A 144179-nucleotide genomic window follows, 5' to 3' on the forward strand; every position below is an offset into this window, starting at 1 on the left:
CCAGCCCCAAGCATGCTGCATCCTGCGTCAGACATAGACTGGCGATTCAATTCACATGATAGTATACATGTTAGAATGGCATTCTCCCAAATCATCCTACCCTCTCCCTCTCCCTCTGAGTCCAAAAGTCCGTTATACACATCTGTGTCTCTTTCCCTGTCTTGCATACAGGGTCGTCATTGCCATCTTCCTAAATTCCATATATATGTGTTAGTATACTGTATTGGTGTTTTTCTTTCTGGCTTACTTCACTCTGTATAATCGGCTCCAGTTTCATCCATCTCAACAGAACTGATTCAAATGAATTCTTTTTAATGGCTGAGTAATACTCCATTGTGTATATGTACCACAGCTTTCTTATCCATTCATCTGCTGATGGACATCTAGGTTGTTTCCATGTACTGGCTATTATAAACAGTGCTGCAATGAACATTGGGGTACATGTGTCTCTTTCAATTCTGGTTTCCTCGGTGTGTATGCCCAGAAGTGGGATTGCTGGGTCATAAGGTAGTTCTATTTGCAATTTTTTAAGGAATCTCCAAAGTCAAATAAATAACCTAACTCTACAACTAAAGCAACTAGAAAAGGAAGAGTTGGAGAACCCCAGAGTTAGTAGAAGGAAAGAAATCTTAAAAATTAGGGCAGAAATAAATGCAAAAGAAACAAAAGAGACCATAGTAAAAATCAACAAAGCCAAAAGCTGGTTCTTTGAAAGGATAAATAAAATTGACAAACCATTAGCCAGACTCATCAAGAAGCAAAGAGAGAAAAATCAAATCAATAAAATTAGAAATGAAAATGGAGAGATCACAACAGACAACACAGAAATACAAAGGATCATAAGAGACTACTATCAGCAGTTGTATGCCAATAAAATGGACAACGTGGAAGAAATGGACAAATTCTTAGAAAAGTACAATTTTCCAAAACTGAACCAGGAAGAAATAGAAAATCTTAACAGACCCATCACAAGCACGGAAATTGATACTGTAATCAGAAATCTTCCAGCAAACAAAAGCCCAGGTCCAGATGTATCTATTTTTGATTGTGCTTAGTCTTTGCTGTGCCTGGGCTTTCTCTAGCTGGGGTGGGCATGGGTTGTCTTCACTGCAGTGCTCAGCTTATTGCAGTGGCTTCTCTTGTTTCAGAGCAAGTGAAGTTTCTAGGGGCACGGACTTCAGCAGTTGTGGCACGTGGGCTCCTGAGCACAGGCTCAGTAGTTGCAGTGCATGGGCTTAGTTGTTCCTCAGCATGTGGAATCATACCAGGGATCGAACCCATGTCCGCTGCATTCGCAGGTGGATTGGTATCTACTGCGCCACCAGGGAAGTCCAGAAATAAATTTTATAATTGAGTCTTTAGGTAACAAAATATTTTGGTGAGACTGGGGTTGAAATTATGGGATAATTGATATAGCCAGTGATGAATAAAATAGCTGTTGGGATGATGTGACTTTCTGTTCTTGGAAAAAGGGAAAATATCTTCACTTACAGATGGATGGCTGCATCTTGTAAGGTGGAAAAACAGAGCATGTTATAGTAAACAGAAGTTCAAATACTCATGGAAATGTGTATATGGTGCTAAGAAGTCAAAGAGGTGGATTGTACCAGCTATTAACTTTTTGCCTCTTATCTGCAATTCCACACTTCTTTGTTCTGCTTCATAATACTTCATCCAGACCTTGTAAACACTTCTCCCTTGACAGATGATTTTATATTAGGCTTTGCTAATTGTAATCCAACTCCATTTTTCTGAAAAGGCATTATATAATATTTTTAATGAAAATTACTAATCAAATCTAAAGTTTCAGAAAGCTTGAATTCAATATTTTCCTGAAGTAATAAAAAAAACTATCTTAAACCAACATGCTGACATTATATTTGATGGTAATATAAAACAGATATTGCCATTAAAACCAGGAAAATCATAATTCATCAACATTTTCCTGGGAATTCTGTTTAATAAAATGAGAAGTGAAAAGAAATAAGTATAACAACATTCTATATCTAAGTTTAAAGACATTGTCAACATTTACTGAGGAAATCTGAGAGAATTGGCTGAAAAACCTTTTAAGATACTGAGTTTAAGTAAAATCTCTACAAACTGAACAAATAAGAAAAAAGGCAAAAATCTTTTCCATATTGTGTGAGGGCAAGTTGTATTGGAAAAAAATTAATTCACAATATCCATTTTAATATATGTAGAGATACAAGTTGAGAACTATGAAAGATATAGATTATGTTCTAGGAGAGTAAGATGTCAGTTCTTATTAAATTAATATTCTGTAAAGTTTAAAGCAATCTCAATCACTATCTCATTAGCATTTCTAATATGCAAAGTAATTCTCAAGTCCATTTGACTGATAAACAAGTGAAATTAGCTAAAACTTAGGGAGGAAAAGTAACAGGGCAAACAGTTTGCCTCATCATATGTTAAGGCGTACCTAGAACTCATTATAATATGTTAAGGCAATTCAGGGATCAATAGATAATGAAGCAGAGTAAGTAGCTCTGGAACACACATCTTTATTGAAAGAAGAAAACTTATATGATAAAGCCTCCCAAGCCAGTGAGGAAAAAAAGATGAATCAATAAATGGTATTAGGAAATTGATAATTTTGGGTGGAAATGAGAGAAATCAATTTAACATTTTCACTTTATTCCAAAATAATGCAAAAGAAATTATCAGGAACAAATTTAATCAATTAGATGAAAACAAGAAAGCAATATATACTTGAATATTTAATTAATGTCTAGATGGAAAATTATTTTCTCAACATAAAAGCAAAGGAAAATATCACAAATTGAATTACAAGTCAAGTGGCATTTGAGGAACAAATTAAACACAAAAGATTTGATATCTTTAATACCTAAAGAACTCAAAAATCAGTTGGAAAATTCTTAAGACAAATGAACGAAAGACATGAGCAGACCTGTCACACCCAAAAGAAACACAAATGCCCCCCCCCCAAAAAAATGCATCCTAAGATTCAAACGAGTGAATATCAAAATAGGGGAAAGACGTTTTTCATCTATTAAAATGGAAAATATACTATCTGCATATGTGTTCATGTCCAACTCTTGCAACCCCATGTACTGTTCACAGCCCACCAGTCTCCTCTGTCTATGGGATTTCCCAAACAAGAATACTGGATTGGGCTACCATTTCCTCCTCCAGAGGATCTTCCCAACCCAGAAATCAAACCAGAAATCTCCTGCATTGATAGGTGGATTCTTCACCACTGAGCCACATGGGAAGCCCTGTGATTCTGCGTCAATTCAGTTCAGTTCTGTCGCTCAGTCGTGTCTGACTCTTTGCAACTCCATGGACTGCAGCACTCCAGGCTTCCCTGTCCATCACCAACTCCAGGAGCTTACTCAAACTCATGTCCATTGAGATGGTGATGCCATCCAACCATCTCATCGTCTGTCATCTCCTTCTCCTCCAACCTTCAATCTTTCCCAGCATCAGGGTCTTTTCCAGTGAGCCAGTTCTTCACATCAGGTGACCAAAGTATTGGAGTTTCCACTTCAGCATCAATCCTTCCAATGAATATTCAGGACTGATATCCTTTAGGATGAACTGGTTGGGTCTCCTTGCAGTCCAAGAGACTCTCAAGAGTCTTCTCCAACACCACAGTTCAAAAGCATCAATTTTTTGGCACTCAGCTTTCTTTATAATCCAACTCTCATATCCATACATGACTACTGGAAAAACCATAGCTTTGACTAGATGGATCTTTGTTGGGAAAGTAATGTCTCTGCTTTTTAATATGCTGTCTAGGTTTGTCATAACTTTTCTTCCAAGGAGCAAGTGTCTTTTAATTTCCTGGCTGCAGTCATCATCTGCAGTCATTTTGGAGACCCCAAAAATAAAGTCTGCCACTGTTTCCACTGTTTCCCCATCTATTTCCCATGAAGTGATGGGACCAGAACCATGCAGTATCATGTGAAGTCAAGTGGGCCATAGAAAGCATCACTACGAACAAAGCTAGTGTAGGTGATGGAATTCCAGTTGAGCTATTTCAAATCTGAAAGGTTTCTGAATGTTCAGTTTTAAGCCAACTTTTTCACTCTCCTCTTTTACTTGCATCAAGAGGCCTTTTAATTCTTCACTTTCTGCCATATAAATGGTGTCATCTGCATATCTAAGCTTATTGATATTTCTCCCAGCAATCTTGATTCCAACTTGTGTTTCTTCCAGTCCAGCATTTCTCATGGTGTACTTTGCATATAGGTTAAATAAGCAGGGTGACAATATACAGCCTTGACGTACTCCTTTTTCTATTTGGAACCAGTCTGTTGTTCCATGTCCAGTTCTAACTGTTGCTTCTTAGCATACAGATTTCTTAGGAGGCAGATCAGGTAGTCTGGTATTCCCATCTCTTTAAGAATTTTCCACAGTTGGTTGTGATCCACACAGTCAAAGGCTTTGGCATAGTCAATAAAGCATAAGTAGATGTTTTTCTGGAACTCTCTTGCTTTTTCAATGATCCAATGGGTGTTGGCAATTTGATCTCTGGTTCCTCAGCCTTTTCTAAATACAGCTTGAACATCTGGAAGTTCACAGTTCATGTAGTGTTGAAGCCTGGCTTGGAGAATTTTGAGCATTACTTTGCTAGCATGTGAGATGAGTGCAATTGTGTGGTAGTTTGAGCATTCTTTGGCATTGCCTTTCTTTGGGATTGGAATGAAAACTGATCTTTTCCAGTCCTGTGGCCACTGCTGAGTTTTCCAAATTTTCTGGCACATTGAGTTCAGCATTTTCACACATCATCTTTCAGACTTGAAATAGCTCAACTGGAATTCCATCACCTACACTAGCTTTGTTCGTAGTGATGCTTTCTAAGGCTCACTTGACTTCACATGATACTGCATGGTACTGGGTAAAATACTGGTGCTATTCAAGAAGAAAAGTTAAAATCTGCAAATACAAGTATAAATTGGTACAACTTTTTGAAGGATAGATTAGACTCAAATCAGTCTTTAAAATGTTTATATTCTTTCAACCAACTAGCCCACTTCTTGAAACGTTGAACAAATACTAAAGATGTTTTAATGTGAAAGATATAAATGTAGAAAATAGGCAATAAACTAAATTTTCAAAAATATGAGAATAACTAAATAAATTATGGACCCCCATAAAATGGGATAGAATACAGTCATTAAAATCTTAATTTTGAATAATATTTAAGACAGACATTTTTGAAGCATAATGTTAAACCAAAGAAAACGGAACCCTCTTGCCCTCTTTGTGGGAATGTAAATTGGTCTGGGCACTGTGGAAAACAGTGTGGATGTTCCCTAAAAAGCCAAAAATAAAGTTGCCATATGTTCCATCAATCCTACTTCTGGGCATATAACCAGAGAAAAGTTTACTTTGAAAAGATATAGGCACTCCAATGTTCATAGCAGAACTATTTACAATAGCCAAGACATGGAAACAGGAAGATTATGCTGGCACTGATTTTCAGAAAGATAATTTGGCTCCAGAATACACTATAATAGCCACCAAAATTAACTGTAATCAAAGAGATCATTAGATGTTCTAGTTGCCTTTCACTCCTCAGAGGTGAGACTTTGGCAGCTCATGGCCTGGCTGGAGTCAGACTTGCCTCGGTGATAAAATCAGTGATAGAAATGACACATCAAAGTTAGAGAAGAGGTTGTGCTTTGTTTCCGAGTCTCAGCACAGTTTGTGAAAGAACAAGAGCCAATCCCACTTGAATTTTCAAAATTATAAACTGGGTAATTGCAGTTGAATGATTTTGAAATTGCTTGGTTTCTTCTCTTCTGCTTCACTGTTAATTTTGTTTATACCCAAATAAGTGTAAAACTGCTTTCTCATCCAATGAAAGTTTGCTAAGAGATGATGGTTCTGAAAATGTGGAATTTGCATCACTTATTTAAATTTCAAATACTAACAAAATGATTAAAATCAAACTTTGCATTTGCCTCAGTGTTGGTAATTTAGAATAATTGGTCTTGAATTATCTAATAATGCCCTTACTGCTAATGTGGAGTCAAGAATGCATTATTCCAGAGCTCTTAGCAAACGACAACCTGATAGGTTATAATATCTTTTTATGTTGATAAACAAATGAGTTGGTTTCCATAGAAAATCTGTAAAATACTGAAGTAGGTAAGAAGAATGGAGAAGGCAATGGCACCCCACTCCAGTACTCTTGCCTGGAAAATCCCATGGGCGGAGGAGCCTGGAAGGCTGCAGTCCATGGGGTCGCGAAGAGTGACTTCACTTTCAGTTTTTGTTTTCATGCACTGGAGTAGTAAATGGCAGCCCACTCCAGTGTTCTTGCCTGGAGGATCCCAGGGATGGGGGAGCCTGGTGGGCTGCCATCTATGGGGTCGCACAGGGTCGGACACCACTGAAGCAACTTAGCAGCAGCAGCAGGTAAGAAGAAAGTGAAAGCTACCAAAATACTACACCCGGAGTGATATCTCAACTTTTCAACAATTTTTTCCAACTTTGGGGGTATATTCATGTTCAGTCACTTCAGTGGTGTCCAACTGTTTGTGACCTTATGGACTTAGCCCACCAGTCTCCTCTGTCCATGGATTTTCCCTGCAAGAATACTGGATTGAGTTGCCATGCTCTCCTCTAGGGGATATTCCGCACCCAGGGATTGAACTCACATCTCCTGCATTGCAGACTGATTCTTTACCACTGAGCTACCAGTTACCAGTTACCATGCAGTTTGCGGGGAGGCGGCATGAAGGCAGGAGGAGGTATGTAACTTATTCTCAGGGACTCAATTTGTAGGTAGTGACTTGATACTGTAACATGTTCGACACAAAATTCTCTGTCACTGGAAACATTCAAGCAGAAGCTAGAGAACTTGGTTTGGGGGGTGGGGGGTGGTGGTGAAGGTTCAAGATGATGACCCCTAACAACCCTCAACTCTTCCATTTGTAGGAGAAGCTTGACTCGGAAGTCAGGTGTGTGTGAGTGTGTATCTCTGTGTGCAGGTGTGTGTTATCTGATAGAGGAGAGAATTATAGCCAGCTTCAGTCAATGAGGCATTTGCTGTGTCACATGGAAGGAAAAGATGATTTAGAGCCAAATCTTGTGGAATATTCCCATGTAGCAGACAGGAAGGTAGAACAACTGTGGTGAAAGTAACATGGAACTTATCAGAGTAGCAGGGGAAGTGACAATATTTATGGATAAACAGCCCACAAAAAAGCATGGGTAACTGAACATGAGTGGAAATATTAGACATCTGTATTAACTAATTTAAGAAATCTTACCGTATCATTATGTAATTAAGTCATATCAGTCTAAATTTTAAATGAAAGGCTTTCAGCGTGTAGAATTAGGAATTCGTAAGTCAGAATGGCTCAGATTCTCTTCTTTTTAAGGCTTGGAACTTTTAGGAAGAAATTGCACTGGGGGGTTTTAAATTCTTTTTTTTTTTTCTCATTTTCTTTCTTTCACATAAGAATCCTGAACTTGCATGACATTAGCAACCCATCCTTTGCATTTGATTGTCTTTATTCTACAGTTGTTTTGAGGCTAAGATTTAGTGTTGTGTATTTTTTGAAGAAATGTGTTGGTCTACCTCTGAAGCCTATGTTTCCTTGAGAATATCTTTATAACCTATTATTAAATTTTAAATCCTTATTCATTTTCAACTTCTCTAATTTCCTCAAGTTATGTGTTTTTGCTTATGAAAATGAAAACTAGAACTCTAGAAATAGCTATCCAATTTCTCCAAATCTAAAATGTAGGGTTTAGGGAATTATTAGGCTCCCAGATATCAAGGATTAATAAAAGCCCCCAAAGAAAACCAAAAGAAATGGCATAATGTCAGTATGAGTTTGAGCTTAACATCCACATACTGAAAGGGCAAATGTCAGAAAGTTTCTTCATAAATCTAAACATTTCTAGGAAAGCATTCTCAAAACTATACAGTAAAGCTTCCCAGGGGTCACTAGCTGCTGAATACTTTCTCAAGGCCTTGAGGCTGACTGATTACCATTTGTGAATCATAAAAGGATAGAAATTCAAATGTCATAATGCTCTTTTGAGGAAAGAGAAGCCAGAAAGTTGTGATTTTTCTCAAGATAACACCATGACCTGATTCTGTTTCAGTGTATGGAATAGCGATGGCTCATGGATCCAGAACAGCTGAGGAAATGGTACTGCATCAAAGCAGAGTGTCTAGTCAGCTGCAGCTTACTCTTTTAGTGATAGTCACTCAGTCGTGTCCAACTCTTATCAATCCCATGGACTGGGGCTTGCCAGGTTCTTCTGTCCATAGGATTTCCCAGCAAGAATACTAGAGTGGGTTACCATTTTCTTCTCCAGGGGATCTTCCCTACCCAGGGAGCAAACCTAGGTCTCCCACATTGCAGGCAGATTCTTTACCATCTGAGCCACCAGGGAAGCCAGATTTACTCCTCTAGGCAAGGTGTTATTGGAATCATTCTTCTTAGAAATCCTTTATAAAATGCCTTCACCGGTGCCCTGCCTTTCTAAATACAAAGTGCTGCTTTTTATTTAAGTAAGCCTTCTTAAAATTTAATTTAGTTTTTTTTTTAATTTATTTATTTGACCATGCCACACAGCATATAGGGTGTTAGTTTCACAGCCAAGGACCAAACCCAAGTTCCCTGCATTGGAAGCATAGTCTTAACCAGTGGACCACCAGGAAAGCCCAGAATACACTGTTCTTAATTTTACCCTTTCTTGATGACTTGGACACTTGTACTATGAGCTTCAGTTATTGTTAAGTACTTTGCAATGTGGAGGCACCTGCAGGAGCTACCAGAAAATATAGCGACATCTTCCTTTCCTAAGAAATGAGTTTCACTTTAGTCATTCAGTTGTATCCTACTCTTTCTGATGCTATGGACTGCAGCATGCCAGGCCTCCCTGTCCATCACCAATTATCAGAGTCTACTCAAACCCATGTCCGTTGAGTTGGTGATGCCATCCAATTATCTCATCCTCTGTCGTCCCCTTCTCCGCCTGCCTTCAATCTTTCCCAGCATCAGGTTCTTTTCAAATTAGTCAGCTCTTCCCATCAGGTGGCCAAAGTATTGGAGTTTCAGCTTCAACAGCAGTCCTTCCAATGAATATTGAGGACTGATCTTTAGGATGCACTGGTTGGATCTCCTTGCAGTCCAAGGGACTCTCAAGAGTCTTCTCCAACACCACAGTCCAAAAGCATCAATTCTTCAGTGATCAGCTTTCTTTATAGTCCAACTCTCATATCCATACATGACTATTGGAAAAACCATAGCCTTGAGTAGATGGACATTTGTTGGTAAAATAATGTCTCTGCTTTTTTTTTTAATTTTTTTTATTAAATTTTTATTTTTACTTTATTTTACTTTACAATACTGTATTGGTTTTGCCATACATTGACATGAATCCACCACGGGTGTACATGCGATCCCAAACATGAACCCCCCTCCCACGTCCCTCCCCACAACATCCCTCTGAGTCATGCCCATGCACCAGCCCCAAGCATGCTGTATCCTGCATCAGACATAGACTGGTGATTCGATTCTTACATGATAGTATACATGTTTCAATGCCATTCTCCCAAATCATCCCACCTTCTCCCTCTCCCTCTGAGTCCAAAAGTCTGCTATACACATCTGTCTTTTTTGCTCTCTTGCATACAGGGTCATCATTGTCATCTTTCTAAATTCCATATATATGTGTTAGTATTCTGTATTGGTGTTTTTCTTTCTGGCTTACTTCACTCTGTATAATCGGCTCCAGATTCATCCATCTCATCAGAACTGATTCAAATGTATTCTTTTTAACGGCTGAGTAATACTCCATAGTGTAAATGTACCACAGCTTTCTTATCCATTCATCTGCTGATGGACATCTAGGTTGTTTCCATGTCCTGGCTATTATAAACAGTGCTGTGATGAACATTGGAGTACATGTGTCTCTTTCAGTTCTGGTTTCCTCGGTGTGTATGCCCAGAAGTGGGATTGCTGGGTCATAAGGTAGTTCTATTTGCAATTTTTTAAGGGATCTCCACACTGTTCTCCATAGTGGCTGTACTAGTTTGCATTCCCACCAACAGTGTGGGAGGGTTCCCTTTTCTCCACACCCTCTCCAGCATTTATTGCTTGCAGATTTTTGAATCGCAGACATTCTGACTTGTGTGAAGTGGTACCTCATTGTGGTTTTGATTTGCATTTCTCTAATAATGAGTGATGTTGAGCATCTTTTCATGTGTTTGTTAGCCATCCGTATGTCTTCTTTGGAGAAATGTCTCTTTAGTTCTTTGGCCCATTTTTTGATTGGGTCGTTTATTTTTCTGGAATTGAGTTGCATAAGTTGTTTGTATATTTTTGAGAGTAGTTGTTTGTCAGTTGTTTCACTTGCTATTATTTTCTCCCATTCAGAAGGCTGTCTTTTCACCTTGCTTATATTTTCCTTTGTCGTGCAGAAGCTGAAAGGAATGCAAATTGGAAAAGAAGAAGTAAAACTCTCACTGTTTGCAGATGACATGATCCTCTACATAGAAAACCCTAAAGACTCCACCAGAAAATTACTAGAGCTAATCAATGAATATAGTAAGGTTGCAGGATATAAAATCTGTTTTTTAATATACTGTCCAGGTTGGTCACAACTTTCCTTCCAAGGAGTAAGAATCTTAATTTCATGGCTGCAACCACCATCTGCAGTGATTTTGGAGCCCAAAAAAATAAAGTTAGCCACAGTTTCCACTGGTTCCCCATCTATTTGCCATGAAGAGATGGGACCAGATGCCATGATCTTATTTTTCTGAATGTTGAATTTTAAGCCAATTATTTCACTCTCCTCTTTTACTTTCATCAAGAGGCTCTTTAGTTCTTTTTTGCTTTCTGCCATAAGGGTGGTGTCATCTGCATATCTGAGGTTATTGATATTTCTCCCAGCAATCTTGATTCCAGCTTGGGCTTCATCCAGTTCAGCATTTCTCATGATGTAATCTGCATATAAGTTAAATAAGCAGGGTGACAATATACAGCCTTGATGTACTCCTTTTCCTATTTGGAACCAGTCTGTTGTTCCATGTCCAATTCTAACTATTGCTTCCTGACTTGCATACAGATTTCTCAAGAGGCAGGTCAGGTGGTCTGATATTCCCATCTCTTTAAGAATTTTCCACAGTTTATTGTAATCCACACAGTCAAAGGCTTTGGCATAGTCAATAAAGCAGAAATAGATGTTTTCCTGGAACTCTCTTGCTTTTTCAACAATCCAGCGAATGTTGGCAATTTGAACTCTGGTTCCTCTGCCTTTTCTAAATCCAGCTTGAACATCTGGAAGTTCACAGTTCACATATTGCTGAAACCTGGCTTGGAGAGTTTTGAGCATTACTTTACTAGCATGTGAGATGAGGGCAATTGTGCAGTAGTTTGAACATTCTTTGGCATTGCCTTTCTTTGGGATTGGAATGAAAACTGACCTTTTCCAGTCCTGTGGCCAATGCTGAGTTTTCCAAATTTGCTGGCATACTGAATGCAGCACTTTCACAGCATCATCTTTCAGGATTTGAAATAGCTCAACTGGAATTCCATCACCTCCACTAGCTTTGTTCATAGTGATGCTTTCTAAGGCCCACTTGACTTCACATTCCAAGATGTCTGGCTCTAGATTAGAGATCACACCATCATGATTATCTGGGTCATGAAGATCTTTTTGGTACAGTTCTTCTGTGTATTCTTGCCACCTCTTCTTAATATCTTCTGCTTCTGTTAGGTCCAAACCATTTCTGTCCTTTATTGAGCCCATCTTTGCATGAAATGTTCCCTTGGTATCTCTAATTTTCTTGAAGTGATCTCTAGTCTTTCCCATATTGTTCTTTTCCTCTATTTTTTTGCATTGATCACTGAAGAAGGCTTTCTTTCCTCTTCTTGCTATTCTTTGGAACTCTGCATTCAGATGCTCATATCTTTCCTTTTCTCCTTTGCTTTTCACCTCTCTTCTTTTCACAACTATTTTTAAGGCCTCCCCAGACAGCCATTCTGCTTTTTTGCATTTCTTTTCCATGGGGATGGTCTTGATCCCTGTCTCCTGTACAATGTCACGAACCTTATTCCATAGTTCATCAGGCACGCTATCTATCAGATCTAGGCCCTTAAATCTATTTCTCACTTCCACTGTATAATCATAAGGGATTTGATTTAGGTCATACCTGAATGGTCTAGCTGTTTTCCCTACTTTCTTCAATTTGAGTCTGAATTTGGTAATAAGGAGTTCATGAGCTGAGCCATAGTCAGCTCCCGGTCTTGTTTTTGTTGACTGTATAGAGCTTCTCCATCTTTGGCTGCAAAGAATATAATCAATCTGGTGATGTCCATGTGTAGAGTCTTCTCTTGTGTTGTTGGAAGAGGGTGTTTGCTATGACCAGTGCATTTTCTTGGCAAAACTCTATTAGTCTTTGCCCTGCTTCATTCCGCATTCCAAGGCCAACTTTGCCTGTTACTCCAGGTGTTTCCTGACTTCCTACTTTTGCATTCCAGTCCCCTATAATGAAAAGGACATCTTTTTTGGGTGTTAGTTCTAAAAGGTCTTGTAGGTCTTCATAAAACCATTCAACTTCAGTTTCTTCAGCGATACTGGTTGGGGCATAGACTTGGATAACAGTGATATTGAATGGTTTGCCTTGGAGACGAACAGAGATCATTCTGTCGTTTTTGAGATTGCATCCAAGTACTGCATTTCAGACTCTTTTGTTGACCATGATGGCTACTCCATTTCTTCTGAGGGATTCCTGCCCACAGTAGTAGATATAATGGTCATCTGAGTTAAATTCACCCATTCCAGTCCATTTTAGTCCGCTGATTCCTAGAATGTCAACGTTCACCTTTGCCATCTCTTGTTTGACCACTTCCAATTTGCCTTGATTCATGGAACTAACATTCCAGGTTCCTATGCAATATTGCTCTTCACAGCATCGGATCTTGCTTCTATCACCAGTCACATCCACAGCTGGGTATTGTTTTTGCTTTGGCTTCATCCCTTGATTCTTTCTTGAGTTATTTCTCCACTGATCTCCAGTAGCATATTAGGCACCTAATGACCTGGAGAGTTCCTTTTTGGTATCCTATCATTTTGCCTTTTCATACTGTTCATGGAGTTCTCAAGGCCAGAATACTGAAGTGGCTTCCCATTCCCTTCTCCAGTGGACCACGTTCTGTCAGACCTCTCCACCATGACCTGCCCGTCTTGGGTTGCCCCACAGGCATGGCTTGGTTTCATTGAGTTAGACAAGGCTGTGGTCCTAGTGTGATTAGATTGACTAGTTTTCTGGGTGGCGGCCGGGAGGAGCTACCCCGCATCCAAGGTCAGGGGCGGCCGGGAGAAGCCACCTCACACCCGAGGCCAGCGGTGGCAGCTGGGAGGAGCCACCCACGCCCGAGGCCAGGGCCGGTGGCCAGGAGGAGCAACCCGAGGAGCGGTGGCTGCGCAGGCACAGGAGGGCCTAGAGGAGCTATCCCATGTTGAAGGTCAGGAACGGCGGCGGTAAGGAGATACCCCTCGTCCAAGGTAAGGAGCAGCGGCTGTGCTTTGCTGGAGCAGCCGTGAAGAGATACCCCAGATCTCTAGTCTTTCCCATTCTGTTGTTTTCCTCTATTTCTTTGCACTGATTGCTGAGAAAGGCTTTCTTATCTCTCCTTGCTCTTCCTTGGAACTCTGCATTCAAATGGGTATATCTTTCTTTTTCTCCTTTGCTTTTCACTTATCTGCTTTTCACAGCTATTTGTAAGGCCTCCTCAAACAGCCATTTTGCTTTTTTGCATTTCATTTTCTTGGGGATGGTCTTGATTCCTGTCTCCTGTACAATGTCAGGGACCTCTGTCCAAATTTCATCAGGCACTCTATCTGATCTAGCCCATTAAATCTATTTGTCACTTCCACTGTATAACCATAAGCGATTTGTTTTAGGTCACACTTGAATGATCTAGTTGTTTCCCCCACTTTCTTCAATTTAAATCTGAATTTGCCAGTAAGGAGTTCATGGGCTGAGCCACCATCAGCTCCCGGTCTTATTTTTGCTGACTGTATAGAGCTTCTCCAACTTTGGCTCCAAAGAATATAATCAATCTGATTTTGGTGTTGGCCATCTGATGACGTCCATGTGTGGAGTCTTCTCTTGTGTTGTTGGAAGAGAGTGTTTGCTATGACCAGTGTGTTCTCTTGGCAAAACTCTATTAAAAATTTGCCCTTCTTTATTCTGTACTCCAAGGCCAAATTTGCCTGTTACTCCAGGTACTTCTTGACTTCCTACTTTTGCATTCCAGTCCCCTATAATGAAAAGGACATCTTTTGGGGGTGTTAGTTATAAAAGGTCTTGTGGGTCTTCACAGAACTGCTCGACTTCAGCTTCTTCAGTGTTAGTGGTCAGGGCATAGACGTGGATTATCGTGATATTGAATGGTTTGCCTTGGAAACAAACAGAGATCATTCTGTCATTTTTGAGACTGCATCCAAGTACTGCATTTCAGACTCTTTTGTTGACTATGATGACTACTCCAATTTCTTTAAGGGATTCCTGCCCATAGTAGTAGATGTAATGGTCATCTGAGTTAAATTCACCCATTCCAGTCCATTTTAGTATGCTGATTCCTAGAATGTCTATGTTCACTCTTGCCATCTCCTCTTTGACCACTTCCAATTTGCCTTGATTGATGGAATTGACATTCCAGGTTCCTATGCAATATTGCTCTTTACAGCATTGGACCTTTCTTCTATCACCAGTCACATCCACAACTGAGTATTGTTTTTGCTTGGCTCCGTCCCTTCATTCTTTCTGGAGTTACTTCTCCACTGATCTCCAGTAGCATATTGGGCACCTACCAACCTCAGGGAGTTCATTTTTCAGTGTCTTATCTTTTTGCCTTTTCATACTGTTCATGGGGTTCTCAAGGCCAGAATACTGAAGTGGTTTGTGATTCCTTTCTCCATGGACCACGTTTTTTCAGAACTTTCCACCACGACCCATCAATCTTGGGTGGCTGTACATGACATGGCTTAGTTTCACTGAGTTAGACAAGGCTGCAGTCCATGTGATCAGATTGGCTAGGTATCTCTGATTGAGGTTTCAGTCTGTCTGCCCTCTGATGCCCTCTCTCCAGATAAATTGAGTTAACAGAGATCCAAAGTCCAAGAAATTAATTCTGATATTTCTTTTTCATAGCATAGATTCTCTACCATCATTTTTTCATTGATGTATGGTGAAGAGTTAGAAGATGCCAAGATCATGAAACACCAAAGTTAAGCCCTATCATATTAAGCAGTTACCTTTTATGAGAAACTATACTTTTATTGAGCACTTAGTCTATGCCAGACATGATAAATTCTTTAGCGTATGAGCTTGCTTAAGTCCTACTTTTATATCTTCAATGTGTAGCACATTTGATGTGTAATAAATATATGTATAAAACAAGAAATAATGGAATTATTCATTTTGCAAAAGGAAAAAACTAGACTCAAAAAATTAAGTAATTTGTCTGCGTTTATATAGTTAGGGAGTGGTAGAATCATGATTTTAACCCAGATCCTTTAATTTCAAATCCTTTGCTTCCTTCTGGTCTGTGAAATTAACCTGTATTTATTCAAAGCTATTTATTAATTATTATACAAACTTACTGAATTGGTTACCCATTCCCTTCTCCAGGAGATCTTCCTGACCCAGAGATTAAACCCATGTCTCCTGCATTGGCAGCTGGATTCTTTAACCATCTGAGCCACCAAAGAAGTCCCTATTATACAAGCTAAGCAGCTATAACAAAGAAACCCCAAAATGCAATAGTTTAAATAAGACAGAAATTTCTCTCCTGTGATTCATGAGTAGGTGGTCCTAAAATTGGAGGCTGACCTGCAGTCCTCAATATGCTGCTCCCAGCTCTGCAGTCAAGGGAGCTGCTCCAGGACACCTTTCACTATCGGGAAAAGAGAAAGAGTCCAATGAAGTGTGGCTGAGTTCCTCTCCAAGGAACGTGACCCAGAAGGACATGACCCAGGAGCTATCTGCTCATATCTCAGTGGCCATAATCTATGCACACTGGAAACACTAAACTAGAAATGGGAACACAGCTAAATTGTGGGTATTATCAAAGAAGAAGAAAATGAATATGGTTGGATAACTAGAAGTCTGTGACATTAACTACATACAGTTGACAACTGGCCAGACTTCGCCTTCCTATAATTCATCCTTTCAGTTTTTCACTTTGCATTTATACTGGAAACATAGAAGGAAGAAATTAAATTTAAATCAATCTATTTGTCCAGGACTAGTGACTCTGACTGAAAGAAGTTTTGGGGGGTTGTATGAAAACTATTTTAGTTCGGTCCTCTGTTATTATAAATAATTAAGAAGTAAGGGCAAGTTTTACATGGTGGACTGAACACCCACATTTATCTTCCTGCCTTTCTAAATGTAGAAAATTTAACTGTCTTGGAAAACAGGCGAAGTTGCTATAACTAACCAAAATAAAGAATTCATGGAATACTGAGAGCAGTTAAGACTGGATTAAATGAGAGCAGACAAAACCCCAACAACAATAAATGCTTAAGAGATATGAGACAGGGATGAAAGCCATTCTGACCAAGGTTGGCATCGGTGCTCAAGGTGGAAAGAGACAGATATCGTCAGTGTATGAAGCAGTGCCTGCTGTGTAACTGGCCTGGGTGTGACGTTTGCCCCCACAAGAAACAGTGAACACTACACTCCAGAAAAAAAGGAAAATGATTAAAGGGTAGAATGTGGGTGTTTCGCTGGAAGTAACTCTATAGTCAGCATAAAAAAGAAAAAGGTAACTCCAAGCAAGTGTGAAATGTATAAAAGCACTTAACAGTGGAGTAGAGCCTTTCTTTCTTTCTTCCTCCCTGCATTCCTTTCTTTCCTTTCTTCCCTCCATCCTTCCTTCTTAGTTTCTTTCTTTCTTCCTCCTTTCATTCCCTAATTGGACAGGTCCCTGAGTGATTAACTACTCTTCTCTCATTTTCCAAAAAAGGAAACTTGCTTTATTGACACATTCTGCTTATCTAGAGCTGATACATTGGCTTTTAATTCACTGGAGTTGTGCTTAGTCACTCAGTAGTGTCCAACTCTTTGCCTCAGCAAAAAATAATTGCTTGGTAAAACCCACACCAACAACCAACATAATCATGAACTTAGTCCATCATTTATAAATATAAGTAAATAATCAGTGATCAATAGACACTTGACAAACATCAAGGTGGTGGACATTTTCAAAAAATAACTGGTTTAAGCTCTCAAGTTATCACATTGCACTTTACCCTTCCCGCCCTGAAGGCTAAACTAATATGCACAGTACCTGAGGGAAGAGTAAAAGCACCACCTGCGCAGCTCGGAGGGTGAGGGGAAGGAGGCTGCAACACGGAGGCAGAGTTCCTACAGGATAATAGCAAACGGAGAAGCCCTGCAAGAGGAGAGGAGGAGACAGTGGGAGGAAAATGACCACCTTCTCTTCCCTCAGTTCCCACCCATCCACGTTCCATGCTGTTCCAAGTGGTAAGCAACACTGTACCTGGCAAATAGGAGTATATAAAAAAAAAGAAATTGAATTTTCCAAAGTAAAGAAGAATTTCAGAAAAAAATATTACAAGAATCAGCTCCTCTATATACAGAGAACCGTCCAAAGAGGTAGCATCTCCATTACTTGATCACACTCCAGCCTCCGTGAGGTCTGTGGCAGTGGCTTTGATGTTCTGCTCTAAGGTACCTCCCTCTCACTTCACCAAAGCGGCTCTTGCAAAGGTCGCTCACAAACTCTAAATAAGTAAAGGGCACAGACATTTTTTTCAGTCTCCATCTTATTTTTAACTCCCAGCATCTTTTGATACCATGACCACTCCCTTGCTTCTTTTTTCTTTTTAATGTTTTTTTTATTTTTATTGGGGTATAGTTGATTTATAATTTTGTATTAGTTTTGGGTGTACAGCAAGATGAATCAGTTATACATATACATAGATCCACCCTTCTTCAGATTCTTTTCCCACATAGGCCATTATAGAGTATTGAGTAGCGTTCCCTGTGCTATACAGTTACCTATTTTATATAAGTTATAAGTTACCTATTTTATATACAGTAGTGTTATCTGTCAGAGAAGGTGATGGTATCCCACTCCAGTACTCTTGCCTGGAAAGTCCCATGGACAGAGGAGCCTGGTAGGCTGCAGTCCATGGGGTCGCTGAAGAGTTGCACACAACTGAGCAACTTCACTTTCACTTTTCACTTTCATGCATTGGAGAAGGAAATGGCAACCCACTCCAGTGTTCTTGTCTGGAGAATCCCAGGGACGGGGGATCCTGGTGGGCTGCCATCTATGGGGTCACACAGAATCGGACAAGACTGAAACAACTTAGCAGCAGCAGCAGTAGCAGCAGTGTTATCTGTGTTCTTTTTGATGATAGCCATTCTGAAAAATATGAAATGATAGTCCACTGTGGTTTTCATTTGTCTTTCTAGGCCAGCCTATTTAGAATTGCAACCCTGGCCCAACATTCACTACCTGGCTCTATTTTTCTTAAAGCACATATCTGCTTGCACACCAAGCAGGCCATTGGCAACAATATAGATGCAACTTGAGGGGATTATACTAAGTGAGATAAGTCAGACAGAGAAAGCCAAATACTGTATGACATCACTTATATGTAGGATTTTAAAAAGCCAAACTCATAAAAACACAGAATAGAATAATGGTTACCAGGGACTGCCAGAGAAGGCAATGGCACCCCACTCCAGTACTCTTGCCTGGAAAATCCCATGGACGGAGGAGCCTGTAGACTGCGTACCATGGCGTCACTAAGAGTCGGACACAACTGAGCAACTTCACTTTCACAGTTCACTTTTATGCATTGGAGAAGGAAATGGCAATCCACTCCAGTGTTCTTGCCTAGAGAATCCCAAGGATGGGGGAGCCTGGTGGGCTGCTGTCTATGGGGTCGCACAGAGTTGGACACGACTGAAGTGACTTAGCAGCAGTAGCAGTACCAGGGCCTGTGAGATGGAGAGATAAGAAAGATGTTATTTAAGGGTATAAACTTGCAACTAGTAAATAAATAAGTTATGAAGATCTAATACACAGCACAGTGATTATAGTCAATACTGTATTATAAACTTCAAAGTTACTAAAAAAAGGTAGGTCTTAATTGTCCTCATCACAAAAAAAGAAATGATAATTATGTAACATGATAGAGGTGATAGCTAATGCTACAGTGGTAATCATATTGCAGTCATAAATATGGCAAACCAAGAAGCTTGTACACCTTAAATTTTACAAATGTTATATGTCAATTATGTCTCAATAAAAAAAATGTATTGAACTTTAAATACATTCTACTTCTCTAAATACATTCTACTTCTTCATAGGAGGAGCTGCAAATAATGTGTGACCATGTTTAATATTTCACACCACTTCTATAATGTAAACCCCACAAGGGCAGGAAATGTGCCTCTCTTGATCATTGCTGTATCTTCATTCATTTATTCAAAATATATTCATGGAATATTTGCTATATGCCCGGAATTCTGTACATGGTATGCACTTGTAAAAATAGTTTGGGAAAAAGATATTTTGGTAGAGAGGAAGGAATCTTCCCTTACACACACAGTCAGAGTTCTGCTATTGTTTTTGAACAGCCAGTTATTTTGCCTTGACTGCACTGGGTCCTCATTGCTCTGCACAGGCTTTCTGTAGTTGCAGTGAGAGGGTACTACTCTTCGTTGCAGGGCTCAGGCTTCTCACTGCGGTGACTTCTCTTGTTATGGAGCACAGGCTCCAGGCGCATGGGCTTCGTGACATGCAGGCTCTAGAGCGTGGGCTCAATTGTTGTGGCACACAGGCTTAAATGCTCCATGGCATGCAGAATTTCCTGGACCAGGGATTGAACCTGTGTCCCCTCCATCGGCAGGCAGATTCTTATCCACTGCACCACCAGAGAAGTCCAGAGCTCTGTTATTTTAATGAACAATAACAACAAAAATTGCTATAAACAGAACATTTTATTCGATGCAGACACTGAGTTCAACTGTCTGTCACTAGGACTAAGGTTATGTGATATCTTAGAAATAGCTCAAAGCTTGAAGTAAGAGAACTAGAGTCCAAATACAATTCTCCTCCCAATTACTTGCGTGATTTTTAAGGTTGTGACCTCTCTGGAACTCAGCTTCTTCATCTGTAAAATGGAAATCAGGTTGAAAGAGATTTTTGTAGGCTTTATTCACTTATACTAGTGAATATCAGTACAATGCCTGGGATATACTAGGCAATCAATAAATTTTTGTTAAATTAATGAATGAAAAAAAATTTTTTAATCATCAATCCCCAATCCTCTTTCCAATTTGAATACCTTATAATTCTGGTCCTTAGAATTTCAGCAATCATTTCATGGTATTTTACTGCCAAATATTTTCTACCTCTGGCAAAGAAATAGCTAAACCTATTTGCTCCTCTAATCTCAAAATACAATGCTGTAAGTCCATAAGCCTCTCCAGGTGAGAGAAGAAAGATTCTCCCCATAACCAGATCGACTGACCACAGCCTTTAGAGAGGTTTGCTTATTTATTAAACACTAACAAAAGGGATCTTCAAGTAAAGGGATCAATTACCTGCATCATATCTCACAATGCATACAAGCTCAGCAGGGCCCTGCGAAGTGTAATCTTTTGGTGAAGGCAGAAGAAAGTTCCATGAATATCATTTTCCCTATCTAGGGCAGACAGACTAACAGACCACAACATCATTTCACACTTTCTGTTTCTGTGGCTTTTCTTCTAAGACAATGATTATCTATAATAAGGGCCCATTCTTGCCAGAGCATCACAAAACTGCAAATAGCTCTGACAAGTGTGTCTGCTTTCCATCCATCCTTACTCATTGATGACAATGTGATAAAACACCAGCTGACACTTCCATAAGGTGACAGAGCTATTATAGCTCAGCCAAGGCAGCAAGTGCCCCCCAAACTCCAGGATCAGCCACTCATAGCCCTTCAAAGGCAGAGGACACCTTCAGTGTGATAGTTTATGGTGAACGGTGTCAGATTCGTGATCTCCAAAGAAGAGGATTTAGCTTCGGGACCAGGGTTGAGGCTTCAGACACTCAGAACTTCATGTGGCAAAAGTTTTATTACAGTGAAAAAGGAAACAGAGAAAGCTTCTGACACAGATGTCAGAAGGGAAACAGAGAGTGCCCCCTCACTAGTAGCAAGGGAGCTGTGTACTTTTCCAATTGGTTATTAACAATAAATCAAAAGAATGTGTCAAGGTTGCACACTTGAGAGACCCACTCCCACAATATACATTTTAAGATAACGGGATTAGTCAGAAGGTTCTTAAGAAGAAGCTCATCCTCAAACAGGATATATTGTTGCTATACAATCACTAGTACAGAGTTTAAGGAAAAACATACCCTTGAGCAAAATGAGTTGTTTTGTTGTATAATCATTAGTTCTGGGCTTAAAGGGAAAAAAAATACACTTTATGTGACTAAGATGAAGGAATTAAAAAGTTTGTCCTTTATTCTCCTCAAGGGCCCTGGGCCCTTTCCTCCTCTTCAGGGGCCCTGGATTCCTTATCAACCTACCTAAGAATTAATTCTCTCAAGTGTGCAGGACCTGAATGTGGTCCCAATTCACCTCACACCCCAACCAGCACAGCAAGGTTATCCACCAATGTTGATCAACACCTAGCATCTTGCACCAAAGGCTGCCTGCAGTCGGCTGCAATTGTTTAGTTACTGTATTTCAGATCTTCTGCTTTGCACAGAAAACATAGTTGAAAAGAGCAAGCACTATGAATCAGACAGACTTGACTCTGATGCTTACCAAGTCATGTGAACTTGGACAAGTTCTACTAAGTAAGTGTGTGAGATTCAGCCTGTAGAGACTAAAGCAGGACTTCTTGCTCTGCCCAATTTGATGTAGGGAAATCACTGTTTTTCTGCTGTCATCATGTTTGGTTTTTGAATAATAAATACAGTTATCACCGGCTCTCACTCCATCCTGAATACCCACCCAAACTGTGGTAGACTTTCAGTTTCTGTTTCATGTATTTTTGTATAGTTGATATTTTTAATGATTGCTTTTATCCTTTTCCAGAGATGAAAGTATACTACCTAGGGAATATCCTTTTTAAGACTTTGATTCTTACATGCCCCTCTAGGAGCACGGACAGTCACTGTTCTAGTTTTCCAACTGGAAATCAAAAAGTTTTATTATAAAGTATATACATGTGCTTGTTAATTAAAAAATCAGAGTATAATAAGTATACATTCAAAAAGAAATCTGAGACAGTGAGAAACACAGGAGCAAAGTCTCAGAGAATGAATAAATGATGCCTTTCAGGATAGTTGAATGGCATGGGAAGGCTTTTTGTGTTTAGCAAGTGTGATAATCATATGACCTCAGCTTCCATGTGCCTTCTTTTTTTAATACTTATTTTTATTTATTTGTTTATTTATTTGGCTGCACTGGATCATCACTGCAGCATGTGGGATGTTTAACTACTTTATCAAAACTCTTAGTTGAAGCAGTTGGAATCTAGTTTCCTGACCAGGGATCCAACCCAAGCCCCCTGCTTTGGGAGTGAGAAGTCTTAGCTATTGGACCACCAAGGAAGTCCCCCACATGCTTTCAAGTGAGAGAATTCCTATGTCTCACCTTTGTCTGAGCCCTGCCTTGGGATTGGGAATTTGTAATGGGCTGTGGCTCAGAGATAGAGTGTCAATGACTTGGTAATAAAGAAATCTGGAAATATCATTTGTCTACTAATATGTCCAAATAGTTCTATCAAAACAGCTATGTCAGAATAGCTCAAGCAAAATGTCCAGTGCCCTTTGAGACAGTGCAGGTATAGCACTAAGTATATGCTCGGGCATATAATAGATGCTCAATGAATGGTGACCATAAGTATTGCTTTCCTTCACTGCTGCCACTTTAGATTCCCTGTTGCTGTTGGTCGTCATGGTATTGCTGGTGCTAAGTCCTGCCCAACTCTCTGTGACCTCAGCCAGGGTCCTCTGTCCACGGGGTTCTCCAGGCAAGATTATTGGAGTGGATTGCCATTTCCTTCTCCAGTGAATCTTCCCAACCCAGGGCTCAAACCCATGTCTCCTGCATTGGCAGGCAGAGTCTTTACCAATGAGCCACCAGGGAAGCCCATAGATTCCTGGTAGTGGTGGCGGTGGTTTAGTTGCCAAGTTTTGTCCAACTCTTGCAACCCCATGGACTGCAGTCCACCAGGCTCCTCTGTCCATGGGATTTCCCAGGCAAGAATACTGAGTGGGTTGCCATTTCTTTCTCCAGGGGATCTTCCTGACTCAGGGGTTGAATTGGAGTCTCTGGCGTTACAGCCCGTCTCCTGCATTGCAGGCAGATTTACAGAATGTGCCACCAGGGAAGCCCTTGTACTGGCAACCAGTTCAGCAGACAATTGCTAAGCACCTACTATGCCCAGTGCTGGCCCAACACCTGCAAGAGCAGTGAAGAGCAAAGCCATCATCTCAACAGCCGGCTCTTTTGATTTCCCTGGAGTCTTCCCTCCAGCTGACCCAGCAACATAAAACCTCTGCCAAGGCTGGCATAAGGGATGCAAGAACTGGCCTGGAATGTTTTGTTTGAGCTCCAACTCATTTATTATTGTGTTTTTATTCAGCAGCTGCTGCTATAGTGTGCCTTATTTTTAGAAGCTGAAAAATACAAGTAAGAGGAAAGAAAAGGTGTTTTTCCCTTTGGAATTTTTTAACATTTAAAGAACAACCAAAGTTTAAAACTCAGGGGGATGTTCAGAGAAAGTGGTAAAGATGAAAAAGATAGCTTTGTGAGCTTTGTGCTTCCAATGCACTGTGGAAATAATTCTGGGGAAAAAAATTAACATGTAATGTATAGACCTAGAGGGGAATTAAAAGCTAAAATAGGAAGGAAATCTGTAATAGAGGAGATATATGGATATGGTACAGCTGATTCACTTTTCTGTACAGCAGAAACTAGCAACATTGTAAAGCAACTATACTACAATTCATTTTTAAAAAGTAAATAAAAATAAATAAAAGCTAAAACATCCTGGGTATCTGGTGCCTCTAAAATTCCTACAGAGCCAGGATACTTGATTAGGAGTTTATGGAATTTGTTTGTGACAATGAGCCAAGTCTGTTCAGGTATTTATTAGAGATGAGACATGCTTTTCATTAAATGCGGGGACCTAATTGGTTATGGGGAAAAAACCTGCTTTCAGACTAAATAAAACCTTCTACAAATCCAGACTTTGAATATTTGTTAAAACATGGGAATATAAATAATTTCAATAACTAAAGGGGAGAGGAAATTAGGAAATCACAATCCTTATTTAAACTTTGTAGTCTGATTATAAATCCACAGTATTTTTTTAAATGCTTGAGACTGGAGAAAAGCTTTGGTAGAGCAGCGACACATAAAAGGAGGTCAGAAAACTCAAGCAAAGCAGACACTGAGAGAGTCCAGATTTCAAAGAATGCAAAGGTAGTGAGTAACTGTACAGAACTGAGACAAAGTTAGAGTCTGGAGGAAGAGAAGCAATGCATCTAGGTTTTGTGGAGCATGAGGTTCATACACCTGAGGATGGGGAGATCCTCTTTAAAAGAAAAAAAATTAAAAGTACAAAATTTAAAAAATTAAAACAAAAAAATACAAAATTAGGTCCAGGGCTTTGGAAGGGGCCTATGCAAGGGAGGGGCCTGAAACATGTTTCTTAACTTCACAGTAAATCTACCACAAATTAAGATAGAGAGAAAAAAGTTTCATGGACCAGAATTCAGAGGCTAAGAATTCTCAGCTCGCCCCTCTCATGGATACTTTATGGAGTGAGTTCTTGATTCTCACTGATCATCCATTTCTAACGTGGGGAGTGGTACTTGCAATCTATGAAACAATGTAAAACGAAAAACCTTAGAATGATAATGGAAATGTCTTGAAGGGGCTTGTAGTTTGAGATACACCTATGAATCAATAAGGATAACTGGGCCCCCAACATCCCTTTTTCTCTATAATTTTTATTTGTTATTGAATAACTTGTATATCTCTGCATTCAATTATTTACATAATTGTCTAACAACGTTTATTGAACTCTTACTATATGTCAGCTATTATGCTAAGTGCTGGGAATACTGAAGTCAAAAGGTAAGGTTCCTGCTCCTTGTGGGGTTTAATTTACATTGAGAGTAAGAGAATGAGATGTGAATAAGAAACAACTATAGCATAATGATCATACGCATGAGGAAAATAAAGCAGGATAATGGAACCAGGAGGCATGTGTTTGTTACTTTAATTTCTGTAATATCCTCATTGTAAGAGATACAAAGGTGAAGGAAATGAGTTGTGACCCTGAGGATGCTTATCTAGTAGAATAAAACAAACTACAACGTGAGGTGGGCAGAAAGGGTCAAATATTTTAAGAGATAGAAGATAAGTGGAAGTCGCTCAGTCACATCCAACTCTATGCGACCCCATAGACGGCAGCCCACCAGGCTCCCCTGTCCCTGGGATTCTCCAGGCAAGAACACTGGTGTGGGTTGCCATTTCCTTCTCCAATGCATGAAAGCAGGAAGGGTCAAATATTTTAAGAGATAGAAGATAAGTGAAAGTGAAGTCGCTCAGTCGTGTCTGATTCTTTGTTACCCCATGGACTTAGTCCATGGAATTCTCCAGGCCAGAATACTTCCCAATCCAGGGATCGAACCCAGGTCTGTCACATTGCAGGTGGATTCTTTACCAGCTGACCCACAGGGAAGCTCAAGAATACTAGAGTGGGTAGCATATACCTTCTCCAGTGGATCTTCCTGATCCAGGAATCGAACCAGGATCTCCTGCATAGCAGGTGGATTGTTTACCAACTGAGCTGTGAGGGAGAGATAGAAGATAGGGGACTTAAATATCCAAAGGAAAGGGGAAGAATAAGAAAGTTTACCTGACAGAGCTGACATCTGAGCTAGGGTTCAAAGGATAGGCAGGATTTTTGTTTAATAATCTGATTTATTTATTTGCTTGTTGTGCTGAGTCTTTTTTCTAGTTGCAGTGAGCTGGGGCTATCTCCAGTTGCAGAGCACAGGTTTCTCATCGTCATGGCTTCTCTTGTTGCTGAGTATGGGCGTTAGGTGCTCGGGCTTCAGTAGTTGCAGTTCCTGGGCTCCAGAGCAGCACAGGCTCAGTAGTTGTGGCACATGTGCCTAGTTGCTCCAAGAAATATGAAATCGTCCCAGACCAGGGATCAAACCCGTGTCTCCAACATTGGCAGGCAGATTCTTTACCACTGAGCCACCAGAAAAGCCCCAGGATGGACAGATTTTACCCAGACAATTACAGGTGTAGGAGGAATAACATTCACCATATGAATATCTAAGACACTGAAGTTTAAATATTCAGAATTCAGTGGGATGACATAACTACTCAGAATCAACATCTTTAAATGCCCACTCAGAATATTTTAGTATTTTGGTTCCTTAGAATGTCATCTATATATTTCACATAGCTACAGAACCTTCAGGAGAAAACTTAATACCGCTCATTTTTAACAGATGTATAAGCAAGAGCCACTCAATTATATATCAGCATTATTTTTCATTAAATGTGACTTAGTTACACAGTTTGCTAATTAAATTGCAGTTCATCAACATGCTAAAAGTGTTTCCAGTGTCAAAAGCTCATTTGCATTGCTGAATAACCTTAATGTTATTTATTTTTGAGAGCATCTTAAAGGTTGGAGTTGCAAGGATATTAAGCAAAGCCAAAATAATTTGAAGATAAGGTTGACATGATATTTTAAATTGTACTGAAACATATTGGGGGAAAATGAAATTATCTTTCTCCTCAAGATAGAAGGTCCCTTCCATGACCCACCATCCACAACTTTAATAAATCTTTTTTTTTCTATTGACTATTCTTTGAAATTGAGGATGTAAATTTAATAAAGCTCCTTTAATAAAAGGTGGGGGGGTTCTAATTCTGAAACATCTCCCCTTCTCCACATAAAGTATGAAAAAAGAATCCATGAATAGAGTACTTTGGGGTGTTATTACTTTTTTATTGTGATGTTGGTCTTTATTGCTGTTGCTGTTGTTGTTTGTTTTGTTTGTTTTCATGACAACACAGAGAAAGACATTGTCAAACATTTCTCTCCAAATTAAGACTGCTACTCTAATCTATATTTTAGTTCCAGGAAGAAACAAAGAAAGAAAGAAAGGGCAAAGGTAGGAAGGAAGATGAAGGGAAGGAAAAGAAGGAAGGAAGATTAGGCAGCTTATAAACCTGCTCCAGAAACAGATAGCAAATTAAGTTCCTATTCAAAGAAAGAAATTTTCTTCCTTTTATTTTCTTCACAAACCCAACCTTTCTCAGTTCAGTTCAGTCATTCAGTTGTTTCCGGCTCAGGGACCCCATGGACTGAAGCACACCAGGCTTCCCTGTCCATCACCAACTCTTGAAGCTGCTCAGACTCATATCCATCGAGTTGGTGACGCCATCCAACCATGTCGTCTCCTGTCGTCCCCTTCTTCTCCTGCCTTCAATCTTTCCCAGCATCAGGGTCTTTTCCAATGAGGCAGCTCTTCACATCAAGTGGCCAAAATATTGGAGTTTCAGCTTCAGAATCAGTCCTTCCAAAGAATATTCAGGACTGATTTCCTTTAGGATGGACTGGCTGGATCTCTTTGCAGTCCAAGGGACTCTCAGGAGTCTTTTCCAACACCACAGTTTAAAAGGATCAATTCTTCGGCGCTCAACTTTCTTTAAAATACAACTCTCACATCTATATATGACTGCTGGAAAAACCATAGCCTTGACTAGACCGATCTTTGTCAGCAAATACCCTTCTCAGTTACTTTCTTATGTTGCTATGATGACTGGGCGGAGAGGCAGGGTGGGGAGGGGGGCGGTGCGGAGGGTGCTAGTCATGGTGTCTGCTATTCCAGCCACATTCAGCTCTTGTGGTAATGAGTACGACAAAATCTAAAAATGAAGCATGCCTGACTTTAGCAATACCACCAGGGGAAAGAATATTCTACCAGATCCAGGTTACATGGCATTAGGAAAACAACCAGAGCTGACCTCAGCAGTGCAGTCAAAATACCCAAAGATCCAGTGGAGCAAGGAACTCATCGGAGGGTGAGACTTTGAAAGTGAAGTCGCTCAGTCGTGTCCGACTCTTTGCAACCCGTGGACTGTAGCCCACCAAGCTCCCCCGTCCATGGGATTCTCCAGGCAAGAGTACTGGAGTGGGTTGCCATGAGACTTTAGGGTCTCTTATTTGTTACCGAGAGACAACCTTACATTTTATCACTGTGCCAGCAAGTCCTGCTATCATGGGCACTCAGTGTCTACTCTTTAATGAGCACAGTTAAGACTAAAACCCTACTTTTTATTTATGATTAACAATCCAACTGCTAATATACTTCCTGCTTAGAAACTGGAGTGTCCTTGTCCCACAGTGGGGACAGGGAGATATCACTACATAAATATGGGAAGAGAGCCGGGAGCTGATGGCCAGAAATTTAGAAACTGCTGTAGTGACATTTCATTTGTTTTCCATTTGAGAGGCAGAATTTACTTTAAATTAGTTCTCCTCATCATAATAGAGTTCACAAGCTTGCCAATGAAATACTTTCTTCTCCTAAAATATTTTCTAACCAACAAAATTTCTTCTCTGGGTTAATCAACAAAGACAAAATGCTGTCCCAAGAATGAAAATGGCAAAAAGTGCTTTAGTTCTCAAGAGAAAAGGAAGGGAGTAAGGTTAGAGTTCCATTTAATCTCTGCTTGCAGTCGCAGAGAATCAGTTGCAAGAAAATTTCTAGAATGCAAGTTTCCAAAAAAGTCTAACCATGAGTCTCCATGTCCCAGGAGTGATAACTGGCCTCACTTCTAAGCCCCCACTCCCCACCAGTGCTCACAGCCTGCCCTGCTCTCCTCTCCTCTCTGAGTGTCCATTCTGACCCTGGCACTCCAGGGTCCTTTTCAGCCTGCACTTTCTTTAGTCACCTTCCTTTCCCAAGCTTCATACCTAACTCACTGCCTGGATCTCCAAGATTTGCATTTGCATGCAAGGTCGTATCTCTGTGACACCATGAATGTAGCCCACAAGGCTCCCCTGTCCATGGGATTTCCCAGGCAAGAATATTGGAGCAGGTTGCCATTTCCTACTCCAAGGAACCTTCCCAACCCAGAGACCAAACCCCAGCCTCTTGCATCTCCTGCATGGGTGGGCAGATTCTTTACCACTCATCTGCAAGATTACAGGCCCCAGTAGTCCCACTCTGTCCATATCTAGGGACAGTGAGGTATTTCATCTTTTTAGCATTTATTTATTTGACTGCATCTAGTCTTAGTTAGGGCATGCACGATCTAGTTCCTTGACCAGGGATAGAACTGGCACTCCCTGCATTGAGAGCATAAAATCTTAGCCACTGGACCATCAGGAAAATCTCCTCAATACTTCATCTTGAGCTCTTTGTTGACAACTCTTTCCCCAGGATTTTGTTTCAGTCTACAATGGGTATAATTTCAAGTCAAGCCCGACTAACTTCTGTTGAATCCCAAGACAAAGCACCTGTCCATAAGCTTTACTCTTTCCTTCATATTTTCCGTGAAAAGAGATTATCATGAGCTTCCTGGGAAAAGTATGGCCCTTGGCATATATAATCCAAATTAGCAATAAAAGCTGCCTTAAATTAAGAGTAAGGAAAGGGATGTCCCTGTCTCTAGCCTACATCTGACTGATGAGATCACACCCAAGATATTTTTTTAAAGTATTTGTAAAGAGAATCTGAAGCAACTTAATGATAACAAAAATGTGCCCAAACATGAAGAGACTGGTTGATGAGGCAAAATCCTGGAGTTGTTAAACATATCAGAAAAAAATTTAATGCAAAAGGAGTCCATAAGCATTTAAAAAATATAAATGAGGCCAAGAAGTGAAGACATGCTTGGAGAAATAAAACAACCCAGAGAAACAAAATTAAGAAAAACATATAAAACAGTGTATTAAATATATATATATATATAACAGTGAGTGGAATATCAAGAATTAATTTTCCAAGGAAACTAAGCTGCTTTCATGTTCACTGCTCACCTATGGCAAATTGACTGTGATCCAATAAAGCTTTGACCAATAGCAGTGAAGTAATTGTCATTCCCTAAGCAGAACCCTTGCATACGACTGAGGTGAAAGGGCAATGTTATAACCTGTGCCTCTAGGAATCAAGTTCTGCTGACTTCTGATCTAGATAGGTGTGGTTAGATTTTAACATAGGCAATTCCCTAAGCCAAGAAACTAATCAACAAGACTATTAATAGATATTCATTCTGAAATCCCAGTTATACCAGGAGATGACTATTGAACTCCAAATAAACATTTATTCATAAAGTAAAACACAATTTGCCTCTAGGAATTGTTCCTCATGCTCATCCCAAAATTTTTATTAGCCTTGCCAACTGCAGCAGCCACAACTAGAAGTAAAATTCCATTCTGGCCTCTCTCTTTATATATTGCAAAGCAATTATCCTCCAATTAAAAATAAATAACTTTTAAAGGAAAAAAGAAAGAAAGAAAAGTAATATCTACACCCTAAAAATAAAGGGTTCAGCAGTAAAGAATCCGCCTGCAACGCAAGAAACATGGGAGATGTAGGTTTGATCCCTGGGTCAGGAAGCTCTCCTGGAAAAGCATGACAATGCACTCCAGTATTCTTGCCTGGAAAAATCCCATGAATAGAGGAGCCTGGTGGGGTATAGTCCATAGGGTTGCAAAGAATTGGACAATATTGACTCAATTGAGAACCTATACCCTAAAATACATAAATTAACATGGGAAATGGGGATAAAACACAAAATTAGGATAGGAACATCTAGGTACCAAACATGATCCTATTGTTTGTAAGTTTTCCACCTTGGGTAACTCACTTATCTTGATCTCCTTTGCCTCGTTCATCCAATGGGAACACTCTTGATTAACATCTGCCCTTCCTTAATCATGTATTATTGTGATGAGCAAATTAAATGATGGCTGTAATAGAAACTGAAGTTGGAAGAGTCAAAGAGGGCTTCACAGAGAGAACCTGAGCTGACTCTGAAAGGACAGGAGAGATGTGGTAAGAGGTCATTTCAGGGGACACGGAATATGGATTCGAGAGAGACACTCGGGTTTCCAGAGAACGATGCATGGTTAACTTTAGCATGTCTCCAAGAGCCAAGATGTTAGAGAAGATGGACCTGAAGAAGGGCTGGACCAAGAAGGACTGTGTCCAGGCTAAAGAACTTACTTTTAAAATTAATTTTTATTGAAGTATAGTTGAATTACAATGTATTATTTTAAAGTGATTCAGCTATACATATACATATGTGATGTGAAAGTCACTCAATCGTGTCAGACTCCTTGCAACCTCATTGATTATACAGTCCATGGAATTCTCCAGGCCAGAATACTGGAGCAGGTAACCTTTCCTTTATCCAGCGGATCTTCCCAACCAGGGATTGAACCCGGGTTTCCCACATGGCAGGTGAATTCTTACCAGCTGAGCCACAAGAGAAGCCCACATATACATATATCCTCCCCCTTTTGGATTTCCTTCCTATTCAGATCACCACAGAGCATTAAGCAGAGTTCCCTGTGCTGTACAGGATGTTCTCCTTAGCTATCTATTTTATGCATAGTATCAATAGTGCGTTTATGCCAATCCTGGTCTCTCAGTTCTTCCCACTCTCTTCCCCTTTCTCATTTGGTATCCATATATTTGTTTTCTATGTCTGTGTCTCTATTTTTATTTTGCAAATAAGATCATCTATACCATTTTTATAGATTCCACACATATGCATTAATATACAGTATTTGTTTTCTCTTTCTGACTTGCTTTACACTGTATGACACTCTCTAGGTCCAATCACACCTCTACCAATGACTCAAATTCATTCCTTTTTATGGCTGAGTAGTATTCCATTGTATATATGTACCACATCTTTATCCATTTGTCTATTGATGGATATTTAGGTTGCTTCCATGTCCTGGCTATCGTAAATAGTGCTGCTATGAACACTGGAGTACATGTGTCTCTTTGAATTCTGAATTTATTTGGATATATATCCAGGAGTGGGATTGCTGGGTGATATGGTAGTTCTATTTTTAGTTTTTTAAGGAACCTCCACATTGTTCTCCATAGTGGCTGAATCAGTTTACATTCCCACCAAAAGGACATGAAGGTTCCCTAAAGAACTTACATTTTAACCCTAGGATGAGCTTTCACTTTTCACTTTCATGCACTGGAGAAGGAAATGGCAACCCCTCCAGTGTTCTTGCCTGGAGAATCCCAGGGATGGTGGAGCCTGATGGGCTGCCATCTATGGGGTCTCACAGAGTCAGAGATGACTGAAGCAACTTAGCAGCAGCAGCAGTAGCAGAGTCATACTGAAGTTTGACTTCTTACCGTCCCCCTCTTTCAAAGGATCAGCAAGGATGGGAGCCCCCTCACCACACATGGTCATGTATTTTTCCCCATGGACAGAGACCAGAGAATGGATCAGCAGGACACTGATTATTTCAGAGAAATTTTGCCACCAAACCAACAATGTTCTGTTAATAACAGACTTCACATCCTTTAAGCCATGGAAACAGCTTTCTTAGATGAAAGCTTTAGTCACTTAGATGATCAGATAACCCTAAAGCCTGCAATGATCAATGGTCAAAAATCTCAGATAAAGCTTTAGTTCTGTTTACCAAGACCCTATTAATGCAATATTCAGGTTTAAAGATCTTCTTCTAAAATCATAGACAGTGATGCCCAGGCTTTTGAGTTAGTGATCCTTCTTTCCAAATTAAAAATGCTTTTGTGCAAACAACTTTCACATAGCAAACACTGATTGAAGATTTTTGTATATAATGTTCCTTTTAATTCTCCTGAAGATATAGTTTCAACTTTCAATTAAATATCATAAAAATCAATGATATCCTGAAAACTTCAAAATACCCTTTCAGATCATCAGTACAACCCTAGAGGATACCCTCCCCCGCCCCCAATACAAGAGTCATTAGTTTAGAGGAAGAGCAGTTTCTCTGTGGTTAAAGCAATATAGAACCTTCTATATTCCTAATCTTTATTTTATTTTTTAAAGATTTTTTTTATGTGGACCATTTTTAAATCTTTATTGAATTTGAGACAATACTGCTTCTGTTTTATGTTTTGGCTTTTTGGTCATGATGCATGCAGGATTTTAGCTCCCAGACCAAGGATAGAACCTACACCCCTGCACTGGAAGGCAAAATCTTAACCGGTGGGTCACCAGGGAAGTAAGGAAATCCCCTACATTTAATCCTTGAACTCCTGTTTTGAGAATGTTCCCAAATCCTCATTCATGCTGATACTGCTGTTTTCTTTCCTTCTTTTCATTACATTCTGACCGAAATGGTTAGTCAACCCCATCAATATATAAATGCATCTCTTTTTTAAAATTGTGTAAGTAATCAATAGCAAAACCTGTCCTCCCATAAAGTTCTGAGCTGCACTTCTTTTCACTAAATTCTGGCACCCAATAATGCCAGAGAGAAATAAATAATCCACAAATATCACTGAAATAGATCAGGGCAGACAGATGACTCAACAATAACCATAACTCTTAGGTGCAAGCTGAGAGTAATAAATGACTTTTCTTTCACCTTCTCTTGTCACCGACTAGGTAATGTGACAAGATACTCTCTGAGAATGTATAGACTTCAAAGCTTTTGACTCTTCCATGATAAGTACATTTTTCCTCCTTCAGACATCTCCAAGTAAGGAGATATAAAATAGCAAATAAAAGGTGACATTAAAAATATTAGCCAAGTTTTCAGAAGTCAGATAAACTAAACAAGAAGTTTCCAAAATTGCTGACAGCTGACCCTGAAAACATTTCAGTAAAGGTAGCTTCTGGGGATGGTACAGTTTATAGTTTCACACTTATTGATCCTTCGTAGCTTGATATATGTCTAGCACTTTTTATTCATGTCAAATTCTCTCCATAAAGCTTTGATTACTTTCAGAACTACCTTTCCTTGGACATAACTCATTTCTACAAGCAGTTCTTTGGCCTAACTTTTTGTGTTTGTTGTAGTCAAAGTTAGTTTAAGAACAAGAAATAAATAGTTCAACTTAATTCCAAAAGGAGGCCTCACAGGACATGGAGCTTGAAAGAAACAAGCCATCAAAAATCAAAGCAAATACCGTCAGCCTCTTGGTCTGTTTCTTTATCTAAATTTCTCTCCCCACCAATCTCCACAGTCCCTTACCTAACACTGGCTCCCATCTTTGTTTGTCTTTATCCGCTACATTCTCTGGGCTGCAGATAGACCATTCACAGTTTCTCTAACTGCCTCCCCAATTTTAGCTCATAGGTGGTTTTGGCTTTAAAGACACAGACCCAACCCCAACATTACATGACTTCAAGATTCAGCACCCACTAAAAGTTGAGTGTTTTGATTCAAGTTGAGAGAAAGAACCTTTGGGGGTACTTGCCAGACAACAGGTTAAGTCCACTGGGACAGGTGGCCACTACCACCCAAACTGCTTGGCCAGGGCACAAGGTCACATGAGCACTTAGGCACATCCTTATAGCAAAGTAGTGTATGATGTAGTTGCAGAGAAAATAATATGGCCAGGCAGAGCCCCAGTGTTGTATAAAAAGTACAATTAGGTCCCCTTGGGAAGCTGATGATCCATGCAGTTCCCCCAATAAAGCTTCAAAGTGGCAGAAGCTAGATGAAAATGAGTGTTTTGATACAACTGGGCACACTAGACCCAGCATTCCCACCTCTGACATGCTGTTGGTCCCAAAGAAAAAATAAAAACCCCAGAGTCAGGCAATATTTTCAGACACAAAAAACCTCCCTGCTTACACTAATTATGACATTGGATTTAGAAGAAATTTCTCCTGAAAAGCAAAACAGTTTTTAGAAATATTGTGAAGTATTTCAGACCATTATCCTGTCATTGGATTTTTTTTTTCTTTAAAAAAAAAAAGTACTCACCTAGTGCTTACCTGAACTACCTAAATTACCTGAACTTTTAAAACATTTGAATTTAATGTTAAGATGAATTAATCAAATCCAGTAATACTTTAGGTGTAGGCTTTTGCTTTTGTTACAAGCAAGGCTGACCCCTCCCAGGCTCTTGACACACACTTGCTAGACTAGTGGATCCAAAGTGAGCAGAAAGCCTGGAACAGGATGGCGAGCAACCTCTACCTGAGGGACCCTTGCATCGTCCACTAGTCTCACTTCTCCTTTCCTATCTGGGAAGCTCATCAAGCTTCCTGAAGCCCAGCCTGAACAATAGCCTCCCAGACCCAGTAGCCCAGCAGTAGTCCATTCTCTTTTGTTCAGGGAACCTTATCTGCATCTCAGTGCCTGTGTCTTCCTGCCCACCTTCTGAGGCTCCTGGTTTGAGGACCTGGAGGACCTTCCATGAACTACAAGTTCTCACACTTGTCATGTCCGACTCTGCGACCCTATGGACTGTAGCCCACCAGGCTTCTCAGTCCATGGGACTCTCCAGGCAAGAATATTGGAGTGATTGCTGTACCCTCCTCCAGGGGATCTTCCCAACCCAGGGCTCAAATACGCGTCTCTTATGTCTCCTGTATTGGCAGGTGGATTCTTTACCTCTAGTGCCACCTAGGAAGCCCACTCTAACTCCCGTCCTTGTCTAAATGCCCTGTCCCTCCATATCCACAGCACCCTCTCCTCATACTAGATTCCCAGTTCTGGCACCTCCCGCCTTTTCATTCATGGGACTAAGTGTTGTTAAGTGAGTTAATGCCTCTGAGAAATTAGTATCTTTGCCTAAAATGAGAACTCAAAGGGCTCATCGAAAGCACCAGATGTGACTCAGCACCTTTATTTACTCGACAGGACAAAGCATGCACACCTGAACAAGGAAAACCGAACTCATGAAGAGACAGCTGAGGAAGGTTTCTCAGTTCAGTTCAGTCGCTCAGTCGTGTCCAACTCTGCGACCCCATGAATTGCAGCGCGCCAGGCCTCCCTGTCCATCACCAACTCCTGGAGTTCACCCAAACTCATGTCCATCGAGTCAGTGATGCCATCCAACCATCTCATCCTCTGTCGTCCCCTTCTCCTCCTGCCCTCAATCCCTCCCAGCATCAGGGTCTTTTCCAGTAAGTCAGCTCTTCACATCAGGTGGCCAAACTGGAGTTTCAGCTTCAGTATCAGTCCTTCCAAAGAACACCCAGGACTGGTCTCCTTTAGGATGGACTGGTTGGATCTCCTTGCAGTCCAAGGGACTCTCCAGAGTCTTCTCCAACACCACAGTTCCAAAGCATCAATTCTTCAGTGCTCAGCTTTCTTCACAACCCAACTCTCGCATCCATACATGACTACTGTAAAAACCATAGTTTCTATCTGCTTCTAAACTGCCAGCGTGACCCATGCTTCCTCTATAATTCCATAGGCTGTTGACAGAAATTAATAACATACTTCACCAAATAAAAAGACCAGAGACAGAAAAGCAGAGATAAGGGATGACTTACTTCTTACCTTTTTAAATTCAGATTTTATACTGTATTATAAGCAACTATATTTAAAAATTGAATGTCTGAAAAAATATTAAAGTATGTATTTAAAACTTGGATCCCTGTGATTTATTTTATAACTAGTAGTTTGTACCTCTTAATCCCCTCCACCTACCTCACCCTCCTTGCTCTTCTTTCCCCCTTGGCAACCACAAGTTTGTGAATACAGTCAATATTTTGTAGTAACTTCATATAGTGTGTAATATATAAAAATATCACACCACTATGTTGTATACCTGAAACCAATACTGTAAATCAACTATACTTCAATGAAAATAAACAGCAAAATTAAGATTACAATAATTACCTATACCTAGAGTAGAATGCACTCCAATGTTTATTAATCTTTAAAGTATTTGAATACTTTAATTAAAAAAGTAAAATAAAACTTAGTCCATCAAGTAAATTCACTTGGTAAAACTGAGTATATGCTTTAATGATAATAATGCTCACATCATAGAATAGGAAAAATATGTTATGAGTTGTGAATTGAATATTGAACTTGACAAAGAGAACTTCTGTTAATTGTCTAAGAGAGAAAAAACTTTGGAGTATTAAGTCTTACTAGGATAAATCCCATTTCCCATATTCCATTTTTTTAAGCCCTCCATGGGATAATACAGAAAATATTTGACATCGTTTGGAAAATACTATTCCCACTTCATTATATAGTGAATTTTTTAATATACTTTCTAGCCTTGTCTTATTTAAATGAGAACAAAGTGATAACACTGGCTAAGGGGATGACAGAATGTAGATTAAGATAAAAAATATTAATAGCCCAAACATTTTAAAAGTCTATCTTCACCTTCTGCTTCAGGTATATAAACAAATTTAGGGAACGAGAACATTTTTCAACAACCATTAAAACTGAAAAAAAAATCTCTTTGTCAAACAAAGAGAATTATTCAGAGAATTATTCAGAGTCTATGAGGGCTGCCATTAAGAAGTAACACAGACTGGGTGGCTTAAACAACAGAAATTTATGTCCTCCCAGTGTGGAGGCTAGAGGTCCAAGTTCAAGGTTTGGTTTCTTCTAAGGCCTCTGTCCTTGGCTTCCAGAGGGCTACCTTTTTGCTGTGTTTTCACATGCCCTTTTCTCTGTGTGCACACATCCCCAGTGTCTGCCTGGCCAGATTTCCTCTTCTTAAGAAGACATCAGACATGGATTAGGGCCCACCTCAATGGCCTTCTTTTAACTTAACCACCTCTTTGAAAGTCTTACCTCCAGATAAAGTCACATTCAGCCCATTATAGATGTCAAAAGATGCTTTTTAATTAACAGTTCTCAGATGGCACTAGTGGTAAAGAACACTCCTGCCAGTGCAGGAGACATAAGAGACACGGGTTCAATCCCTGAGTTGGGAAGATCCCCTGGAAGAGGACATGGCAACCCACTCCAGTATTCTTTCCTGGAGAATCCCATGGACAGAGGAGCCTGGTGGACTATAGTCCATGGGGTTGCAAAGAGTTGGACATGACTGAAGCAACTTAGCACGCCAGCATGTAGCATGAATATCTATTAACCAAGCTGAGTTTGTTTTAAATACGAGAAAAACAGTGTCTCAGCCACCCAACAGTATTACCCTGCTGGATCCTCCAAACAAACATGAGTGGTCCATGTAGTATCCCCTGAAGTCACAGAGCAAATCCAAGTTATGACTTTGACAGAGAGGCTGTCAAAAAATACCCTAATTCAGAATGCCATATTGAACTCTCTTTTTCTCCAAAATGGATGATGGGCATGAAATCTTTTGTCATTACAAAAGATTTTTAATTTAGAATAAGTATTAGAATAATTTAACAGGTACAGATTTTCATCATAAATTCTTTTTAAATAACTTTGGACCAGGTTCTAGTGAATTTTAAGCCAAATGAAGCATAATCTGAAAGAAAGGAAACAGGGCATTAAAACTTCTTGCATTATACAAAAATAAAAATATACCATCAAAAAAAGAAAAAGACTTCATTAGAAAAACAAATGGGATAAAATAATATTAGTAATGCAGAGAAATAATAACAAAAATATACTAATAATTTATTGCAAGTCAGAATTAGTAATGATCACATACAGACAAGTGTAAGACATTTATGAATAAGATAATATATAAAATATAGATAGCAATCTAAAGTCTTAAGTATACAGAGAGAAACATAGATTCACGAATAATATTAAAATGCTTGCACTCTGGAACAAAAAGTGAAATTACTCTAAAATATTGAAAGCCTACGCCAAGAGGAATTTTAAATAGCAATTAATGAATATAGAAAGAGTGAAAATAAATAAAGGAACAATGCGAATACAATCAACAGAAGTAAAAGATACTTTCTTTTCTCCTTAAAAGGAGTTCTTATAGAGATTTTAGTGGAAAAAAATTAAACAAAAGAAGTGAAGGAAAAAATAGCATTAAAGATAGTGTCAACCAAGCTATGTACGTATTTGTTGCAATTCACTGGAAAACAAAGGATAATGCCATCCGTAAATGCATAGTTTAAACTATGCTTTTAAATCACTGTAGAAAAGAATCTATTGTAATCAGAACAATACAGACACAAAAATCTAAAGTTTAGATTCTTTCAAACAATATCATAAGATAAATTCTTTTTTAAAAGTTTTAAAAATTTAACTCATAACTATATAGACTGCTTCAATGTTTGACTTATTGTTTCTCTGCTAACAAAAGATAGCAACCAGATGCCACTTTCAAAATTAGGAAGTATTTTCCAAAATAAAAGAACAAAAAACCATAAGAATGGTGTTCTTGACAGGAACAAGATGGTGGAGGAGGAGGTGGATGTGTGTGTACATCTTTCTCCACGGATACATCAGGAACACACCTTCAAACACAGAAGTGCATGCAGACACCAGCTGAGAGTGGACAGGAGTACCTGACCAGTGGAAAAGAATATATAGAACCACGCAGAACTCAGTAGGATGAGGGAACTAGGGGGAAAAACAGGAGTGTGAGTAGGATTGGACCGGCCCTCCGCCGGTGGGGGAACTGAAGCAGGGGTCCAATCCCCACATCGGGGCAATTGTCTGAGTCAGAGGAGAAACATTTAAGGCTGAGAGTGAAACAGCTGACCTGTGGCAGCCTAAATGGAATGAGACCCAGATAGTCCTTGTTGCAGCCATACATACCCCAGACAGGAAGGCAGGTTCCCTGGAGGGCTCTGCAGCTGGGAGCTGGAGTTAAGCTATTGTGGAGCAATCCCAGGGCGAGGGCTGCTGTTGACTGCGGAGGGATGGATCGAGGGGATGTGAGGGAGGTGACTGTGGTGGGAAATGCCTGTGGTGGAAAGCCAGGCAACCATGGAAGCAAGGAGATACTGCTGAGTCATGTTTAGGGAGTGGAGCATCACCATAGCCTCTCTCTCCCCACGCACCTGCATTGGCAGCTGAACAATAGAGAGGCTGTCCCATCAAACCTGACACACTGAACTACAGAGTAGGGCCCCACCCAGGGTGCTCCTTTAAATGACTGATGCACCAAGCTACAGAGTAGGACCCCAGCGGGGGACAGAGGGGTCCTATATGTGCCCGACATGCTGAACAACAGAGAAGGGCCCATGGCAAGGGAGCCTTCTAAATGCCTGAACAGGCAGCACACTTGGCACCACTGGGGTCCCCACAATCCAAGCAGTTGAGCCACCTTCATGCTCAGCTCTCACTGGGGCAGAGCTGCCACAGGCAAAAAAATTGTCTTGCATCTATGTGCACAGGGTTGCTTCAGCCGTGTCTCACTCTTTGCGACCCTGTAGACCGTGGCCTACCAGGCTTCTCTGTCAGGGAGGTGGGGTTCTCCAGGCAAGAATACTGGAGCATATTGGCTGATCTTGGTTGCCATACCCTTCTGCTGCTGCTGCTGCGTCACTTCAGTCGTGTCCGACTCTGTGCGACCCCATAGACGACAGCCCACCAGGCTCCCCCGTCCCTGGGATTCTCCAGGCAAGATCACTGGAGTGGGTTGCCATTTCCTTCTCCGATGCATGAAAGTGAAAAGTGAAAGTGAAGTCACTCAGCGACCCCATGGACTGCAGCCTACCCGGCTCCTCCACCCATGGGATTTTCCAGGCAAGAGTACTGGAGTGGGATGCCATTGCCTTCTCTGCTCTACGCTTCTAGAGCACTCTATTTCCTGCTGCCCTAGCTGCCAACTCCCCTGAGTACCTGGTGCTGCCAGAACCCCTGCAACCCGAGCAGCTGCACCACCTCCACACCTGGCCCTCACAGGAGCAAACCCAAGTCCTCCAGGGCAGCCTCATTAGCAAACCTCAGTGGACAACCCACATACAGAGGTGGAAATAAAACCACAATTGAAACCCAGGGGCAATGTGCTTAAGGAAGAAGACCCAAAACGTTCCCATCAGCTGAACAAGCTGATGATTAAATCCACATGATTAGCTAGGCAGACTCTGGGTCTATGGAATATATAAAAGGTCATTGAGACCCACAAAAGAAAATACACTAGTTCTGATAGCTGTGGACGTTGGAGGCAAGAACACACAGGAGTAGGACCAGATTAGAATCTGAGCAGTCCCCACAGCAGGTCCAGAGATCAGCACAGTGTTGGAGGACATCCTAGGGAGGTGAGGTGGACTGTGACTCCCAGCGAGGGAAAAGACTCTGACAACAGTAACTCAAGAAAAACACTTATTATTCTTATGTTTTGACTTGTTTTGTAGATTCTTTTGGATTTTTTTTCTTTTTTATCCTTTCCCTCCATCTGTTGTAGTTGTTGATTTTATTGGCACTATGAAATCTAATTAAGCTTTTGAACATTTTTCCCCCTCAGTCACACTTTTTATCATTATAAACCTCTGCCTCTCCATTGGGTTTTTGCAGCTATGTGGAGTTTTCCTTTTTTCTCTCTCTCTCTCTTTCTTTAATTTTAATTTTTAATTTTTTAAACCTATTATTATTTTTTCTACATTTATTCTTTCATTTCCTTCTCCTGTTCTTTTCCCCTTGCAGGGAATCTTTAATGTATATAAATCTTCTTCATCTACCTCTATTTAACTTTGCATATCTATTCTTTCTTTCTTTCCTTTCTCTCCTTTCCTCTCAACATATTTGTTCCTTTTATTTTCATTGCTTAATTCTGCAATTGGGACCTTATTTTAGTTTTGTTTTCCAGTTTGTCCTTTAGTTAGTTTTGATCTGGTAGATAATTTTAGGTTTCCTTTGTTCACCACATAAATCTGTTATACTTTATTTTCATTGGACTGTTTTGATTTTGCTTATTGGTGTATATGTGCATGTGCATATTCAGTCATACTTTTTATTGTTCTTATAAACTTCTGCCTCTACATTGGGCTTTGGCAGTTCTGTGGAGTTTTCCTTTTTTTTTTTTCCCCTCCTCTTTCCTTTTTCTTCCAGTTTTATTCTCTTTTTATAATTTTAATTTTTAATGTTTTTCTTATTATATTTTTTCTACATTTATTCCTTTGTTTGCCTTCCCTACTGTTCTTTACCCCTTGCAGTTATTCTTTAATGTATATAAATCTTTTTCATCTACCACTATTTACCTTTGCATATCTATTCTTTCTTTCTTTTTTTTCTTTCCTTTCCTCTCAACGTATTTGTCAGTTTTGTTTTCATCACTTTGTTCCCCATTTGGCACTTTGCTTTAATTTTGATTTCCAGTTTGTGCTTTAGTTAGTTTTGTTCTTAACTGGTAAATATAATTTTTGATTTCCTTTGTTCGCCAGGTCAGTCTACTGTACTTAATTTTTGTTGGACTGTTTTGACTTTTGACATATATGTATATGTGTATATTCCATTATTTTGATTATTATTTGCCTGATTTTGTAACTGCCATTAGTCTGGGGTTCATCTTTGGTGTCTCATTTTTGGGTGTTTGTTTTAATCTCACTTAATGCCATAACAAACAATTTGTGGAATCTTCATTCCTGACCAGAGATCAAGCCCTGAGCCCTTGGAATAGGAGCACTGACTCCAAGACCCTAGACTACCAGAGAACTAACCCTACTACTGCTACTACTACTACTAAGTCACTTCAGTCGTGTCCGACTCTGTGCAACCCCATAGACAGCAGCCCACCAGGCTCCCCCATCCCTGGGATTCTCTAGGCAAGAATACTGGAGTGGGTTGCCATTTCCTTCTCCAATACATGAAAGTGAAAAGTGAAAGTGAAGTCGCTCAGTCGTGTCCAACCCTCAGCTACCCCATGGACTGCAGCCTTCCAGGCTCTTCCATCCATGGCATTTTCCAGGCAAGAGTACTGAAATGAGGTGCCATTGCCTTCTCCCTAGGGAATATCAAACAGTGAGCACTCACACAACAAAAACCAAGACCCAGCATCATCCAACCACCAAGGGGCACCCTTTACAGGACCCACCATCTAAACAACAAACAAAACAAAAATACAAACCAAATCATCAGCAGATAGGTTTACCACCTCACTCAGCCTTGCCCATCAGGGGATAAACAAACAAACAAACAAAATTCAGCTCAAATCTCACCCTAAATGAAGCTTACACAAATCACTGGACCAACCATAGGAGGGCGGAAATGAAAAGGAAGAAATAATTCAACCTTCTTCAAGAAAAGAATTCAACTTTCCTTCAAGCCTGGGAAAAGGAGACCTCAAACACAATACTTTTTTTTTTTAATGAAAAGGCAGAGAAATACTACACAAATGAAGAAACAAACTAGAAACACAGAAGTTGAAATAAATGAAGAGGAAATAAACAAAATACCTGAAAAAGAATTCAGAATAATAATAGTAAAGATGATTTTAAAAAAACATTGAAAACAAAATGGAGAAAATGCAAGAATCAATTAACAAAGACCTAGAAGAATTAAAGAATAAACATACAGAGACAAATAACACAATTACTGAAATTAAAAATACTCTAGAAGGAATCAATAGCAGAATATCTGAAGCAGAACAAACCAGTGAGCTGCAATTTAAAATTGTGGAGATAACTTCTGAAGAGCAGAATAAAGTAAAAAGAATGAAAAGAACTGAGGTTAGTCTCAGAGACCTCTGGGACAATATCAAACACACCAACATTCAAATTATAGGGATCCCAGAAAAAGAGAAAAAGAAAGGGTATGAGAAAATTTTTGAAGAGATGATAGCTGAAAACTTCCCAACATGGAAAAGGAAATAGTCAATCAAGTCCAAGAGTCATAGAGTCCCAAACAGGATAAACACAAGGAAAAACATGCCAAGACACATACTAATCAAACTAACAAAGACTGAACAGAAAGAAAGAATATTAAAAGCAGCAAGGGAGAAGCAACAAGTAACAGACAAGGGAAACCCCATATGCTTAACAGCTGTTCTTTCAGCAGAAACTCTGCAGGCCAGAAGGGAATGGTAGAATATACTTAACGTACTGAAAGGGAAAAATCTACAACTGAGATTGCTGTAGCTGGCAAAGATCTCATTCAGAATTGATGGAGAAATAAAAAGCTTTTCAGACAAGCAAAAGTTAAGAGAATTCAGTACTACCAAACCAGCTTTACAACAAATGTTAAAGGGACTTATATAGTCAAGAAATACAAGAGAAGAAAAAAGAGCTATAAAACCAACCCCAAACAATTAAGAAATTGGCAACAGGAGCAGATATATCAATAATTACTTTGAATGTAAATGGAGTAAATGCTCCAAACAAAAGACACAGACTGGCTGAATGGATACATAAACAAAACCCATACATATGCTGTCTACAAGAAACCCACTTCAGACCTAAAGACACATATAGACAGAAAGTGAGAGAATGAAAAAATATATTTCAGGCAAATGGGAAGCAAAAGAAAACTGGACTAGCAATCTTCATATCAGACAAAATAGACCTTAAAATAAAGATTACAAGAGATAAGGAAGGACACGATATAATGATCAAGGGATCAATCCAAGAGGAAGACATAACAGTTGTAAATATCTATGCACCCAACATAGAAGCACCTCAATACATAAGACAAACACTAACAGACAAAAAAGGATAAATTGAAAGTAACACAATAATAGCAGACTTTAATAACCCACTCACAAAAATGGACAGATCAGCAAAACAGAAAATTAATAAGGAAACACAAGTTTTAAATGATACATTAGATAAGATGGATCTCATTGATATCTTCAGGACACTTCATCGAAATGCAGAAGAATACACTTTCTTCTCAAGTGCACATGGAACATCCTCCAGGATAGACCATATCTTGGGTCACAAATCAAAGCTCAGTAAATTTAAGAAAGTTGAAATTGTATCAAGCATCTTCCAACCACAATGCTATGTGGCTAGATATCAATTACAAGAAAAAAACTGCAAGAAACACAAACATGTGGAGATTAAACAACATGTTTCTAAATGACCAATATGTTACTGAAGAAATCAAAAGGGAAATCAAAAAATTTCTAGAAACAAATGACTATGAAAACATGACAACTCAAAACCTATGGGATGCAGCAAAAGCAGTCCTAAGAGGAAAGTTTATAGCAATACAGTCCTACCTCAAGAAAAAAGAAAAACATCAAATAGACAACCTAACTTTATACCTAAAGCAACTGGAAAAAGAAGAACAAAAAATCACCAAAATTAGTAGAAGGAAATAAATCATAAAGATTCAAGCAGAAATAAATGAAAAAAAAGAGAGAAAGAAACAATAGTAAAGATTAATAAAACTAAAAGCTGGTTCTTTCGGAAGATAAACAAAATTGACAAATCTTTAGCCAGACTCATCAAGAAAAAAAAGAGAGAAGAATCAAATAAACAAACTTAGAATTGAAAAAGGAGAGGTTACAACAGACAATGCAGAAATACAAAGGATTGTAAGAGACTATTATGAACAACTATATGGCAATAAAATGGATAACCTGGAAGAAATGAACAGATTCTTAGAAAGTTTAATCTTCCAAGACTGAACCAGGAAGAAATAAAAATTATGAACAACCCAATTATAAGCACTGAAATTGAAGCTGTGATCAAAAGACTCCCAAAAACCAAAAGCCCAGGACCAGATGACTTCACAGGAAAATTCAATCAAGCATTTAGAAAAGAGCTAATGCCTATCCTTCTAAAACTCTTTCAAAAAACTGCAGAGGAAAGAACACTTCCAAATGCATTCTACAAGGCCACCATCACACTGATACCAAAATCAGACAAAGGCAATCCAAAAAAAGAAAACTATAGGCCAATATCACTAATGAACATAGATGCAAAAATCCTCTACAAAATTTTAACAAACAGAATTCAGCAACACATCAAAAGGCTCATACACCATGATCAAGTTGAGTTTATTCCAAGAATGCAAGGATTCTTCAATATATGCAAATAAATCAATGTGATACACACATTAACAAGTTGAAAGAGTAAAACCATATGATACTCTCAATAGAGGCAGAAAAAGCCTTTGACAAAATTTGGCATCCATCTATGTTCTCCTGGGTTTCCTTACCCTACTGCTCTCCACCCAGGTGCCCTTTCCCAATAAAATCTCTTGCTTTGTCAGCAGATGTGTCTCCTCAGACAATTCATTTCCGAGTGTTAGACAAGAGCCCAGTTTCGGGCCCTGGAAGGGGTCCGCCTTCCTGCAACAAATGGCGACTCTGGCGGGGACTCTTCTTTGCTGAGACTGACATCCTAACCACTTGGGGTACTCAGGGGCCAGCTTGCCTGCCAATGGACCAGACCCAGCAGCCACAACTGGGACCCTTTTGTCCCTGGGCTCCTCCTGACAAGGACAACTGGCCAGAGTGCCCTGACTGGTAAGGAACAAGAGACTTTATTGACCTCTCTCCCCTTGCCTCTCTCTTTCCTCTCCTTAACCTTTCCTATCCTTCCCTGTTTTTCTAGTCCCCCGGTCCTGGACGCAGGAATCTGGTCAAAGGGCCCTCAGCTCGAGCTGAGGATTGGAGACTGATCACCTCCTCTTGGCAGAGAACTCGAATTCTGGTTCTGGTCTGGTCTCTGGTAGGGCTGAGTTCCAGTCCTCCCTTCTCTGGAGGCCCAGGGAAAAGTCCCATAACACCTGGGTATCTGTAGGTGGCAGGAGACGTCTGTAAGGCCACCCCTTTCGCACCCCCCCCCACCTCCTGCCTCCTCCCCCTTCTTCTTTCAACCTGGCTTCCTTTACTCCCTTGAAATCTTTGATGTTAGTACTTGGATTCTTGTATTTAAGGGCTTCCCTGGTGGTGCAGAGGTTAAAGTGTCTGCCTGCAATGTGGGAGACCTGGGTTCGATCCCTGGATCGGGAAGATCCCCTGGAGAAGGAAATGGCAGCCCACTCCAGTATTCTTGCCTGGAGAATCCCATGAATGGAGGAGCTTGGTGGGCTACAGTCCACGGGTCGCAAAGAGTCAGACACGACTGAGCAACTTCACTTTCACTTTCTATGATTAAAATTCTTCAAAAAGTGGGCATAGAAGGAACCTACCCCAACATAGTAAAGGCCATATATGATAACCCTACAGCCAACATTATTCTCAATGGTTGAAAACTGAAAACATTCCCCCTGAGATCAGGAACAAGACAAAGGTGTCCACTTTCACCACTATTATTCAACATAGTTCTGGAAGTCCTAGCTACAGCAATGAGAGAAGAAAAAGAAATAAAAGGAATCCAGATCAAAATAGAAGTAAAGCTCTCACTGTTTGCAGATAACATGATATTGTACATAGAAAACCCTAAACATAGAATCACAAAATTGCTAGAGCTATGAATTTAGCAAAGTTGCAGGATACAAAATCAATAGACAGAAATCACTTGCATTTCTATGTACTAACAATGAAAAATCACAAAGAGAAATTAAGGAACCAATCCCATTCGTCATGGCAACAGAAAGAATTAAATATCTAGGAATAAACTTACCTAAGGAGAAAAAAGAACTGTATACAGAAAATTATAAGACACTAATGAAAGAAATCAAAGATGACATAAACATATGGAGAGAGATTCCATGTTCCTGGGTAGAAAGAATCAATATTGTGAAAATGATTATACTACCAAATGCAATCTGCTGATTCAATGTGATCCCTATCAAATTACTGATGGCATTTTTCACAGAACTAGAACAAAAATTTTCACAATTGATATGGAAACACACACAAAAAAAACCCTGAATAGTCAAAGCAGTCTTGAGAAAGAAGAATGGAGCTAGAGAAATCAACCTTCCTGACTTCAGATTATACTACAAAGTCATCAAGACAGTGCGCTTTTGGCACAAAAACAGAAATATAGACCAACAGAACAAGACAGAAAACCAGAAATAAACCCACGCACCTATGGGTACCTTATTTTTTACAAAGGTGGCAAGAATATACAATGGCGCAAAGACAGCCTCTTCAACAAATGGTGCTGTGTTGCGAGCGAAACGACACAAAGACAAGACACACACACACAAGAAACAGACAAAGACACAACTCCGGCCAAAGGAAAAGAACTGTGCAAACAAGCTGCGGTTTATTTTTATAAAAAGCCCCCTTGGCAGAATTCCAGACTGCATGACTAAGCCTTCTCAGTACAGCGCATGTGCATAAATGTTATCGTACAGCAAAAGGGAGTGAAATTCCTGTTTAGTGCAGAGTCTGTCCAGAGCCCTTTCTTCCTCCTTATCCCAGGAAGGGAATGTTCCCTCATTTGCAAGGGACCATTAAACTCAAGGCTGTGTCCAGACTCCTTGGCATAACATCTTGTTTGCAAGCACGTTCCGCCCGAGCAGAGAGTCCCGTTTGCAGGCACATCTCCGCTTCCCTATTGTGGCCGTATTAACTTCCTTCAGTGCTGGGAAAACTGGACAGCCACATGTAAAAGAATGAAATTAGAACACTTCCTAACACCATACACAAAGATAAACTCAAAATGGATTAAAGATCTAAATGTAAGACCAGAAACTACAAAACTCTGAGAGGAAAATATAAGCAGAATACTTGATGACATAAATCAAAGCAAGATCCTCTATGACCCACCTCCTAGAGTAACGGAAATAAAAACAAAAGTAAACAAGTGGGACCTGATTAAACTTAAAAGCTTTTGCACAGCAAAGAAACTATAAGCAAGGTGAAAATATAACCCTCAGTATGGGAGAAAATAATAGCAAATTGAACAACTGACAAAGGATTAATTTCCAAAATAAACAAGCAGCCATACAACTCAATACCAGAAAAACAAACAACCCAATCCAAAAGTGGGAAAAAGACCTAAAAAGACATTTCTCCAAAGAAGATATATGGATGACTAACAAATACATGAAAAAACTCTCAACATTGCTCATTATTAGAGAAATGCAAATCAAAACTACAATGAGATATCACCTCACACTGGTCAGAATGGCCATCATCAAAAAGTCTACAAACAGTAAATGCTAGAGAGGGTGTGGAAAAATGGGAATGCTCTTGCCCTGTTGGTGGAAAGGTAAAATGATACAGCCACTATGGACGATGGTATGGAGAGTCCTTAAAAACCTAGGAATAAGACCACCATATGACCCAGCAATTCCACTCCTAGGCATATACCCTGAGGAAACCAAAATTGAAAAAGAAACATGCATCCCATTGTTCACTGCAGCACTATTTACAATAGCTAGAACAAGGAAGCAACCTAGATGTCCATTGACAAATGAATGGATAAAGAAGTTGTGGTACACATTCACAATCAAATATTACTCAGCCATAAAAAGGAATGCATTTGAGTCAGTTCTAATGAGGTGGATGAACCTAGAACCTATTATACAAGGTGAAGTAAGTCAGAAAGAGAAAGATAAATATTGTATTCTCACACATATATATGGAATCTAGAAAAATAGTGCCAAAGAATTTATTTACAGGGAGAAACAGACATGGAGAACAGACTTATGGACATTAGAAGAGGGGAGGAGAGGGCGAGATATATGGAAAGAGTAACATGGAAACTCATATTACCATATGTAAAATAGATAGCCAACAGGAATTTTCTATATGGCTCAGGAAACTCAAACGGGGCTCTATATCAACCTAGAGGGTGGGATGGGGAGGGAGACGGAGAGAGGCTCAAAAGGGAGGAGATATATGTATACCTATAGCTGATTCATGTTGAGGTTTGACAGAACACAACAAAATTCTGTAAAACAATTATCATTCAATTAAAAAAAAAAGTTAATTTAAAAATAAAAGGAACCAGGGTTGGGCGGGAGGAATGATGTTCCTATATTTGATAATATGAACACTAATATGATTCATTATTCATTAAATACTTATGATCTGGCAGGCTTTGTTTTAGGCAGATATAATAATAATTGAAGCCGCAAGTTTTGGCTGACTCTTAATGATATGTTAGGCCCTGTGCTAAACACTTGATATTATTAACTCATTGAATCTTCACCCAAAAGTCTTAGAGGTCAATATCATGGTCAAAGGCAGGAACAGATTAATGTCAGAGGTAGGCTAGGACCTGAGACAGACTACTCTGGGTACAAACTCTACAAAGCCACTACCAAAGTATGGAAGACTGAGGGCCAACTCCTAGAGGAGTCGTAAATGAGTGATAACCTGCTAGAAATGTTAATGATAAAGTTAACAACCATGATGAAAACTCCTATCATTCATGTATTCATTCAACAAATATTTACCTAGGCATCAAAGGCCTAGCAGTAGACAAAACAAAGTCCCTGTCCTCGCGGAATGTGCAATCACTTGAAGAAGCATGCAATGAAAATATGCACAATTTCAATTACTAATAAGAGTAAAAAGAAGGGACACACAGCATTTCAAGGAAGGCTTCTCTGAGAAGATGGCATTTGAACAAAGACCTTAATCTCAGTGATGTGAGGACATCAGCTCTCCGAAGATCCAGAGGGAGAATTCCAGGCAGAAGGAAAAGCAGATGGAAAATCCCTAAGTCTAACACAAGTCTGGGGAGGTGGGAAGAAGGTTCCAGAGGGAGGGGGCATAGTTATACCTATGGCTGATTCATGTGGATGTTTGGCAGAAACCAATAGAATATTGTAGAGAACTTATTCTTCAATTAAAAATAAATACATTCGATTATTTTAAAAAAAATTTTAAATAGAACAACTCTGGTGTATTCCAGGTCCCAGGGAGAGAGAGAGAGTGAACATCAGATATAAGGGCAGAGAACTAGTGGGGACCAGATGACAAAAGTCCTTCTTAAGACAAGGTTAAGTCTTTTTATTTGGAGTTAATTTCAAACTTATGGAAATTGAAAGAATAATAGTACAGAGAAATAGTTATATATCTTTTCTCCAGATTTGCATATTGTTAACATTTTATCCCACTTGCTTTTTTTCTTGTGGTGTGTGTGCATGCTTCTGTGTGTGTGTGTGTGTGTGTGTGTGTGTGTATGTCTGTACCTGAACAATTTTTTTAGAATCTGAGAGTAAGTTGTATTCATCTTGGCCCTTTATCCCTAAACACTGCAATGTTCATTTCCTAAAAAGGAGATTATTTTCTTAAATAGCCACTATATAGTAATCAACCTCAATATATCTGACATTAATACTACATTTTTGTCTAATCTCCCATTTCATGATTCAATGCCCTTTACAGCCTACCCTCCCTCCACCATAGAGAATCCTGTCTAGAATCAGGTATTTCGTTGGTTGTCAAATTGCAAATAAAACATTACTCATTTGAGGTTTGTCTAATGGATCCTTGGTGACTACTGTTCAGGTAACAGATCCCAGCTGGAGCACTACCTGAGTGATATATTCTTCCCAGGTTAGCACATCTAGAGGAACTCAATGTCTATCAGCCTCTCACTGGTAATGCTAATTCATATCACCCAGTCAGGGTGTATCTATTTCTCTACTGTAGTTACAATTTTTTCCTTACAATCAATAAGTAATCACAGAGACCCTGTAACTATCCTGCCCTTCATTAAAATTTCCCTCTAAACTTAGTATCTATTAATGATTCTTAACTGAACCAGTCTGTAATATAATCATTACAATATGGTGATTTTGAACTGCAGGATTCCTTGCACAGTTACCAGTTGGTCCTTAGCATTCTATTGTAAGAGTCTTCCCCTCTCCTCCATTTGTATATGTATTTATTTACTTATTATCAGTACAGATTCAGGGATTTGTATTTTTCCAATGGTATACAAGTCATTAATGTTTTTAATCATTTCAGTGCTCAAATTTTCCCCTTCTTGCCTTCCAATCAGTTCATGCATTCTTGTAATATGAACTCCTTATTTCTTAGAATACTCCTTTATACTTTCTGGCATAATGCCACCCAGTAGGATTTTCTGCAATGATGGGAACTTTCCATATCTATGCTATCCAATACTAAGCTACCGGCCTCGTGTTGCTACTGAGCTCTTGAAATGTGGCCAATACAAATGAGTGGAACTGACTTGCTGATTTTAATTAGCATAATTTTAAATAGCCACCAAAAGCTAGCGTTTAACATAATAATCTAGCAAGATGAGATGTTCTAGGGTCGTCTTTTACCTACCTTGCCACAGCTCTGGAATTAGCAACTTCTCCAAGGAGCCCTGGTTCCTTTTAAAAGGGAATGATATTAGAGACCAAGATCTGATTTGTGTACAAATATTATAATGCACACACACACATGCACACATTTGTGCATATACGCATGCATATACACCAATACATAAGTGTTTTAGAATCGTGGGTTCATACCAATACATACATTTCTAATCCATTTCCCCATTTTATTTTTCTAGGTCTCTTCTTGCATTGCAAACCCTGGCTCCCCAAAATATCGACTCATTTCTTCATTGCTTCATTACTTCAAAAGCAGTTTCAGACTTGCTTCACCCCCACCAACAGAAAAACCCACTATAAGGAGCTGAAGATTTGCTTGCAGTTCTCCCCTAGCCTGCCCCAAACCACAGTGCCACCCAACACTGAAGCAATACAGTGTTTGTAAAATTCGAAATTATACAAAAAGGTATACTCAGAGATGTATATGAGACACTCTTTCTCATATCCTTTCCACCATAGGTAACCAACCTCATTGGTTTGTGGTTTACACTTTGGATGCTTCTTTTTATAAAGATAAACATATACATGTATAATTTCTTATTTCCTCTTATTTCTTACACAAAAGGTGACAAGATATGTGTGCTCTTTTTACACTTTGGTTTTGTTTTTTTCCATTTAACAAGGGAGATTAATTTTTATTATTAATGTGATAGAAGCCATTGGAGATTTTTTTAGTCAAAGGTTGATGGAATCTAACTTATGTTTCAAAAAAATCACTTTGGCTGCTGTATAGGGAGCATGAGTAGAATCAGGGAGACCATGTGGTAGGCTATTGACATTATTCAGGGCAGAGATAATAAAGGCTAGAACTAGAGTGAAGTTGTACATAGTATTACTTGTTCACAGTGCTTCCTTTCCTTCACTGTAGCTTTCCTATTGGCAAAGAATGTTCTCTGCCCTACTGAGTTTCAGTTTGGCCACATGATTTAGTTTGACCAATGAAATGTGAGCAGAAGTAAGAGTGCACCAAATTGGAAACACAAAAAATCAAAGAGCTGTATAGCCTCTGTTCTGATGCAACATGAAAGTTAGTGACAAATCCATGGCTACATGAACCCAGATACATAATATGAATATTCTGGAGATTGAAATAAGTGCAAATAAGAAGATCAACACTTCTTGCAGACAATGGAGGAACGTAATGGTTATGAACTGGACTTTAACAACAGTAACTAGAATGAATATTTGTCCAGTACATTCTAAATGACAATCAAGTCCTAAAGGTATAGCAGTCAACAAAACACAATTCCACCCCAGGTTCAAAAAGGCCTTGGTTTGCATACCAGTTTTGTTCTGAGTTCTTAAGAATTAGCTTCCTGTAACCTGATTTTCTTTTCTAATGAGGTTGGTAATTCCCACCTTATTCTTCTGGCTAAACATGACAAAGTGAATTCAAAAGTTTACCTCTATGTCCCCCTGAAATTCTGCTAAAATATCTCTGAGGGAAAAGGTATAAACCAAAGACAAATGGAAAAACATAAAATAGTAATAAGTTGCTGAAACCTAAAAAATTAGATAAATGAATGATAACCAACATAGCAAATCAGAAAGTACTGACACCCAAGCCAACAAGAGGGGAAGTCCAGAAGCAGATTGGTCCATACTGTCGTGTGGTAGAGGAGTTGGCTTTTTTTTCCCTGTGAAGACCCACAAAGCAAATATTTTAAACTTTGCCAATCATAGGGTCTCTATAATGACTAATCAACTCTTCTTTGTAGTGCAATAGTAGCCATAGGCAATACAAGACTATGGGAATGACTATGTGACAATAAAACTTTTTATTTATTAAAACAGGCAAGGATTGGGATAGAGAAGATTGTGATTTGACCAGCAGAAACATAGTTTGCCAAACCCTGGTATTACACCTCACAGATGAAGAAACCAGATATCTCTGAAAGCCTCAGAGCAATGGATCTGAAGAAAGGACCAGAAGTGTATAAAAGAGGCAACTGGATCTCAGAACAGCTTTCCCACCCATTGCATCCAGGGAAGCTCCTCTCACACTTTGCAGGAAGACTGAGAATGGCTGTCTAAGAAACTGAACTCAAGGGATTCTGGACTCGGGCACATATGTATGTGGGAGAGAGAGATGCCCTAATGAAAACAAGAATTTGACTTTAAAAAATAAAATTTAGTCCCCACTCAGAAAGCAGGACCTAGCAAGCAGGCTTGGGCTTTTGCTACAGAAGACTGGTGAATTCCACTCTGGAAAAACTGATCAACCCTAGAGAAAAGATCTGAAGATGCTGAGAATTGGTGGTCAGCCAACAAACAGGCCAGCTACAACTTCCCAGATCAAATTTTACCACCCAAATTTCTTCCACCCAAATATATGCTTCCCAGTCTGTTTTTCACCTCTTCTATCCTGAAGAATCACTCTCTATCATGAAAGATGGCAATCAAAATGAACTTATAGAGGGAAAATATTTAAGAAAGGAAAAAACGTCAGGGAACAGAGCAGGTAGCCAAGAAAACTTCCTAATATACTAATTAATTCTCCTCAGCAGACAAGAGAAGATGCTACATTTTAAATATACCTAGGAGGCTGAAAAAATAAAGCACCATTGAGGAAAAAAAAAAAGAGAGATCCTAGAAATTAAAAATGCAATAGCAGAAATGAGGAATTCAAGAGAAGCATTGGAAAATAAAGTTGAGAAAGTCTCCTAGAGAACAGAACAAGAAAATAAGAAAGAAAAAAAATAAGAAAATTGGGGTGCTCGCTTCAGCAGCACATATACTAAAATTGGAACGATACAGAGAAAATTAGTATGTTCCCTGCACAAGTATGACATGCAAATTCGTGAAGCGTTCCATATTTTTTAAAAGCTTCTGCACAACAAAGGAAACTATAAGCAAGGTGAAAAGACAGCCTTCTGAATGGGAGAAAATAATAGCAAATGAAGCAACTGACAAACAACTAATCTCAAAAATATACAAGCAACTCCTGCAGCTCAATTCCAGAAAAATAAACGACCCAATCAAAAAATGGGCCAAAGAACTAAAGAGACATTTCTCCAAAGAAGACATACGGATGGCTAACAAACACATGGAAAGATGCTCAACATCACTCATTATCAGAGAGATGCAAATCAAGACCACAATGAGGTACCATTTCACACCAGTCAGAATGGCTGCGATCCAATAGTCTACAAGCAATAAATGCTGGAGAGCATGTGGAGAAAAGGGAACCCTCTTACACTGTTGGTGGGAATGCAAACTAGTACAGCCACTATGGAGAACAGTGTGGAGATTCCTTAAAAATATACACAGTGGAGTATTACTCAGCCATTAAAAAGAATACATTTGAATCAGTTCTAATGAGATGGATGAAACTGGAGCCGATTATACAGAGTGAGGTAAGCCAGAAAGAAAAACACCAGAGGAGCCCTCCTGCAAGGCCACGAAGATTAGCCGGCTCTGCCTCTCCGCAGCCCTTCTGGTCCTCCTGGGCACCCTGGTGGCCGGCACCCCAGAGGGTGACAACAGCAACAAGGACAATGGCCTGCGCCCTGCCTTCTGTCTGCAGCCTCCATACACCAGGCCCTGCAGGGCCATGTTCACCAGGTACTTCTTTAACGCCGTGTCCGGGCTCTGCCAGACCTTTAGTTAGGGCGGATGCAGAAGGAAGCAGAACAACTTCCGGAATGAGAAGGAGTGTATCAGCACCTGTGGGGGCCGCAACAGGGCACAGCAGAATCCGGCAACTGTGCTCCCTGAGATGCTGAAGTCCTAGGAGGCCCCACACAGGGCTGTGGCTGCTTCTGAGCTATTTGAGTCTCCTCTGCTTCCTTCTCAAGCCTACCCTCCTCAGCAGAACCCTGCCTCTCTCTTCGCTGCAACCTCACCCTCACCCCCCTCCCCAACATCACTGCTCTCCTTGGAGGGGCAGCGGGGAATTTCTGGTCCAGCCCTGAGCATCAGTGGTGGTAGAAGTGTTTTCAGTAAAGAAGCCCTCTTGCCCCACAGTGCTGTTGCATATTTGTGGCTTCAACCTCTGGCCTTATATCTAATAAATTCATTTTCTAATTAAAAAAATAAAAAAGAAAAACACCAGTACAGTATACTAACACATATACATGGAATTTAGAAAGATGGTAATGATAACCCTGTATGCAAGACAGCAAGAGACACAGATGTATAGAATGGACTTTTGGACTCTGAGGGAGAGGGTGGGATGATGTGGGAGAATGGCATTGAAACATGTATACTATCATGTAAGAAATGAATTGCCAGTCTATGTTCGATACAGGATACAGGATGCTTAGGGCTGGTGCAGGGGGATGATCCAGAGAGATGATATGGGGTGGGAGGTGGGAGGGGGCTTCAGGATTGGGAACTCATGTACACCCATGGCGGACTTATGTCAATGTATGGCAAAACCAATGCAGTATTGTAAAGTAAAACAAAGTAAAAATAAAATTTAAAAAAAAGAAAATTGGGGATCACTAATACGGGGGGAGGGGATCTAGCAGCTAAATAAATGTCAAGAGAACAGAGAAAATATTCTGTGTTGTATAGCTTCAGTGTATTTTTATAAAACATCTCATTTTTTAAGAACATAGAAAGAAGACAGTTTAAATTCATAACCCTTTAGGTTTGTCTGTTGAGAAGAAATTTCCTGACAAGCCAGAGAGGATCATTCATATTTTACCTGCATTTTCTTCCAATACACATTTAGGCTCATTATCCAAACCAGGAAAGGACTAACAAATTAGTTCTCTCTTTTCCAAGCCATGCAGAACAGTTTCAATAACCTAATATACTTCATATGTATCAATACATTCTCTACTATTTTTAATCAAAAGGTTTTAGCCAGGTTTGTCAGCTTATCACCCTACCTTCATCTGTGCCTGAGCATCACTAGAATTCAGTCTTTCCAAACAGTATTCTCCAGTCCTCTGGCAGATGTAGGGAGGGCTTCACCCGGCTATGGGGAGTGGAACCAGTGTCCAGAGTCCCAGCTGTCTCTTTTAGACACTTCTAACCAATCATCCTTATTCAGATCTTCTGCTCACCACTTTCAGAATTATCTGATGCTTGCCTTTCACCCCTGCACCTTTCTGACATGCTGCTTATTGGAATGAGGCATTAGGCTCTTTACACATTTGTGTATAAACAACAAATTCCTGTTACCAATTTATATCCAACATACTCCCCCCCTGCCAAAATTTGTAGACACAGATGCAAAAGGGGTCTAGTTACCAACAGACACTTAATAAAAGACTCACTTCTTTGTACAAAGGGATAAAGGGCTTATTGTCTCTCTTACAGACACACAGAGATGTGGTAGCCTTGGTTTTACAACTTTAGCCAACAGTGCTAAATCATTTCAGTCATGTCTGACTCTTAGCAATGCTATGGGTTGCAACCAGCCAGGCTCCTCTGTCCATTGGATTCTCCAGGCAAGAATACTGGAGTGAATTGCTATTTCCTCCTCCAAGGGATCTTTCTGACTCAGGAATCAAACCGGCATCTCTTACCTCTCCCCCATTGGCAGGAAGGTTCTTTACCACTAGCACCACCTGGGAAGCCCATCAAGAGCAAATATAGATCCATGAAAGTCCATTATTCTATTTTACTTTTGAAATTGTCACAAACCTTAGATACACACACTTTTCAAACTCTCCCAAACTAACCTTGGCTTTCAGTCTCTAAAGTTGAAAACAGCCAGCCAACTGGGTCCTCCAAGCTCTCACCCTACAGACAACTTCTGGCATCTGGACCAGATTGTTTAGAATGCAGGACTTTGTTAAAAACAAACAAAAAAAACAGCCTTTTAATCATTTAGTCAATTTTCATTCAGCATTCATGAATTATAGGAACAGATCCTTTTAGTTTCTAATTTTAAAATGATAAAGACAGGGAATTCCTTGGCCGTCAAATGGTTAGGATTCTGAGCTTCCACTGCAGGAGGCACTGGTTCAGTCCCTGAATCAGAGAACTAAAATCTTGCAGGCTGCACAGCAAAAAACATAAGATAAGGATGCTTTAACCAGAGCAGGTCAGTAGCCATCAGATTTTGGCACATGCACTCTGAAATGGAGCCCACTTGCCACTCTCTCATTAAACTCAAGGGTAGTAGTAGCAGCAGGAGAACAGGAAAGTCAAAGAGACACGAAAGATCTTAATGTTACACAGATTGTGACATTCCTTGACCCAGGGGCTATTTTGCATTAGTTCAGTTCAGTCGCTCAGTCGTGTCCAACTCTTTGCGACCCCATGAATCGCAGCACTCCAGGCCTCCCTGTCCATCACCAACTCCCGGAGTTCACTCAGACTCACGTCCATCGAGTCCGTGATGCCATCCAGCCATCTCATCCTATCTTGCCTTATCTTGTACCCACCTGCATTATCAAGGTGGGTACACTTTTTTTAAACTTCAGACCAAAGAAAATAGCAAAGATGTTTTTATCAGCAGTCAGAAAGGCAAATATTCAATGGCACAGGAAATAGCATGAATACCTTGTTAACTCCACAGTTGAAACAGACTGTTGATCTGACTAAATCAAGACTAGTGACCCTGTGTCAAAGACATGGGCGTCCTAAATGCCAGGAAATAAGAGAATACTTAATAAAAAACAAACAGACCAAAAGGTCATACATAAGGAGTCATCTAGATTTCTTTTATCTCCTACCCAAAAAGAAGAGATGCCCTGTCTTTGAAAAACAAAGATAAAGAAACAGATTCCAGTGTTTCCTCCAAGAATAAGGGTAATAGGAAAGCTGCCTTAGAAAACAAAACTAGATTTAATCTATAACTGGAGTGGGTTGCCATTTCCTTCTCCAATGCAAGAAAGTGAAAAATAAAAGTAAAGTCGCTCAGTCATGTCCGACTCTTCACGACCCCATGGACTGCAGCCCACCAGGCTCCTCCATCCATGGGATTTTCTAGGCAAGAGTACTAGAGTGGGTTGCCACTGCCTTCTCCGATAATCAGAAAAAGGGAAGGTAATACCTTTATTGCCAGATAGTAAGATTCATCCTGACAGCTGAAAAAGGCAAATCTGGGTTCTTGGGGCCCATGAGATGTGCACCTCAGACAACAGTATAACTCTCTCCTATAGTTGAACAAAGTTGGGCGATTTTATTAAGACCTGTAGCTCTCCCATTGATCCATGGAACATCTGTAGTAACTGTGCAGAAAAGACTCAGAAATGAAGGTCAGCATTTTAGAAAATAATTTTATTTAAAATTGTACATGTTATATTTCTAAAGAACTGGACTGTCAATAATAGATATAGCAAATATTTAAGAAAAATCCTCAAGGTTTCATTTGTCTATTTAAAATTCTCAGTGGTGGAAAATAAGTTACACCACACAACTGTTATATCTGCAAGGATCTTACTTATCTGTCAATATTAGCATTTAGTTAAGGACAGATCAGCTTACAGGAAAGGGCCCAAGGCTTCATCTGTCTTGCAGATTACAGGAAACACAGTGCTTGTGGTTGTGTGGGTGTGTGGTACTCACATGCCTGCACTCCACCTTTGAGAGGGTTTGTGTGCTTAGATGAAATGGCAGCAGGGTAAGATACCTGTCTTGCTGCCTCACGCTCCTATGACCTACTTGTAATTCCTGTTTAAAGTACTTCACATGTAAGGCCTCACATTGTAGCGAATACTTTACAGAGCTTTATTTGAAAGCCAATTATGTATTAAGAACTATCTTAAGTGTTGAAAATAGAGTTGTTAAGAAGATTTTAAAAATCCCTGCTCTCAACTTTGAAAGCTGAGGCCGTGCTTTATTCATCCTAACATCGCCAGAGCATCTCGCTCAGTACTTCACATGTACACAATATATGCCAACAAAACTATTTTTAAATCGAACTGATTTTTCAGTTAAAACTTGACTTCTAAATGAAGTTGTACTGTTTGTTGTTGTTGCTCAGTCCCTAAGTAGTGTCTCTTTGCGACCCCATGGACTGCAGCACACCAGGCTTCCCTGTCCTTCAATATCTCCCGGAGTTTGCTTAAGCTCATGTCCATCAAGTCGGTGATGCCATCCAACCATCTCATCCTCTGTCACCCCCTTCTTCTCCTGCCTTCAATCTTTCCCAGCATCAGGGTCTTTTCCAATGAGTCAGCTCCTCCCATCAGGTGGACAAAGTATTGGAGTTTCAGCTTCAGCATCAGTCCTTCCAATGCATATTCAGGGTGGATTTCCTTTAGTATTGACTGGTTTGATCTTCTTGTTGTCCAAGGGACTCTCAAGAGTCTTGTAATATTGCTATTTGTAAGTGGGTATTCAGGGGCATTTATTGTATCGATCGAATATGAATTGATTCAAACATTATGTTTCATGAACACACAGTACACTAGTACTACAGCTACTGTTGTTTAGAAGGAATCAATCAAATTATTAGACACAAAAACATTGATACCTCTTGATAACTGTTTTTATCTCAAGCTCAACTATTTCCATTTCTCAGTCATTACAATTAAAAATCTTCTTTATTTATACTTAGATTCTTGATTTTTCCTTTTAAATTAAAGATAAATTGTTGAAGGGCTCCCATACAGTATGTGTCAGTAAAACTTTTTTTTCATCCAAAACTGGTTCACAATGAGTGCATAGGTTTTCCCCCAATCATTAATATTGATAGATCCCTTCCAAAATCAGTAAAAACTTGCCAAGCTGTGGGCAGCTCCAAAGCAGAGCCTCTCTTCAAAATATTCAGCACAACACTTGACATAGGGCTAAATCTCACCCAGTGATTATTAGATTGGACCACATTTGTCACTTTTGACTAGGAATCCTGTCATCACACAACACTGCAACTGATTTCCTTTGAGTTTTTTTCTCTAGGATCTAACTTCATACTGTCTAACTTTCAAAATGATTTGGGAACTCAAAAACAGTATATTTTATGCTACCCAGGTAGACTAAAAATTAAACATTTCCTTTGGAATAAGAAAAATTCTTAAACACTTATGACTTTTAAAAGTAAATCTACCATTGGTTTTGTGATTTCAGTCTCCTAGATTATTTTAGATGCTTTAGGTTGTTCCTTTTCATTTTTAACTGAGGGACGAACTCTGAATCTTCATAATGATTCCTCTGTTCTGTTTCATATTGCAAGCAACAGAATATCATTTCTGTCCCTCATAGACATAAAGCCATATTTTTAGGCAGGAAAAAAAAAACAGCTCCTGCCTAAAAATGTCTCGTACCAGCACTTCCTTGTAAAGGAGAGACACTCTAAACATATACAGTGGAATAAACCTCCATGTGTTCAGATGTACAAAAGCAATATTTCTATATTCTCCTATAGCAATATAATTTCCTTCAAGCCCCCCTCAGTTTCATCTGATGAGAGATAATACAATCTTAGTCAACTCTGCTGAAGTTAGACATTTCAGTTAAAATTCAATAAAATTTAGTTAAAAAGTCAATGTACCCAAAGCACTGTTTATAATAGCCAAGACATGGAAACAACCTAGATGTCCATCAGCAGATGAACGGATAAGAAAGCTGTGGTACATTTACACTATGGAGTATTACTCAGCCATTAAAAAGAATACATTTGAATCAGTTCTGATGAGATGGATGAAACTGGAGCCAATTATACAGAGTGAAGTAAGCCAGAAAGAAAAACACCAATACAGTATACTAACACACATGTATGGAATTTAGAAAGATGGCAGTGATGACCCTGTATGCAGGACAGCAAAAAAGACACAGATGTGTATAGCGGACTTTTGGACTCTGAGGGAGAGGGAGAGGGTAGGATGATTTGGGAGAATGGCATTGAAACATGTATACTATCATGTAAGAATCTAATCGCCAGTCTATGTCCGATGCAGGATACAGCATGCTTGGGGCTGGTGCACGGGGATGACCCAGAGAGATGTTATAGGGAGGGAGGTGGGAGGGGGGTTCATGCTTGGGAATGCATGTACACCCGTGGTGGATTCATGTCAATGTATGGCAAAACCAATACAGTATTGTAAAGTAAAATAAAGTAAAAATAAAAATTTTTTTTAAAAAGTCAATGTATTAAATTGCAAATAGAACTACCTTATGACCCAGCAATCCCACTTCTGGGCATACACACCGAGGAAACCAGAATTGAAAGAGACACATGTACCCCAATGTTCATCGCAGCACTGTTTATAATAGCCAGGACATGGAAACAACCTAGATGTCCATCAGCAGATGAATGGATAAGAAAGCTGTGGTACATATACACAATGGAGTATTACTCAGCCGTTAAAAAGAATTCATTTGAATCAGTTCTGTTGAGATGGATGAAACTGGAGCCGATTATACAGAGTGAAGTAAGCCAGAAAGAAAAACACCAATACAGTATACTAACACATATATATGGAATTTAGGAAGATGGCAATGACGACCCTGTATGCAAGACAGGGAAAGAGACACAGATGTGTATAACGGACTTTTGGACTCAGAGGGAGAGGGAGAGGGTGGGATGATTTGGGAGAAAGACATTCTAACATGTATACTATCATGTGAATTGAATCGCCAGTCTATGTCTGACGCAGGATGCAGCATGCTTGGGGCTGGTGCATGGGGATGACCCAGAAAGATGTTTTGGGGAGGGAGGTGGGAGGGGGGCTCATGTTTGAGAATGCATGTAAGAATTAAAGATTTTAAAATTTAAAAAATAAATAAATAAATAAATAAAAAAAAGCAATGATTTTTTAAAGATAAAAAAGAAAAAATAAATAAATAAATAAAAAGTCAATGTAGGACTGTTCCATCACCATTTTTCTCCCCCATTTTGTATCATCTAAGTTCTTGGGGCAGAGATTACCTAGTGTCATGGCGTGAAGACAAGACACTTGTTCATCCTTGATTCTGCATCCAGGCTCGATCCTCTGCACATGCTGAATTCACTGTCTTGGGAACATCAACCACCATTCAAGCAGGATTATCTGTGCCAACTGGATTCACTTTTCAAACCAGTTCCCTGTTGCCCTTGGATATGGTCATTTCTCCTTTACTCTCGCATCTACACATGCCCATAATCTCAAGAAGACTCTTGAGAGTTACATCTTCTGCTTTACTTCCACCGAAAGCATCATTCACCGCAACCTTAAATGATTGTGGATAGGCTGGCTCTCTTTCTCAGCCTGGACTAGCAGGAACCCTGATGGACTGGACTTGGGGCCCCTCTATTCCTCATCCTGAGACTCTGTATCTGCTGTCCACACTGATTGTCTCTACTCACTGCCCCCACAACAGGGTAGAGACAGGAAGTAGTACTTTCCAAGAGAGCAGACAGACTTCTCTCTGCTCTCAGATATTCACATCTACAGATGACTGTATTGCTAATCTGAGAGGGGAGGGACAAGAAACAAGGCCCCTTTTCAGAAACCATCAATATGTTTGAAAACATACAAACATCTGTGTATCTTGTTTACCTTTCCAAACTTTTTTGCCTCCTTCTCGCCTTTCAGAATATTTATGCAGTCTGAGAGAGAGAAAAAAATACTTATCATTTATGCAAAAAAAGATGACCTGAGAGCTCTGCTTTTGAGAAACCAAAATTCAAGCTCTTAAACCTCAAAATTATTGTCTCTATCTTGGCCTTCAAAAAGAATATTTTTAAAAACCCACAAATCTCAACTTTTCTATCCTTCTGGACCTCCACAAGGTCAATCTACCCTGAAGAAAATAATACTAGAATATTCCAGCTATATAGGCTGTGAGAAATTTTAAATAGGTGCATATTTCAGTGTCTAGGTTATAGGAAGTTTAATACTGGCAATTAGTTTGAAAGGCATTGGAAAGCTAATGGAACAAAAATTGGACTTTGAGTTAACCCTTGGAGGCAGCCGCCACTCATAGGGCTTGGAGAACAAAAAGGAAAAGATGGATGTCACCAGATCCTGGAACCTCAGAAAAGGTGCTGCTGTGGAGCTGGAGTCATGACCAGTGAAGGGGTACATGGATCTCTGGGCTGTGGTGGGCCCCACATGGCTGATACTCAGACCCCCGTGGGGACACTGCAGTCTGGTGCCTGGGCTCCCTGAGAAGGTCCTGCAAACAATGGCTGGCCCTCAGACCTCTGAGGAAAGGACTGCTTGTCTGATCTTGGACCTTTAAGAGCTTCTTGGGGCTTCTTGAATAACCAATGCTCAGATCTCTGAGAGGGCACTGCCCATCTAATCCAGGACTTTCAGGGAGCTATGCATGCTTCCCAGTGGCACTCAGAGCTCTGAATGAAGGCTTCCAGAGGGTCATTTTCCAGTGCTCAGAAGAGGTACCACACAACTGCAGACCCCAGAGAAGGATGCCCTGCAGCTGACGTTTGGCAAACCAAAAAACACAGGAGCTGGAGGTGTCTGCTGCCCCTGTAGCTTCTTCTGCTGAAAGGATGCTTGCAGGACCTGATGACTTTCTTTAGTATCATGCTTGGATTCCTGTCTCCTCATATTTTGTGTATCTATTATAAGCCTTAAGTTTCTGGTTACCATGAAATTCATGTGTAACAACCTATAACAATGTGCTAAGTAGCTTCAGTCGGGTCCGACACTTTGTGACTCTATGGACTGTGGCCCACCAGGCTCCTCTGTTCATGGGATTCTCCAAGCAAGAATACTGGAGTGGGTTGCCACACCCTCCTCTGGGAATGAATATAACAACAGAGGTCTATTTTAAGTTGAGGGTCACTTGATTTTGAACTCTTTCTAAAATAGTCCATTTTTACTCCCCTTCCACATTTTACATTTTTGACATTATATTTTACTTTTTTGGTATTCTTTAACTAATTATTGTAGTTTTAGTTGATTTTATTACTTTTGCCTTTTAACCTTCATACTAGTTTTATAACTGGTTGATTCCTACCTTTACTATATGTTTGCTTTATCAGTGATAATTTTCATTTCTATATATTTACTTATTTCTAGTTATGGCCTTTCCACTTAAAGAAGTCCCTTTAGCATCTCTTATATGGCTGGTTTAGGAGTTGTAAACTCTTTCAGCTTCTGTTTGTCTGGGAAATTCTTAATCTCTTCTTCAATTCTGTATGATAACCTTGCCAAGTAGAGTATTCTTGATTGTAAGTATTTTGTTTCAGCACTTTATATAATGTCACTTTCTCTGGCCTCTAAAGTCTCTACTGAAAAATAAGCCTATAGTCTGATGGTGGCTTTCTTGCACCTAACTAATTGTTTTCTCTCTTGACTTTAAAGTTCTCTCTTTTAACTTTTGACATTTTATTTATAATGCATCTTGGTATGGGTCTCTTTGGGTTTATCATTTTGGGGTCTCTGTGTTTCCTGGACTTGGATTCCTGTTTTCTTCACCCAATTAGGGAAATTCTCAGTTATTATTTCTTCAAATAAGCTTTCTATCCCTTTTTCCCTCTCTTTTTCTCTTTGGGGTACCTATGGTACAGATGTTAGTATGCTTGATGTTGTCCTCAAAATCCCTTAAACTACTTTTTCTGGGGGGTGGGGATTGCTGTTCTGAATGGGTAATTTTCACTACCTTGTCTTACACATCCCTGATGCATTCTCTCTTCTGCATCATCTAATCTGCTCTTAATTCCATCTAGTGTATTTTTCATTTCTGTTATTGTAGTTTACAGCTCTGTTTGTTTCTTTTTATATTTTCTCTTTGTTGAAGTTCTTCCTGTGTTTATTTTTCTCCTGCGTTCAGGGAGCATCATTATGACCATTACTTTTAACTCTTTATCAGGTAGATTATTTCTTTCTGTCTCCTTTAGTTCTTTTTCTGAGGTTTTGTCTTGTCCTTTCACTTGGAATATAGTTCTCTGTCCCTTTACTTTGAATAATTCTCTGTGTATGAATCATGTAATAGGCAAATAAGCTATGTCTCCTGGCTTTACTTTAAAAATTTCTTATGGGACCCAGAAGAGCAATCCCTGCTGGTGACCTGAGCCAGGTGCTCCAGGGGTGTCTCCTGTGTGGTCTACATGTGCCATCCTTTGGTGGTGGTGCCAGAGCTGTTATGGGCACACTGTTGGGAGGGTTTGACAGCTAGACTGTCTGTCTTTAAAGCCCAGCAGGAACTGCTGTGGGCATGCTAGTAGGCAGGGCTGACCCTCCAGAGTGTGATTCACTCTGGGGGTGGGGAGTACTTGTCAGTGCCAAGACTGTTTTCCAGGTGTGGGGGCAGGAGCTGCTTTAGGGGACACCAGTCTCAGCTGAGGCCACCCACTGGGTGTGGCAGGGTGGGAGTCTCATGGTGGGTTCAAAGCCAGATATTATGGGGGCTCATCCTCCCAGTGCAATTCCTCAGTGCTGGAATGCCTAACATGGGATTCAAGCTCCTCACTCCTTAGGGAGGACCTCTGTGTTTTTGTTTTCCCCCCTAATTGTGGGTCACCACACTGGGGTTGTGGGTCCTGGCTAGACCACATCTCTGCCCCTCCTACCTATCTCGATAGGTGACTTTTTCCTTTATATCCTTAGTCGTCAAAGAACTGTTCTGCTAGTCTTCAGATTGTTCTTAGAGTTGTTCTAGATGTATCTGTAGTTTCTGTGTGTCCATGGGAGGAAGGGAGCTCAGAGTCTCTACCATCTTGATCTTGCCTCTTGAGAGTATGTTCTAGATGCAATTTGTAATCTGTAGACCTTAAGTAAAGCAGATTATCCTCCCATAGTGTAGGTGAACCTCATGCAATCAACTGAAAGCAAAAGCCGAGGTCTCTTGAAGAAGGTGTTCTTCCTCGAGGCGGCAACAGAAGAATCCTGCTTGAGTTGCCAAGCCTGCTGCCTTGTGGAATTTAAACTCAAAATTAAAGCATTAACTTTTCCCTAAGTCTCCAACCTACCAGCCTGCCTTACAAATTTCAGGTTGGCCAGCCCCACAATTGTGTAGGCCAATCCCTTAAAACAAATCGCTCTCTGCATTTATATGTGTGTGTGTGTGCATGTGTATCCTATTGGTTCTGTATCTCTAGTGGATCCCAATCCATAGACCCCTCACACCCACCTACTGCCCCAAATACTCCAATATTAATTTAAGTCACCTACTGCTATTTTGAGTCCAAGTCTAGTTGTGAGCACAGTTTTTGAAATACCCTTGCTGGGTTCTGTGTAAGTACATTCCTGACATGCTTCCCCAAACACTTACAGGTTCTCCAGCAGCCCTAACCAGCCTCCTGTTCTCCTGAGTGACTAGGAATGAAAGTCATTTATTATTATCTCCTGCCTCCTCATCACCATGGGATAATCTGCCCAGGGTTTTCACTTTCTGGCTGAAATTGTTTATTCAGTTGCTGACAGCTTGTTATGTGATCCACACTGAGCAGCTGGGGCCCCAAAGGTCTGTAAGATAAGTAAGTGAAGAGGTTAAAAGAAGGAGACTGAGAGCTTACACAGAAACCAAGCAGAATGAGGGCCATTGCCATGAACTTCACCTGCTACCCCACTGTGTCCAGGGATAAATCTCAGGATATCTGTCATGAAGGAAAGAATGGTGGTTTTAAATGCACATTTTAACATGACTCAAAAAAATGAAAGATTAAGTATTGTTTGAATGATGATGCATCCAACTGCTACATTGTTTTTTGCTTTTCGCTTTTCTCTGGAAAGGAAAACAAGTCTTGGGTATTTTCAAACTGATTACAAAGGTTTTTGCTCTGGATTTTATTGAAGCATATGTGTCTGGCTATTTTTCTGTGGCTAAAAGCCATGCTCATCCATATCACAGATATCTTTCCATCACTCTAATTGCTCCACAATCCACTTTAAGAAGCTCTTAACAGCTTTTCTTTCTATTTTGATATATAGCAGAGAGTTAAGGCTAATGTTCAAGCAGGTAGCTTTCCTTATAAGCATTTCAGGGCCCGAACTGTGAAAGCAAAATATTTACTGAACATCCTCTCTCCAAGACCAGTAGAGACCCCTGGCTAACCAAACTCAATAACCTTTTTATTAAGTTTGTTTTTTTATTTGCCTGTGCTGGGTCTTAGTTGCCACCTGTAGGATCTTTAGTTGGGGCCTGGGGGATCTAGTTTCCTGACCAAAGGTCAAACCCAGACACCCTGTACTGGGAGCATGGAGTCTTAATTGCTGGACCACCAGGAAAATACAGAGTGCAATAACCTTTCATCTGTCCATATTCTATTGACCTCCACCATTCATTCTCTGGTTGCTCAGTTGGTAAAGAATCTACCTGCAATGCAGGAAACCCTGGTTGGATTCCTGGGTCAGAAAGATATGTTGGAGTAGGGATAGGCTATGCAATCCAGTATTCTTGGGCTTACCTGGTGGCTCAGATGGTAAAGAATCTGCCTGCAATGCAGGAGGCCTGGGTTCAATTCCTGGGTTATTAAGATCTCCTGGAGAAGGGATTGGCTACCCACTCCAGTATTCTGTCCTGGAAAATTTCATAGACTGTATAGCCCATGGGATTGCAAAGAGTTAGACATGACTGAGCAACTTTCACTTTCATTCATTTTAAAAGGACTTTCCTGGTTGGCTCAGCAGTAAAGAACCAGCCTGCCATTTCAGGAGACACAGGTTTGATCCTTGGGTCAGAAAGATCCTCTGGAGAAGGAAATAGTAACCGATACCAGTATTTTTGCCTGGAAAATCCCATGGACAGAGGATGGAGGGCTACAGTCCATGAGGTTGCAAAGAGTTGGATACAACTTAGCAACTGAGCAGACACGCACATGAATTCATTTAAAAAACATGTACTAAGCTTTACTGGGGCCTCCCTGGTGGCTCAGCCAGTAAAGAAATCCGCCTGAAATATAGGAGACCTGGGTTTGATACCTGGGTTGGGAAGATCCCCTGGAGAAGGGCGTAGCAACCCATTCCAGTATCTTGCCTGGAGAATTCCATGGACAGAGCAGCCTGGAGGTCTACAGCCCATGGGGTCACAGAGAGTTGGACATGACTGAGCAACTAAGCACACAAGTCTTACTAAGTATCCAGTGCTACCTAGTTACTAGGGACAAAGAAATCAAAAAGACATGGTTTCTGCTCCCAAATGAAGTGAACGAAAAAGGGAGGGATAATATCAAAATATGTGTGGTAGTTCCTCAAACACACGTGAATTAAATAGAAAAGCGAGTGGGGATGCTGAAGTATGTGTAAAGGAGCACAGATAAAAGACCACATTACCGGGGTTGGGATTTCAAGGGCTAGCTTCCTGGAGGAAGCAGCAGGAACTAACTCATACAGCATCAGTAGGAATTAACTCATTGTATGCGGGAGAGGAGGTAGCCCAGGAGAAGAAATTACTGATGTAAAAGCAGCAGAGCATGAGAGAACAAGAGGCATTCTGAGAACTGCCAGAATATTAACCAGAGGAAAACAAGTGTGTGCAGGTAGCCAGATGTGAGGCAGGAGAAATGGGGGTGGGGGCCTCAAAAGAGTTTAAAGGTGCATTCTAAGAGCAATGTAGGGACTTCCCTGGTGGTCCAGCAGCTAAGACTCCGTGCTCCCAATGCAGGGGTTCCAAGTTCAATCCCTGGTCAGGGATCTAGATCCTGCATGCTGCAACTAAGACCCAGTGCAGCCAAATAAACAAATAAGAGCAATATGGAGATGGATTGTTGTGAAATGAGGGGGGAAAGCAGAGAGATTCTTTGAAAAGTTATTGGAATAGCCCACCTGAGGAATGGTGAGAACCTGAACTAAGGAACTGGCTGGATACTCCAGCCATTAAATGACATGCCAAGTGCAAGAGACAAAAACGTCAGCTGGTAGGTGGATTCACTGTGTGGACTTTGAGGAACCTGCAGAGCAATCAGACACAAGCTTCTGGCTAGAATATACATGTGAGAAATTAGTGTGTTTAAAAGGATGAGTGCAGTTAAAATCATCCAATGTGAAGAAAAAGAGGAAGAGTGACCTCGTGATAGAACTTTTAGGAGTGACATTTCATAGAGGACAAAAGGTGATGAGCCTGAAAAATAGTGGATCAGCCAAGAGGAAGAAATCCAAGAGATAGCAGCATCAAAGAAGCTTGAAAACTGTGGGCTAGGACTTCCCTGGTGGTCCAGTGGTTGCTACTTTGCCTTGCAAGGCAGGGCGCGATGTTCGAGCCCTTGTTGGAAAGCTAAGATCCCACATGCCTCAGAGCCAAAAGACCAAAACATAAAACAGAAACAATATTGTAATAAGTTCAATAAAGATTTTTTAAATGGTACACAATAAAACTTTAAAAAAAAGGAAAAAAAAACTGGACCACCTACTGAAGGATCAGTGTAAAAGCTTATAGAACATGAGAAATAGAGTTACAACTGGGATTTGTTCTTTGTCTTCCTGAGTACTATATGTTACATTGGGCATCTGTCTATGGGAAGATTAAATTTGTTACATAGGAAATATAAAGAAAAGACAAAATATTAATATAACATTGCAAATTAACTATAATAAAAATTTTAAAAAAGAAAAAACAGTTTTTTACTTCCTATGTACAAATTGGATGGGCTTCCCAGGTGGCACTAGTAGTAAAGGACCCATTTGCCAATCCAGGAGACATAAGAGACATAGGTTCCATCACTGAGTCCGGAGGATCCCCTGGAGGAGGGCATGGCAACTCGCTCCAGCATTCTTGCCTGGAGAAACCCATGGACAGAGGAGCCTGACAAGCTACAGTCCGTAGGGTCACAAAGAGTTAGATATGACTGAAGTGACTTGGCACGCACAAACAAATTGGATAGGTAGCAAGAAAATAAACCTTGCTCACCAGCATGTTGTCTCAGGAAAAAATAGACCGAAGGACATAGAATATGGGGTTTACTAATGTGGTGAGCTGTTTCCTACCCCTACCAACAACCAGGATAAAGAAGGAAAGATATAGTAAAGAAGAAATAAAAGAGACATCTGGCTGCTTCTGGCTTAGGGGGAGAAAAGAGAGTAGAGACTGGAAGCTATAAATCTGTGTGTCCCCATTTCCCTTCCTTAAACTTCAGGGAGGAAGGGTGAGTATGTTACACAAGTGGAGATAAAAATCAATGGTAAATAGAGATGCAGATGTATAGAATGGATTTGTGGACACAGTGGAGGGAGGTGCAGAGGCAAGGCAAGGGTGGGATGAATTGGGAGAGGAGCATTAAAACATATGCATTGCCATATGAAAAACAGATAGCAAATAGGAAGCTGCTGTATAACACAGGGAGCTCAACCTGGTGCTCTGTGACAACCTAGAGGGATGGGAGCGAGGTTCAAGAGGGAGGGGACGTATGTATACCTGTGGCTGATTCACGTTGTTGCATAGCAGAAACAAACACTACCTTGTAAAGCAATTATCCTCCAGTGAAAAATAAACTTTAAGGAATCTCCATACTGTTCACTTCTCCATAGTGGCTGTATCAACTTACATTTTCACCAACAGTGCAAGAGGCTTCCCTTTTCTCCACATCCTCTCTAGCATTTATTGTTTGTAGATTTTTTGATGAAGGCTATTACATAGGGAGTCAAGATGGTACTCTGTGACCTGCTGGAAGGGTAAAATGGGGTGGTGTGAGAGTGGAGTCGGTAATACAGAATGAAGTAAGTCAGAAAGAGAAAAACAAATATGGTATATCAATGCATATATATGGAATCTAGGGGGTTTCCCAGGTGGCACTAGTAAAGAATCTGCCTACCAACACAGGAGACGTAAGAGACATAGGTTTGATCCCTGGGTTTGGAAGATCCCCTGAAGGAGGAAATGGCAACCCACTCCAGTATTCTTGCCTGAAAAATCCCATGGTCAGAGGAGCATGGTGGGCTGTCCATGGGGTCACAAATAGTCTGGCATAACAGAGCGACTGAGCACACACAAGGGTTAAGTCAGTCAGGACATGGATAGATGCCAGCAAAGAGGGCACGTCAAGTGACACAAGCTGTAGACTGTCTATAAAAGGGCCAGCAGCACCCATTCAGCCAAGAGAAACTGACCTTGAGACCAGCAGATGGCTGCAAGCATACCTCCCAGGACCAGCACAAGCCCCGACACACGGGGGTACCTCCTCAGAAAAAGAAGCAGGAGCTAGAGAAGTCTGTCTGAGAGACTGAGTAAATATCGTCACAGAGACAAAACCAAATTGATGATATATTGTTTATCCATGTGATACATTCAGTATGTTTTTCTGTTAGTCCATGGATAATAGCTCAGGAAAAAAGATGAGATTCATTGCAGGGAACATAAATAATTTTTTTTCTTCAGATTAGAGTGTAAAGCAACCTTGCTATATAGAAGGAAAATGGGAATTAACATTTTCCAGAGTAGAGTCTGTGCATGCTTCATGCTAAGTCACTTCAGTCGTGTCCAACTCTTTGTGACCCCATGGATTGCAGCCCATGAGGCTCCTCTGTCCATGGGAGGCTCCTCTGTCCATGGGATCCTCCAGGCAAGAAAACTGGAGTGGGTTGCCATATCTTTATCCAGGGGATCTTCCCAACCCAGGGATTGAAAGACTACTAATTCTTCAGAGTTGACAGATATTATACAGGCACAAAAATAAATAAAAATTAAAATTGTATGGTCCTTTAAAGTGGACTAAAAAATAAACAAAAATTATTTAATGCAAAGTCTTCTGAGAGCATTTGCCTTGCTTACAAAACTTCTGAATCTGCAGGAGAAAAATATGATACACCCCATTTCCCACTTAGCTGTCTGAGAAATTAGTTTTCACAGACCATCTCTATCTGAAAGACTTTTGGAAACACTTCTAGCTTTTAAAAATAGAGCTACCACCACATCTTAGAACTACAAGTTAGACCATTGGGATCGTGAGTCCTGAAGGCCACTGCCTTCCCCTCTACTGTGGTTCATCTGTTGACAACTTGAAACATTGCTCAATGGGAAAAAAAGCAAAACTCTGAGGCAGAAGAAACTAATTTGGTGAGCACAGAATTCCACCTTTGGAATTTCTCCACTCCAGACTTATTTCTTCTCCCTCCTTTTCTCCTAATAAAATTTTTCAGACTTTTTTGTTTATCCTAAACTACATTGACCATTTACAGACAACAACAGTGAACCAATCACACTAGTTCACTCCTCTTTCTCACAAGTGGCAGAATGGGTAAGAGTCTGGAACCAGACTGCCTAGGTTTTGTTTGAATCCTGCCTCAACACTTTTTAACTGGATGATGATGCTTTTTTTTTTTCCTTCTTTCTTTCTTTTGGTTGTGCCAGGTCTTAGTTGTGGCATGCAGGACCTAATTCCCTGACTTTAGAGATCAAACCCTGGCTCCCTGCATTGGCAGCCCAGAGTCTTAACTACTGGACTGCCAGGGAAGTCCCCTGTATGATGATCTTAGGAAAGTTATTAATACTTAAACTCCCTGACATCAGGGTCATTATCTGCAAAGCAGATTGAATAAGAATACCTTCCTATTGTACTGAAAGTAGTTATTATATATATATATATATATATATATAATAGTAGTGTGTATATATATATATATATATATATATAAATGTCCTAATAGTTTAGGACATAGTACATCAGACTTCCCAGGTGGAGTTAGTGGTAAAGAATGCACCTGCCAATGCAAGAAACCTAAGAGACTCAGGTTTGATCCCTGGGTTTGAAAGATCCCCTGGAGGAGGGTATGGCAACCCACCCCTGTACTCTTGCTTGGAAAATCCCCATGGACAGAGAAACCTGGTGGGCTACAGTCCCTGGGGTCACAAAGAGACACCACTAAAGTGGCTTAGCATGCACCCACACACTACATAGTTATTTTTCAGCTTGGCAAAGTATTAGCAAAGAAATAAAAATGAGATGAACTTACAATGACAAAGAAAAGAAGTCAACAAAAAGATGATTTCAACAAATGTATATAAGACACAAAGCAAATAAAGGAAAACTACAGAGAAAGCAGGGGAGAAGAATCCACAATCCAGCATCATGATTGGCGAACCTTTTCTGAAAAGGCCAGATAGTAAGTATTTTAGATTTTGTGAGCCAAGAAACAACACTGAACATGCTATGTAATCTCTTTTGCAATTCTCTTTCTGCAGCCATAGGCAACTCATGTGTGTGACTAGGCCCCAATCAAACTTTATTTACAGACACTGAAACTTTAATTTGGTATCATTTTCACATTTCATAAAATATTATCTTATTTTGTTGTGGTAAGAACACTTAATATACAATCAACCCTCCACAAATTTTTAAATGTACAATATATTGTTGTTTATAGGTACAAAATTTTACTGCAGATCTCTCGAGCTTATTCATCCAGCTTAACTGAAACTTTAAGCCCATTAATTAATAACTCCCAATTTCCCCTCTCTCCCAGAGCCTAGAAACCACAATTCCACTCTTTGAGTCTATGAATTAAACTATTTTAGATTCTGTTGAAAGTGCAATATTTGTCATTCCATGACTGGCTTACATCACTTAACATAATGTCCTCAAAGTTCATCCATCTTGTCACATACTGCAGTATTTCTCTTTTTTAAGGCTAAATAGTATCCCAATGGAGCTTTGCAAGTGGTTCAGTGGTAAAGAATCTTCCTTCCAATCAGGAGATGTGGGTTTGATCCTTGAATCAGGAAGATCTCCCGGAAAAGGAAATGGCAACCCACTCCAATATTCTTGCTGGGAAAATCCCATGGACAGATGAAACTGATGGGCTATAGTTCATGGGGTCACAAGGAGTCAGATACAACTTAGCAACTAAGCAACAGCAACAGTATCTTTTGTTTATTTAATCTGTCACTTTTCTTTATTTAATCTGTCAACAGATATTTAGGTTGTTTCTATATCTTAGCTACAGTGACTGGTGATGCCATGAACCTGGGAGTACTAATTATTTGTTCGATATTTAGCAAAATTCCATTATAAGTATAGATACTAAAATGGAACTTAAAATGTAACAACATTTACATTTGGGGGAATTGGATGAAGGTGATCAAAAGGTACAAACTTGCAATTTTTTAAGGAATCTCCACACTGTTTTCCATAGTGGTTGTACTAGTTTGCATTCCCACCAACAGTGTAGGAGGGTTCCCTTTTCTCCACACCCTCTCCAGCATTTATTGCTTGCAGATTTTTGGATCACAGACGTTCTGACTGGTGTGAAGTGGTACCTCATTGTGGTTTTGATTTGCATTTCTCTAATAATGAGTGATGTTGAGCATCTTTTCATGTATTTGTTAGCCATTCGTATGTCTTCTTTGGAGAAATGTCTATTTAGTTCTTTGGCCCGTTTTTTGATTGGGTCGTTTATTTTTCTGGAATTGAGTTGCATAAGTTGCTTGTATATTTTTGAGATTAGTTGTCAGTTGTTTCATTTGCTATTATTTTCTCCCATTCAGAAGGCTGTCTTTTCACCTTGCTTATATTTTCCTTTGCTGTGCAGAAGCTTTTAATTTTAATTAGATCCCGTTTGTTTATTTTTGCTTTTCTTTCCAGAATTCTGGGGGGTGGATCATAGAGGATCCTGCTGTGATTTATGTCAGAGAGTGTTTTGCCTATGTTCTCCTCTAGGAGTTTTATAGTTTCTGGTCTTACATTTAGATCTTTAATCCATTTTGAGTTTATTTTCGTGTGCGGTGTTAGAAATAGAACTGCCATATGACCCAGCAGTCCCACTGCTGGGCATACACACCGAGGAAACCAGAATTGAAAGAGACACATGTACCCCAATGTTCATCGCAGCACTGTTTATAATAGCCAGGACATGGAAACAACCTAGATGTCCATCAGCAGATGAATGGATAAGAAAGCTGTGGTACATATACACAATGGAGTATTACTCAGCCATTAAAAAGAATACATTTGAATCAGTTCTGATGAGATGGATGAAACTGGAGCCTATTATACAGAGTGAAGTAAGCCAGAAAGAAAAACACCAATACAGTATACTAACACACATATATGGAATTTAGAAAGATGGCAATGATGACCCTGTATGCAGGACAGCAAAAAAGACACAGATGTGTATAGTGGACTTTTGGACTCAGAGGGAGAGAGAGAGGGTGGGGTGATTTGGGAGAATGGCACTGAAACATGTATACTATCATGTAAGAATCGAATCACCAATCTATGTCTGATGCAGGATACAGCATGCTTGGGGCTGGTGCACGGGGATGACCCAGAGGGATGTTGTAGGGAGGGAGGTGGGAAGGGGGGTTCATGTTTGGGAACGCATGTACACCCATGGTGGATTCATGTCAATATATGGCAAAACCAATACAGTATTGTAAAGTAAAATAAAGTAAAAATTAAAAAAAATTTTTAAAAGGGGGGGGGAGAATAATTTGTATACCAAAAGCAGTAAAAATTTATATTGATTTTGTATTTAAAAAAAAAGGTACAAACTTCCAGTTATAAAATAAATAAATACTACTCCAGTGTTCTTGCCTGGAGAATCCCAGGGACGGGGGAGGCTGGTAGGCTGCCGTCTCTGGGGTCGCACAGAGTCGGACACGACTGAAGCGACTTAGTAGCAGCAGCAGCATGGATGTAATGTACACCATAATCATTGAATTAATAGTTAACACAACTGTAGGGTGTATTTTCTCTCAGCAATCTTGATTCCAGCTTGTGCTTCATCCAGCCCAGCGTTTCTCATGATGTACTCTGCATATAAGTTAAATAAGCAGGGTGACAATATACAGCCTTGATGCGCTCCCTTTCCTACTTGGAACCAGTCTGTTGTTCCATGACCAGTTCTAACTGTTGCTTCCTGACCTGCATATAGGTTTCTCAAGAGGCAGGTCAGGTGGTCTGGTATTCCCATCTCTTTCAGAGTTTTCCACAGTTTATTGTTATCCACACAGTCAAAGGCTTTGGCATAGTCAATAAAGCAGAGGTGAGGTGAGGTGAAGTCGCTCAGTCGTGTCCGACTCTTTGCGACCCCATGGACTGTAGCCTATCAGGCTCCTCCGTCCATGGGATTCTCCAGGCAAGAATACTGGAGTGGGTTGCCATTTTCTTCTCCAGGGGATCTTCCCGGCCCAGGGATCAAACCCAAGTCTCCCACATTGGAGGCAGACACTTTAACCTCTGAGCCACCAGGGAAGCAAGTAGATGTTTTTCTGGAACTCTCTTGCTTTTTTGATGATCCATTGGACGTTGGCATTTTGATCTCTGGTTCCTCTGCCTTTTCTAAAACCAGTTTGAACATCTGGAAGTTCACGGTTCACGTATTGCTGAAGCCTGGCTTGGAGAATTTTGAGCATTACTTTACTAGCATGTGAGATGAGTGCAATTGTGCAGTTTGAGCATTTTTTGGCATTGCCTTTCTCTGGGATTGGAATGAAAACTGACCTTTTCCAGTCCTGTGGCCGCTGCTGAGTTTTCCAAATTTGCTGACGTATTGAGTGCAGCACTTTCACAGCATCATCTTTCAGGATTTGAAATAGTTCAACTGGAATTCCATCACCTCCACTAGCTTTGTTCATAGTGATGCTTTCTAAGGCCCACTTGACTTCACATTCCAGATGTCTGGCTCTAGGTGAGTGATCACACCATCATGATTATCTGAGTCATGAAGATCTTTTTTGTACAGTTCTTCTGTGTATTCTTGCCACCTCTTCTTAATATCTTCTGCTTCTGTTAGGTCCATACCATTTCTGTCCTTTATCGGGCAGAAAGTGAAGAGGAACTCAAAAGCCTCTTGATGAAAGTGAAAGAGGAAAGTGAAAAAGTTGGCTTAAAGCTCAACATTCAGAAAATGAAGACCATGGCATCTGGTCCCATCATTTCATGGCAAATAGATGGGGAAACAGTGGAAACAGTGTCAGACTTTATTTTGGGGGGCTCCAGAATCACTGCAGATGGTGATTGCAGCCATGAAATTAAAAGACACTTACTCCTTGGAAGTAAAGTTATGACCAACCTAGATAGCATATTCAGAAGTGGAGACATTACTTTGTCAATAAAGGTCTGTCTAGTCAAGGCTATGGTTTTTCCAGTGGTCATGTATGGATGTGAGAGTTGGACTGTGAAGAAAGCTGAGTGCCGAAGAATTGATGCTGAAATTCCAATACTTTGGCCACTTCATGCAAAGAGATGACTCATTGGAAAAGACCCTGATGCTGGTAGGGATTGGGGGCAGGAGGAGAAGGGGACAACGGAGGATGAGATGGCTGGATGGCATCACTGACTCAATGGACATGACTAAACTCCAGGAGTTGTTGATGGACAGGGAGGCCTGGCGTGCTGCAATTCATGGGGTCGCAAACAGTCAGACACTGCTGAGCGACTGAACTGAAGTGAGGGTGTATTTTAAAGTTGTTAAAAGAATAAATCCTTAAAGTTCTCATTACAAGAAAATAAAAACATTTTTTGTAACTATGTGAGGTAATGGATGTTGACTAAACTTATTGTGGTAATGATTTCACAATAGATGTAAGTCAAGTCACTAGCTTTTTCTACTGTAGAGACGTTTATTTATTAAGTATAAGTGACTAACATTCATCTAAGAATTGCCTTCTGTAGCAGAACTTTTGTTTAATTTAACCTGGCAGACTCTCTCTCACTGAGACAGTGAGGGTAGTTCAGGAGGAGAAAAGATAGCTGTCACAGATTTTTCTGAAATCCTTATCTCCAGCCATTACTTCTCTCCTAGACCCAATTCTACATTTCTTATGACTGCTGGGCACTTCTACCCAGAAGTCTCACTAACACCTTGACTCCATATGACTAAAACTACAACTTCTTTCCCAACCACTCATTCTACGGTCCTCAAACATCCACTCAAAATCCCATCAAGCACTTCATTCAATTTGCTACTATATTTCTTAAGTTGGTAACAAACTGATGGAAAAAGCTAGACTCTTCCAAACAAAAAGAAGCACCTTCATGTTAAGCCAGCTCTGTGGAAAATCATTTTCCATCTTCAGGTGAGATCACAAGCAGGTTTCTTGATTTTACAACCTCTTGGTATCAAAAAGTCATCTGAGGACTCCAAGAAGATGGCAGGAGTGTGAAGCACCAAGAATCTGTCTCCCTATCTAGAAGATGGTTGCGCTGTAAGCATCTGATATAGCTATTTTAGAACTTTGGCGTCTATTGGAGATTTAAAGCTCCCAGGCAAAGGCTTAGACAGTATGTTGAGGTCAATTCCAGGTCTTAAAACAGAAACAGCTACCCAGCGCCATGGCAGGCAGCTGTGTTCCTTGAACAACTTACAGACAGCTCGTGGGAGTCAGAGTGCACAAAAATGACCCTGTCCTCCAAATATTTAAGGATCTATTCTCTGATCACTGATTTCTATCTCAGATTATAAAGCTGCAGATGAAGAGGTAGGCAGTCATTGTTTTTGAAACTCCATCCATTATTTCAAGACCATCCAGCTGAACTGACTTCCAAGGGATTTAAAGGGACAGCATCCATTTTTCCTTCATTTCCACCCCACCCCACCCCACCCCACCCCACCCCACCCCCCCCCACCCCACCACCCTTTTAGGAGCCAGATATTAAAGACTAGGACATTCAAAACAACTGCATATATGTGGAAAGTTAGCAGATAACCATGTGTGTCCAGGGAAAGACTCAGAAACTATCTGAGACGACCCTAAGTTTATACCTCAGACTGATCATTGGCATATAGACAACCTACAAGAAACAAACAAACAAACAAAAACCAGCAAACCCTGAGAATGGGGAAAATCTGCTTTCTGCTGTTACTACATTATTAGGTTAAAATGTCCAGCTTTCAACTACCAAAAAAAAAAAAAATCATAAGCCAAAGACACAAAAAACTATGGCCCATTCAAATAAATCAAAAGAAATTGTCCCTGAAAAAGACCTACTGGCAGCTCCAGTATTTAAAGACAATAAAACATTGTCTTAAACAAGCTCACAGAACTAAAGAAACAGTGGGGGGGGGGAGGGGCAGAATTCAATAAAACAACATATGAACAAAATGGAAATATCAAGAAAGAAATGAAAAAACTTAAGATAACCTAAAAGAAATTCTGGAGCTGAAAATTATAATAAGTGAAATGAAAATTTCACTACAAAGATTCAAAGGCAGATTCAAGTGGGCAGAATGGAGAATCAGCAAACCTGAAGTCAAGACAATGAAAATTATCAAACCTAAGGAGCAGAAAGAAAAATGATTGAAAAGTAAGGAACCAAGAAAACCTTTGGCACACAATCAAACAGACCAAGCACACACATTTTGTCAGTCCTGGTAGGAGAAGAGAGAAAGAAGGAAAAGGGAAGAAAGAATATTTGAAGAAGTAGTGGTTTTAAACTTCCAAACTCTGATGAAAAATGTGAACATAAACATCTAAGACATTCAACCAACTCCAAATAAGATGAACTCAAAGAGACCTACACATTAAAATCAAATTTTCAACAAAAAGACAAATGGAATATGGGTGAAAGTGGCAAACACCACTTTTTATTAGAAGTAGTAGAGCAGTTAAACTCAAGAAGGTGGATTTGGGGTTTGGAAAAGTAGAGCTTTAAAGTCTTGTACAAGCCTGGATACTAATTTCCAAATTTTCCTTAGAATCCTGAGCTCCTTTGTGCTTTGAAGAAAAAAATATATAAATCTGTAGAGAGAAAGGAGGCTAAGCATTAATGTGGAATTGTGTTATCTCATATGCCTACTTTTGAGATTAAATTTTTAAAAAACACCAAATAAAGACAAAGTCTAGAGATCTCCAGGTCATTTAATGGAATGAGATTCGGAGCAACATATTATCATTAGGGTATCTGAAACATTACTCTCACTTGTCTTTGAAGATTTGGGTGGAACTGGTTTCATGTAGATCTCCATCCTTTTCAGCCTGTACTTTTACCCAGGGCATTTTAGCTTTCACTGTTTCACATTCAAACTCCTCAGATACTAGCTCCTTGTCTCATTAATGACCATCATCTTGGTTGAGCAGAACTTGAGCTTAACCACTTCCAGAACTACTCTTGCCATATATGAAAGTGAAAGTTGTTCAGTCGTGTCTGACTCTTTGAGACCCCATGGACTATACCGTCCATGGAATTCTCCAGGCCAAAATACTGGAGTGGGTAGCCAATCCCTTCTCCAGGAGATCTTCCCAACCCAAGGATAAAACTCAGGCCTCCTGCGATGCAGGATGCTTCTTTACCATCTGAGCCACCAGGGAAGCCCAAGAATACTGGAGTGGGTAGCCTATCCCTTCCCCAGTGGAATTTTCCCACCCAGGAATCAAACTGGGGTCTCCTGCATCCCAGGCTGATTCTTCATCAGCTGAGCTACCAGGGAAGCCCCTGAACTTTCCTTGAATCAGTAGCTGGTTCTTCCTGCAACTTGAACTGACAGTGCGTTTGGGTCATGTTTTGTAGATCGTGGCCACTTGTTCATCTTAGAAGGTGATTTACAGATAAAGAGTTGTTCTACTAAGCAAAAATGATTCTATCAGAGTGTGCCCCTACAAGTCTTTATGCCCTCAAACTTTGTGCATGTAGTTGAAGGAGGGGGAAAATGCCCTTTACCTAAACTTGAAAATAATTAAAGCTCACTATTTGGAAATTAACTCACACTAACACACTAAAAGTAAAACTAACACAAATTCATAAACTTATTAGGCTTCTCTAAAGTTGTTTAAATATTATTTTAACAACCCCATTGTTTTTCATGTGTGTTTGTTTTTATAAGCTCCACGGCTGAAAAATCCTTTAAGACAAGAAACACATCTATTACATTTTATCCCTGACAGCATTTAAGATTCTGTGCTCATCAAGGGTGTTAAATAAATGCTGCTGAGTGACTGAACCCAAGGATCTCAGGGAGTTATTGTCTGTATCCACAACTGTCTGTATCCACAGAGAGCTGAGATCAGCTATTTAAACTCATACTCAAGAAAGATTTCTGTTCTATTATAGCAATAAAAGATACTGAAATTAGAATGATGAGGTCCGAAATGTGAGCCATAAAGGAAGTTATTTCTATTTTATTCGAAATGATCTGAATATTTCTTCTTTCTTCGTAATCTAATAAAATATTTGTTAACAGGCCAATAGCCTGAATTGAACTTTTCTGGGCCCTAAATAACGTTTGCTTAAAGCAACCCATTCTTGGGGCTTCCCAGGTGGCACAGTGGTAAAGAATCCACCTGCCAATGCAGGAGACCTAAGTTCGATCCCTAGGTCAGCAAGATCCCCTGAAGGAGGAAATGGTAACCCATTCCAGTATTCTTGCCTGGAAAATTCCATGGATCAAGGAGCTTGATGGGCTACCATCCATGGGGTCGCAAAAAGTCGGACATGACTTAGGGACTAAGCACACACACAACCCATTCTTGTTTACTGAGATTCTAGAGAAAAGTGAAGCGGGAAAAGGTTTTTCTTTTCAAGTCAGAGGCTTCCTCAATTACAATGAATTAAGCTTGCATTTGGGATTTTGTGTTTTAGAAATATGCCAGTAGAAAGCCGCTTTAGGCTCCCAGCAAGCTCATCAATCTAGGTGAATTTGAATCAAGGAATAAACTTGGTTAAGGGCAGTAACCAACTCTCTTGGGTTGGAGCAAGTATATAAACCTTGTTCTCAAGCTTTGCAGGAATCAGATTTCTGAGTAAAAACAGAAAATTTTTATATATAACACTTCAACTGTAAGGGCACATATGTAAAAAATACTCTAGTTGTTTTAGGTAAATTTTTTCCTTGATAACTACTTTTCTCTTAAAGAGTTGTACATTTTTTGTAAACTCCTGAATGAAATAAAGTTGCAAATAAGAAGTTTAAAAACAAGAAAGGAGCTGTACAGATTTTTTTAGCCTAATTAAAACAGATTTTCCCTATCATTGTAGAAGATGACAGTGAGCTTCTTTACCTATCAACTGAAAAATGTATGTATGTGTGTTATCTTATTGATTCTATTTCTCTGGTGAATCTTAATATATTAGATGTGCTGCGTGCTAAGTCACTTCAGTTGAGTCCAACTCTGTGCAACCCTATGGACTGTAGGCCGCCAGGCTCCTCTCTCCATGGGATTCTCCAGGCAAGAATACTGGAGTGGGTTGCCATGCCCTCCTCCAGAGGATCTTCCTGACCCAGTGATGGAACGCAAATATCTTATGTCTCCTGTTTTGGCAGGCAGTTTCTTTAGCACTAGTACCACCTGGGAAACCCCAGGATATAGATATCTTTGACATAGAGTCCTTTGTGGAGGATATCTACTAACATTTAGAAGGACTCCAGTGTCCTATGGAGCAAAATCTGAGAAATCTTCAGTTGTCTGGTTCAAGCCAATGTGCAGAGTTGAGAAGAAATGGCACAGGAACCAAAGAGACAATAACTCTGCCATAATTTGATTCACATGACCTTGGGAAAGCTTCTTACTGTCTCTGAGCCTGTTTCCCCAAATGCAAACTAGGCAATAAGGCAGCCTTCATAGATTCTTGTTAACTCTTAAGACAATATACTATACTGTCAGCCATTGAAAAAAAAAGGTTTTCTGTTCTTCTCCAAAGGAAGGACTCTCCATTCACCCTTAGGAAGAAGAAAAAGGAAAGCCGCATTCCCATTAGGATAGTAGTTACTTAGAGATGAGGGAAAATAAGGATCAGTTAAGAGAGATGCAAAAAAGCAAAATGGCTGTCTGAGGAGGCCTTACAAATAGCTGTGAAAAGAGAAGTAAAAAGCAAAGGAGAAGAGGAAAGATATATGCATCTGAATCCAGAGTTCCAAAGAATAGCAAGGAGAGATAAGAAAGCCTTCCTCAGCGATCAATGCAAAGAAATAGAGGAAAACAACAGAATGGGAAAGACTAGAGATCTTTTCAAGAAAATTAGAGATACCAAGGGAACATTTCATGCAAAGATGGGCTCAATAAAGGACAAAAATGGTATGGACCTAACACAAGCAGAAGATATCAAGAAGAGGTGGCAAGAATACACAGAAGAACTGTAGAAAAAAGATCTTCATGCCCAGATAATCATGATGGTGTGATCAGTCTCCTAGAGCCAGACATCCTGGAATGTGAAGTCAAGTGGGCCTTAGAAAGCATCACTATGAACAAAGCGAGTGGAGGTGATGGAATTCCAGTTGAGCTATTTCAAATCCTGAAAGATGATGCTGTGAAAGTGCTGCACTCAATATGTCAGCAAATTTGGAAAACTCATCAGTGGCCACAGGACTGGAATAGGTCAGTTTTCATTCCAATCCCAAAAAAAGACAATGCCAAAGAATGTTCAAACTACCACACAATTGCACTCATCTCACACGCTAATAAAGTAATGTTAAAAATTCTCCAAGCTAGGCTTCAACAATACGTGAACCGTGAACTTCCTGATGCTCAAGCTGGTTTTAGAAAAGGTAGAGGAACCAAAGATCAAATTGCCAACATCCGATGGATCATTGAAAAAGCAAGAGAGTTCCAGAAAAACATATATTTCTGCTTTCTTGACTATGCCAAAGCCTTTGACTATGTGGATCACAATAAAGTGTGGAAAATTCTGAAAGAGATGGGAATACCAGACCACCTGACCTGCCTCTTAAGAAACCTGTATGCAGGTCAGGAAGCAACAGTTAGAACTGGACATGGAACAAGACTGGTTCCAAATAAGAAAAGGAGTACATCAAGGCTGTATATTGTCACCCTGCTTATTTAACTTATATGCAGAGTACATCATGAGAAACGCTGGGCTGGATGAAGCACAAGCTGGAATTAAGATTGCCGAGAGAAAATATCAAAAATCTGAGATATGCAGATGACACCACCTTTATGGCAGAAAGCGAAAAGGAACTAAAGAACCTCTTGATGAAAGTGAAATAGGAGAGTGAAACAGTTGGCTTAAAGCTCAACATTCAGAAAACAAAGATCATGGCATCCGGTCCCATCACTTCATAGCAAATAGATGGGGAAACAGTGGAAACAGTGTCAGACTTTATTTTGGGGGCTCCAAAATCACTGCAGATGGTGATTGCAGCCATGAAATTAAAAGACACTTACTCCTTGGAAGGAAAGTTATGACCAACCTAGATTGCATATTCAAAAGCAGAGACATTACTTTGCAAACAAAGGTCCATCTAGTCAAGGCTATGGTTTTTCCAATGGTCATGTATGGATGTGAGAGTTGGACTGTGAAGAAAGCTGAGTGCTGAAGAATTGATGCTTTTGAACTGTGGTGTTGGAGAAGACTCTTGAGAGTCCCTTGGACTGCCAGGAGATCCAACCAGTCCATCCTAAAGGAGACCAGTCCTGGGTGTTCATTGGAAGGACTGATGCTGAAGCTGAAACTCCAATACTTTGGCCACCTCATGCAAAAAGTTGACTCATTGGAAAAGACCCTGATGCTGGGAGGGATTGGGGGCAGGAGGAAAAGGGGACGACAGAGGATGAGATGACTGGATGGCATCACCAACTCAATGGACATGAGTTTGGGTAAACTCCGGGAGTTGGTGATGGACAGGGAGGCCTGGCATGCTGCAATTCATGGGGTTTCAGGAGAGTTGGACACGACTGAGTGACTGAACTGAACTGAAGAGTCGGTTCTCTTTTTCTAATGTTAACCCCCAAAATATAAAAATGCACTGAAAAATAAAATGTCAGTCATGCTGAAAGAAGTCCAATAGTAAAAGAAAAAAAAGGAAGGGGGGAGATGTGAAGAAACCCTTTCCTGCCGTGAACACTGAACCTCAGGAGATTGTGTCCGGGGTTTACACGTGCACGGAACATCACTGGTCCCTGACTTAAATTCTCTGAATATCTTGCACACTTCAGAGTGGGACAAACTGAACATCAGGCTTTTGTGATTTAACATTAGGGATTTAGGCCTATCTCTAATTTATCAACTGCTGAAATCCAGTCTAACCTAGATTTTCAATTTCTTTTTTGATGGCTTTGACGTGTGATAACAACCACTCAGGCCTTGACAAAGAACAGCCAGCTTGCACCACAGAGAGAGAAAACTCAAAAATACTAACAATTTAGTGCTAGGTTAGAAAAATATAGTCACTCAACTTTCAACTCCTGCAATAGACTTGTCAGCACGTTTCACTGGGGTTTAATTTAGTAGCTTTTCAACATATGGGCAACAATATGGTCTCCGTAGTTCCCTACTACTGGTGTGGCTGAGGAGGAGGGAAAGATAATTAGACATCTGACAGGCAAGTGGCTGCTCTCAAAACTCAGCCAAGGCTTTTGCAGAGGACACTAGGTATTTTTAAACCACAGTTCCATCTCGGCTAAAAGAAATTGTACATTTTTCTTTTGCTGACAAATAGGCTTTCGTTTGTTTCAGAATCTGATGGTAAAGAAGTAAGGGAAATCATAAATCCTCTGCTTCTAAGTCTTTATTCCCGGTTCCTATGGAAAATTGTATGTGCAGCCTCTGATATATGCCATGGAATATAAGGAGCTCAAAGCATTAGTATTATCCTTATTCTCCTCTCCTTGAGAATGCACATGTTCAAACAATTTGGTTTGTTGTTGTTACAAATATGTATTTTTATTTTAGCAGATAGATGTTTTCCCTGCAATTTAAACAATTTGTTTTTGATTGCCCAAATCTCCATCCTGCATATTAAATGAAGAGGGACCCAAGGATTTTGTATACAGCCAGCAAAATTAACCATGAACACATACAGGGGAAAAGGCTGGGAAAACGAATGCTTTCCCCAACCAGAGTGTGAGCTGCTCAAAGTCAATGAACTCTCTTGATGCTCAACACTATTAGTGCTATGCAACACTATCATCATAACAACCAGCCACCACAGTTCTTAGTATACAGCATAAATTCTTAAATATAGGCCAACATATTAATAATTTTGCAACATGCAGTCTCCATGTTCATGACCACTAGAAAAAAACCGCAATAAAATCGAGCAGGAAAAATGCACGATGGTTCCTTTGTGCTCACTGTCTTTGTGACACACAAAAGTGCCTGCCAGGAATTCAGTCCACAGGAAGGTTTGATTTGTCTGAGATCAGACACTCTTTTGGAAGCAAATATCATTTTCTCCAAAGAAACCACATATAAATTTCAAGCAAGTTTTACTTCTTTTTCTTGTTTTTGAATAACCAAGCATGTGTATGCTTATTTTCAAAGAAGAAAATTTCTTATCTAAAGCTGATCTTTTGTTTATATCCAGTGTTATAGACAATGTTTCTGCTTCTCCAAAGTTCATAGGTTGAAGCCCTACCCCTCAATGTAATGTTATTTAGAAGTGGGGCCTTTGTAGGTAATTTGGTTTAGATGAGGCCATGAGGGTAGGGCCCCATGGCAGGACAAGTGACTTGATAAGAAGAGGAAGAGTGTGGTCCCAGTGGTTAAGACTGCACTTCCAATGCAGGGGGCACAAGTTCAATCCTTGGCAGGGGAACTAAGATCCCACATGTCACATGGCCCAAATAAATAAACAAATAAGATGTAACTTGACCCTAAAAAAAAAGAAGAGGAAAAGACACCAGATCTCATCACTCCTCATATGCACATACCAAGGAAAGGCCACATGAGGACACGGGGAGAGTACAGCCATCCATAAGCCCAGGGGAGAGTCTTCACCAGAACCCAACCATGCTGGCACCTTGATCTCTGACTTCCAGCCTCCATAGCTGAGAAAATAAATCTCAGAATAATCATTTAAGCTACCCAGTCTTTGGTATTTTGTTATAGCACAGCCCAAGAAGACTAAGACATTGAATAAAACAATAGGGATAAATGTGATTCAAAATAGACATAAAACATAACTTGACTGAAAGAAGTCAAACACAACAGACAAACCTAATTGATGCCATTTGAAATCATGAAAGAAAGGGAGTGATTGAAGCTGGACAAAGACATGAGGTGCTTCTCCAGTCCAGCGTTTCTTAACCCCAGTGGATATTATATGGGTGTATTCACTGTGTGAAAAATCCATCCGCATGTATACAGATGATTGGTGTATTTTTATGCACATAGATATAATTCAGTTTTTTAAAGTTTCTTTTTAGAGAATATGTTGTTGTCACTGTCTATTACTTTGGGGAAGACACGCCACATTTTGGAGCCCCAGTTTCTCTGTTGTAAAATGCTACATGGATTTAAAAAGATTGTCCATGCTGAAGCTATTCATAAAGTATAAATTAATTATTATGATGTATACTTCACAGGATATGTACTCAATAAATGTGAACTGAATGTTAAGTCTAAAAAAGAGAAGGAGCTAGTAATCATATGTGCAAGGACAGCAGTGATACGAGGACACTCACTTATAAAACCAGGATGTGTTTTCCTTTTTCTTTTAAAACATGGGACGCTGTGAAATTATCCGAGTCAGATAGGCTATGTCTACCCTTGTGAGGGGTCTAGTCTCTACTGTCATGAAAGTTAAAAGACAGCTCCCCAACGGCTCAGCAGGTTAAGAACCTATCTGCAATGCAGGAGACACAGGAGATCCAGGTTTGATCCCTGGGTCAGGAAGATCCCCCGGAGGAGGAAATGGCAATGCACTCCAATATCCTTGCCTGAAAAATTCCATGGACAGAGGAGCCTGGTGGGCTCCAAAGGTCCAAAGGGTAGCAAAGAGTTGGTCACAGCTTAACAACTGAACATGCACTGTGACAAGATACTAAGAACAGCCATCGAGGTTGAAGGTGAACAAGCAGTTTGCCAGTAGCAGCCCCCCCATGAGACAGATACACACAGACAGCAATTGCAGTCAGATCTTAATTTTCAGACTTCTTGGAATTTAGTGCTAGGAAGGCCAAAGTCCACTCAACTTTCAATAGGATGCAAACTTACTGTAGCTCTAGTCCCTAAGTTAATAAAAGATTCCTTAGGTATTTTGGTGCTCTTCACTTTCATCCCATGTGGCAGCTTGCAGAATTATGAAATATTTACAAGCTCTGTAACTTGGGCAATAGTAATAATAATAGCTCACGCTTCCCAAATGTCAGGCACTGTCCTTGGCCCCTAGATTTCCCCATTACATTCTCATGTAGTGGTTGCTGCTATTAGTTCCTTTTTTTACAGAGCAGGAAACTGCAGCACAAATAAACTAAGGAACTTGCTCAAAAGTCAGACTAGTAGAGAGTGGCTGAGTTGGAACTGGAACTCAGTCTGGTTCCAGTCACCTCTTTCTGCCTCTACTAAACTACAGTTTACTTATCTGCTCAGAGCTTCACTGTATTGATGTACAGAATGAAGATAATGATTCTTCTTTGTTGAATTATCTTGATATTAGAGCCAATGTAAAGCTCATAAGTGCCAGGCACACAGCTCACAGGTCCTAAGTAAACAGTAGTGGTAGACGTGAAAATAGTAGTAGCTGCAGTCATCATCTTTGTCGATGCTGTTGTGCCTAGAAAGTAGACTTTCTCTACAACCAAACACATCTTGCACTCACTACTGAATTAACAAAATTTAAAAGGACATGCACCTATCGCTTGGTTCATAAAACATATAGTAAAACGCACACTAACAAATGTGAATCAGGCAGGCAAAGTAATCACTTCTAAATTGCTTGCCATGTCACTTATCCTTAACATTGTTTTAGACTAAATCTGCAAGACAAGTATAGGAGATTAAAGATAATCACAAATTCTTGCTATTGTTCTATTGAAGAACTAATTCTAATTCCCCCCTGCTTGAATCTGAGCTGGCCTTAGTGAATTGTTTGAATGTGACAAGATTGATATTCTGGAAATTGTAAGACTAGGTCTTGGAAGGCTTTCATCTTCTGCCTGGTCCACTTGGAACACTTGCTCTAGGAGCCCTGAGCTCCAACCACCCTGAGACGCTAAGGCCAGTCTTCCAGGCATTGCCATCCAAGTGGCAGACAGGTGAGCCAAGCCGTTTTGAACCATTCAAACCAGCCCATCTGCCAGCTCTACACCACCAAGAGACCTTTAGCAACACCACAGGGAACAGACGCATCACCAGAATCCACAAATTCCCCATCAACAAAATAGCAAGATACAACAAAATATTAAAGCTGTTTTAAGCCAGTAAGTTTAGGGATAGCTTGTTAAATAGCAATAGTTAACTGGAACAGAAGGAATTTCAAAGTACCAAATGAGAAACCACCCAGCACTATACCCTGGGAGAGAATAACTTTGGATTCAGCTGCCAATCAATAGACTCTGTGTGGTATTGAGTGGGCAGCCCTGGTCAGAAGAGAATATTTTTATTGGAAAAAAGGAAATGTATCAAAGTTAATTATAGAAATAGAATGTGTGATGTCAGTAAATTCAAGGTAATGCAAGTTATCAAGACCTTGTGAAAATAAAGAAGAGAATTTGGAGACTATTTCCATTCTTGTTACAACAAAATTGAAACAAGTCAAAAATAGAATTTGATGAGATGGAGTAATGGTCCAACAAACACTAAAATGCATGTGCCATTGTAGATGCCCTTAGCAGCAGAATTTTCTTAGTTTAATGATATTAAAATGAGAAAATCACATACAAATTAAGTTTATAATAACTATGTGTGAGCTAAGTCACTTCAGTTGTGTCCAACTCTGTGCAACCCTATGGACTGTAGCCTGCCAGGCTCCTCTGTACATGGGATACTCCAAGGCAAGCACACTGGAGTGGGTTGCCATGCCTTCCCCCAGGTGATCTTCCCAACCCAAGGATCCAACCGACGTCTCTTATGTCTCCTGCATTGGCAGGCAGCTTCTTTACCACTGGGTGTGCATGCTAAATCACTTCAGTCTTGTTCAACTCTTTGTGACCCTATGGACTACAGTCCACCAGGCTCTTTACCTCTAGTGCCACATAATTCCATTTGGGGAAAAATCTTGAGAGGAGGGAAGGAGTCTTCTTTGCAGGAAACAAGAGATCTTGAGGAAAGAATTTGAATTATGCATAAGAAGGTTAAATAAGGCCCATGTGCTCAGAATTTTTTATGTGGCAAATCTTCTCGCTTGAATCAGTGAGACATTGTGTGCATGCGTGCTCAGTCGCTCAATCATGTCCAACTCTTTGAGACCCATGAGACAACATTAGACAGCATGAAAGTATTATACACACATAGAAGCAACCTGGCCTGAAATCAGTGGAGAACAGTATATGAGCCAGTACTCACAAGGTCTAAAAAAAAAAAAAAATTGCAATTCCTTTTTTTAAATTTTAGCTGAAATACAATTGACTACAATATTATACTAGTTTCAGGCATACAACAAAGTGATTCCATATTTTTATTTATTTTTTAAATTAATTTATTTGTTTTAATTGGAGGCTAATTACTTTACAATATTGTAGTGGTTTTTGCTGTACATTGACATGAATCAGCCATGGGTGTACATGTGTTCTCCATCCTGAACTCCCCTCCCTCATCCCTCCCCATCCCAACCTTCAGGGTCATCCCAGTGCTCCAGCCCTGAGCACCCTGTCTCATGCATCGAACTGACTGGATGGTGATCTGGACTGACTGGTAGCATCAATCGACTGGACTGGCAATCTATTTCACATATGATAATATACATGTCTCAATGCTATTCTCTCAAATCATCCCACCTTTGCCTTCTACAACAGAGTCCGAAGGTCTGTTCTTTACATCTGCGTCTCTTTTGCTATCTTGCATATAGCGTCATTGTTACCATCTTTCTAAATTCCATATATTCGTGTTAATATACTGTATTGGTATTTCTCTGACTTATTTCACTCTGTATAATAGGCTCCAGTTTCATCTATCTCATTAGAACTGATTCAAATGCATTCTTTTTAATAGCTGAGTAATATTCCATTGTGTATATATACCACAGCTTTCTTATCCATTCATCTACTGATGGACAGCTAGCTTGCTTCCATGTCCTGGCTATTGTAAACAGTGCTGCGATGAACACTGGGGTACATGTGTCTCTTTCAATTCTGGTTTCCTCAGTGTGTATGCCAAGTAGTGGGATTGCTGGGTCGTATGGAAGTTCTATTTCCAGTTTTTTAAGGAATCTCCACACTGTTCTCCATAGTGGCTATACTAGTTTGTATTCCCAACCAATAGTGTAAGACAGTTCCCTTTTCTCCGCACCCTCTCCAGCATTTATTGTTTGTAGACTTTTTGATAGCAGCCATTCTGACCAGCATGAGATGGTACCTCATTGTGGTTTTGATTTGCATTTCTCTGATATGAGTGATGTTGAGCATTTTTCCATGTGTTTGTTAGCCATCTATATGTCTTCTTTGAAGAAATGTCTCTTTAGTTCTTTGGCCCATTTTCTGATTGGGTCATTTATTTTTCTGGTATTGAGCTGCAGGAGCTGCTTGTATATTTTTGAGATTAGTTCTGTGTCAGTTGCTTCATTTGCTATTATTTTCTCCCATTCTGAAGGCTGTCTCTTCACCTTGTTTACAGTTTCCTTCGTTGTGCAAAAGCTTTTTAGTTAGGTCCCATTTGTTTATTTTTGTTTTTATTTACATTACTCTGGGAGGTGGGTCATAGAGGATCCTGCTGTGGTTTATGTCAGAGAAAGTTTTGCCTATGTTTTCCCCTAGGAGTTTTATAGTTTCTGGTCTTACATTTAGATCTTTACTCCATTTTGAGTTTATTTTTGTGTATGGTGTTAGAAAGTGTTCTAGCTTCATTCTTTTACAAGTGGTTGACCAGTTTTCCCAGCACCACTTGTTAAAGAGACTGTCTTTTCTCCATTGTATATTCTTGCCTCCTGTGTCAAATATAAGGTGTCCATAGGTGCATGGATTTATCTCTGGGCTTTCTATTTTGTTCCATTGATCTATATTTCTGTCTTTGTGCCAGTACCATACTGTCTTAATGACTGTAGCTTTGTAGTATAGTCTGAAGTCAAGCATGTTGATTCCTCCAGTTCCATTCTTCTTTCTCAAGATTGCTTTGGGTATTCGAGGTTTTTCTGTGTTTCCATACAAATTGTGAAATTATTTGTTCTAGTTCTCTGAAAAATACAGTAGGTAGCCTGATAGGGATTGCATTGAATCTATAGATTGCTTTGGGTAGTATACTCATTTTCACTATATTGATTCTTCCAATCCATGAACATGGTATATTTCTCCATCTATTTGAATCATCTTTGATTTATTTCATCAATGTTTTATAATTTTCTATATATAGGTCTTTTGTTTCTTTAGGTAGATTTATTCCTAAGTAGTTTATTCTTTTTGTTGCAGTGGTAAATGGAATTGTTTCCTTAATTTCTTTTTCTGTTTTTTCATTGTTAGTGTATAGGAATACAAGAGATTTCTGTGTGTTAATTTTATATCCTAAAACTTTACTATATTCATTGATTAGCTCTAGTAATTTTCTGGTGGAGTCGTTAGGGTTTCCTATGTAGAGGATCATGATATCTGCAAACCCTGAGTGTTTTACTTCTTCTTTTCCAATCTGGATTCTTTTATTTCTTTTTCTTCTCTGTTTGCTGTGGCTAAAACTTCCAAAACTATGTTGAATAGTAGTGGTGAGAATGGGGACCCTTGTCTTGTTCCTGATTTTAGGAGAAATTCTTTCAATTTTTCACCATTGAGGATAATGTTTGCTGTGGGTTTATCATATATAGCTTTTATTATGTTGAGGTATGTTCCTTCTATGCTTGCTTTCTGGAGGGTTTTTATCATAAATGGATGTTGAATTTTATCAAAGGCTTTCTCTGCATCTATTGAGATAATCATATGGTTTTTATCTTTCAATTTCTTAGTGCGGTGTATCACATTGATCAATTTATGAATATTTTAAAATTCTTGCATCCCTGGGATAAAGCCCACTTGGTCAAGATGTATGATCTTTTTAATATGTTATTGGATTCTGCTTAATAAAATTTTGTTAAGGATTTTGGCATCTATGATAATCAGTGATATTGGCCTGTAGTTTTCTTTTTTGTGGCATCTTTGTCTGGTTTTGGCATTAAGGTGATGGTGGACTCATAGAATGAGTTTGGAAGTTTACCTTCCTCTGCAATTTTCTGGAAGAGTTTGAGTAGGATAGGTGTTAATTCTCCTTTGAACTTTTGGTAAAATTCACCTATGAAGCCGTCTGGACCTGGGCCTTTGTTTGTTGGAAGATTTCTGATTACAGTTTTGATTTCTGTGCTTGTGATGGGTCTGTTAAGATTTTCCATTTCTTCCTGGTTCAGTTTTGTAAAGTTATACTTTTCTAAGAATTTGTCCATTTCTTCCAAGTTGTCCACTTTATTGGCAAATCGTTGCTGATAGTAGCCTTTTGTGATCCTTTTATTTCTGTGTTGTCTGTTGTGATTTCTCCATTTTCAGTTCTAATTTTGTTGATTTGATTCTTCTCCCTTTTTTTCTTGATGAGTCTGGCTAATGGTTTCTCTATTTTATGTATCTTCTCAAAGAACAAGCTTTTAGCTTTGTTCATTTTTGTTATCGTCGCCTTTGTTTCTTTTGCACTTATTTCTGCCCTAATTTTTATGATTTGTTTCCTTTTACTAACACTGGGGTTCTTCACTTCTTCCTTTTCTATTGCTTTAGGTGTAGAGTTAGGTTATTTATTTGATTTTTCTCTTGTCTCTTGAGGTAAGCTTGTTTTCTATGAACCTTCCCCTTAGCACTGCTTTTACTAAGTCCCATAGGCTTTGGGTTGCTGTGTTTTCATTTTCATTCTTTTATGTGCATATTTTGATTTCCTTTTTTTATTTCTTCTGTGATTGGTTGGTTATTCAGAAGCGTGTTGCTTAGCCTCTATATGTTGGAATTTTTTCAATATTGCTGGAAGAAATATCAATAACCTCAGATATGCAGATGACACCACCCTTATGGCAGAAAGTGAAGAAGAAATAAAGAGCCTCTTGATGAAAGTGAAAGAGGAGAGTGAAAAAGTTGGCTTAAAGCTCAACATTCAGAAAACGAAGATCATAGCATTCCTGTCCCATCACTTCATGGGAAATAGATGGAGAAACAGTGGAAACTGTGTCAGACTTTATTTTTAGGGCTCCAAAATCACTGCAGATGGTGATTGCAGCCATGAAATTAAAAGACACTTACTCCTTGGAAGGAAAGTTATGACCAACCTAGATAGCATATTCAAAAGCAGAGATATTACTTTGTCAACAAAGGTCCGTCTAGTCAAGGCTATGGTTTTTCCAGTGGTCATGTATGGATGTGAGATTTGGACTGTGAAGAAGGTTGAGTGCCGAAGAGTTGATGCTTTTGAACTGTAGTGTTGGAGAAGACTCTTGAGAGCCCCTTGGACTGCAAGGAGATCCAACCAGTCCATTCTGAAGGAGATCAGCCCTGGGTGTTCTTTGGAAGGAATGATGCTAAATCTGAAACTCCAATACTTTGCCTACCTCATGCGAAGAGTTGACTCATTGGAAAAGACTGTGATGCTGGGAGGGATTGGGGGCAGGAGGCGAAGGGGGCGACAGAGGATGAGATGGCTGGATGACATCACCAACTCGATGGACGTGAGTTTGAGTGAACTCTGGGAGTTGGAGATGGACAGGGAGGCCTGGTGTGCTGCGATTCATGGGGTCGCAAAGAGTCGGACACGACTGAGTGACTGAACTGAACTGAACTGAACTGATGTTGGGATTTTTAATAGTTTTTCTCCTGTAGTTGACATCTAATCTTACTGCATTGTGATCAGAAAAGATGATTGAAATGATTTCAATTTTTCTGAATTTACCAAGGCTAGATTTGTGGCCCAGGATGTGATCTATCCTGGAGAAGGTTCCATGTGCACTTGAGAAAAAGGTGAAATTCATTGTTTTGGGGTGCAATGTCCTATAGATATCAATTAGGTCTAACTGGTCCATTGTATCGTTTAAAATTTGTGTTTCCTTGCTAATTTTCTTTTTAGTTGATCTATGCATAGGTGTGAGTGGGGTATTAAAGTCTCCCACTATTATTGTGTTACTGTTAATTTCCCCTTTCATACTTGTTAGCATTTGTCTTACACATTGCTGTGCTTCTATGTTGTGTGCATATATATTTATAATTGCTATATCGTCTTCTTAGATTGATCCTTTGATCATTATGTAGTCTCCTTCTTTGTCACTTTTCATGGCCTTTATTTCAAAGTCTATTTTATCTGACATGAATATTGCTACTCCTGCTTTCTTTTGTTCTCCATTTGCGTGAAATATCTTTTTCCAACCCTTCACTTTCTGTATGTGTCCCTTGTTTTGAGGTAGGTTTCTTGTAGACAGCATATATAGGAGTCTTGTTTTTGTATCCATTCAGCCAGTCTTTGTCTTTTGGCTGAGGCATTCAACCCATTTATATTTAAGGTATAAAGTGATTACATATTTTTATACATGACAAAATAATCACCACTACGTCTCATTACCATCTTTGTGACCCCCATGGACTATTTCTTGCCAGGCTTCTCTGTCCATAGAAATCTCCAGGCAAGAACAGTGGAGTGGATTGCCACTCCCTTCTCCAGGGTATCTTCCTGACCCAGGGATTGAACCTGTGTCTCCTGCATTGCAGGCAGATTCTTCACCATCTGAGCCACCAGGGACACCACAGTTGTCATCTATCATCATACAAAGTTTTTACAGTATTATTGACTATAAACCCTATGCTGTATGTTACATCCCCATAACTTGTTTTATAACTGGAGGTTTGCACATCTTAATCTTCCTTGCCTATTCATCTCATCCCTCACCTCTATCAACCACCAGTTTTTTCTCTGTATCTATGAATCTGTTTAGGTTTTATGTTTGTTCATTTCTTTCATTTTTTAGATTCCACATGTAAGTGAAATCATGAGGCAGTTGACTTTATCTGTCTGATTTCATTTAGTATGATAATTTCTAGGTCCATCCATGTTGCTAAAAATGACATAATTTCATTTTTTATGAGTGAGTAATATTTCATTGTATGTATACACCACGTCTTCTTTATCCATTCATCTGTTGATGGACATCTAAATTGCTTCCATGTCTTGTCTACTGTAAACAGTGCTGCAATAAATTTGTGGACTCTTCTGTTGTGACAGAGCTTACTACTGTGGGAATGCTGGTAGACGAGGCCCCTGATCCAACTGGCTGCCAGACTCTACCTTGAATGGCCTCTGCTGGCCTGAAGATAGGAGGCTGGTTCCTGGTACATCACATTGCTGGGCATAGGAGGTCTTGGGACCAGTTTTATCCTACTGCTTATGGAGTTTGTCCTAGTGTGGCTGGTTGCAAGGCATTTGGGAAGTGCCCAGGGCTGATACAACTGGGCCAGGTACTGGTGAATCTGGCTGGGGAGGTAGGGAGAATCTGTGCAATTCTTTTACTTAACCTATACAACACCCTTCTGGGGACAATATCAGTGTTTTCATTTCTGGAGTTATGAACAGAGCTATTAAACAACTTATTGAAAGTCATGTAACAGGTCATAAAAATTTTCAAAACAAGGTCATTTATGATATGTGGAACTTCATTAATCTCTCTTGCTCCCTCTCTCTCTTCCCTCCCCAACTCTATTTCTCTTTTTGTCCCAGGAAGTTAAGAGATTTGATATACTAAGAAAACCTTTGCTGAGTACAGTCATGCAGATATTTCAAAGTACCACTAGTTTTGTGTATTCTTAAACAGCACCATGGGCTTCCCAGGCACTCAGACCGTGAAGAATCCACCTGCAACGCCGGAGACCCTGGCTCGACCCCTAGCTCAGGAAGATCCCCTGGAGAAGACAATGGATACCACCTATTCCGGTGTTCTTTCCTAGAGAATTTCTTAGACAGAAAAGCCTGGTGGGCTACAGTCCATGGGGTCATAAAAAGCAAGACACAACTAAGCAACTAACCCTTTCACATTCAAACAGCCCCAAAACAAGGAAAAAATATGAAACTATCCAAGGAAAAGAAACTAGTGAGGTCTTTTATTCCATGACACAGTGTGGCCAATATATTGATTCTAGGAAATTTCTGTCTGCAGAAAGGTCTGCTGTTGAATTCAGCACTGCTAGGTGGCATGCTAAGGTTAAAAGCAACTGGAACAAAAGAAAAAAAAAAGTCATTCTGCTACAATCCAATATCAAATTATATATAATTTCCCAGCAACATAAAACCTAAAGAAATTCTGACCCACAAATATTGACTTCTTTTTTGTTTCCTAAAAAACAAAAATAAAGTTTAAAGAGACACTGCAGCTTCAGAGATGTCTGTCTTTTTATCTTTTTTGTATTTAGTAAGCAAAGAGATTAAAGATTTTGTTAAAAGTAAAAACAGTCAACAATACTTGAAACAAATTACTTTCTAAACAATTCATCTTGGAAAGTGTGTTGCTCCTTATGTAATTTAAACACAAACTAAAGACAACCCCTCAGAGAAGAAAGAAGGTTTTATTTTATTTTTAAATATCGAGCAGTTCAATATCTTGCTTTATCTTGCAACATAAAAATAAATAAACAAATAAACTGACAGTGGACAGAATCACCTCATAGGTAATTTTCTTCTTTTTCATCCATGATCATCAATTATATATATACATAGTCATGTATTGTCTCATGATTCTTTTGTCTCCAAGAGGGTTTTCAGTTCAGTTCAGTCACTCAGTCATGTCCGACTCTTTGCGACCCCATGAACCACAGCAAGCCAGGTCCATCACCAACTCCCAGAGTCCACCCAAACCCATGTCCATTGAGTTGGTAATGCCATCCAACCATCTCATCCTCTGTCGTCCCCTTCTCCTCCCACCTTCAATCTTCCCCAGCATCAGAGTCTTTTCCAATGAGTCAGCTCTTCACATCAGGTGGCCAAACTATTGGTGTTTCAGCTTCAGCATCAGTCCTTCCAATGAACACCCAGGACTGATCTCCTTTAGGATGGACTGGTTGGATCTCTTTGCAGTCCAAGGGACTCTCAAGAGTCCTCCAACACCACAGTTCAAAAACATCAGTTATTCAGCGCTCAGCTTTCTTCACAGTCCAAATCTCACATCCATACATGACTAATGGAAAAACCATAGCCTTGACTAGACGGACTTTTGTTGGCAAAGTAATGTCTCTGCTTTTGAATATGCTATCTAGGTTGGTCATAACGTTCCTTCCAAGGAGTAAGCGTCTTTTAATTTCATGGCTGCAATCACCATCTGCAGTGATTTTGGAGCCCCAAAAAATAAAGTCAGCCACTGTTTCCACTGTTTCCCCATCTATTTCCTGCAAAGTGATGGGACCGGGTGCCATGATCTTAGTTTTCTGAATGTTGAGCTTTAAGCCAACTTTTTCACTCTCCTCTTTCGCTTTCATCAAGAGGCTCTTTATTTCTTCTTCACTTTCTGCCATAAGGGTGGTGTCATCTGCATATCTGAGATTATTGATATTTCTCCTGGCAATCTTAATTCCAGCTTGTGCTTCCTCCAGCCCAGCATTTCTCAGAGTTTTTAAGAGGGTTTTAAATTCCCTTAAATTCAGGAATGGTTTCCTTTTGTATTCCTCACTGCATAAAGAACAATTCTGAACATATGATAATCAATCTATTTCCTTAATCTGAAATGGACACAAAGGAACATGTTATATGATATAGTGCATTTTCTTTCAAGCTTTATGCAAGATTTTTAGAAAGTTGATGAAGAATTGTTTTCACAATTGTTTGCAATTTTTCAACCTTGTTAATTAATAAGAAATTTATAAAAAGATGATTAATATTTTTATCCTAGAATATAAATGTTTCATAAAGATCAATTAGTGAGTGTTCCTAATTTCCAGAACATGGATCAAAGCATTGTTTTAAACTCTATATAATTAGAAATATATTGATTAAAATATCAGTAGAGAAAATGTCAGTGAGATATATATACTCTAATCATTAATGAAAAAATGAAAAGTAAATTAGAGTCTAGTAAGTTTCCAAAAAGATTTCTGAAAAAACAGGGAGACATATATATCATTTTGTGTTTGAAAGCATTTGAAATTACTGTATTTTGACTTCTAAGGAAATATGGCAAGAGATGATGACAAACATCAAATAAATTTTTTCTTAATTTTCTATCCTGATGACACATAAAATTGTAAAAGCTGACTTTGGGACAAAATAATTTTAAAAAAGAACTTGGAAAATCCTGGTGGTATTCTCACTAAATGCATCAGTCAGCCAAAATAGACTGAGATGTACATTGTTGAATCACTTATCCACCTCTACCCTCTGAAAGAGAAGAAAAAGTCACCCACTCCCAGAAAATCAGTACTGAAGATAAAAATGAGGAGAAGAAACAATGAGAAAAAATAATACATGTGAAGGGTAGATGACACAGTCAGTTAGGAGTGCAAATGTTCCAATGAAAGAAAAGCTGACAATCAAGAACACAACTGACAATCAAGTAGGAAAAAAAAATACTTCTGAATGGGAGAAAATAATAGCAAATGAAGCAACTGACAAACTAATCTCAAAAATATACAAGCAACTCCTGTAGCTTAATTCCAGGAAAATAAACAACCCAATCAAAAAATAGGCCAAAGAACTAAATAGACATTTCTACAAAGAAGACATACAGATGGCTAAAAAACACATGAAAAGATGCTCAACATCACTCATTATCAGAGAAATGAAAATCAAAACCACAATGAGGTACCATTTCACGCCAGTTAGAATGGCTGCGATCCAAAAGTCTACAAGCAATAAATGCTGGAGAGGGTGTGGAGAAAAGGGAACCCTCTTTGTTGGTGGGAATGCAAACCAGTACAGCCACTATGGAGAACAGTGTGGAGATTCCTTAAAAAACTGGAACTAGAACTGCCTTATGACTCAGCAATCCCACTGCTGGGCATACACACCAAGGAAACCAGAACTGAAAGAGACATGTGTACCCTAATGTTCATCACAGCACTGTTTATAATAGCCAGGGCATGGGAGCAACCTAGATGTCCATCAGCAGATGAACGGATAAGAAAGCTGTGGTATATATACACAATGGAGTATTACTCAGCCATTAAAAAGAATACATTTGAATCAGTTCTGATGAGATGGATGAAACTGGAGCCTATTATACAGGGTGAAGTAAGCCAGAAAGAAAAACACCAATACAGTATACTAACACATATATATGGAATTTAGAAAGATGGTAATGATAACCCTGTATGTGAGACAGCAAAAGAGACACAGATGTATAGAACAGTCTTTTGGACTCAGTGGGAGAGGGAAAAGGTGGATGATTTGGGAGAATGGCATTGAAACATGCATAATATCATATATGAAACAAATCACCAGTCCAGGGTCGATGCATGATACTGGATGCTTGGGGCTGGTGCACTGGGATGACCCAGAGGGATAATAAGGGGAGGAGGGGTGGGGTTCAGGATGGGGAACACGTGTATACCTGTGGCAGATTCATGTTGATGTATGGCAAAACCAATACAATATTGTAAAGTAATTAACCTCCAATTAAAATAAATAAATTTATATTTTAAAAAATACATGAGCCTAAGTATTTGTGGGATTCTAGAAAAAGAATAAGATAAAATGCAGACACACACACACACACCATTCTATAGTTTCAAAGATAAAGAAAAACAGACTCTACAAGTATCAGGAAAATATCTGCCTCCTATTTTTCTCCAACCTAAAACATGCCAGAAGACAATAGAATAATCATACTCTACTGAACAATCAGTACCAGTTTAGAGCTGTGACCCAGGAATTTTATAGCCATCCAACTAATTATTCATTTGTGACAGCAACAAAAAGACTTCCTCAAATAACACTAAAAGATGTGCTACTGAAGTATACCCTTGCTAAATTTAAATAAGACAAGATTCCTAAGATCTTTGTTTAAATAAGAAATTTGCAGAATAATTTTATTTTACCTCAAGCATGTGAAATAAGAGGGAAATAACAATGATCTCCTTCAGAATTCACAGAGTTCACAAGTTTTATACCTTGTAGAAAAAAGTGATGCCTACATCAAAATTATAACCAAGGCAACACATTATTAAGAAAAACAACCAATCAAAATTACCGACCTTTCAGAGATTAAAGGCTATTATCAACAGTAGTTAGCAACAATTTCGGAAATCCAGGTATCTTATAAAATCCTTATCCAAAATTAATATAAGCAAGAATAGTTCCTGTTTTTCTCTGCATGTGCAAAGAAAGAGGAAAGAAACATTTCCTTCTTATATGACACTGTCTTCTCTTCTTCATGATTAGGAGGGCCTGTGTTTCAAGACAAAGTACTGGGATTCCTTTGGTTAAGACTGATGGAAAAAAAAGCAAGCCTAGGAAGCTCAAAACATATATTATGGAAAAGAAAGGACAAAACAGCATTGTTAGCACTGGAATGTGGAATGTATACTGCTTGGTATCTCACTCTGCCAAAGACATCAGTAAGAGATTTACTCTAACTGTCTGAAGAATGAGTCAATGTAGTATGGACTTCTGCATTACAATCCCAGAGTAAGTCTTCTCACTTAACTTAAGCAGGTTACATAAGCTCTCCAAGACTCCATTTCCTCCTGTGCAAAAGAAATATATAACTGCACCTATACCATTAGATCCCAATAAGAATCAAAGAAGATAGTGCAGGCAAAATATTTAATCAGTGTCTGAAACACAATAATAACATATTACACATTTTAATATAATAAATATTATCTAATAAGGTTATTCTTATAAAGAAACATGTTCATATTAGTTATCTACTGCTTCGTTATTAATTACTCCCAAACCTCAGTGGCTTAAAACAAGAAGCATGTATTATCTCACAGGAGTTTCTGAAGGTCAGGAAGCCAGGAGAAGTTTAGCTGGGTTTTTCTGACTCCACATCGTTTGTGGGGTTGCAGTCAATGTCAGTTGGGGATGCAGACATCTGAAGATTGTCAGTACAAGAGGATTTGCTTCCAGGAGGACTTACTCACACAGCTGTTGGCTGGAGGCCTTGGTTAGTCGCTGGATAGTGGTAGGAGGCCTCAGTTTCTCATCCACATGACCTCTGTTCAGGACGAGTCAATGAACTTCACCCAGAGTGAGCAATTCAATAGGAAGAAAGGAGTGACAGTGCCTTGCATGACCTAGTCTCTGAAGTCCAACATCACCACTTCTGCTTTTCTCTACTCATTACCAGCACATCACTAAGTCAACTCAAACTCAAGGGAAGTTGAATTAGCCTTCACACCTCTTGAAGAGTATTAAACTTGTGTGGAAAATGTTCAAACCCACCACAATTTTATTTGTGTATCATGTGCATACATCTCTGAGAAATAGAAAGCTATAATACAAAATTTCCTTCATTTGGGAGAAATCAACACAACATTGTGAAACAATTATCCTCCAATTTAAAATAATTTTTTTATTTCTTTTTTACTGATGCAATTGACATAAAACAATGTGTAAGTTTAAGACATACTGCACATTTATTTGATATATTTATGTGCTGCACATCAAAATAGCAATGAGATACCATCTCACCTATCAGAATAACTCTCATCAAAAAGTCTATTAATAACAAATGCTTGTGAGGATGTGGAGGAAAGGGAACCCTTGTACTGCTGATGGAAACGTAAGTGGGTACAGCCACTATAGAAAACAGTATCAAATTTTCTTAAAAAATATATTACCATATGACTCAGCAATTCCACTTCTGGATATATATCTGAAGAAAATGAAAACACTAACTCAAAAAGACACTTGCACACTAATGTTCATAGAGGCACTATTTACACTATCAAAGATGTGGAAGCATGCCTAGTGCCCATCAACAGAGGAACAGATAAAAAAAGACGTGGTACATACAGTGGAATATTGCTCAGCCATAAAAATAAAAAGAATGAAATCCTGCTATTTGCAGCAACATGGATAGAACTAGAAAATATAATGCTTAGTGAAATAAATCAGAAAAAGACAAAAACTGTATGATATCATTTATATCTGGAATCTAAAAAATAATACAAATGAATGTATTTAGCAAAACAGGGACAGACTCACAGATATAGAAAACAAACTGGTAGTTACCAGAGGGGAGAAAGAAGAGGAAAAGGGCAAGTTGGGGGTTATGGGATTAAAACACAAACTACTATGTATAAAATAAATAAGCAACAAAGATACATGGCAGAGCACAGGGAATTATAGCCATTGTTTTACAATAATTTTTAATGGAGTATAATCTGTAAAAATACTGAATCAGTCTCCTGCACACCTGAAACTAATATAACGTTATAAATCAACTATAATTCAATTTTTTAATAAATTAAAAATTAAAATGTTTTAAAGAAAGGGAGAAGATAAAAATAAAGAAGAGAAAGAGGAAGATGAAGGTCTGTTAAACTTAGGGTGTTATGGGAGATCTGAGACATAAATAGAATAGATATAACTGACTAAGCCTGAGCTTCAGATAACAGCTAGCAGACATCAAGCATTTGCTCAGGAAATACCAAGAACTGTGTTATTTCATTTAATCTTCATAATATTTCTAGAAGTTAGTTATTATTATTTTCATTTTAGTGGGAAAACTAGGACTCAAAGGAAATAAATAATTTATCTTTAAGGTAAATAGTGATCAATGTCAGCCAGATAGTGATAGACCCAAAATTTGAACCCAGGACTCTGACTCCAAAGTCTCTGCATTGCATGTCACTAATGACTTGGGACCATGCCAAGGCCAAAATGGGAAGTCCAGATCAGTGGCTCAGCAGTAAAGAATCCTCCTGCAATGCAGAAGACTTGCAGGTAGCGTGGGTTCGGTACCTGGATCAGGAAGATCCCCTAGATAAGGAAATGGCAATCCACTCCACTATTCTTGCCTAGGAAATCTCATGGACACAAGAGCCTGGCATCCTGCAGTCCATGGATTCTCAGAGAGTTGGACATGATTAAATGACGAAACAGCAAGAAAAAAAAAAAATCTAGGTTTTTACCATTGTATGCAAGAAGCTATGGGACCAGTTTCAGATGGTGTTGCATTTTGATCATCCTAGTGCAGAACTGAAAAGCGTAATTTTCCCATTTATCCCAAAATAATATTGACATGAACTGAATTAGTAATGTCTCTAGACAATAAAAGAGAATAAGCTGATTTTTAAAAGGAAAAAAATCTATTTTAAAGCAGCTTTTCAGACAAGTACACATTGTCTTTATTCCAAGGACAAGAACCAGAACCTGCCTAATAATCTTTGCCTCATAATTTTGATACCTGATATGATTCTTGAAAGGAAAACTGTTACAAACCTAGACAGTATATTGAAAAACAAAGACATCACTTTGCTGACAAAGGTCCGTATAGTCAAAACTATGGTTTTTCCAGTAGTCATGTATGGATATGAGAGTTGGACCATAAAGAGGGCTGAGTGCTGAAGAATTGGTGCTTTTGAATTGTGGTGTTGGAAAAGACTCTTGAGAGGTCCTTGAACTGCAAGGAGAACAAACCAGTCGATCCTAAAGGAAATCAATCCTTAATATTCATTAGAAGGACTGATGCTGAAGCTGAAGCTCCAATACTTTGCCCACTTGATGTGAAGAGCTGATTCTTTGGAAAAAGATCCAATGCTAGGAAAGATTGATGGCAAAAGGAGAAGCAGATGGCAGAGGATGAGATGGTTAGATAGCATCACTGACTCAATGAACATGAATCTGAGTAGACTCTGGAAGATAACAGAGAACAGAGGAACCTGGTGTATAGAAGTCCACGGGGCTGCAGAAATACACTTGACTTAGTGACTGAACAACAATAACGAATACTTCCAAACATGCAAGTCATATTCCACAGTTCTGATAAGGCAAGGAATAGTGAATAACATTAATTGTATCACAATATTTTTCCTATTGTAAAGTTAATTCATATTAATAATGGTTATTCTGATTAGAGTTACCATTATTATTACCTTACAGCATTTGATTGCCATTTGAGTCAGAGAAATATTATGTGTGTGGCATTGTGTTACATAATCACCTAGTTACCCATGAGTACATGGTGAACTTCCAAAAAAAGCACAAAAAGATAGTATTCTTTACTCAATTATTATGCCATAACTGAATAATAATGTTAGTGCACTATCTCTCTGGATGATCCCATCGTACTCCTGGGTTTTATATACCACCTCCATGAGGATAATTTCCAAATTCACATCTTCAGCACTGAACTCTCTCTTGAGATCTAATTATTATATCTTATTGACTAGATGTCAAATATGATTCTCAAATTGAATAATTGTAAGATAGAACTATTGATCTGTTTTCCCCAGTCTTTCAGGGCTCTTCTACTTGGTTGCTCAAATCAGAAACTTAGAAATCTTCTTTTCTTCCGCTTATCAACTACATCTAGTTCATTAGCTAGTCACCTCTGAAATATATTGAGAGCTTATTTGCAGCTACACTACTATCTTCCTAGTCCATGTAACCATCTCACCTACACTATTACAATAGAACTGTGCAACTTGCTAATACTCATAACTCTCCTAAATTTAGTCTCATTAGAGCAAGCTCTTTGCTGCTAAGTCACTTCAGTCGTGTCCGACTCTGTGTGACCCCATAGACGGCAGCCCATCAGGCTCCCCCGTCCCTGGGATTCTCCAGGCAAGAACACTGGAGTGGGTTGCCATTTCCTTCTCCAATGCATGAAAGTGAAAAGTGAAAGGGAAGTCGTTCAGCCGTGTCCGACTCTTCGCGACCCCATGGACTGCAGCCTACCAGGCTCCTCTGTCCATGGGATTTTCCAGGCAAGAGTACTGGAGTGGGGTGCCATCGCCTTCTCCACGAGCAAGCTCTTTAAAACTATCCAAAAGATTCTTAATGCATTTAAAATAAAATCAGCACTCCTTATCTTAGCCTGTTAGTTCTAGTTTGAACTGTTTCTGTGTATCAGTTGGGGCTTAATCAAAGAGATCTGTTGTAAGTGATACAGAATAAGATTTATCATGGAGGCTTGACAATGAGCAGTGTGAGAGCTAGTACAAGAGTCTATGTAAGGTTGTTTTTCCTATATCTGATGCTGGGCCTGAAAGGAAGGATGAATGTGAAGTGAGGGAGGGCTGAAAGCCATGAGGATGAATGAGAACTTGTATCTGTCTCAATTTCAATGTTGTGAGTGACCTGAAGAAGCTGACACTCTTCATCATGGCTTTGCATGCATACCTGGCCCATGATTAGGAGGGACTGAAGGAGGCCCTGCAGCAGCTGGAATACCAGAAACTGCTGTTCCATGACACCACCATGAGCCAGCAGATCAGAGACAATGCATGTGAGCTATAGTAAGACATGATCCTACACATGGATTCCTGAACACAGAGGTGGCTGCTGCTTTACTTACACCTTCCTAACCTCATGTCAATGTCTTCCCTAAGCAAGGGACTGATCATCTTCACCAAGCACTTCCTGAATACCTCTCAGTGCCATCCTCTGCAATAGCTCTCCTCTCTTAGCAGAGTCAATATAAAATTAAATCATGTAAACCTATGTGGTGCTAGTGGTAAAGGACCTGCCTGCCAATGCAGGAGACATAAGAGACATGGGTTTGATCCCTGGGCCAGGAAGATCCCCTGGAGGAGGGCATGGCAACCTATTCCAGTATTCTTGCCTGGAGAATCCCATGGACAAAGGTGCCTGGTGGGCTACAGTCCACAGGGTCACAGTCAGACACAACTGAAGTGACTTAGCACAAACTTGTCTTATGTAAACTTACACTGTATTTATATATTGTATAATATATACATATTATACAAGTTAAATACCTGAGGAGAGGTGAATTATGAATGATGAAAGTCACTCAGTCGTGTCCGACTCTTGCGACACCACGGACTATACAGTCCATGGAATTCTCCAGACCAGAATACTGGGGTGGGTAGCCTTTCCCTTCTCCAGGGGATCTTTCCAACCCAGGGACTGAACCCAGGTCTCCTGCATTACAGGTGGATTCTTTACCATCTGAGCCACAAGAAAGGTCAAGAATACTGGAGTGGGTAGCCTATCACTTCTCCATCGGATCTTTCCAACCCAGGAATCGAATCAGGGTCTTCTGTGTTGCAGGCAGATTCTTTACCAACTGAGCTATCAGGGAAACCCTGAAGAGAGGTGAGGGGAGCCTAATATTCTCTTGGAGAAGAGCTGCTTCTCTGAGTGAGGAGAAACACAACATAATTTAGAGCTTAAAGGTCCCCAGCTTCATGAGAATTTCCCCATATATCTTTCTCTCAATTTTCAGGGTCCCATTCTTTCCCAATCAAAGTCCCAAATTGACACAAAAGACCTTGAGAGATTGAGCATTCAATTTATCCTGTTATTCAGCCATATACAAGCTTAGACTTTGTGGGTGTCTATTTTCAGAAATCTCAGTCCTGCAGCTACAGGAGATAAGTGGATTTTTTGGTAACAATAATAAAAGTTTTCTGGAAATTTCAAGTCCTAAACTCATTACTTTCTTTCTATTTCTATTCCCGTACATATATAAGCAACCTCTCAATCCCATTTCATTCCTTATTTTCATTAAATGTTTTATGGCAGCAAATACTTGATCCCCTAAGGACTTGCCTTCTACACACATTTGATCACAGGTAACTACAGGTAGTCATTTTGTTAACTGTGCATTCTGTGCACAGTTGTGAACTACCTCTGCATGCTGTGAACTACCATTGTTTCCTTCATCACTGAAGACAAGATTATTATGTCTCTATATCTAATCAGATCAGAGAAACAATTCCTGAGAACCCAGAACTAATTCAGAGAACCAATTCAAAAACTTTTCCTTAGGGTCTTATTTTTCTGCAACTACTCCCTATACCAAATTCCATATGAGTTGGACTTTTATCCAAAGCTATTGCAGAGTTTGATATTAAGCAATTGTTAAATAATATATGCAGATGACACCACCCTCATGGCAGAAAGTGAAGAGGAACTAAAAAGCCTCTTGATGAAAGTGAAAGAGGAGAGCGAAAAAGTTGGCTTAAAGCTCAACATTCAGAAAACGAAGATCATGGCATCTGGTCCTATCACTTCATGGGAAATAGACGGGGAAACAGCAGAAACGGTGTCAGACTTTATTTTTGGGGGCTCCAAAATCACTGCAGATGTTGACTGCAGCCATGAAATTAAAAGACACTTACTCCTTGGAAGGAAAGTTATGACCAACCTAGAGAGCATATTGAAAAGCAGAGACATTACTTTGCAAACAAAGGTCCATCTAGTCAAGGCTATGGTTTTTCCAGTGGTCATGTATGGATGCGAGAGGTGGACTGTAAAGAAAGCTGAGCACCGAAGAACTGATGCTTTTGAACTGTGGTGTTGGAGAAGACTCTTGAGAGTCCCTTGGACTGCAAGGAGATCCAACCAGTCCATTCTGAAGGAGATCAGCCCTGGGTGTTCTTTGGAAGGAATGATGCTAAAGCTGAAACTCCAATATTTTGGCCACCACATGAGAAGAGTTGGCTCATTGGAAAAGACTGATGCTGGGAGGGATTGGTGGCAGGAGGAAAAGGAGATGACAGAGGATGAGATGGCTGGATGGCATCACCGTTTCGATGGATGTGAGTTTGAGTGAACTCTGGGAGTTGGTGATGGACAGGGAGGCCTGGCATGCTGCGATTCATGGGGTCGCAAAGAGTCAGACACGACTCAGCAACTGAACTGAACTGAACTGAAACAATATATGTAAGACTACTGCTTCCATATTTGGTACCTGGCTTGAAGTTAGCAAGGCAGGTAATCGGTGGCGGGGGGGACAAGAAGAAGAGAGCAAGGACTAACAGGAACCTGAAAAAACAAGCTAGACACCACAAGTATGAACTTGGAGTCCCCTTCTGTCTCTCACTACCTCCAAGCCTCCAGCTTGGATGATGAAAGTGATCTGCAGGAGGTGCTCACACCCTGACCATACATACACATGGTCCAAGGTTCAGAGATGCTTAGGGAACAGTCTTGCCAGAGGTAGAGGCACTTTGCAAACATGCCAGGTGCCCCATACTACCCAGGTGAGTCACTAGACCAGTCACAGGAATATGGGAAATGGAATGGTGCCTTGGTACTCCAGCCCTCTGGATATAAACATGGATTGTTGTCAGTCGCTAGTGAGTGAGTGAAGTCGCTCAGTTGTGTCTGACTCTTTGAAACCTCATGGACTGTAGCCTACCAGGCTCCTCCCTCCATGGGATTCTCCAGGCAAGAGGACTGGAGTGGGGTTGCCATTTCTTTCTCCAGGGGATCTTCCCAACCCAAGGATCAAACCCAGGTCTCCTGCATTCCAGGCAGACGCTTTAACCTCTGAGCCACCAGGGAACTCTGTTCAGTCGTTAAGCTGTGTCCAACTCTTTGCAACCCCATGGACTATAGCCTGCCAGGCTCCTCTGTCCATGGACTTCTCCAAGCAGGTACACTGGAATGGGTTGCCATTCCCTTTTCCAGGGGATCTTCCCAACCTAGGGATTGAACCCGGGTCTCCTGCATTATAGGCAGATTCTGGCTGACCCACCAGGGAAACCCCATAAACATGGATACTGCTTTTCAAAGATTGCTATGGCCAACTCTAATCTAAAACTGTTCAGGGAAGAGAATTCTGGCAAAAGTAGTTACAGCTTAGCTAAACTGACAAATACTAAATTACCACACTGCTCCACCTCTGTGACATCACACTCTGCTACATATTTGCTCATAAAATATATAACAGTTCATTTCTACCTCAGGGCCTTTATACGGGTGCTTCTTCTGCCTGAAGTGCTCTTTCCCCAGATATCAGCACACCTAGCTTCTTCTTGTCATTCATTTCTCCACTCACTTCTTCCACTATGAAGTATCTCTTGGTCCTGGTTGCTTTCTGTAGTGAACATTTTTAGGTACTTGGCCAGCATCAATCCCTCCTTGTTTCCTTGCTTATAGCAGATGTATCTTTTCCAGTATCTACCTGCTCCCATGCAGCCCCTCTCTCCCAACTCTAGGAATGGGACTTGACTGGCTTACAGTAACCAGATTTTATTTCCATCTTCAGTCACCACTACAATAATGGGAAAGAGCACTAAGTTAATGAATCTCAGCACTAGATTGCAGAAGCCCAGCTGCCTGTGAACAAGGACACATGGTACCTGACTCCTCCCAGTAGACCTCCTCCTCCCCTTAGGGTACCCAGCTCTAAGATGAAGCCTCTTCTGTGGACTATAGAACAGAAGGGTGAGAAAACTGGGCCATTATTGACACTGCTTATCTCCTGGATCAACTAAACCCCAAATCATCCATACCTCTATATTTTCAGCTACCTGAACCGATAAATTCCCATGTTGTTTAAATCACTTTGATTGGGGGTTTTGTTTTTTGTTTGGGTTTTTTTTTTCAACAGAGGTATAATTGACACATAACTTTTTAAACAAAAATTGTTGTAAATGATGCAACCTTATACTGTACTGTTTTATTGGCTTCAAAGCAAGTGTTACTATCTGTAATTATCTTGTTTGTTTATTTTTTATCTTTTTTTAATGTCTGCTTCCTCCTCTAGAATATAAGCCTAGTACAGGTAGACAGTTTTATTCCAAACTCTTAGAGCAATGTCCAGAAAACATAAGAACTCAAAAACACCTATAGGGGGATGTACCTGGAGGTCCAGTGGTTAAGGCTCTTCACTTTTAATGCAGGTGACCCAGGTTAGATTCCCTGGTCAGGAAACGAGATCCACATGCTGCAACTAAGATCTGATGCAGTCAAATGAATAAGTAAATGAATATTAAATAAAATAATTACCTAAAAAATAAAAAAAAACTATGGAATTAATGAGTAAAATGGATCTAAATAGTCTTCTCTGCCTATAGAAGGCAAAATACAGGACTAGTATTAATGCTGCCATCTAACAATTCATTGTGTGTTTTAATTCAGTTGGGCCACCAATCTGAAATTTGCCTTTCTTTTGTTCTGCCTTGATCATTTTGTTTAGAGCAGAGCTCTGGATGGAATGGTTATGAGTATAACACAATTGCTAAATGACTAGCATATCTGACACTGTAAAGCACCACGGGTGTTCAACTGAAAATTTATAGCTGATGATTGAGATTGCTGAGTTTGAGCAAGCTCCAGGAGTTGGTGATGGACAGGGAAGCCTGGCATGCTGCAGTCCATGGGGTTACAAAGAGTCAGACACAAATGAGTGACTGAACTGACTAACTGAGATTACTATGTAATGCAACTGCTTAATATTTCTCATTTCCCTAAGCAGGAGATACTGATTTTCCACTTAAACATACCAGAAACACAGCCACTGTTTTTCCTTTGAAGAATCTTTAAAGAGCAGTCTAAGAATTCACCAGTGGGCTGTGAGGGTTATAGTTTTGAAAAGGAAAACAACAACAGAGCTAATCCACAGGAAGATAAAGAAATAAACCTGCTCACCCATGCTGAGGATTTATTTTCTAATTTTCCTTCTGCTTTTCCTCACTTGGTTTTTCACAGCTTAAAAAAGTGTGCAGTACAGAGGGGCATAGTTTCTGAAAGGCATGGTTTCTCATGCAATCTGTAATATGCAGGAAGATATGGCAACTAGAAGTGGAAAGTCCAGAAAGCTGGCTTTATCCAGCTGGGTTTCTCTGCTACAGGACTCTGTGCAGGAGAGTGTTGCTAAGCTGGGTTTTTCTCTCATGTTTGTAGAGTTTTAAAGCACGAAAGAGGCCTTAGTGACTCAGATGGTAAAGAATGTGCCTGCAATGCAGGAAACCTGGGTTCAATCCCTGGATCAGGAGGAACCCCTGAAGAAGGAAATGGCTACCCACTTCAGCATTCTTGCCTGGAGAATGCCATGGACAGAGGAGCCTGGTGGGCTACAGTCCATGGGGTCGCAAAGAGTCAGACAAGACTGAGCTGTGACTAACACAAAACACAAAGAGATTGTTATGGAACACCTAAAAAGTATGTAACATTTGGTAATCATTAGCAATCCTTATTCGGAGAAGGCAATGGCAACGCACTCCAGTATTCTTGCCTGGAAAATCCCATGGGCGGAGGAGCCTGGTAGGCTGCAGTCCATGGGGTCGCTAAGAGTCGGACACGACTGAGCGACTTCACTTTCATTTTCCACTTTCATGCATTGGAGAAGGAAATGGCAACCCACTCCAGTGTTCTTGCCTGGAGAATCCCAGGGACGGTGGAGCCTGATGGACTGCCATCTATGGGGTCACACAGAGTCGCACACAACTGAAGTGACTTAGCAGCAGCAGCAGCAATCCTTACCAATTGGCTTCCCAGGTGGCTCAGTGATAAAGAATCCACCTGTCAAAGCAGGAGATGTCAATGCAGAAGATGTGGGTGCAATCCCTAGGTCGGGAAGATCCCCCAGAGGAAGAAATAGCAACCCATTCCATTATTCTTGCTTGAAAAATTCCATGGACAGGAGAGCCTGGTGGGCCACAGTCCATGGGGTCACAAAAGAGTCAGATGCACCTGAGTGACCGAGCACACACACACGCAACAGCAATGCTAATCACACGTAACTGAAGGCTCAGCTAGCCCAAGAAGAATGCAGACTTTCAGGTCATTGCATTTCAACAAATTTCCTCTTGAAACCATCTCTTTAAGAAAGTAAGATTCTGTTCCCAAAATCTGAGCTATAACAATGTATTTGGAGTTTTACTGCAGCTATCAACCCCCTGATTTCAGACAAGGCTACATTAAAGCATTCCACACCCATGCATTTCAGACTATTTCCAAAGATTTCTAAGAATGGTCTGGTTTTAATGTCTTATTTTCCTCCCTAATCAAAAAACTTCTTAGATCACTTATAATTCTGTCTAGGAGGGTAGTTTTTAGAAACTAGATGAAGTGCAAAGAAAGAGCCTTACTCATTGCCTGTGCCTGGATGACCCTTTTAAAAGAAAAACACCATTGCCTTTCTCATGCATTTGGCCAGTTCTTCTCCTTTCATACTTGTGGACTTCTTTGGTGACTCAGATGGTAAAGAATCTGCCTGCAATGTGAAAGAGCCCGGTTTAATTCCCGAGTCAGGAAGATCCCCTGGAGAAGGAAATGGCTACCCACTCCAGTCAATATTCTTGCCTGGAGAATCCCAGGGACAGGGAAGCCTGGGGGTCTGTGGTCCATGGGGTCTCAAAGAGCTGAACATGACTGAGCAACCAATACTTTTTGCTTATAGAGTAGATGAGCTACCATTTGTGTTTAAAAATATTTTCCTAAGTAACTGTTATGGAATGAAACTTTGTGTTCCCCCCAAAATTTATATGCCCAGTATGGTCATATTTGGAGATGAAGCTCCTAGTGAAGTAATTAGGATTAAATGAGGCCTTAAGACTGGGGTCTGATCAGACAAGATCAGTGTCCCAGTGAAAAGAGACACCAGAAGTTTGCTGACTCTCTTTTCAGCAGTGTGAGGACACCATCAGAAGGCTGCTATCTGCAAGCCAGGAAGAGAGCCCTCTCAAAAATCAGTCCTACCAGATCTTAATCAGGGACTTCAAGCCTCCAGAACTGTGAAAAATTTAATTTCTCTTATCTAAGCCACCCAATCTGTGGTTTTTTTAATAGTAGCCCAAGTTAATAAATACAGTAACCATTATCAGTTTCATTTTACTATTAGGAATTGAAGCCCTGAAACTGAGTTAATATATTTGAAAGTATCTTGAATAAAGAACCAATATAAAAATGGAAAGTGACTTAATACTACTTGAAAAGTATGAACTTGTTCACTTTTCCCTTTCTCTATTAAAGCACTGTATTTTAAGCTACAGACCCTTTGAAATGTTTTCATTAGTAAGTAGTGGTTGCAATTTCTTTCAGGTGAGCTTTGGTTCCTCTTCTTGTGTGATTTGTACTTTCATCTTGGCCCTGCAGAAAATCATTTGTGTAATCTAAAATTATCCTTCCAATACAAATGATAGTATTCAGATCTACTGCTATCTCAGCTGAAGGACTTGAGATTGCCTGAATGAAGCCATATAATGAGGGCTTTAAAGCTCAGAACACACACTTCACCAGCTTTAGACACATTGAAGACATACTAAAGAGACTTAACAAGAGTTACATTATTCAACAGTGCTCTGAAAATAGCCCATGATTTTCTGTCTGAGAAATATTTTCAGAATTCAAAGTACCAGGTTCTTCGTATGAATTGTGGTGAGGAATAAATCAGATAATGCTTGTGAGATAAAGTAGAAATCACTCAGCAGTGAAGTTATTGACATTGTGGAGATACTATTAATAGATGCAAAAATAGGCTTCACCATCAACAGTAGTGGTACATTAGTACTCCACCATTATTCATGATAATAATGGCTAACATTTATCAAGCATTTACCATGGACTGCACACTTTGTTAAGGGCATTACAAATTTTAATGCATTTAATCCTCATCACAACTGTTTTGCAAATAGTATTATCCCAATTTTAGAGACAAAGCACTAACACAGAGAGAGATTAAATAATTCCCTAAGTGTCATTGTGCTAGAAAATAGAGTAATATACCATAAGAAATTAGACTTCGGCATAGGAGGAGGTCAGGGAATCACTGTCCTGAAATTACATATAGCAGATTTCACTGGTACTTGTGTCACGTCACCTCTACATGGGCTTAGACTCAACTACCACCAGTATTCTGCTTCCAGCCTGAGGCTCTCATCTTTCCACACTCTGCCCATGGACCCTCTCCTAGGAGGCCAGAGATCACTTGGCTCTCTTTCTAGGTCAGCTGAGAAACAAAGACATTCAAGAGGCAACCCTCAACCAATGGGGGACAGAAGTAGCGGATAAGTGCCCTGGCCTCCATCTTTCAGAGGGGCAAATCTCCTTCCCCGCCTCACTCTGCCAACTACCCCTCCCCTGATCTGTTTGCTTACTCACCTTCCAAATAAACCACCTCTCCCCTAAGTCCTTTTCTTAGGCTTTGCCTTGGGGAAAGCCAACTATAACGCATTTGATCCTTCTAACTGAATAACTGATGTAATAAGCATAGGGTTAACCTCATCACATTTATTAACAAGCATGTTACACAGTTCTGATTGTTTTTAAAATTTGTTTTAGAAATCTTAGGAACTAGCAGATTTGGGGACAGAGATTGCAGGGCTTTGAGAAAACTATTTTTAACACGTGCTGAAATGCTTCATACTGAAGAGAAAATCCTTTCATTCAACAAGACACTGATTAGATCTTTAGGTAACTGTTCCTATAGCAACACTCGACTCTGCAATATTCTATTATTTTTCAAGCCCATCACTTCAACCAGAGACTAGAGTTCATCATATACAGCCATCCTTTCCCACTCTGCCATTAAATGAAATTATTTCTGTTTGTCAGCTTATGTCTGCAATTTTCCTTTATTTCTGTCACCTTATTTCAATAGTGAATTTAGTTAATTGAAAACATTTCACTAAAGCTGTTCTGCATATTAGTATAGGATGTTTAATGATACAAGAGTAATAGGAAATTCCCTGGCAGTTCAGTTGTTAGGACTCTGTGCTTCAACTACAGGGGGCATGAGTTTGATCTCTGGTCAAGAAATTAAGATCCTACAGCTAAAAAATAATAACAATGACAGCAATTTCTTATTAACCAAATATTCAAGACTTTCCACAGATGTACTCGAAACCTACTCTTTGCTAGCAGTTGCTCTTCTTGGAGGCAGGAGACGTGAGCTGTAATATATGCTAGGATGCTGTCAGCAGCCATATTTTCATTTTCCATTTGGACCATAGCAGCAGAGGAAGTCAATCAGCAATGAGGAGGCGGTTAGGCAGAGGGGAGCAGAGAAAGAAGGCTCTTAGGTTGTTCAATTTTGGGTTCCAGTTCTATCCTAAGACTTGAGTGCAGCTCTGCTCTTGTGATCCATGAAATACTTTGTGTCCTTTCTTACTTGTGTCCTTTCTTACTGTGTCCTTTCTTACTTAAGGTATTTGAAAGAGTTCATTGCTTCAACTAAAAGAATCTTAACCTAACACAGGAGCCTCTAGGCAGTCATTAAATCTGCAGCAAAGAAAAGCATTTCCAGTGAAATTGGCCTTGGTAAATCCAGTATCTGACATGAGATAGTATCCCATTTCACAGAAACCAAGTGCTGGAGACCATCTTTGAAGACACCCAGAGCTCTTTAGTTTGTCATGAAATGTGATATCTTTATTAGCATTTTGTTTAAAGGCAGAAGAATTAGAAGTGAAGTGAGGAATTTAGGTGACGGTATCACAGAAAAAGGGAGGTAATACTGTCAAACTTCTTTCCTCCCACCTTATGCTTCACTCAAGATTCCAAGGTGTACATCTTAAATACAATTGTTCTAAAATCAGCTCTTCAGACTGCCTTACACCACTTCTTGGGAAATCAGTGATTTGGTGATTTTCAGAGAAACATTCATTAAACAAATGAAAACCCAGAGGTTTCTTCTCAATCTCCTCTGCTATGAATTTTGAAAACAAATATACATCATGAAGATACAGTCATATTACCCTGTTTACAGCACAAATACAACTGAATGTAGGGCAATTCACAAAAGGCATTTGGAACTCCATATCTGCCACTCTCTAACAATGTCATTTTATGCAAAGAATTTAAATTCTACAGAACAGATTTCCTCATATTTAAAGTGAAAAAGTTGGATTAGATGATTTTTAAGGCATCTCCCAGCAATAAAAATCACATCCTACCTAAATCCATTGGCCAAACACCAGTCTCAGACATGATGATGCTGGAGGAGCCAATATAACAGAGAACTGACCTGTGGAGTGGGCTTCATCCTGAGAACCACACAACACCGATTGCAACACCCTAAGTGACCACCCAGCCTGCTTTGCACCTACTTCCGTCTATAGCTAAGACCGTGCTTTAGCAACTTTGCCTGCACCTGAAAGTAGAGCATTGATAAGTGTGAACTACCCAGGTGTAAGAGCTTCCCTCATGGCTCAGACAATAAAGAATGTGCCTACAATGCAGGAGACCCAGGTTCAATCCCTGGATCGGGAAGATCCCCTGGAAAAGGGAATAGGCACCCATTCCACTTTTCTTGCCTGGAGAATCTCATGGACAAAGGACCCTGGCAGACTACAGTCCTGGTCATGGAGCAAAGGGCATTTTGTTTGGAGAGAATCAGAGGAAGGGATCTATTTGCCTGCAATAACAACCATAATCACAGCATTCCTCAGAAGAAGCTTTAGTCTATAAACAGCTTTTCCAAACTCTGTCTCATTTGAGCCTCACTGGATGATTATTTTGATTTTACAATGGACATACTTGATAATTGGAAATTAAATTCATTTCCCATGATCTTACTGTTAATTCATGCTTCTCCCTTTAGCTAAACTGTTCTTTCCTCTATCATCTTCCCTCATGCTAGCCAACTAAATCTCTAACCCAAACTCATCTGTGCATCTGCTTTCCTTCCACAGGGCAAAAGAAGAGGAATATGGTTTTTTTTATTTCCTAAGTCACTTTCCTGGATGCTTTGTTTTACATGTAAATCATACCCCTAAAAAATGAATGAATAGGGAAATATATATATATATGTCACCTTTTTTCATACTCGTGGATTTGATCCCTGTTGGCTCAGATGGTAAAGAATCTGCTTGCAATGCGAGAGACCCAGGTTCTATCCCTAGATCAGGAAAATGCTCTGGAGAAGGGAATGGCTACCCACTCCAGTATTCTTGCCTGGAGAAGCCATGGACAGAGGAGTCTGGTGAGCTACAGTCCATGGGATCACAAAGAGTCAGACACAACTGAACATCTAACACCTCACTTCACTTTCTCATATTTAAACAAATCTGAAATGAGGATGTGTTTTAGAATTGCTACTGACCAGCCACAGTTCTTGCACAATCTTTTTACAAAAAGGGTATCAGTGGCTTAAGAAAGCATCCTTTTAAGAAATGTTGGGTCACTAGTGCTGTGGCACAGAGGAAAATAATACTTGCAAATCTTACTTAGACACTGACAACCCAGTCAAAATACAACTCAGAATCTAACTTTTAATGTGAAGAAATTTTAAGACTATCTTAATTTGTTTTCCTTATGTTTTTCTTTTATGAATACACAGTGAGTGATTGCAAGAATTGTTGTTATTGTTGTTTAGTAACTAAGTTGTGTCTGATTATTTGCAACCCCATGAACTGTGGGCCCTCCAGACTCCTCTGTCCATGGGATTTCGTAGGCAAGAATACTGGAGTGCATTGCCATTTCCTTCTCCAGGGTATCTTCCTAGCCCAGAGATGGAACCCAAGTTTCCTACATTAACTGCTGCTGCTGCTGCTGCTAAGTTGCTTCAGTCATGTCCGACTCTATGCGACCCCATAGACAACAGCCCACCAGGCTCCGCCATCCCTGGGATTTTCCAGGCAAGAACACTGGAGTGGGTTGCCATTTCCTTCTCCAATGCACGAAAGTGAAAAGTGAAAGGGAAGTCGCTCAGTCGTGACTGACTCTTCGAGACCCCATGGACTGTAGCCTACCAGGCGCTTCCGTCCATGGGATTCTCCAGGCAAGGGTACTGGAGTGGGTTGCCATTTCCTTCTACACCTACATTAACAAGTGGATTCTTTACCACTGAGCCACCGGTGCCCAGCCACCAGGGAAGCCTGGATTGCATGAATTGCAAGAAAAATCCATGCAAAATATGTTGAAAATACCCTTGCAATTAGCATAAGATAAAAATTCTAAGTAATAAAACATCTTACTGTGGTTCAATTGGCAACATTATTTTCTTAATAACATGTAAAAGAAGGGTGCATCTTAAAATTGACATGTCTTAAATTTGATAAATAAGTTAGTAACTAATCTAGCTTAGACCCACACTTGAAATATATGGGCCTCCAATCACCTTTTCTCTAAGGTTATCCTTTAGAACTTTGTGGGAAGAGTTGAGAGTACAGAGCAGATCCATTCCCAGGCACCTGGAGGTTGTGGTCACCTCTCACAAGAAAGAAAGAGCTGTCCCATGACCCTCCAGGCTCACCTTCGAATGTAGTGAGTTCCAGTTATTGAGAGTTTTCCCATTTCTTCAATCAAATGAACTACTATCCTTTAAAGGTGGGGCAACTCAGGGTATAAGGAGAATGAGGATGATACTTTCCCAAAATATTTTAAAAAGATAGGAATATTAAAAATAACCCTTTTGTGAGTCCCTTGGTAGTATAGGATTTGGTGTTTTCACTGCAATGGCCCAAGTTCAATCCTTGGTCAAGGAACTGAGATTCCACAAGCTGCTCTGCACAGTCAAATTAAAAACAAAAATTTCTACCTTGTTTATTACATTTGTGCTTGTGCTTATTAGCTCAGCCGTGTCCAACTCTGCAACCCTATGGACTGCAGCCCACCAGGCTACTCTGTCCATGGGGATTCTCAGGTAAGAATACTGGAGTAGGTTGCCATGCCCTCCTCCAGGGGATCTTCCCAACCCAGGGATCGAACCTAGGTCTCCCACATTGCAGGCGGATTCTTTACCATCTGAGCCACGAGGGAAGCCCATTTATTAGATTCATGTGGGATATTTGTAGAGTATGTGGTACATAATAGGCTTAATTCAAAAAGACACGTGTACACCAATGTTTATTGCATCGCTATTTACAATAGCCAGGACATGGAAGCAACCCAGATGTCCACTGACAGATGAATGGATAGAATAGCTGTGGTACTTATATACAATGGAATATCACGCAGCCATAAAAAGGAGAAGAATTGGGTAATTTGTAGTGATGTGGATAGACCTAGAATCTGTCATACAGAGTGAAGTAAGTTAGAAAGAGAAAAACAAATCTAGTATATATATGGCGGAGAAGGCAATGGCACCCCACTCCAGTACTCTTGCCTGGAAAATCCCATGGACGGAGGAGCCTGGTAGGCTGCAGTCCACCGGGTCGCTAAGAGTCGGACACGACTGAGCGACTTCACTTTCAATTTTCACTTTCATGCATTGGAGAAGGAAATGGCAACCCACTCCAGTGTTCTTGCCTGGAGAATCCCAGGGATGGGGGAGCCTGGTGGGCAGCCATTTATGGGGTCGCACAGAGTCGGACACTACTGAAGCGACTTAGCAACAGCAGCAGCAGTATATATACGGAACCCTTATCTGGAAATTCACATATATGGAATCTAGGGGGTTCCCAGGTGGCACTAGCGGTAAGGAACCTGCCTGCCAATGCGAGAGACATAAGATATGCTGGTTCAATCCCTGGATCAGGAAGATCCCCTGGAGGAGGGCATGGCAACCCACTCCAGTATTCTTGCCTGGAGAATCCCCATGGACAGAGTAGCCTGGTGGGCTATAGTCCGTGGGGTCACACAGAGTCAGATACAACTGAAGCAACTTGGCACACACACACACACCTATGGAACCTAGAAAAACAGTATTGCTGACTCTATTTGCAGGGCAGGACTAGAGATGCAGACATAGAGGACAGACGTGTGGACACCGATGGGGAAGGTGTACTGAATCGAGAGGGTAGCACTGACATGTATACACTACCAGGTTCAATGCATGATACAGGATGCTTGGGGCTGGTGCACTGAGATGACCCAGAGGGATGGTATGGGGAGGGAGGAGGGAGGGGGGTTCAGGATGGGGAACACGTGTATACCTGTGGCAGATACATGTTGATGTATGGCAAAACCAATACAATATTGTAAAGTAATTAACCTCCAATTAAAATAAATAAATTTATTTTTTCAAAAAGAAAAACAGATTACCAATGGGAAGCACAGGGAGCTCAACTTGGTGCTCTGTGATGACCTAGAAGGGTGGGATGAGGGGTGGGAGGGAGACTCAAGAGAGTGGGGATATATGTATACTTACAGCTGATTCACATTGTTGTACAGCAGAAACTAACACAACATTGTAAAGCCATTATCTTCCAATTAAAAAATGATACAGGGAGGGGGGCGGGAGGGGGGTTCAGGATGGGGAACATGTGTATACCCATGGCAGATTCATGTTGATGTATGGCAAAACCAATACAATGCTATAAAGTAATTAGCATCCAATTAAAATAAATCAATTTAAATTTTAGAAAAATTATCTTTAAAAAAAAAGCATCTTATAGTAAAACATAATGGAAAGGGATAATTTAAAAAGAATCTACACTTTGCTGGAATCACCTTGCTATAAAACAGGAATTAACAACATGGTAAATGTTAATAATGGAATCACTTAGCTGTAAAACAGAAATTTAAAACGTTGTAAATTATATACCAATAAAATAAATAAATTAGAAAAAATTAAAATTTTAATTTTAAAAATAAAAATTCTGCCTTGTTTATGAGATTTATGTGGGATGTTTGTAGAGTATGAGGCTTAATAAATAGTCATTATTGTTGTCAGTACTGTTTACTAATTCAAATATGCATCTCATATTTAGTATGCATACTTTCTAGGTACTTGGATGAGATGACTGAAGGAAATACAAGACCCTTTTCATGGGGTTTACATTCAGGAGGAGGAGAGAGAAACAATAAACAACAAATGAGTAAGTTAAGTAGCAAGTCTGAAAGTGATAAGAAGTGAAGGGGAAAAAAGGCAGAAAAAACGAAAATCCTTTCATGTTATGCTCTTAAGCAAAAATTTTGAGAGAGAATGAAAAAAAAAAACACCACTACAAAAATCACACTCAAAGTTCACAAGTGAGGAACACTGATAAAATTCATGAGAACCTAAGACACATAACTAAAATATGAAGTGTTATATCAGCAGTTGGGGCTTCTCAGGTGGCTCAGTGTTAAAGAATCCACCTCCCAATGCAGAAGACACATATTAAATCCCTGGGTCAAGAATATCCCCTGGAGGAGGAAATGGCAACCCCCTCCAGTATTCTTGCCTGGGAAATTCCACGGACAGAGGAACCTGGCAGGCTACAGTGTATGGGATTACAAAAAGAGTCTGACACAACTTAGCAACAAAACAACCACAACAACAATCAGAAGTTGATAGCCAAAATGTTCAGTTCAGTTCAGTTCAGTTGCTCAGTCGTGTCTGACTCTTTGCGACCCCATGAATCACAGCACGCCAGGCCTCCCTGTCCATCACCAACTCCTGGAGCTCACTCAAACTCATGTCCATGGAGTCAGTGAAACCATAGTCTTAATAGTTAACCTAATCCCTAAATTTAACTCCCCATGGATCGTAGCCCACGGAACTTTCCAGGCAAGAGTACTAGCAAAGTGATGTTTAAAATTCTCCAAGCAAGGCTTCAACAGTATATGAACCGTGAGATTCCAGATGTTCAAGCTGGATTTAGAAAAGGCTGAGGAACCAGAGATCAAATTGCCAACATCTGTTGGATCATAGAAAAAGCAAAGAAATTCCAGAAAAACATCTACTTCTGCTTTATTGACTATGCCAAAGCCTTTGACTGTGTGGATCACAATAAACTGTGGAAAATTCTTAAAGAGAAGGGAATACCAGACCACCTGACCTGCCTCCTGAGAAATCTGTATGCAGGTCAAGAAACAAGAGTTAGAACTGGACAGGGAAAAACAGACTGGTTCCAAATAGGAAAAGGAGTACATCAATGCTGTATATTGTCACCCTACTTATTTAACTTATATGCAGAGTACATCATAGGAAACGCTGGGCTGGATGAAGTACAAGTTGGAATCAAGATTGCTGGGAGCAATATCAATAACCTCAGATATGCAGATGACATCACCCTTATGGCAGAAAGCGAAGAAAAACCTTCTGAAGAGCCTCTTGATGAAAGTGAAAGAGGACAGTGAAAAAGCTGGCTTAAAACTCAATATTCAGAAAACTAAGATCATGGCATCTGATCCCATCACTTCACAGCAAATAGATGGGGGAACCATGGAAACAGTGACAGACTTATTTTCTTGGGCTCCAAAATCACTGCAGATGGTGACTGCAGCCATGAAATTAAAAAACACTTGCTCCTTGGAAGAAAAGCTATGACAAACCTAGACAGCCTATTAAAAAGCAGAAACATTACTGACAAAGGTTCATCTAGTCAAAGCTATGGTTTTTCCAGTAGTCTTGTATGATTATGAGAGTTGGACCATAAAGAAGGTTGAGTGCTGAAGAATTGATGCTTTTGAACTGTGGTGTTGGAGAAGACTTATGAGAGTCCTTTGGACTGCAAGGAAATCAAAGCAGTCAATCCTAAAGGAAATCAGTCCTGAATATTCATTGGAAGGACTGATGCTGAAGCTGAAACTCCAGTATACTTGGCCACCTGATGCAAAGAGACGACTCATTAGAAAAGACCCTGATGCTGGGAAAGATTGGAGGAAGGAGGAGAAGGGGGTAACAGAGGACAAGATGGTTGGATGGCATCCCTGATTCAATGGACATGTGTTTGAGCAAGCTCTGGGAAATGGCAAAGAACAGGGAAGCCTGGCGTGCTTCAATTCATGGGGTTCCAAAGAGTCGAACATGAATGAGCGACTGAACAAAAAATAATTTTCGTCCTTCCTGTCTCTCTGAAATGCCCTTCTCCATATAGATAAGTTACTTCCAACTTTCAGGATCTCTTTTCTATGAATAGTACTTATCCATCTTCTACAAAATTTTTCCAGCTCCATAAACAAACAAGTTACCCCCTTGCCTATGCTTCAACTCCTCTATATTTATATCTCTATTATCTATTATATTGGTTTGAAATAGTTTGTTTACAAAATTGTCTACTTTGCCTTCTCTATTTCTTCAGAATCTGGCCTATAGTAGCATCTCTATAAATGAAAGATCAAACTTGGGCTCGAAAATTGATTTTTGCAAGTGTATCTTCTTGATTTCCATCTTTCATAAGATTACCAAAAAAGTCTGAAACTATAGAACTACTGAAGGAAGACTATTTGAGAATATTAAATTAAAATCATGAAGTCTTCTCTAAATCTTAGAATTTTTAACTATAACTTTGAAGATTAGAATGATGGAATTTGGCCACTTGGGGAAAAAATAATTTTATTGATACTATACATGCATTTTTAATTAGTGAAAATGTTTAGCTCATTCAAAAGTCTGAGTCAGCTAAAATGCCGGTAAAGAAGCTATTTGAAACACGAGAATGCTACATTTAAAGTTATTTTGTGTCAGTCCTTACTTTGAGAAAAATTTTTAATATATTTGAGAGTAAATGTTAAAAATCACCTGAAATTTCCAAGAAAATATGCTTCAGTGTTAACCTTTTTTTAAAAAAAAATAAGTCAGATTCTTCAGAAAATTGTATTTCCCCAGAGTAGCCTTAAAACTTCAATGTAGCCACTTGATTGTCAATTCTAATTTTAAAGCCAACACCATCTGCTTAAAATTTGGAAAGAGGACTGTTGAAGAAATAACTTCACTGATTCTTCATAAAGGGTGACATTGTCATCATGCACCTGCCAGCTTGGAGAAGCTCAGCTCAGTTGCTGGAACAGAGATCATGCTGTGCAAGTGTGCAAATGGGGTTAGACAGCTCAACAGCAAACCTCAAAACAACTGAGGAGAAATCAATCAAGTTACAAGTATTGCTCTTTTCTCATGGGCCAAAGAAAAATAACATTATAAAAGAAATGAGAACAATTCAGGGCTGAAGACATCACTGTAGTCATACAGCATTGTTGGTATATCAGTCAATACACTCAAATTAAAAACAAAAAGACCTAACACCAAAAAAGAACATAGAAAATAAGCCAAAGATACTATATAGTTTATACTGATCAATATTGTATTAAAATAAAAATAGTTGAGGGCAAGGGAAAACAAGAAGGTGTGGGATGGAGAGAGAAGTTTGGTCTTCAATTGTTGTTATGAAGCTAGTATTTAACTTTTAACAATAAGAAGTTGAGATATGCAGGCACATAAATATTGGCCCCAATGGCATGAAGCTAAATTCAGAGTCCTAATCAATAATTTAGTGTAGATACTGTGTGGCAGTTTGTGTTTTCAAAAATAGCCACAGCAATATTTCTAGTCCTACCTGATCTCCAAGAACCTTGCACTCTCTTTGGATATGGGCAGACTTGGTTCCTGCATCAGTGAATGCTGTGCAACGAGAGTGATGCAGCATGACTTCTGGAGTCTAGCTAACATAGTGTGATGAAGCCCAGACTAGTCCACACAGAGAGTCCATACAGGGAGCAGCTGACATCTTGGGACTTCAACATTAGGTAAGAAAACGTTGGAATCAAGCAACGTCATAGTAGTTATCAACTGCATCGGAACAAACAATGCCAGCTTAAATCTATAAATGTTTATTATTTCATGCAGCTTCTATGGTTTAGCAATCCAGGGGAGGTTTAGCTGAGTGACTCTAGTTCAAGGTCTCATGAAGTTGCAGTCAAGATATCAGCTGAGGTTCAATCATCTGAAGGCTTAACTAGGGCAAAAAAATCTGCTTCCAATGTGGCTCATTCCCATTCCTGGCAAGTTAATGCTAGATATTAGTAGGGACTTCAGTTCCTAACCTGGCTGTCCCTCCACAAGGCTACTTGAGTATCCTCCCAACATGACAATTGACTTTCCCTGAGCAAATGATTCCAGATGGGGCTAGATGGAAGCTATGATGTCTTTTATGACATACACTAATAATGTACACTTCATCATTTTCACACTATTTGGTTTGTTACACATCAGCCTAATTTAGTGTGGGAGGGGAATTCACAAAGGCATGAATATCAAGACTCAAAAATCATCAAAAGCCATTTTAGAGGCTGCCAATTATGACAGAGGTTTAACATTCAAATAATAAGAATGCCTAAGAAGAGAAGTGATGGAACAAGTCATCAAAGAAATATTATAAGAAAAATTGCCATAATTGAAAACTGTGAATGTCCAAATTGAAATGATTCACCATCCACCCAACACAACAGATGAAAATAGAACCCCATCAGTAAAAACCATCGTGAAATTTCAGGACACTGAGAATATAAGCAAGCCTCCAGGTAGGGGACTGGAAGAAGGAAGCCCACCTACAGAGGACCAGGAAACAACAGCTTCATATGATCAGTAGCTAGAAGCTAGAAGCTGGTATCCAGAAATCAATGCCTTTAAAATTCTCAAAGAGGATTTCCTTGGTAGTCCAGTGGTTCTGACTCCATGCTTCCACTAAAGTGGGAACAGGTTCAATCCTTGGTCAGGGAAGAGCCCTCATGTGACATGGCATGACCAAAAAAAAAAATTCTCAAAGAATTTCCAGCCTGAAATTCTATACCTAATCAAACTGCCACTTAAGTGTAAAGTAAAGGGACATTTTGAAGGAGGTCACCATAATCTTCATTACCTCCACCATAGTTTGGCCTCAGGTCAAATGACAGGAAGGGAACACAGCCTTGCCCTCAACAGAAAATTGAATTAAAGATTTACTGAGCATGTTCCCATCCATCAGAATAAGACCCAGTTTCCCCTCAGTCAGTCTCTCCCATCAGGAAGCTTCCATAAGCCTCTTATCCTTCTTCATCAGAGGGCAGACAGAATGAAAACCACAATCACAGAAAACTAACCAATCTGGTCACATGGACCACAGCCTTGTCTAACTCAATGAAACTATGAGCCATGCCGTGTAGAGCCACCCAAGATGGATGGGTCATGGTGGAGAGGTCTGACAGAATGTGGTCCACTGGAAAAGGGGATGGCAAACCACTTCAGTATTCTTGCCTTGAGAACCCCATGAGCACCATGAAAAGGCAAAAAGATAGGACACTGAAGGATAAACTCCCCAGGCTGGTATGTGCCCAATATGCTACTGGAGATCAGGGGAGAAATAACTCCAGAAAGAATGAAGAGCCAAAGCAAAAACAACACACAGTTGTGGATGTGAGTGGTGATGGAAGCAAGGTCCAATGCTGTAAAGAGCAATATTGCATAGGAACCTGGAATGTCAGGTCCATGAATCAAGGCAAATTGGAAGTGGTCAAACAGGAGATGGCAAGAGTGAACGTCAACATTCTAGGAATCAGCAAACTAAAATGGACTGGAAAGGGTGAATTTAACTCAGATGACCATTATATATACTACTGTGGGCAAGAATCCCTTAGAAGAAATGAAGTAGCTATCATAGTCAATAAAAGCAGTCTAAATGCAGTACTTGAGTGCAGTCTTAAAAACAACAGAATGATCTCGTTCATTTCCAAGGCAAACCGTTCAATATCACAGTAATCCAAGTCTATCCACCAAACAGTAATGCTGAAGAAGTTGAATTTGAACAGTGCTGTGAAGACCTACAAGACCTTCTAGAGCTAACACCCAAAAAGATGTCCTTTTCATTACAGGGGACTGTAATGCAAAAGTGGAAGTCAAGAAATATCTGGAGTAACAGACAAATTTGGCCTTGGAGTACGGAATGAAGCAGGGCAGAGGCTAATAGAGTTTGCCAAGAGAACTCACTGGTCATAGCAAACACCTTCTTCCAACAACACGACAAAAGACTCTACACATGGACATCACCAGATGGTCAATACTGAAATCAGATTGATTATATTCTTTGCAGCCAAAGATGGAGAAGCTCTATACAGTCAGCAAAAGTAAGACTGGGAGCTGACTGTGGCTCAGATCATGAATTCCTTACTGTCAAATTCAGAATTAAATTGAAGAAAGTAGGGAAGACCACTAGACCATTCAGGTATGACCTAAATCAAATCTCTTAGGATTATACAGTGAAGTGACAAATAGATTCAAGGGATTAGGTCTGATAGACCGAGTGCCTGAAGAACTATGGATGGAGGTGACATTGTATATGAGGCAGTGATCAAGACCATCTCCAAGAAAAAGGAATACAAAAAAGGCAAAATTGTTGTCTGATGAGGCCTTAAAGATAGCTGTGAAAAGAAGAGAAGTGAAAAGCAAAGGAGAAAAAGAAAGATATACCAATTTGTATACAGAGTTCAAAAAAATAGCAAGGAGAGATAAGAAAGCCTTCCTCAATGATCAATGCAAAGCAATAGAGGAAAACAACAGAATGGGAAAGACTAGAGATCTAGTCAAGAAAATTAGAGATACCAAGGGAACATTTCATGCAAAGATGGGCACAATAAAGGACAGAAATGGTATGGACCTAAAAGAAGAAGATATTAAGAAGAGGTGGCAAGAAGACAGAAGAACTGTACAAAAAAGATCTTCACAACCCAGATAATCACGATGATGTGATCACTCACCTAGACCAGACATCCTGGAATGCGAAGTCAAGTGAGCCTTAGGAAGCATCACATGAACAAAGCTAATGGAGGTGATGGAATTCCAGTTGAGCTATTTCAAATCCTAAAAGATAATGCAATGAAAGTGCTGCACTCAATACGTCAGCAAATTTGGAAAACAGCAGTGGCCACAGGACTGGAAAAGGTCAGTTTTCATTACAATCCCAAAGAAAGGCAATGCTAAAGAATGCTCAAACTACTGTACAATTGCACTCATCTCACACACTAGGAAAGTAATGCTCAAAATTCCCCAAGCCAGGCTTCTGCAGCACATGAACCATGAACCTCCAGATGTCCAAGCTGGATTTAGAAAAGGCAGTGGAACCAGAGATCAAATTGCCAACATCTGTTGGATCATCAAAAAAGTAAGAGAGTTCCTGAAAAACATCTACTTCTGCTTTATTGGCTATGCCAAAGCCCCTGACTATGTGGATCACAATAAACTGTGGAAAACTCTGAAAGAGATGGGAATACCAGACCACCTGACCTGCCTCCTGAGAAATCTGTATGCAGGTCAAGAAACAAGAGTTAGATTCAGGTTGATGTATGGCAAAACCAATACAACACTGTAAAGTAATTAACCTCCAATTAAAATAAATAAATTTATATTTAAAAAAAGAGTTAGAACTGGACAGGAAACGACAGACTGGTTCCAAATTGGGAAAGGGATACATCAAGGCTATATATTGTCACCCTGCTTATTTAACTTATATGCAGAGTACATCATGAGAAATGGCAGGGTGGATGAAGCACAAGCTGGAATCAAGATTGCCGGGAGAAATATCAATAACTTCAGATATGTAGATGACACCACCCTTATGGCAGAAAGCGAAGAAGAACTTTCTGAAGAGCCTCTTGATGAAAGTGAAAGAGGACAATGAAAAAGTTGGCTTAAAATTCAACATTCAGAAAACGAAGATCATGGCATCTGATCCCATTACTTCGTGGCAAATAGATGGGGAAACAATGGAAACAGTGGCAGACTTTAATCTTTTGGGCTCCAAAATCATTGCAGATGGTGACTGCAGCCATGAAATTAAAAGACGCTTGCTGCTTGAAAGTAAAATTATGACCAACCTAGACAACATATTAAAAAACAGAGACATTACTTGCCAACAAAGATCCATCTAGTCAAAGCTTTGGTTTTTCCAGTAGTCATGTATGGATGTGAGAGTTGGACTATAAAGAAAGCTGAGCGCCAAAGAATTGATGCTTTTGAACTGTGGTGCTGGAGAAGACCCTTGAGAGTCCCTTGGACTGCAAGGAGATCCAACTAGTCCATCCTAAAGGAAATCAGTTCTGAACATTCATTAGAAGGACTGATGCTGAAGCTGAAACTCTGAAACTTTGGCCACCTTAAGTGAAGAACTGACTCATTGGAAAAGACCCTGATACTGGGAATGATTGAATGTGGGAAGAGATGGGGTCAACAGAGGATGAGATGGTTGGATGGCATCAGAGACTCAATGGACATGAGTTTGAGTAAGCTCTGGAAGTTGGTGATGGACAGGGAAGCCTGGCATGCTGCAGTCCATGGGGTCGCAAAGATTTGGACATGACCGAGTGACTGAACTGAACTGAAAGTAGAGTAAAGATATTCAGAACTTCAAAAATGTACCTCCTTGGTACCCTTTCTCAGGAAACTACATAAAGAAGTTTCTCCATTAAATTAGAGATTAAAATAGGAAGGAATATGCCAAGAGTTACAGTAAATAGTAAATAGCAAAAGAGGAGCAAAAGGGTTCCCCAGGATAATAGCAGAGGAAGATAAAATGAAACTTTATGCCAGAGATAGACGAGGGAAATGAGTATGGAGGAAAAGAGAGCTAAAACTTCATTTGCCACTTTGAAAAACCAATATATAAGGTCTAAAGACTAAAAAAATCAAGAAGCATGTAACACAAGCTTGTTATTTAGAGACATGGTGGTAAAGACTAAAACAACAGTCAGCTAAAAGAAATCAAAGTAGGTAGCCTTTGGGGAGAGGGGGACAATGGAAAGGAGATGAGCTTTCTTTAGGAAAAAAAAAAAAAGTGTTTTCTTGGCTGTGCTAAACAGCATGTGGGATTGTGGAATCTTAGTTTCCTGACCAGGGATCAAAACTGCAACCCCCTGCATTGGAAGTGTGGAGTCTTAACCACTGGACTACCAGGGAAGTCCCAAGTTTGTTATTTAAAAAGCAAATTTTATCAAACTATTTGACTCTTTAAACTATGAACGTATGTAAGTTTGGATATCTTTTAAAAGAGAAAAATACCCTAGGAAGAGACGGTAGTTCACTTCTACCTCTAGATATATTGATGCTCTGGACATGAAGTCTTGAGCTACTGCAGCTGTTCCCTTGAGGGATGCAAGTCCACACACTGAGGGCTGCAAAGCAGAATTCCTGAAAGACCCAAGTCCTGGATGGCATCAGTGAACCACTGAACTAATCAACCTTGAAGAGCACTGTGCTTGAAATTCTTACTTTGTGGGATAATACCTTTCTTTATGATTGAACTTTAACTTTCACCCAAGCGTTCTTATTAATAATGTATAGTAAGATTAGTGGAACAAAAGAGTGATTAGGCAACAATGGCTATACAAGTCAAAATGTGGTAACTTTCTAAAACACAGGGGAAAAGCATACTTCAAGACTTTTGCATATGTTCAAGGACTGAGAGCTAGTGTCAGATATGTGATAAGTTAAAATTTTATTTCCCTGATAGATACCCTTTCTGTGTTCATTCATTTTTCCTGTATGTTTTCAGCCAACATCGGGGCACTGGTCTAAGCTTGGGATCTGCATGGATGAAAGATATGAGTTCTTTTTTTATTTTTCAAGTAGTTTCCAGCATGTGGAAAGACAACCAAGCCAAAGGGGGAAAAAAAAAAAATGAAGTAATGAATGTGACCTCTAGCCTGGAGTGTCTGGAAATGGCCTCAGGTAACCTGGAGGTCACTCCTAAAGAATCAGGAAGAGTGAGTTATGCTTAGGCTACTTTTGAAAATGAGAAGGGTGTCTAGTTGAAACAGCTCAGGAATAACTCAAATGAATTGCCCTTTTCAACATGACCTAAGAAAAGGAATAAAAAGTTCATAGGTTTCAAAAACAAAAGAATTTATGGGTTGGAGTTTAAGAATAAATAGGAAAATGTTATAGCACACAGTGTTATATAATTTTCTCTTCCAAAAAAAAAAATGTTACTGGGATGAAGATTTGAAAACTGAAAAAAGAAAAGTCAAGAAACTTCAAAAATTCTAACTCTGAATGGCTTGTAATTCACTAGATAAATGTGTTTCAAGCTATTTAAACGGGAAGAAAAATCAATTCATATTTGCAGTTATAGCCTAAACTCAGCTATTGTATTAGTCAAAGAAAATCAGGGATTGGTATATTATTAATTAAAGATTACTTTTAAATCTCCTCATGAATACTTTTTCAAATCTAAGGGTATAAATATTTTTCAGTGCACAATCTTGTTTTTCTTTGACTTTGAAATTATTTAAATACAACTCATTTTTCTATTGCTACAATAGTTGCAGAGAACATGCAGGCTAAGGCCAGAAGACCACATATCAAAGCTGATAATTAATGCTTTGCTGTCTAATTTGCTTGAACTACATTAAGTGTTCTATGTATCATAATATTCCATTATTACTTTATGTACTCATTAGTTGCCTGGGTCTCTAATCAGTGGAATGTCAGCCAGCTTTTCACTTTGCTATCAAAATGAGTTTGCCTGTTTAGTTCTTAATTTTGTTGCCTTGCAAACAAAGTCAACAGATTGATATAACTCGTGTTTTTCTCCAAATTTTCTGTAAAAAAAAAAACCATGTGCTTTGTTTAGAATGGCTAGAAAAGCAAATATTCTTCTGGTTGATATGATGCTTTCAACTGTTTAATGGTGAAATCAGTCTTCTCAAAAGGAATAACAGGATAAATCTGAAGAAATCTAATGGAAATAATTGATTCAGTGTTTCATTATCTATATCACATCATGCATACAAAAGGTATCTGTTAAGTTACATTCCATATGTAATATTGACATAAGCAATAATAATCAACTATCTTACATATAGATTGTCCCAGATTTGGTGCAACATTTCAGCAATGTCATCAAAGACCTCTAACTGGCATCCTCAATGTGTTAATTTTTAGGCCTTTAGACTTTTAAGATCTTGTCAACTGATAGTCACAAGATGGCTGCAGGTCCAGGCATCATATTCTCATATCAACATTCCAAGAAGAAGGGAAAGGATGGATGGATCAGAAAGCAAAAAGCTTGCCAGCAATTGGAAACTGACTTTTCTTTATGGCATATCACAAGGGATAATTGGCAAAAATCACTGGAATTGCCATAGTTGATATAGACAAACTGTGGTTCATCTTCTAGAGCTGTGTATTAGTTTCCTATTGCTGATGTAGCAAAGTACCACAAACCTAGAGCTTAAAACAACATAAATTTATTTTCTTACAGTTCTGGAAGTCAGAAGTCCACAAGGGGTCTCACAGGGCTATAATCAAGGTGTTGCGAGAGTTCAGTTCCTTCTGGACACTTATGAAGAGAATTTCCTTGTATTTTCCAGGTTCTAAAGACTCTGCATTTCTTAGTTTATGGCCCCTTCTTTACATCACTCCAACCTCTGCTTCTGCCATCATACTTCCTTCTCTGACTCTCCCCTCTCTTTTTCCCTTATAATACCTTTATGATTACATTGGACATACCCAGATACCAGATACTCTGCAATATTCTCTCCATGTCAAGATCCTTAACTTAACCCCATCAGCAAAGTCCCTTTTGTAACAAAGGGTAACATTCACGGGTCCTGAGGATGGGATAGCGGACGACTTGGGGGTGGGCAATATGATTCTGCCTACCACAGTAGAAAGGGAGGAATGACTATGGGGTCAGCAACTATCAACATTTACCACCTTCCGTCTGTATCCCCCACTGCTCATCAGGTTCATCCCCTCCCCTCTACAAGTGTCAGAAAGGAAAGGAAAATAAGTGCTTTGCTTGTATTTAGTTATAAATAAATATTGTCTCTAAAAGTTATTGGTGATTATAATTTCACTGCAGCAGAACGAGTCAAAAGTCAGACTTTCAAACATGCCTATTATTTTCTATATGCTAATATAAGAGTGTTAAAATGCATAGAAATTAAAAATAGAACAGAAGGAAGGGGTAAGAGTTCTTTAGATAGTTCTAATTGCATTGTTTTGCATACAGACTGGTATGATTCATTTATTTTTTTTGCTTTCTTTGAGGAGTACTAGTAACTTGACAGCTCAAACCAGGAGCTTAAAGGTCAAATATTGACTTTGTAGCAAGTCTTCTATTTTAAGAAATAAAATAATAAAATCTCTTTCATAGCCAAAATAATTAGCACAGACCAAACTTATTCTCCCTGATATATAAGACGCCTTGAAAAGGAGATTCTGAATGTTGCTGCTAGCATGAAATCATTCTAGAAGACCAAAAAATAACTTCCCACAGGGTTTGTTTATAATCATCATGAGGTGTTTCCTAACCAAGATGTTCTTAGATAAACGATACCTTAGAAGTGGGCATGCCAACAAGGTAGTAGTTTGCCAACTCACGATGTAGCCATGACCATAGAGATGCAGAATGCGAAGTGTGTGAGGAAATAGATAGAGAAAATGTACTGGCACGGCCCAATTTTTCAAAGGCAAGTGGAAAAGCTTTATTCATGGCAGGAGGCTTTTTAAACACCCTCCCTGGTATGCAGTGTTAGAGTTGTAAATCCCTTGGGGAAAATTCTTAGAGTCCAGCAAAACTGAACAGGACATACTGACCTGGGCCTCATTTCTACACTCACTCACTTAGATGGTAATAAGCCCATCCCAAGGCCTTCCTCTCTTTGTCTCTCTTTCCCCCAAGGCATACTGCTAAAACATTATTTTTGTCTTGTCATCATTTCACTCCCTCCATTTCACCTCAACCCACAGATCTTCTTTTCTCAAAGACTAACAGCCGTCAGTTCTCCCACATTTTCAAGCAATTTAGTTTGATCTTCATACTACTGGCTTAGAAGTCCCCTGAGCCATGGGATCTGAAGTGTTCCTAGAAGCTTTGAAGCAAAGCTACTCTTTAAAGAGTCCTCATTTATTTTACCTATCCAGTCCTGGGTCTTCTTATAGTCCTCTCTCCCACCTCCATCTGACCCCTCCTCCTCACATGCAGACAATCCTCTCCTTAGCAAACTCAGCAACATAACACTCAGAAGAGGGACTCATCACTGCCTGAAGTCACTTTCTTAAGAAGGCAAGAGTTAGGCAACATGTAATATTATATATGGGCTTCACTGGTGGCTCAGCAGTAAAGAATCCCCCCGCAATGCAGGGGACGCAGGAGATATGGGTTTGATCCCTGGGTCAGGAGGATCGCCTGCAGGATGACACAGCAACCCACTCCAGTATTCTTGCCCGGAGATTCCCATGAACAGAGGGGCCTACAGTCCATAGGGTTGCACAGAGTCAGACATGACTAAAGTGACTTATCACAGCACATACACAGTATAATATATATATTTGCAGTGAAACTATCTATTGACAATAAGACCATGAAAAACTCATCCCTACATACAATGTTCTAAGTTGTTTACATAGAAAGAATCTCCAAATGGCTTCAGATGGTCTTTGTGCCGAAGTACGCATTCTATTCCTCAAAACTCTTAACTTTGGTTGAATGTTTAAATAAAATTGATTGTAAAACAATTCTTAGTCCTTTGAAGATAAAATCACAACATGCTGAATCTGAGAAATCAATTTTTAATATCTTCTTTAAATAAGAAGTGGATATATGGCCCCAAGGGTCTTCCCAGGTGACTTACTGGTAAAGAATCCACCTGCCAATGCAAACCCTGGGTCAGGAAGATCCCCTAGAGGAGAAAATGGCAACCCACTCCAGTATTCTTGCCTGGGAAATTCCTCAGACAGAGAAGCCTGGTGGGCTATAGACCATGGGATCACAAAAGAGTTGGACACGACTTAGCAACTAAGCAACAATAATAACATATTGCACTGAAAATAATACTGGGAAATCCAGTATTAGAGAACTGATTTCAGGTGTTGAATGAATTCAAGATAAATTTACACTTGATCATTTGAATGTACAACAAATGATCCTGATATCATCTAACTTGTAACTGGATATATGTTTAGCTTGCTATAGACTGCTTTATAGGAAGTCACTTATTGTATTCTTTTATTTTTTTCCATAGTCCTAGAAGTAGTTTGTCTAACATAGGGGTAATGCCTTAACAATCCACAGGCAGTGCTGTTTCACTAAACATATAGTGTGGAATTTGGAATCAGAATTTAGCCAGATTTTATCTTTCCTGTTCTTGTAACCAATTAGTTTGTCCAATATCCAAATGCTTAAATAACTTACCAACTTTTTCTTAGATTTTAGCAACTTAGAAATGTGTTACGAAATAAGAAGTGAAATGTTGATTTTAAAGTATTAACTTACATAGAAATGGTATCAAAAAACAGCTTAAAATGTAACTCTTTGCAGATGATGATATTATATACAGGAAATCCTAAAGACTCTACCAAGAAACTGTTCGAACTAATAAAATAATTTAATAAAGTTGCAGGATACAAAGTCAATATACAAAAATCTGTTGCATGTCTATACACTAACAATGACTTATCAAAAAAGAGAAATTAAGAAAATAATCTCATTTCCAATTACATGAAGAATAAAATATTTAGGAATTAATGTAACCAAGGAAGTGAAAGATCCATGTATTTAAAACTATAATACATTGATGAAATAAACTGAAGACACAAAGAAATGGAAAGATATTTGGTGTTCATGGATTTCAAGAATTAACATTGTTAAAACAGCCATGCTATCTAAAGCAATCTGCAGATTCAGTGCAATCTGTATCAAAATTCCAAGGGCATTTTTTACAAAAATAGGAAAAAAAAAAAAAACCTTAAAATTTATATGAAACCAAATAGCCAAAGCAATCTTAAGAAAGATAAATGAAACATCACACTTCCTGATTTCAAACTATATTACAAAGCTATAGTAATCAAAATAGTGTAGTATTAGCATTAAAACACACAAGTCAAAGGAACAGAATATAGAGCCCAGCAATAAATCCCCATATATATGGTCAATTACTTTGTGACAAAGAGCCAAGAATATGCAATGGCATATCTTCAATAAATGATAGAGGGAAAACTGGGTAGCTAATACAAAAGAGTGAAACTGGACCCCTATATTATACAATACACAAAAATCAACTCTAAATTGATTAAAAATTGAACATAAGACCTGAAACCATAAAACTCCTAGAAGAAAGCATAGATGTAAATTCCTTGACATTGGTTTTGGTGATATTTTCTTGGATTTGATCCCAAAAGCAAAAAATAACAAATGTGACCACATCAAACTAAAAAGCATTTACACAGCAAAGGAGAGCATCAGCAAAATGAAAAAAACAACTATTATGAAAAAAACACACACACACAAAAATAGCAAGTATTACTGAGGATATAAGGAAAAGGGAACCCTTGTGTAATCTTGGTAGGAATATAAATTGGCACAGCCACTATGAAAACCAATATGGAGATCTTTCCAAAAATTAAAAGTAGAACAAATGCATGATTCAGTAGTTCCATTTCTGGGATATATCTGAAGGAAATGATTGAATACTACAGGGGGAAAGGAAGAGTGGAAAGATAGAGGAAAGGGATACTTAGGGAGTCTGGGACTGACACGAACACACTGTTGTATTTAAAACTGATAACCATCAAGATCTACTGTATAGCACAGGGAACTCTGTTCAATGTTATATGGCAGCCTGGATGGGAGGGGAGTTTAGAGGAGAAAGGATACATATATATGTATGGCCGAGTCCCTTTGCTGTCTACTTGAAACTACAAAAACGTTGTTAACTGGCTATACTCCAATAAAAAGTAAAAAGTGTTTTTAAAAAAAACAGTCAAAAAATGCTTTGCTGAAAACTTCTGGAGAGTTTGGGGTTTTTGAGGGGGAGTATGAGTCACTGTTGGAGAAGCCAATGGCACCCCACTCCAGTACTCTTGCCTGGAAAATCCCATGGACGGAGGAGCCTGGTAGGCTGCAGTCCATGGGGTCGCGATGAGTCAGACATGAGTGAGCAAATTCACTTTCACTTTTCACTTTCATGCATTGGAGAAGGAAATGGCAACCCACTCCAGTGTTCTTGCCTGGAGAATCCCAGGGACGGTGGAGCCTGATGGACTGCCATCTATGGCGTCGCACAGAGTCGGACACGACTGCAGCGACTTAGCAGCAGCAGCAGCATGAGCCACTGTCTCCTTGAATGCCTCCACAATAAGCCTTTCTCTGTTCCAAAAAATAACACTATAGAGACATTAAAAGAAAATATGAAGAGTTTTTTAAACTATTCTTGAGATTGAGAAAGACTTCCAAGTATGCCACAAAATACAGAAACTGTAAAAAGAAAGAAAAAGATGATAAACATGACTACATGTCATAAAAAGTGTTCTACCTAGGAAAAAAGCATAAAGTCAAAGGTCAAATAACTGAGAAAAATATTTGCAACATATATATTACAGACAAAAGTTGTCTTCATTAGCATGCGTGTGTGTGCTCAGACACTCTGAGTGTCTGACTCTTTTGTGACATGAACTATCCCACCAGGCTCCTCTGTCCATGGAATTATCCCATCAAGAATACTGGAGTGGGATACCATTTCCTCCTCCAGGGGATCTTCCCAACTCAGGGCTCAAAACTGCATCTCGTAGATCTCCTTCATTGTCAGGCAGAGTCTTTACCACTAGTGCCACCTGCATTAGCTTATGTCTCCACAAACCAATAAGGGAAAGCCAACAGCTTCAAAGAAAAATAGGGGAGAGGAAAAAAAAAAAGAAAAATGGGGAAGGACATTATTCACAATAAAATAAACAAATGGCTTTCAAAGACCTGGATTGAGGTTCAGCATTATACATTATAGACATTTGAATTTAAAAGTACAGTGAGACACCATTTTTCACCTACATATGGGTAATGATCCAAAAGTGTGGATCTCAGAGGAAACAAACATGCCAAACTGTGGTTGGTCAGTTGCAAACAGTACAAACTCTGGAGCAAACATTTTGGCAATATATATCAGAATCTCAGACTCACATACCCTGAGATACAGCCCCAGAGAAACAAAACCAATAGGAGATACATAGATATACATATAGACACAGATACAGATATAAAAGGAGACACTATAAGAATTGGCTCACACAATCTGTAATCTGCAAGCTAGAGAAACAAGAAAGCCAAGGGCATAATTCAGTCCAAGTCCAAAGGCCTGTGGACCACGGAGCTGCTGATGTAAATCCTGGAGACCAAGTCCCAAGAACCAGGAGCTCCAAAGTCCAAGTGTGGGAGATGATGGATATCCTAGCTCAAAAAGAAGAGAAGGAATCCATCCCCCTTTCTTCACCTTCTAGTTCCATTTGGGCGCCAGGGAATGGATGACACCCACATTGGTGAGAGTTGATCTCTTTACTCTTCACTGAATTAAATGCTAATCTCTTCCAGAACACCCTCACAGATACACCCAGAGCTATCTGGTCAACCCTTAGATCCATCAAGTTGATATATAATATTAACCATCACACCTGCCTTTCCAAGGTCATGAGAATGCCATCATATACACAGTCACCAAATTAGCAGTGAAGAAGAGGGAAAGGAAATAATTCTGGAAGTCTGATACTTTATCTAAAAGAGATTAGGTTTTTGGCTTGCAAGATCTTAACTTCCCAACCAGGGATTGAACCCAGGCCCCAGCAGTGAAAGCATCAAGTCCTAATCACTGGACTACCAGGGAATTTCCTAAAAGAGATTGTTTTAAAAGAAAAAATAAAAATTTAACCAGAAAAAACCTAAGTCACTCTTAATTGGGAAGTTTAAGTTATAGTTTCCATATTAGTGTGATAGAGGCTTAAAACCTTCATGATTTGGCATCTGTTAAAGTTTAACCTCAAAGCCTAGATAATACATAGAAAAGATCTGAACTGAAAAGATGGCAGTGAGAATGGACAGAAAATATTCAGGAATCCAGCTGAATTTAGACAGTATAGGAAAAAAAGAAATCTAGGTTTCAAGGTTTCATGTTTGGATACCTTACTTGACCATGGTACTAGTCCTTGATATGTGTCCTGGCCTCTTCTGAGCTCATGATTGAGGGGTGGAGCTGTTAACTATGAATCTTCTAACTATGTGACAGGGAAGATGTAGGAAAGACAAATAGCATCTCTTTCCCCACCAAATTTATCATCCTTTTCAGGGCTGAAAGCTGGTCTCATGGAAATATTACTTTTTCCAGAAAATGCTGACCTAAGCTTGACTCTGTAGTTCATCTGTGAAAAATCTAGGGTAAGATTTCAATAATGACAAGAAACTGGAAAACTTAATCTATAAGAGCTGAATCCCTCTCTAAAGCTTGCAGAATCCAGTTTATCCTGGGTCTTGTAGTGGATACCAAATTAGTGATCCTTCTCACTTCCTGCTTAAAAAAAAAAAAAAAAATTCAGTAATTCCCTGGTTGTCTAGTGGTTAGGACTCTGAGCTTCCACAGCTGGGGGCCAGGTTCAATCCCTGGCCAGCAAACTAAGATTCTGCAAGCCACACAGTGTAGACAAAAAAATAAAATTTTTTAAATAAAACATTTTTTAAAGTTCATGCCTAGGTATCTACTTTTTTTTATATTGAAAAATCCCCTTTTTTGCTACTACAGGTTTGCAGTCCATGTACTGACTTCCATTGAGAACACACTACTTGCCTTTATAACAATAGTGAGATGATCTTACCCACAAGGATGTCTCTCACTTCATGGTATCAACCAACAAATTATATCAGAATATATCACAAGCCCCCTTACGTCTATACAAGACGTAAATGCACATAATACTGACGAACAGGAATAGTTTCCTTGTAGTTTGCTAATTCAAAGCAAAGAAGAGGGAAGATAACTTTGACGTGCTAAGAAGAATTTCACAGTACAAAGACCTGAGGTAATAATTTAGGTAACAAACAAAACAGGTCTATGAAGGAAAAGTGGATCGAATTTGGAAATGGAAACTCACGTTTACTGAGAGTGTCAAGTTGAATGTTTTAATCAGGTTTCTTGTTTAAGATCAAGTAAACTGGAGTCCTTACATACTAAGCAAGAAAAATAGGGGTAGATATGTGAGGTGGTGCACCTCTGAATTTTGCTTCCACATCTTCCCAAGTGTCCAGTGTTGGTCTGAGAACAGATGTGAACTTCACAATGAAGTTATATGACACTGACCTGTGCCCTCTTCATTTTCTCTGCCTCCACCCAAGCATCACAGATTTTGCCCCCACAGATTTTGAACGTCTGAAATTATAGATAATGACTTCATTCAAGCTGATTCCATGAACAGAAACAAACTCTACAAAGTTTGCACTAGACAACAATCATCTTAACTGTGGAATGAGATTTGACATAATGTTTCCAGTTATAGCAGTCTCATATAACCAAGAGATAATTTAGGTTAAGTTGCCCCCTAGAGGCAGCCGGAAAAAAAAAAAAAACTAAAACTAAAACTGTCAAGAAATAATAAGAGAAAGTCCAAATAAAAATGTATGTTAGTAAACAGAAAATGCAAAAATGGATAACAGAATTCTTCCATTTTACATATTTCCGTTTTTCAGAACAAAGAATGGAGGTAGGATCTCTAATCATCTGTTGTATATAAATATTTACTCCAATTGCTGAGATACATTTTTTTTTTTAACTGTTCTCCCAGAAAATGACGTTCTGGTTAATCTGTATCACTCAGTAATTAAACTACAAATGAGATGGGTAGAAGATAAATAAAGACAACAGACAGAATAGATGACTTTCCCAGAAATAAATACCAATTTCTGCATCCACATTTGATTTAACAAACAGTGTGGCTTTTTTATATTGCTAAAATTTTTTAAGTTTTGTTTTTATGTCATTGCTGCTGCTGTTCCTAAGTCACTTCAGTCGTGTTCGACTCTGTGCAACCCCATAGACGGTAGCCCACCAGACTCCCCCGTCCCTGGGATTCTCCAGGCAAGAACACTGGAGTGGGTTGCCATTTCTTCTCCAATGCATGAAAGTGAAAAGGGAAAGTGAAGTCGCTCAGTCATGTCCAACTCTTCGCGACCCCATGGACTGCAGCCTACCACGCCTTCTCCGTCCATGGAATTCTCCAGGCAAGAGTACTGGAGTGAGGTGCCATTGCCTTCTCCATTTTATGTCATTAAGAACCCTTTTGAGCGTCACTTCACTATACCCAGTGATCCAATTTTGGGAACGCATGTAAGAATTAAAGATTTTAAAATTTAAATAAATAAATAAATAAATAAAAATAAAATAAAAATGGCTTTTATGGATTTCCCTGGTGGTCCAGTGGAAATCTGCACTCACAATACAGGGAGCCTGAGTTTGATCCCTGGTCAGGGAACTATTAATAAATCCCACGTGCCACAACTATGAGTTTGCCTAAGGCAACTAAAGATCCTGCATGCTGCAACAAAGATCAAAGACTACATGTGCCACAACTAAGACCTGCATAGCCACATAAATAAATAATTTTTAAAGGCTTTCAATCAAGGCCAACAGGGAGGTGTTGATGCTTTGCTTTCTTTGACATGCATAATGTAGCTGGAAATTTCCATCTCCAAGTAAAAATCTAGTGCAATCTTCATTCCCTGATAAGAGTTCTAAAGGAAAGAAAAGGACAAGTTTAATGATCACTGAAGGCAGTCGGCCTGCAATACTGTTGACTGCAATTTAGATCAGGAAGCAGCCTGCAGAGGAAAGCAGGTCTGGTTCCATCACAATTATTGATATTTTCAATCAACAGCATTTTTGTTTGTAGAAAAAAATTAATGCCAGGTATAAAAGAGGAGTTCAAAAGCTCAAGCTGAAGTTAAGAAATGATTTAGAGAAAACAGCATAAAGTTGATTTGAAGATGATGAATATTAGAATCTAGAAAAAATATGCTTTGAAGATGATGAATATTTAGAAAAAATAAGCCTTAGAGTTCATGAGCTGGGAGAAGGGACAGAGCTGGTAATTGACCATTTCTTGGGTAATGATTAATGTATATGAAATGTAATTTACTAACTGGTAAATTACACTCCTTTCATAGTATAATGGTTTCCATATTCTAACAGAGATCTCTAAAATTAAATAATCTAATGAACATTTCTTTAAAAACAAAAAGCCACTGCACATTAAAGTTCATATTCTGTGTTTCTACACAAGTATGTCACACATCTCAATAAATTTTTAAGATCAATTGCTTACCTGCACAGTTTGTATCTGTCAGTTTGGGTTACTTATATACCACACATCACTTAGTGTGTTAAGTGATCAACAATTTGCATGCAAAGCAGCAAAACGTATTTAAAAATGAAGAATACATTCCTGCATTGTTAAAATTGGATAACTTCAAATTACAAAGAACAAAAATTAATACAATTTGTTCTATGCTTTAAAAATTTCTATATGTAGCTCAAATTGAGGTTTCATAGGGAATTCCCTGGCTGAACAGTGGTTAAGATTCTACATTTCACGGGCCCAGCCAAAAAATTTAAATTAACAAATTTATAAAAAGTAAGATTTGATGGATGGCAAAACTTCTAGGCCTCACATTTTATCTAAGGTTTTGTTAGTAGCCTAATTGTGAACTGTTTAAGTGATACCTGGAAAGCCCATTTCACCTAAAGCTTTCTTTTAATTTTCTGACATAATCCTTGCAACCTCCCTATTGAGATGCTGCTACTCTGAATTCACAAGGGTTTTAGGTAGTTTTCACTATGCTGGATGTCAACTGCAGTTTAGCCAGGTGCTGTGCTCTATATCTTCTCATATCTGACCCAGGCTGATGGTGGAGTTTGCACTTCAAACATTGCCAGTTGTTATGATGGAGAGGAAAAAGCTATGGAGGGTCTCACATTGGCTATTAAATGTTTTGAGCATAAAGTGATATATATAATTTTTGATTACAACTAATTCATCTCTTGGCTTGGTTGGGTGAGGGCCCTCTTCTGGGTCACAGACTTCTCCTTGTGTCCTTACAGAGTGGAAAGACTGAGGGATTTTTCTAGATACTTTTTTATTTTTTTAATATAAATTTATTTATTTTACTTGGAGGCTAATTACTTTACAATATTGTATTGGTTTTGCCATACATCAACATGAATCCGCCATGGGTGTACACGTGTTCCCCATCCTGAAGCCCCCTCCCACCTCCTTCCCCATACCATCCCTCTGGGTCATCCCAGTGCACCAGCCCCAAGCATCCTGTATCATGCATCGAACCTGGACTGGTGATTCCTTTCACATGATATCATACATGTTTCAATGCCATTTTCCCAAATCATCCCACCCTCGCCCTCTTCCACAGAGTCCAAAAGACTGTT

General features: G+C 39.6%; 1 non-coding gene across 1 annotated transcript; it reads left to right on the top strand.

Moving 5' to 3' along the window:
• The first annotated feature begins 54776 nt into the window (after positions 1-54776).
• On the top strand, positions 54777-54883 carry LOC138445463 (U6 spliceosomal RNA). Its single transcript, XR_011258897.1, has one exon. It is a non-coding gene; the product is annotated as a U6 spliceosomal RNA (small nuclear RNA).
• Positions 54884-144179: the final 89296 nt, after the last annotated feature.

This window comes from Ovis canadensis, chromosome 8, assembly GCF_042477335.2.
Source record: "Ovis canadensis isolate MfBH-ARS-UI-01 breed Bighorn chromosome 8, ARS-UI_OviCan_v2, whole genome shotgun sequence".
NCBI classification, from domain to species: domain Eukaryota; kingdom Metazoa; phylum Chordata; class Mammalia; order Artiodactyla; family Bovidae; genus Ovis; species Ovis canadensis.